Consider the following 144,179-nt stretch of genomic DNA (forward strand, 5'->3'; position numbering starts at 1 on the left):
TAAGGAATGTCTATCAGCTATTCAGGGGATAGCCTTTTCTTAATGGAATACAAGATCTTTAGGGGTGAATGTTTTATTCAACAAACATATACATACACATATTTTTTAATGGTAGAAATACAAAGATGAGAGGCAATTAAGAGTGGACAGGGTATTGAACTTCCATTCAAATTCTCCTTCAATTCACTGAAATATTGCTTCAAACATTGATTAACTATGTGTAACCTGAGTTAAATTCATTAACCTCCCAACTGTAGTTTTACTCTTTATAAAAGAGAAATAGTAAGATTTGTAGTATCTATTACACAGAATTATTATATAGATCATTATATGAATTGGATGAAGTGCTATGGAAAAAATAATTTTATCATCATTGTTATCATTATATTAGATAATGGTAGTAATATCCTTTATAACTCATGTTTTTAAACTCAAACTCTTTCCAGAAAAACATTGTAGATGGAATGCTGAATTTGAAGTTGGAAAATCATAGTCCAAATCTCTCCTCAGAGACTTGCTAGCTGTTTGTTGATGGACAAGTTATTTAATCTCCATGAACCTTTGTTTCTCTTCTATGATCTGAACATATTCTAGATGGCTTCAAAGAACTCTTTTTCCATCTGTGATTCCATGATTCTCTAAATTTTCATTCCACTGAAATCTCTTGGTTTTCCCATTCAGATAAAAGATAAAAGTTCTAACTGCTGTTTTTTAGTTTTCTTTAATGGATCATTTATTCATATATTTGTTATTTATATAACACTTCTTTTTATCCATATCTATATCCATTAAATGGAGTACAACCCAAGATCTGCCCTGGTCCCTCTCATTATACTCTCTCTTTTTCTTCATAATCTAAGCAGTCTTTTGAGACTAGAGAGCACCATTTCTCCAAATGATTTTTTTCTAAAATGTGGGTCTGATAATAAAAACAAAACAACAAAAACAAAAAACAAACAAAACCTCCTCAGACTGGTTTTTAAAGATCAGTATAACCTGGCCCCAGATTACATTTCTTGAATTTCTTCTCATGCATTCTACAAATCACCCAAAGTGATCATTTTCATATTATTTATACATAAAATAACTTCACCATTTCCCTCTTTTTGAATAGGTAGTCCCTGAGATCTGAAGCAGATTTTTCCCTCAAATCCTCCTTCTACTGGAAGCATTTTATAACCATTCCCCCAATCTGATAGTTTCCTTCTTTGTTCTCCCACCAATAATCTGCTCTTTTCTGTTTTTCTACATAAACATATATTGTCTTCCCTGATAGAATGTAAAACCACTGAAGGTAAAATCTTTTTTCTTTTTGTCTTTTTATATACACTTCCAAACATAGCAGACACTTAATAAATGCTAGCTGATTAATTGAGAGCCAGTGTAATAGATAATATACAGATGCAAATCTATACTAGACATTGTACCCAGTGGAGAGGTTACAAAAAGAAGCAAAACACAGTCCTTCCCTTCAAGGAACTCACATTCTACATTTCATGAGATAATATAAAAATAATTTCTAGAAAGAGCTTAATTTTTAAATCACTTGTTAATCCTAAATCCATGCTTTCTTAAATAATATTTCTATCATATAATATACAGTAAGGGCAAGATCCATTGCTAATAATTGTGGATCATGGATTGTATTTAAAATAATTTTGATAATTTTGATATATTAGGGGGCTAATTTCAGATCTCAATAGATTTCAAAATTCATTTTCTAGGATTTTCTGGATAGAGTCAAGATGGCAGGGTAAAGCTAGAAACTCTTAGAATGTTCCTCAAAACAATTTTAAATGAAGCCTTTAAACAAATGTTAAAGCTACAGATCCCACCAAAAAAGGAGGGATATTGTGGAGATATAATCAGTGATGATATCATGAAGAATCTTCAGTAATGATCTCTCACTTCTAGGTAAAGGGAAAGTATAGTCCATTGTAGACAGGAGAGTAGGAAAGCTATCAGGAAAGCTAGCCACAGCCTAGCTCAGGTTCCAGCTCAACAAGTCAGCATTAAAGCAGACCCACTTCAATGAGGGTCCCAACACCAGATTGGAAGACAAAGTCTGACACCTGGGAACTCTGTTGCAGGAGATGGGTTTGGGTTGGGAAGAAATTGCTACATTGGCATAAAGGAGAAAACAAATTTCTACATAAGCAAAGTCTTGGAAGAAGACAGAAATAAAGCTCTTCATAGACAATGCCTGGACTACAAAGGCAACACCTTGGAAAGCAATAAGCAAGGGACCAGATCCTGACTCCAAAATATAAAGCTTGTGGTTATAATCCTTCTACCCCCAAGAACAGGGTTCAATTAGCAAAATGAGCAAGAAAATAAACAAAAAAGAGGGCTAACAATAGAAAGCTTCTATTTTAATAGGAATAAAAATGCTATCTCAGAAGAACAAAATAGTAAAAAAAAAAAACCCTATGTGTAAGCCTTATAAGAGCTAATGAATTGGTCCCAAATCCAAAAATACCTCTTGAAGAGCTCAAAAATGACTTTAAAATTCAAAAAAGAGAAGAAGAAAATTGGAGGCAAGAAATGAGAGCCATGCAAAAAATTCTGAAAAAATAACTAAACACAACAACTCCTTTAAAAGTAAAAATTTTCAACAGGAAAAAAGCATGTAAACCATCAAAAATAAAATTTACCAACAGGAAAAGGAAAGAAATTCATCAAAAAAGGAAAATGAACCAACTAGAAAAAAAAATTCATTTAAAAGAAAAATTAATGAATTAGAAAAGGAAACACAAAAGCTAATTGATGAAAATAAAACCCTAAAAAAATAGAACTGGACAAATAGAAACTAAGGACTTTATGACACACCTACATTCCATTAAACAAAATCAAAAGGTTGAAAAAAGTGAAGAAAATTATAAAGGACCTTTTAGAAAAAACAAGCAACCTACAAAATAGATCCAGGAGAGATTTACAAATTGTAGTTCTATTTGTTCAAAAAGAGAGCCTGGAAACTTTCAGAAAATTATCTTGGAAAACTACTCACATATTCTAGAATAAGAAGACAAAATAGTACTTGAAAGAATCCATCAATCACCTCCAAAAATAGATCCTAAAGCAAAAGCTCCAAGAAATATTGTGATCATATTTCTGAATTCTCAGCTAAAGAAAAAAATTACTTCAAGCAGCCAGAAAGAAGCAATTTAAGTACTACATACTTAAAGTACCATTACAGAATAGGAGGTTCTTTAATATAATATTCCAGAGGACAAAGGAACCTGGATTAAAAGCAAATTCAACTCCCCTGAAAATTTTGTCATTTTCTTACAGGGGGAAAAAAAGATGAATTTCCAGTGAAATAGAGAACTTCCAAAATTAACTGATTAAGAAGATCAGAGTGAATAGAACATTCAATTTTCAAATACATGATTCAAGAAATGTTTAAAAAAGGTGAATGAAAAAGGAAAAAAAAATGCTACTCTATAAAATTAAACTGGATACATTCCTACCAAGAAAGATAATTTGTGTAATTCTTGAGAATTATATTTCTCCTAGGATAGTTAAAAGAAGCATACTTAGAGATATGGGTAAAGGATGACCATGAAAGTGATGAATCTTTATCCAACACTTTAGCTGGTGGGGACTAAATATAGTTGGAGGGATTGTATATGGAGGGTATGGGTGTAAATGAATCAGGAAATTATTTTGCTTATGAGAGTTTTCTTTCTATTGGGACAGAGAGAGGGAGTGTACTTAGATGGTCTGTTTCATAAATAAAGTATGAAGTGATCTTGCTTTACATGATACTTTAATTAACAAAGGTTGTATTACCATAGAGACAGAGTAAAGGACTATACTCTATTTTAGTGAATGAGAGCTGAAGTACTATAGTAACAGAGGGAAAGAGTGTTCTCTATACTTTAGTTAATAAGGATTACAATACTATAATTGACAGAGGGAGAGGGCATACTTATAAAGGGAGGGTATGAATTATTCATGAAGTGATTTTGATTTATAAGATACTTTAGGTCATGAGAATTGTATATCTGTAGACGGTACTTGAAAAGAGTATAATTGATTATAACTTGTTATTAATGTGTCTTGAGAAATATATTTCTAACACAATAGAAGAGGGGAGTATACTTGCACAGAAGCTATAGGCATCAAGTGACTATGAGGCAATGTTGCTAATCAATCAATCAATCAATCAACCTTGAAAATTGTACTTCTACCAGAACTGGTAAAAGTAGTATATTTCGACAGGGGGTTATAGATACAAGACAGGGTTAAAACAATGAAGACATGTAAAAAAAAGATTAAACTAGGAGAAGGCTAGGCATTAGAGGATAAATAACAACTCACATGAAGAGGTGCCAAGACCTATTTACGAAGAGGGAAGGAAAGGACAGTGTGAAAGAGAGAGTAAGTGAAGCCTACTCTCAACAGATTGACCTAAAGAGGGAATAATATACATTCCTGATTGTTTTACAATTTTATCCTACCCTACAGGGAAGCATAGGGGAAGAGGAAATAAAACAGAAGAAGGAACTGATAAAAGGGAAGACAAAAGTAAGTATAATAACATAGCTAATAAAAAGAAAAGTTAAAAGGGAAATGGAAAATAATATTGGTTAGGATGCATAAAAGGGGAAGGAAAGAGAAAAGTATAAAAGGAGGAAGATAGCAAGGAGGGAAAAAAGTTAGTAATCTTTACTGTAAAAGTGAATGAAATGAACTCTCTCATAAAACAGAAGCTGAGAGCAGAATAGAATAAAAACCAGAATCATACAATGTCTTCTTTATAAGAAACACATTTGAAGCAAAGAAATACACACAGGGTAAATGTAAAATTTGGAGCTGGCTAGAGCAAAATCTATAAGGTGTTAGTAGAAGTAAAATAATCAGAGGTAGCAATCCTAATCTCAGACAAAGCAAAAGCAAAAATAGTTCTCATTAAAAAGAATAAAGAAGAAAACTATAACAAATGGTCAAATTGGTACAGGATTTGGACATAAAGAGTGATGCAATTAAGAGAAAAAGAAATTCCCTATTTGTTGGATCCATGGAGAAGGGAGAAGTTTATGACCACACAAGAGATAGAGAACATTATTAATTGCAAAATGGATGATTTTGACTATATTAAATTAAAACGGGTTTGCATATATAAAACCAACGCAACCAAGATTAGAAGAAATGCAGAAAAGTGGGAAACAATTTTCATAGATAGAGTTTCTGATAAAAAAAATTCATTTCTAAAATATAGAGAGAACTGAATCAGTTTTATAACATTACAGGTCATTCCCCAATTGATAAATGGTCAAAACATATGAAAAGGCAGCAATTTTCAGTTGGAGAAATTAAAGCTATTTATAGTCCTATGAAAATTACTCCAAATCACTATTATTAAAGAAATATAAATTCAAACAACTCTGAGGTACCTTGTCACAGCTATCATAATAGTCAATCTGACAAAAATGAAAATGATCAACATTGGAGAGGATATGAGAAGACAGGGACATTAATGCATTGTTAGTGGAATTGTGAACTCATACAACTCTTCTGGAGAGTAATTTCAATCTATGCCCTATGCACAATAAATCTGTGCATTTTCTTTGATCCAGCAATACCAACAACAAGTTTATATCTCAAAGAAATAATTAAAAAATGGAAAAAAGTCTTCCATGTTCAAAAATATTTATATCAGTTCTTTTTGTAGTAGCAATAAATTGGAAAGAGAAGGGATACCCATCAACTGAGGAATAGTTGAACAAGTTATGGAATATCATGAGTAATGGGACTTTGGAAAAGCATGGAAAGATTTGAATGAACTGATACTAAGTGAAGTGATCAGAACCAAGAAAACTCTGAACACATTAACAACAACATTGTGAGATGATTAAATATTATGGATGCAGCTCTACTCAGCAATTCAGTGTGAGACCTGCTATGGATAATGCCATACATATGCAGAGGAAAAAACTAAGGAGTCTGAATGCATGACAAAACATATGTTCACTGCTTTAAAACTTCTTTTATGGTTTTCTTTCTCATGGTTTTTTTTCCTTCCCCCTTAGTACTAATTTATCTTTTACAACATGACTAATATGGAAAGATGTTAAACACACTTGTATATCTACAACTTTTAAGAGATTCTTTGCCTCTGTGAGGAGGGAAGGAACAATGGTAGAAAAAATGTGCAGCTCATAAATTTGCAAATAGCTGAAGGTTGAAAACTTCCTTTGTATATTATTGAAAAAATGAAATAAAATTTCAATTAATAAACACTTACTTTCTTTACCTTGCTGCCTCTCTAAAGAATTCTTGTGAAGTAAGGTAATTTTTTGTAGTAAATTGTGAGCTAAAATTTGTGGATTCAAAAATAAAATAAAATAAAATTTATGGATTCTTTTTACTGCCCTGAGTCAGCAAGCCCTGATGAACAAACCCCCACTGATGCTTGTAAAGTGTGCTCCCCTGAGCAATGTACAATGTACTATAAAAACTGCTGCAGCACTGAGAATAAGATAAAACTTTCTTTCTTCCAGATTCTAGTCCTTTACTTTTTTTTGAAAGAGTTTGATATGAGTCTGTATCTATCTAAGGGGAAATCAATTTTAGACAAAGGGGTTATCTATTTGTGCTCAAGGAGGATAGAAAGCTTGAGAATACATCTACATTTCTATAAATGTCTATGATATTAAGAAAATAAGCTGCAAACTTGGAAAGCATTTACTTAAAAAAGTGTTTCTAATGTATTTCTGTGGTGATAATTCTGTCCACATAATAGAGTATCACACCCTCATCTCCTAGTGCCCTGCCCAAAACAATTTAAATTTAATTGCTGAAACCTTGGGGTTTTCTAGTGCCAAATCACTCTCATTGTCAATGATTGACCAATAGTAGGTCCCAGGTCAACCACTTGGTCATTATTTTGGCCCAGACTGGCTAAGGGAATGTAAATAGTAATTGTTTCTAATTTGAACAGAAACCCTGACGGTTTTTTCCTTTTCCAAATTAATTTTTTTGACTATGAAAAAAGAGGTCTTTGTTCCAATCTTTTCTTACCTAATTTAATCACTGAATGCGCATTGATGCTGTCAATTTGAGATTTGTGGAAGACTTTAAAGGCCAAGGTCTCCCATTACATGCAGGATTATCTCTACTAGTTCTAATCCATATCTGGCCATGGGAATCAGATGGTTCAGGAGGAGAAAGTGAAGCTGGTGACTTTACCAGTTCTTTTTCATTTAAATTCAATTCAATTGCATGTCATGACATCACCTCCCTGATGTCTTGATGCTCTTTGAGAAAGGACATACATGCAACAGCATATTTGTTGTTGTTCAGAATGGATTTGGTGAAAAAATTAATTATTATCTTTTAGTCTATAGCAATCACCAGATATAGGCAAATTTTTAGTACTCTGAAAAACTTTTAAATCAAAGCCCTTAGTGTCAAGGAAACAGAATAGGAAGGATGAGAGACTCTAAACTATGGCAGCAATACAGTAGACATTTCAGACTCAGAAAACAGCTGACTTGAGTTGAAGGCTCATTCTATCATTACTTTGATCAGGACTTAGTCATGAGAGCCTGAGAGAGGAAATAGAACTGTGACCCAAACATTAGACAACTTGAACTTTGTTGATATTTAACATGCAGAATATAGAAAAGTGTAAGAATGAATGGCCAGGAAAGACTTGGAGATACATGGCATTGACTCAGCTGCACTTATCAGGAACTCTTTCAAAATTTTTTGCTGTTTTTTTGTGTTATACTACCTAATTGCCAACTCACTGGAGGAGATGGTAAAGACCCTTTGTGGCACTGACATCCCCTGGATATCCATATAAATCTGCAGCTAGATACCATACTGACCAAAATCTAGACCAGAGAGTGAATGAAAAATGAAATATGATTCGTGCATATCTGACTGATAGATTTTAATCCTCATCCAATCTAATTGACTGAAATGATTTTGTCTCTACTTTAAATAAAAACTTCATCCTCATGACATTTTGCTGAATTCTCATCTGTATTCAGATCATACAGATTTTTTCTCATGGCAACTCTAAATAGATTTGTCTGTCCTTTCAGTTCACTGTGCTTTTCAGAATTTCTCCTTCAAACCCCATAGACTCATCTGTGTCATCTGGCTAAAACATGCCTTTCACTTCCTTATCCCAACACAATTCAGTTTTCATTAGATCCAAGATGGTGGAGCACAGGCAGCAACTCAGTTAAATTCTGCCAACATTCCCCTCCAAACAATTTTAAAATGGCATGTAAAATTTTTGGAACTACAATGCCAACAAAAGATGAGGATGAGAAATTTTTCTAGGAGGTCGGTAGAACAGCTCTGTAACTCAAGGACAAGAGTTAACTTAAGGCACTGTAGCACACCTGTGGTGAACCTACTTATTTTTGACAGTGGCAGTAACTTTGGAAACTCTCAAACCAGAGAAAGTGAAGGGGGTGGAAAACTTATCACAAAGAGATTACGTGGGACTCTTTGCAAACATTGGGTTCAATTGGCACTGATTGGCAAATCTATTACCTGCAAACAATTCTGGATTGAAACTCCAAAGTGGAGGGGTGTGCTAGTATTTGTGACTACAGGACAGAAGAGGACTTAGTTACAATTGTAGGACCAATAGGAGTGCCTTACCCTAAGTGTTCTAGGGGAGTAAAGGCTATTCCACAGTAAAAATGATAAACCAGAGCCACAGAACAGTGACTACACCACTCCAAAAATCACAACATTGTGGAAGCATAAAAAAACTTGCAAGCTCCAAGAATTCACTCTGAAAACAACAACACAGAAAAATTCTCAAACTTGGAACAGTGCTTTCCCACCCCAAGTGAGGAGAGCTCAACTTCAGTACAAAGATCAAAGTCAAGAATTAGATTATAAAAATTAGCAAACCAAAATAAAATAAAAGTAACTTGATCATAAAAATGATGGCAGGGAAAACCAAGACGTAAACTTAGAAATTTGTTGTTGAATTTTTTTGTTCTTCATACTCAAAGTACAACGTTGGCATCAGGGAAGTGATATCATGATATGCACATGAATTGAATTTGAGTGAGGAGTTGCTATGCATTGGCAACAATCTCACTTTCTCCTCCAGAGCCATCTAGGTCCAGTGGTCAGATATAGATCAGGACAACCTGAGATTGCCCTGAATGTGAGGAAATCAGGGTTAAGTGACCTGCACAAGGTTATATAGCTAATAAATGTCTGAGGATATCTTTGAATTCAGGTCCTCTAGACTCATGGATCTATGCTCTATTTACTGTGCCACCTAAAAGCTACTAACAAAGCTTCAAAGAAAAAAATGCTTAATTGGACCAAAACTTTTTTAAAAAGAGAAATGAGTGGTAGAGAGAAAAATTAAGAAAATAAATGAAAGTGATTCAAGAAAATAAAAGAAGTAACAGCTTGATAAAGGAAGTAAAAAAAACTGAACAAAATACCTTTAAAATAACTCAAAAAAATGAGGCAAACAAATCTGCAAAAAAGAATGCCTTAAAAACATTTTTTTAGGTTTTTGCAAGGCAAATGTGGTTAAGTGGCTTGCCTAAGGCCACACGGCTAGGTAATTATTAAATGTCTGAGATCCCATTTGAACCCAGGTACTCCTGACTCCATGGCCTGTGCTTTATGCACTGCACCACCTAGCCGCCCCTCTTAAAAACATTATTGGCAAAATTGATAAAGCTCACTGAAGAAAATATTTACTTGAAAATTATAATTATTAGACTACTTTAAAATCATGATAAAAACAAGTCCAGATATCACATAAAAGAAATTTTAAAGGAAAAATACTCCATTATTTTAAATCCTGGGGATAAAATAAAAATCAAAATAATCTATAGATTTTATACTAAAAGAAATCCCAAAATGAAAACTCCCAGGAATGTTATAAGCAAATTTCCGAGCTCCTAGACCTAGTAGAAAATATTGCAATTGCAAACACTCAGAAAGAAACAATCTGAATATCATTAAAATACAGTTAAGATCACAAAAGATTTAGCAATTTTCACATTGAAAGAGCGGAAAACTCAGAATGTGATATTTTGGAAGGCAAAAAACTAGGATTATAATAAAAAATCACCCACACAGGAAAAACTAAGTATAATCCTGCACAAGGAAAAAATGAATATTTGATAAAATATTTCAAGGATGTATTTTTTACAATGGGAAAATAGAAAGGGAAAGGGAAAGAAATATGAAAGGAGAAGGTAGGAGAATATAAAAAGAAGAGTAAATTAAAGTAATAAGTAGACGCACAACTGACTTTTGAGAAGGGATAGGATAAAAAGAAAAATAAGGATAAACATAAGTAATAAGTGTGGAGACAAATATACAGTATTCGTAATTATTAATGTAAATGGAATGCATTCACCCATAAAGTTGGGTGTATAACAGAGTGAAGTAAAAGCGAAAATACAACAATATTTGATTTATAACAACACACCTGAAACAGAAAGATACACTTCAAATGCTACTCATTTGAATAGCAGACTCCATTATGCTTCATTTAGTTGAAGCAAAAAAAAAAAACAGTTGTAGCAATCATGGTCTCACACAAAGCAAAAATAGAACTAATGTGAAAAGAAAATCAGGGAATGTACATTTTGTTAAAAGCTACCACAAATGATGAAATAATATAAAAAATACAGCAAATTTGATCTTCTTAAATATATTCACAACTGGGTCATATACATATATATATATACTGAGAACCATTCCCAAACTGGTAAATGGTAAAAGGATACAAAGAGATAATTTTCAGAAGAAGAAATCAAACCTACTGATAGTCATATAAAAATGTTTTAAATTACTATAGAGAAAGGAATGTTAAAATAACTCTGAGGTACCACCTCACACCTATCAGAAATGATAAATGCTGGAGGAGATCAGGGAAAATAGGTATAATAGTATAATACTGATTCACTTGTGAATTGACTATTCTCATCATTGATCCCAGAAATTTCTGGGACAGCTAGGTGGAACAGTGGATAGAGCACCCACCCCAGATCCAGGAGTGCATGACTTCAAATTCAGTCACAGACGCTAAATAATTCTCTCACTTTGTAATCTTGGGCAAGTCACTTAACTCTACTGTTGTAAGTTATTCAAAAGGGCAAAAATGAAAAAAAGAAAAAAAACATTTCCAAAGTACTAATGATGAAATAATTTTATTGAATGTCCAGAAAGATAACTGATCATCTCTGAATATAAATTTAAGCATAATTTTTTCCCTTTCATTTTTTCAGCCTTATTGTGATGTGACATATAGAAATATAGTTTGCAAGCTTTCACATGTATAATTGTTATCACACTTCTTTCCTTTTCAGTGGGTGGGGAAATGATAGAAAGGAAGGAGAGATTTTGGAACTCAAAAAATTTAAAATAGAAAATAGTGTTAAAAATAAATAATAGATATGTTTTTAAAAATCATCTGAATATTCCTCTGATACATTGTTCATAACCCTCTTTTGAGGTTTAATGATCCAAAATCTCAGGATCAAGAGGAACAGTTGGTCATCTGAACTCTTCCTCAGAAAATCTCGGGGTGGCTAGGTGGTGTAGTGGATAAAGCACTGGCCCTGGAGTCAGGAATATCTGGGTTTAAATCCGTTCTCAGACACTTAATAATTACCTAGCTGTGTGGCCTTGGGCAAGCCACTTAACCCCGTTTGCCTGGCAAAAAAATCTAAAAAGGAAAAAAGAAAAAATCTCTTAAAACATTTTAAAGTTCACAGTAGTGTTTAATTCCACCTTTTTTCTTATTTGTTTATGTCATCTTCTACTATCTAGGTTATTCCACCAACTTTCTTCATTGATTTTAATACCAGTAGCAACATCATTTTCTCCATCTTCTGATATAATCCACAAGGATTTGAATATTTATGTATACCACCCTGTGATACACTGACTATGTCCTTAACACCAATGCTCTCTGCTCCTACTTTGGCTGCAAAACTACATTGTCAATAATTAGTTTTATCTTCTAGGTAATTACCTCCAAGATACTAAAAATCAAAATTATTCTCTCCAGTCAGACAAAACCTTCTATTCTTCTCTTTCTCTCCCCCCATTATTCTAAACCTACTCTTTGACCCATCATATCTCTTTGCCTGATGATGGTCTGTCCCTAATTTTAGTTCATCAATAAACATTAATTAAGTACCTACTTATGTTAGGCTCTGTGTTAAATACTGAGGATATGAAAAGATTGTAAATACATTCCCTGCCCTCAGAGCCTTTGCAATCTAATTGACTAGAAAATAGGAAAACAAATTATATATATATATATATATATATATATATATATATATATATAAACTTTTTACAAGATAAATTAAAAATAAATAAAAGTAGGAAAAAATTAAAATTAATGTGTCATGAAAAGCTTTCTGGTATAGGATAGGATTTTAGTTGTTATTTAAAGGAAGTCGGGGAAGCCAGTAAGGAAAGATAAGAAAGGAGAACATTCTAGGCATGAAGGACAACTAAAGAAAATTCCCAACTTGGAGAGATGAAATGTCTTGTTCTTGAATCAATAAGCAAGACATTATTGCTAGATCAAAGAATACATTAAAGGAGGTAATGTGTAAGAAGACTGAAAAGGAGGAGGCAGTTACTTATGAGGGATCACCCTCCCCCTCAGGAATTATCTATCATATTTTTTTCTCTCTTACATACCAAACCTTGAACCTATGGTTCACTAGTAAATGCCCTGGATTTCCTCACTTTTTTGACTTTTCAACATGACTGGTTTATTAACTTTGATCCCTATATATCAGCCACCATCAAGTTTCTTCAATCCCTCTCTTTTACAACAGTGTCACTGAAAAAAAATTAAAAATCAATTAAATTTTTACTTTCTGCAAATGTATAATGTCCTCAGTAGTGCAAATAATGAATTCCTTCATCTCATCCATTGAATTTGCACTGAATATTTTCATTGATCTGGAAAATCTTAGCACATTTTTATATACTTATGACTTCAAATAGTGAAAATTTGAATACATGACTACTTTCCAAGACTAATCATTTACACTGGAAACCCAGCTATATATGATCTCATATAACCACTGGATTCTTCTTGATAGTCTTTCTATTCTATCATTTTCACATCCCTCTTTCTTTCCCCACATCAACTGTTCTAATCCTTTTCCCTACTATATTTTTATAGAAGATAATGTAGCTGAGCTTTCTAAAAGATTACATGAGGATAGTTCACTCATCGAACTGTCTATAAAACTTCTTCATATCATTATCCATTTTCTTCTTTTACTTAGTCACAGTATCAACACAACTCACTGAAACCAATCACCACACCCAAACCCCTCCAGTCTCTTTCATGGACTTATTCAAGCATTTTCCCTTGTACCTTATAATCCCTTTTCTCATACATCTCTAATCTCTTATTCAATTTTAATCCTTTTCTCTGAGTTTAGACAAGAACCAATAAACAATAGTCTAAAAAAATTTTCTTACTCCATTGATCCCTGTAACTCACCTAATAAACACTCACCTTTTTCCTTTCCATTTAATGTTAAAATTTCTGAAAAGATTATCTATACTAGAGCCATCAATCAGCAAATTTCAATAGATAAATAAACATTTGTTTAGCTACCATGAGCTTAATTAACATGTTGCACCCTGTGCTATTTATTAAGCATATGTTTCATAAAGTGGATATAAATATATTTAAAACTTATATAGGGATATAAAATTATAAAATAATGCTTTTGTTTTCAGGTAACTAATCATCTAGTGAGGCCAGGAAAAGTTCTAATACAATAATTTTTTTAAAAAGAATTTATTCCAACTTAACTGATATATTGGGGATTGTTTTTAGCATAACTCAAACTTCCTTTGCTTTTGAACAGAGATAATACAGACACCTTCACTACTTCACAATAACTTAAAAGATATGATACTTCCACACGTTTCCACAAGCACAAATTCAGGTCGTTGTCAAGGTAAAATGCTATATTTATTGAATGTCATCTGGTACAGTAGGACCTCCAATCTAAAAAGGGCTTGTCTAAACCACTGGTACTCCATTCTCATCCTCCATGGTCTCCTTTTAGGATTCTGCCCAACTCAATCATGTAGTGTAAAGCCCAAAACAATGGTTGAAGTCACAATTTATTGTAGTATTAATGTTTGTTCTTAACCATTTATAATGTCTAAAACTGTACTACAATTTTTACTGGGTTCCTATTTCTTTTTTTTTTAATGTTTTATAACCAAAGTTTTGAGTGTTTTGCCCCAACTCCATTTTCCTTCAAGCTCTGTGGTTTTTATTTCCTTTTTTTTCCACATCTGTATTTTGGAGACTGTATACATCATGTTATGGCAGGACTGACTATATAAATGTACATATAGCTATAATTGATATATATGTGAGGTAAAACATGTATAGTAAGGGTGAATAGGCAAATTATCATAGAGTAGGTGTACTTTGGGATTTTCCATTAAAGGAAACTAGAAATTTCAAGAAGTAGAAAATAGAAGCAACAACTTCCAGTTCAGGAAACATTTGAGAAAAGACACTTAAGAGAAATAAATGGAATCCCCCTGTAAGGAATATAAAAAGTGGGGCAGTTAGGTGGCACAGTAGATAAAGTGGATAGAGTACCAACTCTGGAGCTGAGTTCAAATCTGATTTCAGACCCTGAATATTTGTTTAGCTGTTTGGCCTTAACCATGTCACTTAACCCAAGTGTCTTGGGGAAATAAAGGAATAACAAAAGCCCAGTTTTATATATATGTATATATATATATATATATATATATGTATGTATATTTATATTTTTATATGTCTATGTATATTCAGCCTGGGAAGGTAAGTTCAAGGCAATAATTTAAGGTAAGAAATCATTAACACCTACTACTATCTATGTGTTAAGATCTAGGGATATCAAAAACTATATATATCCTTACTCTCAAAGAGTTCATGATCTAATGGAAAGACAAAGGTGCAAACAACTATAGACAAATAAAATATATTAATATCATAAATTGATGTAGTCTCCAAGTAAAAGCACTAAGAATAAGGAGGACTGAGAAAGGCTTCTTGGAAATGGAAAATTAATTGAGAATTAAAAAAGAGCTAGGGAAAACTAGGAGTTTGATTTAAAGGGGGAGAGAATTCCCAGGACACAGGACAACTATGAAACTAACTGCAGGGAGAGGAATATGAGGAGGAGAGTAGGGTAGTAAAAAATAAATAGAAAGTTAGGGATGAATCAGGATTTGGAAAAAATAAATGATTTCATATTTAATGGGGGGGTAATAGAGAACTATTGGACTGTATTAAATGGGAAGGGGTTAGAAAGTAATGATTAGATTTAAGAAGAGAAGTTTGATAACAGAATGAAGGATTGCCTGGAGTGGTAAAGATTTTAACTTTGGCAGGTAATTAAATATGGTGACTGAGAGATTTTGAGCATATGTGACTGCAAGGGTGGTGCTGCCTTCAGAACAACAATAATGAACTTAGGAACAAGGGAGGGTTTCAAAGAAAAACTGAGTTCGATTTTGGAAATGTTGATTTTGATGTATCAAAGGAAGTCTGTTTCTAGATAACTATCAAATAATTTGAGATGAAAGGTCAAGAGTTAACTTTTAGATAGATAGATATCAATATTGAAATCATGGGAGCTGAGCTGATTATCATGTGAAATAGGAGAGAGAGGAGGAAAAAAACAACCAACAAGATAGAACAGGTGAAACTTCAATGAAGATCCATCAAAAGTGGCAGAGAAGAAATTGTCAGAGAGGTAGGAGGAAATCTGAGAGAGAAGTGTTATAAAAAATTTCCATGAAAGAAAAGTATATAAAAAAGAAAAGGGTGATTGACAGTCTTATATGTCACAGAGAGGTAAAGAAGGATGATAAACAGAAGAGTTTGAATTTGATTCTGGAGGTACAAATGAGTCACTGGAATTTATTGAGCAGAGGTACAACTCACAGCCCCAAGAATTCTATAATCACTCCTGAAATATATCTAGTAAGAGTTCTAATTTGTACAAAACAAGATAGCTGTGATAACCTCTGAATAGATCATCATGCCTCTTCCTTTAAATATTTATACCAGTCTAAGTCACTTAAGTTCCTTATTCCTAGCTCTAGTCATGGAAGAGTAGAAGTGGAAGGGACTTTGATGGAATTCAATTCCATCATTTTCAAGATGATGAAACTAAGCCATGAATGGTAGGATGTAGATTTCTGGGTCTGGAAGCAGGAAAACCTAATTTCAAATTCTGCATCATATAGTTATATATAAGTTATGTGATCTTGGGCAAGACATTTAAAATATGTTTATTCAAATTTCTTGAACACTGAAATAAGACTAATAATATTTCCAAAATGCCAAAGTTATGAGGAAAAAATGAGATATTTGAAAAATGCTTAGCACCGTTATGGCACCCAGTGGGTGCTATACAAATACAAGTTATTATTATTATTATTATTATTGCTATTATTGCTATTGCTATGATTATGATTATGACTGTTATTGTTATTATTAAGAAGAAGTATAGTCAGTATATAGTAAGGATTAGAACTCAAGTTTTCTGACTCCAAACCCAATGTACTTTTCATGTCAGTTCTCTATTGCTTCTTTGTTTAAAAGTATATGATGTAACCCCAGTTACCTCACCCCCAAAAAAGTATATGGGGTCAATCAATAAAAGATACACTAATCTTTAATGACCTTCACAATTAGTACTCCCTCCTTTCCAACTTTAGCTCACTTTAATTCCCTCAAGCAAATTCTTTCCAAAGCATACCTAATATGCTTCTGCTTCCCTTCTTTTGATTATTTCATTCTCTTTCTCTAAAATGCTTTCTTATTTTTCCTTGCTAAATTCCTATCAGTTTTTCCATTAAAATTAAATTCACTATTTCCTCTATTTATCCTTTCTTTTTCCTCAATTATTGTCACATAGAACTTCGTTTTATGCTTCTCTCTAAAACACTAATGTATTATTCTGTAACCCTGTCATCTTTGTACTTTAACAACTTCCTACTAACTACATAAAGAAAACGTCTTATCTAAATTTTCTCTCTACCAATTCTCTCTACAAAGGGCTTGCAAATATTAGTTGAATCAGATTAAATTATTGAATTAAGTGTTTTATTTAACTCCAAGCTCAGAGTAGGTGCTGAACATATACTTGCTAATTGATTGACTGATGGATTAGTGTTTGAATACTGACTGCAGGTACTTTTTTCAAATAAGGATATTAAGCTGGAAGAAATAGTGAGTTGTATTTGAATAGAGAAAGTTAGACTGGAATCTTAGTTTCCCTATTTATTAGCTGCTCTTATAGAGGATAAATACTTTTGACTCTCTAAGTCTCAATTTTCTAGGATGCAAAATGAGATGTATGGGCTAGATGACCACTGAGTTAACTTCTAACTCTAACATTACATAGATTTTGTTATAATATGGTGTTTTATTTGTTTTTGTTTCTTAGAGTCAAATCACATTTCTTTGAAAAGCATTATAATTTATCTTGGGCTTATTTAGAAAGCACTTGACTAAAAATATTTGTGAGTAGGTATATTCTGATCTCACCCCCAGGGATAATCATGAATTTGCAGGAACAGCATATTGTTTTGTATTTGTTAAATGTTTTGGCAAATGCATTACATAATGCCATTACTGCATAATGAACTTAATTAAAATTTTGCCCTCATACTTTGGGTTTTTCCCCCACTTCCCTTATTTTCTGGTATACATTTTCCCCCTCATTTTCTTTTCTTTGTCTCCTACTGTTTAATGGAGTTAAGGAAAATAGAGATTGAGGGCTAGTGAAAAGTGAATGAATTCACATAATCCCTGGACTTTTAAACTGCTCAAAATTTATTATAGATTGATGCAAAGTAGACAGATTGAAAATTTTTTCTCCTCCTGGAGAAGTGATAGGCATTTTGAGGACAGAATTGAATAACAAAAGGCTAGGAGGAGGTTGCTTGGGAGACAGAGACAGAAAGAGATAAGGAGATAAAGAGAGTCAAGGAGAGCTGATTGAACCAGGGAGGCCACCAGCCTAGAGGGCAGTTTAGGCCAGTTTTTACTAGTCTTGCCTATTATCTGGGTAATGAGGGCAAAGGGGAAATCCTCCCCCCCCCCCCCACCTTACTTGATTGAGACTAGGTAGAAGGTGGGAAGCTGGGGTTGGGAATGAAGAGATGGTACAAATTTTCCATTTAACAATGGAATAATAGGAGTCCCATGTATATCTCAAGAGCCTACAGTATTTTACACTTTAACAAAATTTAACAGCATAAAAGAATAAAAAATTTGTTTATAATTACAAATTTCCTATATTCATAATTCACTGCATCTGTAGCACCATCATATTTCTTCTTGCTGTGGTTTGCACATTGCTCAGGTAATTTGTTCACAATTCTTACTATTTGTGATGGCTTTGTGCATATAATCAACCTGGCAATGCCAAATTCCTGACTCCCAAATTTCTTTTTTTCAGCTAAAAATAACAATCTTAGTACTTTACACAGCTTTAGGATAAGTATTCTGAATTTCATGATAACAGAAATACTCTTTGGTTGCTAGCTAAAAGTTAATACATGTGATATAAGGCCCACCAATAGCTTTGGTGGTATCTTCCTTCTTAATTAAACAGAAAAGAACTTAATCCAGTGTTATCTGGGAAATTCAAAATGTATTGTGTGATTCAAAGAAAAGAATTCTTCAAAATCTTTTAAAACAACAGCACCAACCCAAGCAGTTTCATTCATAATTGCAAAACTAACTAAACATATATATATATGTATATATATATATATACATATATATATATGTACACAAAGCTGCTAGTTATAAAAATACAGTTTATTCAATTTTGATCATTCTCAAAAAAAGAAAAGGCTCTATTTTCTTAGACTGTCAAATTGTTCTTCCAAACTGTTTACATGCTATTCTTACTGAGGCAAAGTGAGGCTACATTATAATATAGTATAAAGAAAGCTTGGAGTGTTCAGAATGAGGGTTATCTTTAGGCTAAACTCTGCTTTTGTCAGATTAAAATTGGAGAATTATTATGATTTATTGACACCTTTTAAAATATATTATTAAACTGGAGAAGAAATGCAACTAGGATGATTTAGGAAACTTTGAATAAGATCATATGGTGATAATTGAGGGGAAAAGGTTATTGCTGATATGAAGAATAGATGATTGGTCAAGAAGGATTATATTTGTCTTCGAATATTTAAAGGTTCTTACCAGAAATATGGATTGGAATCATTCTCTTTGGTACTATTAGGTCAAAATCAAGAATCATAGGTGGAAGTTTCAAAGAGGAAAATTTAGATTTGATGTCAAAAAAAACAAACAAAATATTCCTAATAATAGGAGGTATCCATAACTGGAATGGGCTATCTAGAGAGCCCATCAAAAAATTTTAAATTATATGCATATGTGTATGTGTACACATATATATAGATGTATTTATGCACATGTATATATATGATTTTATATATACATATATAATATATTTATGCATAAACTATCATGTCAGTTCTTGTATTTAAAGCTAGAAAATAAAAGAAAATTTATTCTTACCTTTAAGATAAGTATATTCTGTTATAACAATATAGATATATGTAAGTTTATGCAAAATACTGCAAAGGTAATTGTAACAGTAGGCTGGATCAAGATTCTTTAGGATGTGTGACTTGAAGCAATCCCTGAAGCAAACTAGGAATTCTATGAAGAGGATAGAAGTGAATATCTGACAGATATGGAGAAGGAAAATAGGAGTAGGAGAGATAGCAAGATCAGTTTCTCTCAACTGGAAGGGAATTGTTAGGCATTAAACTTTCAAAGGTAGCTGAGGGCCTTATTGTGAAGGAGTTTCAAAGCTAAAATTTGAATTTGAATTGGATACTGTACATAAGAAAAGAGAGACATTGAGGTATTTTACATCAGAAAGTTTATGGTCAGATCTATTCTTTAGATATATTATTTAGGAATTCATTTTGACAGCTAAGAGGAAAATTTTGCAAACAAAAAAGTATAAGAACTAGTATGGTCAAGTTGTGAGTATAGAATGGAATAGATACAAGAAAATTGTCAGAGAAAAACTGGAAAAGACTTGAAAACTAGTCATATATTTCAGGTAAATAAAAACATGTGGGTATTGGTAACAAAGAAAGATGTAAAGTAATTTGAAATAGGGTAATTTGAAAGAAGTTAAATGGGGGGGGGGATAGAGAACATATTGAAATTCAGATTTCCTTAATATATCCATTAGAAACTGTCCTATATTGTTGTTTGTCCTTCATCCTCAAAGAAGACCAAGACATCAAGAATTTGGTGCCATGATAAGCAAATGAAATGGATTTGAGTGAAGTGATGCTATGCTAAGTCACCAGACTCACTTTCTCTTCCAAAGTCATGTGGGTCCAGCGGACAGATATCATGGTCCTGGATGTGAGGCAATTAGGGTTAAGTGACTTGTCCATGGTCACAGAGCTAGTACATATCAAGAGTCTGAGGCCTCCTGACTTCCGTGCTGCTATTCTATCTACTGCATCACCTTGTTGTCCCAGTATACAGTAGCTAAAGAGGAAAGGAGCTAGGAGAGGCACTAGAGTTGCAATTTTAAATTAAGTGTGTTTTGGTTACTAGCTCTTCATCTTTCATACATACAACAGATGATAAAATTATGTTAAATAAAAGGAATGTAATAAATGTATTGCTATTCTAACAAAGTATAAAAAAGTATATATATATGCATTGTCATACTTAATAAAGTATGAAACAGTTATTTGATCAAATAATAATCAGAATTAGTGAGAAGGGGTAGAGATGGGGAGATCCAAACTCTCTTTCACATATAACTCTGATAACCATCTGCATATCAATGACCATGGAACTCCTCACAGCTTATGGATTAACCATGAAAGAGAATATAGGGTGAAAAAATTAGGGCTGAAGGTTAAGGTCTTACTAATATAAATAAACAATTAGAATCAGGCTATGGATACTGCACCAGTAAAGGTGATCAGACACTTAAAAAAAGCCATAAGAATTAAAGTCATGAAAAGCAAAAAAAGAGAAAATAATATAGAGGAGGTGATCATCAATGTCAGATTAATTTCATTTTTTAATAATTTAAAATATCTGATAACATGCTTTTTGGGAAATTTGTACCTGATCAACTATGAGAAATAGCAAGTCAATGAACAGCCATTTATTCAGTATCTATTATATGGAAAATATTGTTCAAAGTGCTGTGGATACAAAGAAAGAAAAGAAATCCTTATTTTTTTTAGGTTTTTGCAAGGCAAATGGGGTTAAGTGGCTTGCCCAAGGCCATACAGCTAGGTAATCATAAAGTGTCTGAGACCTGATATGAACCCAGGCACTCTTGACTCCAGGGCCTGTGCTCTATCCACTGTGCCACCTAGCCGCCCCTAAGAAATCCTTATTTTTAAAGATCTCATACTGTGAAGAGGAAGACAACTATGTTTTGCCAGATCAATTGGAAGTAATCCACAGAGGAATGGTAGAGTAGAATTAAGGGCAAATCAGGAAAAACTTCTTGTAGACAGTGAGATTTTAATTGCAATTTGAAAAACTCAGGAAGTCAGGAGGCAGAGATAAAAAGAGTTAACCTTCTAAGCATGGGGGGGGGGGGGGGGGGGGGGCTGTCCTGTGGAGCTTAGCCAGAGGGAGGGAGAGAGGGAGAGTGCTGGCATTTACAGGACTTGAAGACAAAAGATGAATGGAATCCTATCATTAAGTCACCTAGAAGATCTGTATTATGACCCCTATCATTAAGTAGGGCTTAAATGAAAAAGAAGACCACCAAGAAGCAATCAGAAGCATTTATTACCTTACTTGGCATTGATGACTATGTCATTCAATCCAAGTCGACCTCCTTCATCAGAGTTGGTGGAACTTCATGTTTTTTTATGTACCTAAAGGATCATGGAACTATAAGTTAAATACCATTTCAATAGATGTTGTCAGTAAATTTATTTCAGCTGGATTTATAAGGGTGTCACCTCTTCTTACTTTACAAGCCCTGAGGGAGCAGCTGGGTGAGTTCCTGGGTGAAGAGGCTGTTGCAGAAAAATTTTTATTCTTGAAGTGAATAGGAAACAATTTAACTGTGGTAAAGACAAAGCAAGAAAAGGAACTGAAACTCAAGTCATTTGCTCCACCATATGCTCTTCAACCAGAATTATATTTGTTTCCCAAAGTGGACCACTTAGGAAATATTTATTCAACAACATCAACATCATCTACTGTGGGAGATATGCAGCAGAATAATTGTATTGTTTCTGAGGAAGATAAAACTGCCCAGCAACCAGAGAGTTGCAAAACCTCTTCAAACCAGAAAAATGAAAAAGATCCAAGCCCTGTAGAAAATACTTCTAAAGTGTCTCCCCTCAAGAATCAGAAAGAAGTCAGCCTAAAAGACAACAAGATTAAAAAATACCCAGCAAGAAAGTATGGATTTCTAGAAGCATTAGACGATAAACGTATTTTACATGTACAAAATAAAAAAAGCCAATTCCTGTGGGAAAATGGAGACAAGATAACTGAAGCCACTAGAAGAAAGGAAGATCCGTGAGGTGACAAAGATTATGACAAGCTACCAGGTTCTTCTGTTCCTCCTTCACTACCACTCCTTGCTTTTGCTCCAGGAATATTTGAATCCTCATGTTACAAAATGAGAGACTCAACATTATGCAACTTATGAAGCAAGTGAAGGAAGAAAGATGTCATTTGGAAGAGACGAGAGAAGACCTGATAAGAAAAGTGAAAACTTTATTTGAACAAAGCAAAATGAAAAGATATTGTGCTCAGGAGGCTTGGAAGAAGAAATATTTTGAAACTAGGAAAATCACAACTTCATTGGAGGAAATTCTAACCAAACTACAAGAAGATTTAGAACTTTATTATAAAAAATTGCTCATGCAGCTAGAAGCTAGGGAGATCAAGATGTGACCAAAGAATTTGGCAAACATGGAAGACTCAAAGAATAATCTTATAATCCAGATCACTGAAGTACAGCACACAATTGACCAACTGAAAAGAAAACTGAACACCAACAAAATGAAGCTCATGATAGAAATCAAGATGAGAAAACAAGCTATTTCAGACACACAAACATTAAAAGCATGGGGGACAGCCAGTGAAAACTGAGGGATTTGGAGAGATCAAATATCTCATAGTGGTATTAGGAAAGAAGATGCCATCATTAGATTAAAGAATGTGTGGTGTTGAGTAACATGTTATATTGAAAAGATAAGAGGGGAACAGGTTGATAAAGAGATCTAAATTTCAGAAGAAGATTTATGTGTGATCCTTAAAGTGATAAGGAGCCACTGATTATTATTGAAGGAAAGGGTTGTGCTGACATGTTCAGATCTGTGCTTTAGTAAGAGTTTAGTAAATAAGTCAAGATTTATGAGACAAGATTCCTCCTGATTCTTTCAAGTATCATCATTTACCTTGTAATCAACATATTTCCCAAGGTAACTCCATTTTACATTAGTAGTTCTATTTGATTTCAACTCTACAGAACATTTTGCTCCCCTGGAATAAACTGATCATATGAGATCTTATCACAGAGTGCTGATCGACTTTTTGATCCTCTATAGACTCTCAAATCCCTTATTTGTATTTCTGCCATCTAATTAAAATCAAAAAATAGGAGCGATAAAATCCTCCCCAAAGGGCTCTGAACATTTAGATTTTTTTACAGGTAATTCTCTACTTTCCATCAGTAACCCTGTTGATTTCTATTCCATTTCTTCTCTACTTTAACTTTGTTCCTCCTAATTTATGAGTTTTCTGCAAAGATAAAGTACCAGACACTGATGTCTTTCCTGAAACTGAATTGCTAAACATGAGCTAGGATAGCCCTATTAGACCAGCTATGGACTATGTTATTCCCATCCAGAGGAAAAAGAAAAACAAAACAAAACACACACACACACACACACACACATACAACAACAACAACAACAACAACAACAAGAACTCTCCAGAATCTGATGAACACTTTGTAAAAATTATCTGTTATGTATCTCTTTCCCTTAATCCTAATTCCTCATACTGAAAATAACTAATAACTAATCTGCAAACATGTTTATCAAAATATGTATGTACAATGCTAACCTGACTGTTGACCACTGAGAGGAGGGGACTGGGAAGGGAAGATGGAAGGAAATTTTGTAAGTTGAAAATATGTATGTGCAAATGGCTGAAAATAATTAAATAAATTTAAAAAACTGAATTACTAAACATTTAAAGGATGCCAATCATCCTTTTCAGCTTTCTGAGATCAATTTGAAATCAATTATTGTTTTCTCTGTAAGAATGTAAGTTCCTTAAGGTCAATGATATTCTTTCTTTTTCATATTTGTATCTTCTATGCTTATATAGTGCCTAACACACACACACACACACACACACACACATATATATATATATAATATGTATGCATATATATGCATATATAAAGTACTTAATAAATGTTTATTTCATTGTTTATTGAAGAATAGCTCAATCAGCAATCTCAGAATGACACAGATTTCTGAATGACTTAAAAACCTAGATCCCCTTTCTTTAACTTTTTTCTTTTTTTTATAGTTTTTTTTTGCAAGGCAATGAGGTTAAGTGGCTTGCCCAAGGCTACACAGTTAGGTAATTATTAAGTGTCTGAGGTCAGATTTGAACTCAGATACTCCTGACTCCAGTACTAGTGCTCTAGCTACTGTGCCACCTAGCCACCCCTCTATAACTTTTTTAAAAATCATATTTGAAATGTCATTGGCATAAGACAAAATGTCAAAAACTGTGGCCTACAGATAGCATGGAGCTCAAGAATATTCCTAAGTATAGTCAAAAGTAAATTGAAATGTGATTGGAAAATATTTTAAAATATATGAAATTTTAATTTATAGAAAACATTGCATTTTAAAGCTATATGGTCCACAGGAATTCCTAAGTTTAGATTAATGGCTCCAATTTCTACTTAAATTTGACAATACTGGTATAATATACTTCTAGTAAGAAAGATTATTCAAACAATAGATTGGTTTCTATATTGCAATTTATAGTTTTAAAGAGTGGAACACTGAGAGATAAATATACTTGCCAAGGGTCACATTGCCAGTGTATGGTAGAGGTAGAATTTAAATCTAAGTTTTCCAGTCTTTCAGACTACTTATACAGTTCCTTAACCTGTGATCTTAGAATCACCATTATCATTTAGGAAAATAGTTCTTTGAAATACTTTTCAATAGCTGAGCATGGCATTAGATGCTCTGGAATGCTATGCTAACAATGACCAAGCTTTGCAGTTACTAACAAAGTGGCAAGGCTTCGGGAATAACCTGGAAAAAAAATGATTTTGCTTGGACAATACGTAATAACCAGCTAGACTGAAATAGAGATTTGAACTAGGTCTTCACTGGTATTAAAAAATCCTGAATGAAGAAACTGTCAATGTTACCAATACAGATCTGTATCTTTTTTTTGCAATTTATAATTTCAGAATGTTGCAGTTTCATTAACCTGCCTGTGACTACATAGCTAGTAGGTGTCAGAGGCAAGACTTTAATTCTGTTCCTCCTGATTTATGATTTTTCTACCAAGATAAGGTACCAGACTTTGATGTCTTCTTAAGTTGAACTGCCAAACATTTAAACTAGAGAGAGCACAATTCCAATGAACTGACCATGTTGTTCTAATACCACCTGTGCATTGCCCAAGAGTGTATTATGGAGCTCTCACACAAGTCAAGTGTTCACACAGATGTCAGAAAAAGTGACCCAAGTACATTCTCAAGAAATCAATTATGAGACATGGGAGAAACATGGCACAGGTCCACCCAACAAGATATGCCCACATTAAAGAAGTTACTGCGCTCTATGAAGAGAGCAGAATTTCAGCAATTCAAAAGAAATGTGAGATATGAACATTTAGACATCTCTGTTCCAAATATTCATACAAACTTCTTGTGCCAACAAGTGCTAGAATCTTCCAATCTTCTATTAGTCAGATCAGTCAGCAATCAGACACACTGCAATTGACCCTAACATAGTGATGCCATTTTGGTTCTCTGAATATGAATGACCACAACAAAACAGCATCTCAGTAACAAAGATGAATGTATAAAAAAGAATTGGAAACCTGTATTTGTGGATGGAACAACCACATCAGCACTTGCAGATTAAAGCAAGTAAAGAGGGAAAAGGGTACAGGTTGTCAACTAGTATGTTAAGCAGGAAAAGTAATGGGAGATTATACCCAGGTGAAACTGAATGTTAATGCTAAATTACAGGTGAATCAATCAATCTTCACTTCATGTAGCTGTAAGCCATTGCCAATCTTCCATGTGATTATTGCTCCCTATTTTAATGACTTTCCAAATTTTTGCCTATGTATCATTTAAAGTTTCACCATACTAACAACACCCATCCCCAACACCATTTTCAACTTACTTCAGTTTGTTTTCCAAAGCACAAAGGAAAGTTGAATCTACAGCATTTCAAATCTTAAGTTTGAATCATTTATCTTATTATCTACCAAGAAACTTTGAAAATCTGCTCCCCTGAACCATTAATATGATGTTGACACAAATAGTTCCATCCAGGCTTCTCATTTCTAGCTTCACATTCTTTCTACTATCGCTTGTGTTCCCCAGGTTCTTAGACCTCATGATATTCTCTTCTATACTAAAAAGCAATAAAGGTCTGTCTATTCTAGGCACAGTCAAAGATAAAAATGACATAAAATATAATTTCAGCGATAGTTGTCTAATCTAATTGCAAGAAGTTCTCCTCAAAGTCATTTTATGCTACTACATAGAATTGTATGAGATTATCTTTGTAAATTAATCTTTAAATTAGAGTTATTTTTCATGTAAAACTGAGTTCTTATTAAATTGTTTTCTGCTAAAAATCATCATAATCTAAATTTATATGCAGTTTACCTGGGCTTTACACATGGGAAGTTTCTGATATTTCTTTAAGAATCAAAAATGTATTGAATTGTTCTTCTCACCTCCTGATGTGTTGTTTGAGGAATACCGATGTTATAATTTTAAAAAATGAGATTCCTGGAATAGAGAAATAAAGGATATGAAAAAAACTTCAGACAACTCCCCCTCAAAAAAATCATTAGAACAAATTTCCTCAATATTTCCAGAAATTCTATCTCAAATGAAGCATATTGTTTCCTAGTCAGCTTCCACACTGCTCAGAACACAAACAGTTACCTTTTTCTAGATGTCTTTTATGTGAAGTTTTATTTATTCTTTCTTAACCAAGAGGAAGTTTCCACCTACTGTTGTTTCAGTAAGTGAGCAATTTACCTGGGATGGATAAATAGACTTTATCTGAGTAGGGGCAGAAGGAAAAAGGGGAAACTTGCTTTGGACACTGCACACAAGTTGCAGTGCAGTTATAGGGTTGTTGGATTTTAAAACAAAGCCAAAAGAAAAGGTATATTCTGAAGTTAAATGTTAGTGTTCCATTGAAGAAAAATATAATGCTGATGAGATTGTTTGCTCTGCTTCCCATGTGCAGTGCCGGAGAAATTCTGCAACTTCCATTTGATCATCTGTCCTCATATTACACCTCCTTCCTTTTTCTTTGGTAATATGTTTTTAATATACCACCTCAGACTGAAATCAGTAATTTCTAGGTTTATTTAAATATATCATTTTTTCTTACAGAAAAAGAACATAGTAAATGTTAAATGAGAGTCTTTTCATTTCAGTTACTAGACTTTAAAAAGTTATTCATCCTTGATACTTATTCTCTTTGCTAAGGCATCTGTTTTGTGATTTGGTAGCTGTAGGGCTTCTGTGCAGTGTTATGCTTCCTTCTCCTTAGGAAAATTTCCAGTTCACAGGGAATTAATTAATCTGGAGGTTTACATATGCAAACTGATTTTTTTTGGCACATGCAAAAAGATATATATTTAGTTAAAACATAAAATGCCATCATTTTCCTTAAGTTAACTTTATAGAAAACTGATATTCTTGAATTTTTACATTCTATGACTAAAAGAATTTAAGATTTGTTCATTTTGTGTCACTTTTTATAAATGTATATAGCAAGAATATAACAATTATTTCCTATTGAAGAAATAATATGAGAGACCTATGATAAAGAATCAGATCACAAAATAAAGTTGAGTGGGTTAATTAAAGAATAAACATTTGGTCTCAGACATTAAATGCTCTTTTTTTCTTTTCTTTATTTAGATGATCCTGGGATATTACATTTGTAGAAAATTATGAAATAAGCAATGTATACATTCTTATAAGCAATAGAATAATAAATATTTTTGTGGGTTGGAGCATTGTAAGGGTAAAAGCCCATTATGCAGTGTAAACAAACACACATAAGTTTATTTTTTCCATAATAAAGTTTTCTTGCTTCCATGTTCATTGGCTTCATTGCAAAGAAAAACTCTTAAAAACATGATTATTGGTTACTATTATCTCAACTAACAACCTATTTTTAATTTCATTATCAGTTAAATATCCCTGTTAAATATCTGTTAAATATCCCATAAATTCCCAGATGTATTAAAGTCAGGAGTTTGGAACAGCATATAGACAAATCTTTATTAAATCTTGGAAAAAATTTGTGGATGCCTCCATCAAAGTGGAATTCTTTCAACTTGGAGCCATAGGGTGCAATATAAAACAATGAAGCACCAGCCAATTCAGAAGCACTATCCCAAAGGATTCTCCCAGGAATGAACTGCCAAAAAGAAATATCCTTAAAGGCAAGACTAATTAGCAACATAACAGCCTGAAATTTCATTCCAACTAGCATGAACCGTGGGTAACTTTGTGAAGGAACAACTTACCACTTTCAGTTTTCTACTCTGTCCAATTCTTTGGTAACAGTACTCTTTAAGTCTTAATGTCTACTCATAAACAAAGAAAGGAACTAAAACTTATCTTCTCAAGAAATTTAAACAAAAAGAATGACTTGAAAGAGAACCTCTTTCAGTGAGATTTGCATTTTCAAAGATGTTCAATTCAACTATGATTATTAGAATTCTATTATGGGTAAGTTTCTAACCAGGGAATGCAGAGAAAAGTAAACAAAATAGGCTTATCCTTCAGGAGCTTGTAATCAGGTCCAGTGAAACATGTAAAAAAATAACTACTTCAAAAGTTAGATTATTGTTAAGTATGTAAATCTCAAATATCAGTTGGAAATTTTTAAGTAGGGAAGGCTCACATCTAGTGATGCAATCAGTGAAGATTTCAGAGAGTAGTCATATGAACCAACTCTTAAAGGAAAAGAAATATTTTGATAGAGAGATAAAAGTCAGGAAAGGATTAGTTTTAGTATGAGTGTCAAGGGAAAGGGTGACCATACCAATTCAAACAGGAGAGGATAGGACCAGAGCAGTGCAAAATGAAGAACCTAGTCCAAATAGAGATTAAAACCTTAATCAAAGTATGCTTTTTACATATTTTGACCTTGAAAAAATGCATGTAATAAATTCAGTTACACAGCTGCCTTTTCTTGATTTTGCTACATAAAGTGTTATCACAAACTCATAAAGGAACATAGGTATAATTCTAAGTACATTTAGTTTACTCTATTTTATATATTGAATGTTTGTAGTAGTTTTATATTTTATGCAAAATTGCAGTTATACATCATAAGTTATCAATAGTCATAGCTCTTCTCCCCTAATTTTACTGTTAATTTTTAAATGACTTCTAGATGTTCAATGTCATTTGCTTATTGCTTCCTCCCCAAAGTTATAAAAGTAATAATACATGTGTTTTCAGAGGAGAAATTACTACGTATAAGTAGTTTTAATGACAGTAGTTATTCTAAAAACTTAATTCCTGATTATTTAATCTGAAGCTTGAGTCTTCAGATATTAACCTAAGTTTTATGCCTACCTACATGATGAATACTATAATTAGATTCAAAAATTGAAAGATTATGATCAATGTCACATGGTTAATATGTCTATAGCAATTCTTGTATTCATTCTATATGTAAATTTAAATGCTAAAAACCTTATAAACATATTAAATACATTTATGCATGTCAAAGAAGAGACACAAAACCACACAGATATCAAAATAAAATTAGTGCTTTACCAGGGGGAACCTACATTTCTGCTTCATTTTTCCACTACCCACAAGAATTTGTTGGGCAGTTGGTAAGTACAAAGAACTATTTTAGGTTCAATGGAGTTTACAAATATCAGGAAGAAAATCCTTATTCATAGGGATAGTATAATTTATTTAGGAAGAATTTTATAGTTTGGTGAAAAGGATAAACCAGCTCCCCAAGTCAATGCTATAACTGAAGCATGGAGGCTACTGTGAGGAAAGTACAAATCAAAGTGCATTAAAAGTAGAGGAATGAGAAAGCAATTCCTGTTAGAGTAGGAGAGGTCAGAAGAAGCTTTGGAAGTATGATGAAATGTCCTTGTTTCTGGAAGAGATGAAGTAGTCAAAAGAAAAGAAGAGATTGAAGATACAAAAAAAAAAAAAGAGAGAGGAACTGATTATCCTGTCCCAAAGATTGTGAGAAATAATGAGATTAAGTGAGGTCACTGAAATAAAAGAAAAAAAATGAAAGGGCTATTTATATTGTAATCTAGCACTTTCATAATTATTAAGTGTATAAATTGCATTAGAAATACAATCTCAGGTACTAAAATCTACATTTTAAATATGAAGAAACTGAGGTTAGGATCAAACAACTAGTAAGCGTCTGAGTCAGGTTTTGAAAAAAGACCTTCCTGACTCCAGGTCCAGTATTTTATTCTCTGCACTATTTAGTGGTTTTTATTTGAATTTGAAAGAATGGGAAACATGTTATCAACTGGATTCAGTCTTCCCAATAAGCAAGTGATGAAAAAGACAGCTCAGTAGAACAGTGGATAGAGAACTGATCCTGGAGTCAGGAGGACAGGAACTCTGTCTCAGATACTTGACACTTACTAGCTATGTGACCTTGGGCAAGTCACTTAACTCTGATTACCTAATTGCCTAATTAACATCTGGCCACTGAATTCAGATGTCTCTGGAGGAGAAAGTAAGGCTGATGACTTAGCAAAGTTCCCCCTCCACTCAAACCCAGATCATGTGCTTTTCATGACATCACCTCCATGATGTCTTCAAGAACTAAGGACAAAAAAAAAATCAACATCGATGAAAATTATACCCTGAGATGATCTTGATCTTTCAAGGAAAGTAAAAGATTGCAGTAGGGGTAATTTTAGAAAACTATAAAAGGTATAGAACAAATATTATAAAGTGCAACCAAAAACAGTGAAAAGAATAATCATATTATTGAACAGAAAGAGTCCAATTATAGAGAAATAATAGGAATTAACATTGCAAACAATAAGCTTGCTAATTTATACTTCCCACATAAAAGATGAAAAAATTGAATCTCTTATGGGAGAAGTAATAATAAAATATCATATCTAGAATTCAAAGATGCTTATCCTCTCCCTGGAAAGCTAAAGTTTCTTCAAAAGTTCCATTTTACTTACATTGTGAGACAGGCAACTGATGCAAATAAACAACCCTAAATTCTCTTTAGCATTTGGGAGAAAGATACTAAAGAATGGACTTCAAGTGAGTTATTTTCATTCATGGATGGAAAATTCAATTATAGCAGAAAGTTAAAACTAGAAAATTCAAAGAGATATTAAGAGCATAATTTTACTAGTTTATTCTGGAGTTCAGACTAGTTAAGAAGGTAAGTGGAGGTAGCAAAAAGAGCAAATACCCTGGTAAAGAATATCCACAGAGATTGATTATTACAGTGCATTATCAAAGTTTCTGGTTATGTGAAAGTAATATTTATAAGAACGTTCAAGGAGAGGAAATGGTCATGATTAACATAATGGAAGTGAAGTCAAACAATTGTGAGGAATATATTGTATGTATCAGAATGTAGGCAATAAAATAAAATCATATATTATGATTAAATGGTTTTATGTACAAAGCACTGAAATAGTATGGTCATATAATGAAATATAAATATAATTTCTTTCATCAAAGAGCTTATAATGGGGAAGGTAGGTGGCTCAGTGGATAGAGCACCAGCCCTGGAGTCAGGAGTAACTGAGTTCAAATCTGTCCTCAGACATTTAATAATTAGCTAGTTGTGTAGCCTTGGGCAAGCCACTTAACCCCACTTGCCTTGCAAAACCCTAAAAAAAAATTTTCAAAAAAAGAGCTTATAATCTCTTTGGGGAAATAGGATCTAATCACAGAAAAAGTTAATAATTTCAAGATCTGTGATTTAATCATTATAGGCATTCGAAGCCACAATCATAGATACAATCTATGTTCCAAATATTAATAGATGATTTAATTAATTGCTGTTGTACTTTCTCACTTAGGAATCAATACCTTGTGATAATCACTCACAAACAGCTTTCAGACAGACAGCAGAGACATACAGACACAAACACAGGCAAAGAGATAGAGACAGAAAGTGAAAGTGAGAGAGAGAGAGAGAGAGAGAGAGAGAGAGAGAGAGAAAGAGTCTGTAAGACTCATTTCTCTGAGTTTAAAGTTTGTCTCAGACACTTATTGTGTGACATTGGAAAAGTCACTTAACACATTTGCATCAGTTTCCTCATCTGTAAAATAATCTAGAGAATGAAATGGCAAGTCACTACAAGTATCTTTTTTTCAAGAAAATTCTAAATGGCGTCACAAAGACTTGGACATGACTGAAAATGACAAATAACAACAAAATAGTTATATCATCAGTAGTTATATCTCATAATATATAGATTCTGTCTGTCTTTATAATATGCATATGCATACATAATTACAATTGTAGGTTAAGTATATAGAGACAGAGATAGAGTTAAGATTCCAAAATAGCAGCCAGAGCAGAGCAGAGCAGATTACATTTCTGAATAAGGATTCTAAGTATATTCATTGGGATTTCAGTAGGTACCCCCCTTTTCCAATGCTATGAACGTGAGTTTCATTATGTTCTGTCCCCATTAACTGTAGGTTATTAGTGTCTCCATTGTATTTAACCAAATGGCATAAATCAGTTTCTGCAAAACGATATTTAGTTAGTTATTATATCAATAGAAGGTATTTATTTCTTCCAAACATCTCAGGACATACTCTTCCCTTTACTGCCTCAATAATAAAGCATCAGTACCATAGATAGTGGACAAGAAATAATTACGGACTGTTTGCATAAGCTTCAAAGCTCTTTTGGGAATTGCATTAACTGTGTATGATGTACCTGTACTTAAGTACTGGGCTCATAGTTCTACCTACTAGAGTAAAACGATAAAACATAGAATCTACAGGACATCATCTAGTTGAGAAAAGGAAAGTTTGATATGAATAGTATTTTTATCAATTAAAATGTCTTTTTAAAATCTTGTATTGTCTATGTGTTCTTCTGTGTCATATATTCTTAATTTTCAAAATTTTTATACATTCAGTAAATAATATAAAGTTCTAAAGAATTCATTTCATTTAGGAAGCCTTTGAGGAGGAGATGAGACTTGAACTGGCTTTTGAAGATAAAAAGAAAATAAGAGAATACGTAGGTTCAAATATTAGAACTGCCAAGTATCATTGAGTTAATTAGGAAGTTTCCCTGAACTTGTTTCTTCATTTGTATAATGAGGACATTGTATTAGAAGAAATCTAGTCCTTTTCCAAAGCAATATTCGTTGATCTTTAATTTTTCTATAGAAAAAGATTAATAAGATGGAAGAAAGCCAATTCATATGTCTGTCATTATTATGGGTATCAGATCATTGACCATTATGCTGATGTGACTAAGTCTCACACCATTCAACACCTGTGTGCTATTGCAGATCTGGAAAACAAACTTCCTAGGTACAGCTGGTGTCCCTGAGGGATGTTGATGCAGGGCCAATGCTATGTATCTGAATGTCATATGCAGGTGCTAGCTATTAAAAAAAATTAAAAATCTAAAACAACAAAAACCTGGGGTTATTAACTGTATGCTGAATATTCACTATATGTTTCCTGAAAGATGATGGTTAGAGTAAATTCTTGAAGTTCAGAGATTTACAGAGAGTATTCTGAGGACAGGATATATTTCTCAGAAAGTCACTGATCCCACTTCCATTGTTCTGAGTTGTGTGTCCTTCCCCTAGGCTATGGCAGCAGCTGTTAAACTAGATTAAGTGTGTTGATTCCAGTGAATCTTGAATCATAGAGAATACTATTGGGATGCTGATGGCTTGTGTATAATTTAAAGGGAATAGGGAATGGGAGCTTTAATTTGGATTAATTGAGCAATCATTTGGTATGGTATAAAAATTACTATTGGCAAGATAATGTCTTAATCATATATGAAATGGGATGTTCTGAGATCCAAACTATATCTCCCAATAGACAGGGTGCCCCCCTCCATTGTAGTAGTCCACAAAGCATTGAGTATTTATCAAACACATATGTTCTGGGCATTGTTCTAAGTACCTAGAGCATAAAGAAAAACAAAATCAAAAATAAAACAAAAGACCCTACTCTCCAGGAACTCACTGTCTTATTGGTTGATTACTTGGTTATTTGTTTAGAAGACTAAAATGAAGTCACCATGTTAAAGTCAAGGCTGTTGTTTGTTGTTGCTTTTTGTCCTTTGTTCTCAAAGAAGACTATGACATCTGGGGGGAGGTGAAGCCATGACATATATGTAAATTGAATTTGTGTGAGGGGGTGCTGTGCTAAGTCAACAGTCTCACTTTCTCCTCTGGAGCCATGGGGGTGATTTTAATGATGAAGTAGACAAAGACAATTCTTGCATAGAATGGGGTCAGAAACAACAGAAAGTCCCGTTTTACTAACAATATGTGTGTGTCTCCTAATTTCATGACCACTATTGTCTTCCCATCATCTAAAGGCATCTAAATAAAATTTCATAGATGTACCCTCAAACAATGGCATTTAATAAATTATTTCATTGTAATGAGATAGGATGTGAGAGTGACACAGTAATGCATGAACAAGACTCCCTTTCACCCAAGAATTTTCTTCCATGTCTGATAGTCTGTGCCTAGTCTGGCTTTAAAGTCACCCCAAATTCTAAATGTGTCATCTTTCAGCACATTGATGATAAGGGTGGTTTAGTATATAGAACATTAGACTTGTAATCAGAAAGAATTTATCTGGCTTAGACATTAACTAGTTGTGTGACCTTCAGCAAGTCATATAACCCTATTTTCCCATATAAAATGAACTGGAAAAGGAAATGACAAACTTCTCTAGTATCCTTGCCAGGAAATCCTCAAAGGGCATCACAAGTCTGAAACAACTCAATTGCAATTTGCTCACAGTCTGATAAAAAAGGAAAATATACAAATTATATAGCTACAGGATAAACTAGAGATAATACTAGAGAGAAAACTCTAAGTTTAAGGAGGTTCAAAAAAAAGTTCTTTAAAAAGATGGAACCTTGGGGTGGCTAGGTGGCGTAGTGGATATGGGCCCTGGAGTCAGGAGTACCTAGGTTCAAATCCGGTCTCAGACACTTAATACTTACCTAGCTGTGTGACCTTGGGCAAGCGACTTAAATCCCATTTGCCTTGCAAAAAAAACAGATGGAACCTTAATTAAAGTAAGGTCAGGCAGGTAAGGAAGAGGTGAAAAGGAAAAGCATCTGAGTAGGTCAGGGGATGTGGAATAAGCAATAACATGCACTACTGTGGGAGATGGAGTGCATCAGGTGAAGAACAACAAGGAAACCAAAACCACTGGTTCAGTTTAATTGGAAAAGGATAAAGCATAAAAAGAAAGGAAATTTAGGAAAGGGACAGATTACGAAGGCCTTTAAATTCAAAAGTAAAGATTTTATACTTTCTCCTGATGGTAATAGGTTGCCAGTGGGTTTCACTGAACGCATGTGATAGCATTACATGATGAGATTAGTAATAGTATTAATACAAATAGTAATAGTATTAATAAATTAGTGCAATAGTTAATATAATTAGTATAATTGTTAATGATGAAGATAATTAACAATTATATAACTTGTAGAAATAAGAGGAAACTCAAAGATAAGTATCAAACTTAATACCAGTGTTGCAAACCAGAAAATGAAGTTGAAAGTAAGATAAAACAATGAAATAAATGACATGATTAGAGCAGAATAATTTGTATTAGAAAATAATAGTCACATTTTGGTATCACTTCAAAGTTAAAAAGATGAATTTCTCAAAAAGCTCTAAATCAATATAAATATTATTCCCAACAAATGATCTTCAAGAGTTGCAGGGACTGGATATGGGTTGAGCCTCAACAAATTTTGCTGACTAAGTCATTAAATGATACACAACAAAAATTATTGTTTTTCAAATCTGGAAGAATCTGTCAGAATTTTTTCTTACTAGACACATCTTTCAAAAGTCAAGAGTCATCTATCTCCACACTATCATGAGGCACTGGAATAAGTCTTTAAATAAAGCATTTTACATTAAGCAATAATAATTTATTGGCACAAAGAATGTGGAAAACAGTCAAATCAATTATTTTTGAAGTCAGAACATTTTCCACAAATATTTTGTAATGATTTATTTTCCATGGATTAAGCTGTACATATTAAACTATTGACTTAGTAATTAGGTACTCTCAACATTACCTTATTACTTCTTGATCCTAAGTAATAGGTTATATGTGGAGTATATTTTAGATTTAAAAAGTCATTCAAGGGGCAGCAGCTAGGTGGCACAGTGGACAGAGTACTGACCCTGGAGTCAGGGGTACCTGAGTTCAAATCCGGCCTCAGACGCTTAATAATTACCTAGCTGTGTGGCCTTGGGCAAGCCACTTAACCCCATTTGCCTTGCAAGAACCTAAAAAAAAAGTCATTCACATTATTATCTCATTCAAATTTCATAATGATTGCATGATAAAGATAGTGAAAGTGCTATTTGACCATTTAACAGATGAGAAAACAGTCTAAAAGACTTTGTTATTATGCACTAATTTATCTGCTTAGGATCATAATCTAAACAATTTTTCTGAAATTAAGTGTTCAATTCATTACATTACAAGTTATTTTTTTAGCAACTGAAACTTTGAGAAAGCACAATTCAGAGACTCATAAGTTTTCAGAGATTTATCTCACGATAAATAAATGGTAGACAAACAGATTTTATATATAGTTAGATATAGATAAATATAGATATAAATATATAAAGATATAGATTGCAGCTGTTTGAGAAATAGGGCCTTGCCTTTATTACTGGGTTCTAAGTCCTGGAAAAGATAATACATGTATTTAAGCTAAGATTCCTGCCTTCTGAAGGGTTACTGTCAAGAAGACACATGCACACATACATACATATGTACCTAATATACATACACACATATGTGTATATATACACACATATGTGCAACAGTGTGCATATTGAATATTTGGATATGCATTCATAAATATGAATATGTATTCATGTTCATATATTTGTATACTTTTGTATACTAACATGTATAATATATGAACATATATATGTGTGTATATATATGTATATATGTATATATGTATATATGTATATATATATATATATATATATATATATATATAAAATCTGCCTACTATACCATAATGCTCCAAGATCTGAAATCTTCTTTTAGATAAATGTCTTTTCTTTCAAAATACCTCCAACACAGCAGTAATAAAGTTAACTTTTAGAGTTCATATTATATGCATATTTACATGTTTCCTGTATTCAAAGCAAATATCAAATATGTTTATGCATATCAAAACAAAAGAACAAAAGTATATAGCTATCAAAAGTTAGAACATAGTTCTCTCAGGATAGGGACTTTGCATTAAGACATTTAGTCAACAAGCATTTATCAAAGGCCTGTTATATTCCAGACACTGTGCTAAGAACTAGGAGTACAAAGAAAGGCAAAAAGACAGTTCCCTACTCTCAAGGAACTCAAATACTAATGGGAGAACATCATGCAAACAATTATGAATAAAAATATTTGAATAACTTTGAAAAATCAACATAAAAAGGCACTAGAATTAAACGGAATTGGGCAAAACTCATTGAAGGAATATGAATGCTAAATATAAAACTTTATTATTATAGTTGATCCTAGAGGTCTCAGGGAGCTATTGGAGTTTGTTGGGAAGGTGAGGGACCATGACATTATCAGATCTGTCTTTAGGAAGATCACTTGAACAGTTGTGTGAAGGATGAATTGGAGTAGGAAGGATGAAAGTGTTTTGTTTTTCTCTGTAAAGAACAGAAAAAAATGTCTTCCCCCCCAAATCCTCACAAATATCATAATAAAATTCATGCTGCAGAAAAGTCAATTTCTTCTTCATTCTTTCAATGCCAAGCAGAATTCAGTGACACCAATTATAATAAGAGAACAGAAAGTTCTTTAGAGTTTAAAATGATGAAGGAATCAATTCTTGCACACAGACTGATGAGATCACAGTTCCATTCGAGAATGTTTTTATTTATTTTAAAAGAAAAATTTATTTAGATAGACTCTGAATGTTAATATATTTGATCAATTGCCACACATTTTCCAAGTGCCTATTAGTTGCAAAGCAACAGATAGTAGAAAATAATGCACACATATGCAACATGTACATATGGACATGCCTGTGTGACCTTTAAAGTATATATCTATCTCCATATGAATGCTGAATGTATATACAAATATACTTAAGTCATATTGACAAATATATATATATATGCATATATATATATATATATATATATAGAGAGAGAGAGAGAGAGAGAGAGAGAGAGAGAGAGAGAGAGAGAAATGTAAATAATTTGATTTTCTGAGATGTTAATAACCACACACACCTTCTATGTTGGTACAATTGTGCCCTGAAAAAATTGTCTTGGAATTTCCATGAGTTTCAAGAAGGCATTAAAATGGGAAAGAAGGAAGAAGAACATAAATCAAAAGCTTAGTATTACATTATTCTTGTCATTACATCATTATGCTTTCATAGCAACTGGATAAGAAAGATGAGGTCAATCTAATTCACTTCTGAAATCTTAGACACTCACTCACTCACTCCATTACATAGATGATCTTTTGTTTTGCAAGGAAATGGGTTTGTTACAGAATTGAATTCAGGTCCTCCTAACTCCATGGCTGATGCTCTATCCTCTACGCCACCCAGCTGCCCATAGACCTGATCTTCTTATCATTTTTGATAATTTTAAATGAACAGAAAGCTGTCTTTGTTAAAGAAGGATGTAGTAGCACAGACCCAACAATACCAGATCATACTTAACAACCAGACAAAGCATTTGAAATACAATAAGGTGTTTAATTAGATAAAAGAAACAAGATAGTGCAAAGTCTTTCTGTATCATTAACAAACCAATGGAAATTAATGTTCTTCCATCTCTTAACTTCCACTTCTACAAAATGGTGGATGAAAATTGTTAAAAATAAACTCCATCTCTCCATAAAGAAGTTGTGTCACTATAGTCCATCACAGAAGTTCTATCTGGACAACCATCACTAGGTACTCATTGATTTTTTTGCACTCTAGTGAAACCTCATTTCTCTAGTCTGTTATTTCTTGGCAGTGGTCTTTTGTTTTCAGACTTTCCAAGATGCGCATTCTGGGGCTTCTCTTTAATGGTATTTTTTTAGATTAGGCTTCAGTTAAGTGTTATTACTCAGTTTATTCTAACCAAGTAGTTCTTGGACTTAATTCACCAGATTTTTTGATCTGTCACATTTGCCTGACTTACGATTACAGTTTTATAGTAATAAAAGTCCATTCAATTCACTTTTGTGATGTTCTTTCACTCTGTACTACAGAATCTCCAGGACTGATCTGAATCTCAGTTTGGGCTAGTAATTTTTTTTTTATTATTTCTTCATCAACTTCAGCACAATGTAGTATATGCCTCTCAATTATATCTGAATCTTATAATTTTATTTTCTGATGTCTTAATTAAAACATATCCCTCCATCTCTTCATTTTTTTCAGTTTCCATTTGACAATGACAATTTATTTTGTTTGAAATTTTGAAGAGTATCAAACATGGACCAGGGAAGCAGGACAGTCACAGAAGCAGAACAGACCTGAGAATCTCGACATCATCCCATTGTTAACTCACAACACTAGATGCGATTAATGGATCTATCTATTTCACTTCTGGTTGCCCCTAAGCACTCATTCACCCCATTGGCATACTTAACTGTTTACCTTTTTTCATCATCCTCACTGGATAAAAATCTTCCTTTAAAAAAAAAGATAACAATGAGTAACGAAGAAATAAATGAAACTAATTGGAAAATTGTCCATAAACAAAAATTTTAAAAACCATTACTGCCTTCATTTAAAGATCATTCCATTCCTTTCCTTTGCTGTATAATTGTTTAAAAACTAAAGAGAGCAATTTTAAAATGCTACAAAATGGAACAGGACTGAACTTTTCAGCCAAAACTCATTATAGTGAAAAAAATTTTAAAAATAAAGAAAAAAATAAATTTTGCTATAATAATAGCAGGGCCAAAACTTGCTATACTTAGCAATTTCTGGTAACTTGACAATTGCAACCTAGAATCTCTCTAGAATCCAGGTTCCTGACTTCAGGGCCAACATTCTATCAAATATACTACACCTCCTAACTCTATTTTCACCCAGATATATGGTCTTTAAAGAGGAGATCACCTTGGAAACAATTTATTGTCTTTAAGAGTGACAATATTGTCTGAATCCAAGTTAATACAATAAATCAAAAGGATGTAGTCAACCCTTCTAAAGCCAGTCATGGCAAAGTTGTTTTCACCTATATTGATTTCCCAAATACTCGTTCCTAGACTCCCTTATTCTGCCAACCCTCCCTCTTCTGTCTTCGGGTTTTAGCTCATCATGTCAGAGAAAGCAAAATCTTATTTCCCCCTAAACTAATAGCTTTTCTCATGTCAATGGGAATTCCTTTTTATTGCACATCCACTACTCCTTCCTTCTACTCTAGGCACCTCTTAAAGGGTAGGCTGTATGCTCTGAAGCAGGGATAAAGAAGTAAGAGTCCTACCTCCAACTCCTTTTCCGTTTTAGGTGAAACAAAGCGATTCATACAGCATATATAAAATTAAAAGAGTAGTGATCTGTATTTCACATCCACTTACTTTATCTTACTCCTAAATCCAACCCTCTTCTAAATGCCACAAATAATGACGAGGGCAGAATCAGGCAATCATTCATCCATATTAACAAATTTAGTGGCATCTTCCATTCCCCATTCTCTCTAACTTCAATTGTGAAATCTTGCCTTTTCCATGTCTCCCAAATCAATTCCTTTTTCTCTAACTATAGTCAGTATCTTTGTTGCCCTGAATTGTTAAAATCTCTACCTAATTAGTTCCTTTATTTCCAGTCTTAGTCCTATCTAATCTATTCTCCACTCAGTCATGAAATGACTGCCCTCAAGTATAATTCCAACTGTATCACTCAAAATTGTATCACACACTCAAACAAAAAACTTTAGTCAATAGCTCCCTATTGATTCTAAGATTAAACATTATTTTATCTTTTCTAATCTTTTTTATTTTATTTTTGGTTGGATGAGGTTCATAATAATAGATTCATTAATACATAAATAAGCATAAATATTAATATGCACATATTTTTATTAATATATTTTGATGATTAAAAAATTGGAAGATGCCTGAACTGGGGAAACTTATAGCAAATATATCTGAAAAAGACAATACTAAAAAGAAATTTTAAAAAGTTGAAACCAAACCAGGTATTCAAAAAAATTTAAATAGAATGAAGTAGATTACATTAATAGACATTAGTTTGACAAAAAATATTAACAGAAAAAAATAAAATAAATTTTAGATTCAATGAAATTAAGGAGAGGGGATAAGAATTTATTAAGCATACAACATATTCCATGTACAGATATTATCTCATTTGATCCTCACAATAACCCTTCCATTATTATTCTTATTTTGTAAATGATAAACTGAGGCAGACAAAGTTTAAAAATTTTTACTGGGTCATATAGGTAGTATGTGTCTGAAACCAAATCTGAATTCATAGTTTTCTGTCTAAAGTTTCTATTCACTGTGCCACCTTGCTAGACTTCTAAAATTAATTTAATTTAAATTTAAAACAAATGATGAACAAAGAGTAAAATCATACAACCATTTATATTATTCTTAGTATTAAATATTTTATTTCTATATATTGCTAGAAGAAATAAGAACTGCAAATATAGTTTGAAATTGTCATTCACAAGGAAATTTTTTTTTAAATTGTTATTCTTTATGCCTTCAATCTATTGCTTCTGCCATGCCACTGCTTCCAAAAATATTTCATTTTTTAAAAAAATTATTTAATTAAGGCAATGGGGTTAAGTGACTTACCCAAGTTCACACAGCTATGCAATTATTATTAAATGTCTGAGGTCAGATCTGAATTCAGGTCCTCCTGACTCCAGGGTCAGTGTTCTTGCCACTGTATCACCCAACTTCCCCTCCAAAATTGTTTCTATTCCTTCCCCTATTCAGAGTTATCATTTATATTAAAAAATAAAATTTAAAAAAGCATAAAAAATATTTCAGTAAAGTTAACAAATACATCAACTAAGTTTGACAGTAGAGTGAATGCAATGTTTCCTACCTATACTTCCCCTTGTCAACAGTTAGAGAGGGGAAATTCCTTTTTTTTTTTCCCCTGGGACCATATTTAGCCATTACAAAGCTCTATTTTCCATGTTCAGGTTGTAGTTCCAGTTCTTGATGCAATATTGTTGGTTTCCTTTCCACTCACCTTTCTAGTTCTGATTACTTTGTTTTGATTTAGTTCATTTTAATCCCATACTTCTCTGATTTCTCCATATTTGTGTTTTTTTCTGGTATGATAGTATTCCATTATATTCATATAACACAATTTTTTAGCTGTGTCCCAACTGATGACTTTATTAACTTATCTGCTGATCATTTCATCAGATAATGTAGAGAGGTATAATAAATAGATTTACATTTCCCTGAAACAAAAATTACTAAATTATGGTGAAATATTTTTCAAATATTGTAATAGGGGAAGAGCAAGTCTCTTAGAAACAAATATTTTGGGGATAATATGTTCAGCAACAGTGAAATGAATATTTTTCTAAAAGTACAAAACTTCTTACAATATAGGAAATTGTTATTCTGAAATGTATTCACATATACACATAGAATATAATGAACAAATTACAGAAGGTACTCAAAATAGGACAACCTGTGCCTCACTGGTAACAGAGCATTCTGAATTCATATTGATCTGAGCAGTCTTAACCAGATACACTGTAACTTGTCTCTAACATATACCAATATATACACGTGGGCATACATCAATAATTGTATCTGCAGATATTTATGGAAATATTTAAATTATCCTATTTTCTTACTTAAAATACAAAATAGAAAATTAAGAAAAATAAACTTAATTCTTTGTGTGTGTGTGTGTGTTTGTATGTATGTATTTAACTTTCTTATGAGAAACTGAATTATACTGAATTTTCAATGATTTCTTCTGATGGCAATAAAGGGATGTAGGTCTCAAAGCATTCATTTATCATAGTATATAATTTATCAGTGAAGATTTTTCATATTTTAATATATTAGCTTAAATGAGAGATATAAATATATTCAAAATTACATGTGGATAAGAAATGGATTCATACAAGGAAAAATGCATTTTTTATCAAAAGTAACAAGAAGTTGATGCCATTTCCTAAGAAAAATAGAGATAGTGACGCTTTACTTTTTGGATGCTAATAAGCATGTCTCATGGCTACTTTGGTAACAAATGAGATGGAGTCTATTAAAAATGTTTTATTCAATAAATATTTATAAAAAGAATAAACAATAATTGTTCAGGAAAGCATTAGGGCACATTTTTTTCAAATATCCTGTGCTCTCCATTCACTAAGTGTTATTCAAGTGGTCCCAAAGAATTAAAAAACTGTCAAATATATCTCATCAGCAGATGACTTTGAGCCTGGCAAAAAATTTAGAGATTGTGTATTATTTTGCTATAATTTTTATTTTAGTATGAGGGTTAGCAAAAAGTAATGCCAGAAAAGAGTTTGATTCAAAGATATCCCAAGAAAGATGTCATTGTTCCCATAGCAACAGTATGTTTAACAAGTGCTCTGGCACTATGGTAACAGAACTTGCATTATGAAGAGTGAGCAAAGAATAGTACAAAGGAAGAAATTACAAAGTTTAAAATGATTTTAAATATATGAAAGTAGAACTTAACAATGAAGGGTCATCCTACCCTTAGTAGTTCCTGATAAGGGAAATAGTTGGAGAATTACATATATATAGAGAAGAATCTCAACAGGTCATCATATTGATTCATTTGCTTCTAGGTAAGACTAAATTTAAATAGTCTAGATTTTTCTTTAAACCATGAGTGAACATGTCTACAATCTCCCTTTTTAATGTGCTATATGGATCACAGGACACTTTACTATTTCATAAGTTTTTTTTTTCTTTCATCAAACTCCAAATATCTAGTATTTACTTTTGGAATTTAGGCCAATTCCTTACTTATTCTAAGGGAGTGAATTAGGCACTGGGGAAGAAATTAAAGCCTAAAGCATATTTATTAGAGCAGTGTATTTTACACAGTAAAAAACAGAAAAGCTATGGCCTGTGACCAGTTGGCTTAAGTATATAGCTAAATTAATTGAATCTGATGGACTAGCACCATATGGCTAATTTCTTGGCATTTTACTCTGTGGAGTTATCTGAACACAGAGTTCTTTTGAGGCCAAAGGGATCTTTACACACTAAAATAATTTAAAGTAACCAGGGGAAAAAAAGGAAAGCTTTGATCCCTACTTTTATTTTAACTTTTCCTGAAGTTGCATTGAAATGTCAAAGACAATTTAGATAATATTGTTTAGTTTTCTGATTGTTACTATGAAGATAATTGATAACTTATTATATATGTATATAAATAGAAAAACAAATAAATACATAAATGTATATATATATATATATATAATCAAATTATTGAGAAGTGGTCTTAGTGGTATGACTTTTTAATTTCAAAAATAGATGCATTTTTTTTAATTTGATAGTCTTTAAGCTGGAAATTTTAACCTTTTCTGCTCTAAAATTTCTGCCCTGGGGCCTAGCCACTGCTCTGAATATGGAAACTTTTGGTACACTATTTTAGGAAGGCCCATCTTCTCTAAAGACTCATCTGCTACTTTAAAACTCTTAATATTTTTTCTCCCCAGACACCTGATTTTGAACATTTTCATTATTCTAGAATGAGATCTCTATACATCTATTCATCTTTTCTGTAGCTTCTAAACCAAAGTACCATTCCCTATCTACCACTGTTTTATGTAGAGTCCCCATAATATTAGATATAAGTTCATTGAGGGTAGAAACTGTCTCACTTTTGTAATTGTATCCCCAAACTTTATCATTGTGGCTGGGTTGTAGCCAATATTTAATATTGACTTTTTTTCACTTATTCATTGCTTTATTCATTTCCATTCATCTTCCTTCACAGCTATACAGAGCATTTGGCATAGTTGTCTACTGTCCTCCAAAGGTTTTTTTTTTTTTCAGGGTTTTTAGGACCCTGCTTGTCACTAAGTTTCCTTCTTGCCTGTCTGACCCTTCTTTGTTAGTTTTCTTTGTTTGTCATAATCCATATCACTTCCACTTTTGGATGTATTCCAAGGTTCTGTCCTTGGTCCTATTCTCTATATATGCTCTCATCTGATGACCTCATCAATTCATAGGAGCTTGTATTTAATTAGCATTTCTACATACATAACTCAGATCCATATTTATTGATCTAGGCTTTCTTCTGAATTTCAACAATTTTCCTCCTACTTATTTCAAACAGGAGAGCATATAACTATTTCTAAAACAGCATATCCAAATTTGAATTTATCATCTTTTATCCTAAAATTCAATTTTCTGAATTTCTCTTTTTGTGGACGATACAAATATCTTTCCAGTTGGTTGAGTTCATTACCCTTGATTTTAACCTCATATATTCACATAGTTGCCAAATCTATTTTTACATTACTCAGATTTTTCCTTCTTTATACTCATAATACAACTACCCCTTGTCAAAGCCTCCTCTCTTGCCTGGACTATTGCAAAAAGCCCGTTTTAGCTTTCTACCTTCTGTAAAACGTCCTCCATACTGCTGCAAAAGAGATTTTCCTAAAGTATATATCTAATCATGTCAGTCCATTACTCAAAAGTTCCAGTGATTTTTAATTGCTTTTTATAAATATTAACTCCATTTCATTTCTTAGAACTCTTATAATTCTTGCCCTAATCTATCTTTCTTCCATTATGATTATTTTTCTCCCATGCATTGTGCAGTCTATTTTATATTTGCATTCCCCTGCTGGCTATTTCTTACACAACATATTTGAGGGAGGGCAAGACAATAGTATTAAGTGACTTGCCCCAGATCACACAGCTAGGTATGCTGAGATTGTATTTAAACTCAGGACCTCCTGACTTCAGGGCCTGTACTCTATTCACTGTGCCACATAGCTGCCCCCCACACAACATATTTCTTCTTAAATCTCTATTTCTTTGCATTGAATGATCATTGCATCTGGAAAGCATTCACTCTTCAGCTCTATTTTATTAATCATTTGCTTTCTTCAAGATAGAACTCAAGACTCATCTTCTATAAGAATGCTTTCCTGGGGTGGCTAGGTGGAGCAGTGGATAGAGGGCCAGCCCTGGAGTCAGGAGTACCTAAGTTCAAAACCAGCTTCAGACACTTAATAATTACCTAGCTGTGTGGACTTGGGCAAGTCACTTAACCCCATTGCCTTGCAAAATCCTAAAAAAAAAAAGGACTAGGTTCTGGGGGTGTGAGTATAAAGTTGAGTCAACTTGGGAGATGTTCTTTTCTTTATCATAGATTCCATTTGACAGCCATCTGGCTATGGACTTGAATCTTTCTTTACTGTCCACCATTATCAAAAGATATATTTGTTAGTTATATGTGAATGAAGTATAATATTGGGGTGAGGGGGAAGCATCAATCCTTTTTAGCAGAATAATTAACTTTTTGCTTTAAAGGAACTTATTTTATGATATCATTTCAGCAATTTTTTATTTAAACCAAATTAACAATAAAGGACATTGGAAGACAAATATGTATATGTAAGAAAGAACTGATAAAAAGCATATTTGGAATATTTCACATAGATGTGTGTATTTATATGTATTTGTATATATATGTACATATGTATAGATATAGATATGGAGAGAAAGGAAGAGCTGTAGATATAGAGATAGACACATATAATTGTTTCTAATAGTCATTTCTAGTGTGGAGAGGAGGGAAGGAAAAAATTTGTAATAATGTTATTTATTTGAAAGGAGTAGTTAATAGAAGATTTACAATTTCATGATAATCTTTTTATGGTATCTTTTAATTGTTTAATGACATGGAAATATTTGTTTTATTCTATAAGTCAAAGATACAATTTAATAATAAAGAATAACAAAAAAGACAACCTTAGATTTGTTGGGCACACCTAGAATATAACTGCAATTTCTTCTTGATAGCAATATCTTTGAAAAAATATTTCATCTTTGGAACTTAACTGTGTCCTGGGTCTGAAGATATTATAGCATTTAGAGATATAAGAAACACTAGAAATCAACTAGAATATAAACAGCTTCAGAGAAAGCATTCTTTCATTTGTTCTTGTTTGTATCCACAGGGTCATGCATAGACCTTGGGTCATAAAAAGTGTTTAATAAATGCATGTAGTTTGTTTGATTCAGCTTTCTCATTTTGAAGTGCAGAAGAGGGATTAAGGAATTAAATGACTTGCCCAAAATCACACAGCTAACATTAGAACTGTGCTACTGCTGCTGCTGTTGCTCTTAGATCTCTCTCTTCTCCTACCAGCGTACAATAGAACTTTACTGACCTGTAGGTAAGCTGCTTCCTTACTCCTAGATCAATTCTGAGGTGATTTTTCTAGTTGTTAGGAGGGGGAGTTTGGAGGACTTTACAGGTTTCCTTCCTAAGTCCACTATCCTGGCTGACTTTATTTTTTGTCCTTATCAAATGAAATAGATATTTCAGTGACATCTCCACTGACCCAGAGCCCCAAAGCTAATCTTATGCCCTTACATTTGTGTCAACTGAGAATATTTTAGTTAGTATAGATTAGAGTTGGAGACAACCTCAGAAATCTTCAATTCACTTGGCAAGTCACTAGACTAGCCACTGGCAGAACTAATACTATAAATACCACATTAGTTTATGCATTCCTATAGATTAACAAGATCTTTTGAAGAGAAAACATTATTTGAAGTGTTAACACATTCATGAATTCAGGATTTAGTGAATTAATTTAATCACGATGCTTTTCTCTTTAACCTAGGGGAAAAGATGTAAGAATGAGAGTCCTGGAAACTTAAAATGAGAAAGAATGACAATATAGCAGACTAAAATACAGTTGCTAGGTAGAGAGCAGTAACCTTGCATCATTATAGGACAAAGGACTAAGAGCAGTACTGCAATAAGTGAAAGAAGATCAAGGAAAAGCAAGGTCAAAAAGCATGGCACTCGATTTAATTAATTCATAATATTGCCTTTATGGACATCGTGAATAACCAGTGTAGCACCATGACCATAACTAGTTTATTTGCCTGTCTGACTATGTATTAATTTAGTAGGGCTAACTATATGAATTTTGATGACATTTTAGAAAAAAAAATTGAAAACAGGAGTAAGTCATTTTGAATAACCTTTAAAACAACACTACCAATGTTTCATTGGGAGTTTGCAATATGTAATGAATTATAAGTAGCTTATTTTCATTATAAAATTTATAAAGCTGGTTTTGTCCACCTAGTAAAATTTATCTTGTGCATTTAATTCTTTACTGATAGTTCTATAATGGACTCTGTGGTCCAATGAGTAGCTTATGGAAATCCTTTTGGAAGCTATTAATTAAAGTACATTGCTCACAATAGTTTCCTTATGAGCATTGGCTAAATCCAAGAAAGCATAAGGAAATTTATAATTAAACTATAATAGCCTCAGGGAATATTCACACTAGGAGTTGCATCTTTTCTGGGCAAGATTCAAAATTAATCTTGTTTAGTTTTATTAAAAAACAAAGGCTATCAGAATGAAATCCCTATTTTTTTCACTCATTCCCTTTTCCTACAAAATGTGTATATGTTAAAACATCTTCCTCAAATATATTGACAAATTTACAGTTCCAGATATAAAGGAATTTTTTTTGGTACAATATTTAAGATATAGTACCAACACAGATAGCTAGACTCTTTGGGATGAACATTAAAGTAATTTTTCCCTGCAGGATGATAACTACTTGCAGCAATGTAACTGGGAACCAAGCAGTAAAAGACTGCTTTTTAAAATTATCCCCTTGTCATTATGTAACACTGTTTCAAGAGAATAGGAATTAAGAAAGAATGTAGAATTGTTTGCTATGTTTCACAGAATGAGTACAGAATCTTAGAAAGACATAGCATCATAGATTTAGAATGGAAATAGACCTTAGAATTTATGAGGTTCAACCTTTACATTTAACAGAGAGAGAAACAGAGTCAGGGAAGATAAGTAAATTGTTTAACATCTCAGGTAATAAGCGGCATACATATAATTCTCATCCTGGTCTTCTGATTCAAGAGTCATTGCACTATGCTTCATCTGATAAGATCAGGTTTCCTCCATACTGCTTTGTTTATTTTTTTATACTTCCCTCTGTATTTCATCACAATGGCTCTGACTTACAAGAGAATATTGTCACTAGGACAGTATTCACAATGGAAAGCAGAAGTAAAGTTTTCATGTTATGCAAATAGTGTTTGATGCAAGGACCAAAGATACTAGTATTTAAAATAAATTTTCTCACATTTCATGTTTAATTCTTGGAAATACCTACCAATTTGCATTGCTTAGGGAGGTCTATCTCTAGTTCAACATACTAAATGAGTCTATATCTACTAAAACCTTATAAGCCACCAATAAAGTAGAGCATTAGAGTATACATTTTTTTCAAGGCAAAACATATAATGAAATAAAAAGAGCAATAAAACATTTTCCCCCAACCCAGGAATCCATCCTGTATTTGTGAGTTTCATCAATGAGAAGAATAATGGTATAAAGACATGAAGAAGGAAATCTTCAGAAAGCACATGTGATCAAGGTACATGGACAGAGGGTGATGCATATGTCTGGGATAGATACATGGAAGGGTGACATAAGCCGCTGATGTTGCAGTGTCACTAATTGTCTTCCTATGCTGTCATTATACCGCTGGATGAATTGTCTTTATTGAACATTGTTTTACTTGTTGAACATTTTTTTTTCTAACTTTGCCAGGCCCTGCATTCAGGAGGACTTGAGTTTAAATACAGCCTCTGACACTTAAAAATTACCTAGCTGTAATCATACAAGTCACTTAACCCATTTGCCTCGCAAAAAAAAAACAACAAAAAAAGAAATATACACATATATAATACACAAGACACACCTATATATATATATATATATATATATATATGTGTGTGTGTATATATATATATATATATATATATATATACATATTTTCTATAATAATGTTTATGGATCAAAATATTTCTTTCTCATGAGATGAATGGATTTTTAAAGCTTTTTATAGCTCAAATCCCAGGTTTTGTTTTCATTTTGTTTTATAGATATTTTAGAAGATCAACAGTCCTAAGGCAAGGATCAGTAGAAATCTTCCAAGAGAAATAAAAAATCCTTTCTGTTTCTTTGTGGAGTGTGTGTGTGTGTGTGTGTGTGTGTGTGTGTGTGTGTGTGTGTGGTCCATCAAAGAGTACTCTCTTAGATTCATAGTAGTGGTCAGAATAGGCATTCACACATAGCACAAATGTCTTAAGCACAATTCCATGATTACGACACACAGCACAAAAATACCTAGTGCACCAAGATTTTGTTCTAGGTTTTGAATCCATCTTACAGTAGGTATTGAGTCTTTCCTTCAGATAAGTAAAATGGCTTAGACTAAGGACTGTATATGCCTGAATTCAATCTCTAATGTATAGATTACCCTTAGTAATCATGTATGTAATCACTACTATTCCAACAAATTATTGTGATTAAGTGTCAAAGTGGATCCTTGAGTGTATACATCTATTTCTCTGTGTGTGACACTCAATCACACACACACACACACACACACACACACACACACACACACACACAAACACAGAAAGAGAAAAGGAGGGAGGGAGGGAGAGAGAGAGAGAGAGAGAGAGAGAGAGAGAGAGAGAGAGAGAGAGAGAGAAGTTTTTAACTTCTAGCTGACTACAATTCTGCTTTCATATGCATACGTGGAAGCAAAAGGATTTCAAATTTTCAGTTCATTCTTACAGTCTGATATCTGTTTAAAAACTTCCTAAATGAAAATTCTAGTCCCTCTCACTCCTTTTCCTTCACCTTTTACCTAGTAAATTTCACAAGGATACAATAAAAAGGGTTTAAATTTAAAATTAATTATACATGTAAGTTGAAGAAACAGTAAACTTTTTAGTCACTTAGAATGAAAGAAGTTAGATAGGTGTTGACTTCAAAAATCAATAAGATTATGCTGAGAGAATGTCATTCCCTTACTCTCATTTTTTATCAGGTTTTCTATTTCCCTGCACTATTTCCCTAAATTCTAATTTCTCAGTAAGGTTCAGGTTACAACTATGTTCTGCCCTTTGAGGAACACTGGGTTGTTTTTTTTTTTCTTTTTTTTTTTTTTTTTTTTTACTGCTAGCCATACTAAACTCCAAACCCTGAACTGACAAAAACAAAACAATCTCTTTCCTCAAGAAACTATTAGACTCTAACACTTTCTACTCATCCCCATTTTCTTAAAGTCAGGAATATATTCAATCTAATCATGTGGATAAGACAACTAAGGTCAGGTAGAAAGGACAATAAAGTAAATTCATACCATAATGCAAAGGACGTAGACAACATGAGTTTGTGTTACGGATTTAGCATATTGGACAGATTTCCTTCAACTGGGCTACAATTTCCTGATGAATAAGGGGGGTTGCCAATTTATGAATCCTGGATGTTACCTTCATTTGCTAGCTGTATTTTGATCTCAATTTCATGTCTTGATGTGCAAAAATTCTGACCCAAATAAAATAAAAAGCTCAAAAATTAAGTTTCAAACCTGTTCCTAAAGCTTCTTGGTTCATCACATAGTCCTTTTGCTTCTTATACATCCTTAAAGGTGTACATCCTTTGAGATCTTCAGAATCTTTTAAATAAAAAAATATATAACATAGGTTAAAATTTTCATTTTTTTTTTCACTTGGATTAGATTGAAATTCTTTTTTTTTTCAGGTTTTTGCGAGGCAAATGGGGTTAAGTGGCTTGCCCAAGGCCACACAGCTAGGTAATTATCAAGTGTCTGAGTCCAGATTTGAACTCAGATACTCCTGACTCCAGGGCTGGTGCTCTATCCACTGCACCACCTAGCCACCCCTTGATTGAAATTCTTTTCACTAGACGTGTTTTGTCTATTTTTAAAAATATTTGATTTTTATTTTTTGAATACTAAATTTTAAAATCTGATAATTTTAGACAGTAAAGAAAGTAAAATATAAGAATGGGAAACAATTTATTCCTAGAAGTCCTAGATGGTGAATCTAAAATAATAGAAAACAAATGTTAATGACATAAGCAAAAATTTAGAAAACAATTAGATATGATTATCCATTGATATTTATTAAATAGAAATAGAAAAATGTGTAAGAATTATGATCAATATAATAAGTATTCATATCTGTCTCCATAGGATGGATGATAAAATATACTGTCTGTTATAGAGGTGTTAGAGATTTAGGGCTATGAAATACAGTGTGGGGCATTTGTTGTGTTTGATTATGTATATTTGTAAGTGAAAAAGTGGGTTTATTTTTCTCTGTTAAAAATGAATAGTGAATGGTAAGGAGGAGAATTTAAAATAAACAGATAATAGACACTGTATAATAGATATATTATCTATATCATTATATAATACATAAAAGAGCATTAAAGAGCGGTAAAGATGTGAAATTTTACATGTAATTTTATGAGACCACAATATAACTTATTTCACTTAATATAAGACCTTTCACCAAGGAGAAATAATATGCCACTATGCCACCTAGCTGCCCCCTATATGTATATTTTTATGATGCTTCAGTCATAGTGCTAAGTGAAACAATTGAGTGGACAGTGATTTGAGTTCTGAAACTGAAGTCAGAATTACCTGAGTTCAAATTATGCCTCAGATACTTCCTAGCAATGTGACCCTTTTAATTCACAGACTTCTTCCAATCTTCTGTAAAATGGGATAATAAAAACACCTACCTCATAGGGGTGTTAGCACCAAATGAAAAAACAAAATTGGACAGTGATACATTCTTGAAGCTATTATGTTATAAGGGAGACAACAACATAGAACTGAATAGTGTTAAAGGGAAGGTGTTTTGGTTTTGGAAATCACAGAAACAATGAGTGAAACCATAGAGCAGTTGATTTTCACCTAACAATTCATCTTAATATTTTTCATAATTTCTTCCATCTCTCTTAATTTGTCCTCTCCCCGTCTTCTCCCCTTCAAAAATAACGTCTTCAAAACATTAGAAAATTATTTGTAATTCAACTGTATCTGTCTTGACACACTTCATGTCATTTTGCCCTTTCAATCACTCTCTTCTCTTTGATGTTATCTTATTTCTAGGTTTCTGTGACCCTGCTCTATCTTATATCTTCTATTTAACCTTTAATTCTCAGGATTCTTTGCTGGATTTTCATTCAACTTTTACTCACAAATGCTGTAACTATATGTTTCCTTAGGGACTCTAGCCAACACTTTCTGCTCTTCTTTTTCCCCACTATTTCACTGAGTGATCTTATCTGCTTCTTTGGATTCAATTAATATCTCCATGATGATGTTTCAGAATTACTTATCCAGACTAAATCTAGCTCCTGACTTTTGGTGTCACAACTCAAATTGATTATTAAATATCTTGAATTAGATATCTTCTACATATCTTAAACTCAAAATGTCTAACCTGACTCATTAAATGTCCCTCAAACTCTCCTATCTTCCTAACTTTTATATCAATCTCAAAAATGACACTATTCTCCCCAATCACTCTGATCCATAACCCAGTGTATACCTTCACTCCTTATTCTTTCACCATCATCCTTACCATACTTAATACATTCCCAAGTCCTGTCAATTTTACCTCTGTAATATCTCTTGTATATTTTGCCCTCTTTCTGCTCATATTGCAGCCACCCCATGCAGGCTTTCATTACCATATGCTTGGACTACTACCATATTCTCCTGGCTGGTCTCCCTTACACAAGTCCCTCTCTACTCTAATTCATTCTTCACTCAGCTATCGAAGTAATCCTCCTCGAGCTTACAGTCTAAACTTTATTCAATAAATTCCAGGGGTCCACATTGCCTCAGGATTCAAATGTTAAATTCTCTGACAATGAAAGATGTTCATAACTTTAATTCTTCCTACTCTTTCATGATTCTTATACAATACTACTCCTATGAAATCAAGAATACAGTGACATTAGTTTGTTTACTAATGTCCTGACATAAGCCCAACTCCATGCATCTTCACTTACCTTGTTTTTCTGTTCCTCATCATCCCTGTCTTACTTACCTAGCATTCTTTACGGCTCAACTAAAATCCTACCTTCTGTAACAAACTTTTTTGTTTTTAATTTAATATTAATGCCTTTCAATTGATCATCTCCAATTTATCCTTTATAAAGCATAATTGTATATGCTTGTTGTCTTTCCCATCATACCCTAAAGTTTCTTGAACTGAGGACTGGTTTTTCACCTTTTTTTGTATTCCCAGTACTTACTATAATTGCCTAGAACATAGCAGTAACTTAACAAATACTTATTAATTTACTATTTTCTTCCTTTTGCCTATCTTTTCATCTTTATCTTCCTCTCTCTTCCTATCTCTGCATCTCTCACTCTCTCTGTCTTTTTCTCTCAATGCATTTCTCTCTCCTCCTTTTTGATCATTATACAAACTTGTGAACTTCTCAAAAGGTCAGAAGATTTGAATTTCTCTGTGTGTCACTAGCAATTTCCCAGGAATGGCAATGGTTTATGACAGATTCTGCTTAGGGAGCTAATAGAAAAGCTTAGTATAAATTAGGCTCTCTGGGTTTTGAAAGCCTCAAGACTTTACAGTAGTAAAAGTAAAAGAACCAACTAGAGAACTACATAGAATTTGTTTTTTTCTATAAATCTAATTGTCTCCATTGTGGTAAACAAGTTGTCTGAATAGATACCAATATAAAACTGCTAATTGGTTTCTTAACTTGATTAATGATAATAAATTTTTTTTAATTCTAAGTTCTCCAACCTAGTCTTTATACATTCATAATTATTAAGAATTAATAAGGTATGTTCAGAACTTTAGCTAGCAGTTCTTCTGATAAAAGAAAATATAGTTGAGTTTGTGGTGGCAGGGAATAATTTGTTCTGGTACAATTAAATTCAGGAGGCAATGGTCCACTCTCCAAGGGGTCTGTCCCAAATTCCTGGAACAATTGTAAAATCTCTCATAGGAAGAAGAAGGGCGTTGGGTAGAAGACAAGTGAGCTCTGGGGAAGGAAAGAAGGAAAAGGAGAATACAACTGTCACCTCATGAGCTGAATTAGAGAGCATAAGGGTATTGGGAGTATGCCTGTGAATTGACTTTCTATTGGATATATATGTATGTCAGTGCTTTGGGGAAAGACCTTGGCCTATATATGGCTTTGGTTCAAGATTATAAATGATCATTTACCTAAGAGAATGATAAAATTAGAAAATATTCATTAAAATTTAGTAACCTTTTTTTAAGGTAATTTGCAAATTCTCAGACAGTTACAAAGGCTACTATAATGACTCTGCAATATTAATCTTGATTATATTGTATCTCACCTAAATTCCCTTTTAGTACTCCTTAACTTTAAGAAAGCTAGAAATATAACCTGACTACTCCCTATTGAGGGGAGGAGGAAGGGAATGGAGGGTGGAGGGAAATTTTTTTAACTTGGAAATATGTATGTACATATGGATGAAAATAAATAAATAAGTGTAAAAAAGAAAGCTAGAAACATGAACACTGTGGACATAAAATTAGAAAGAACTTTAAAAATCATTTACTTTTGTCAGTTTTACAGAAAAAGAAACTGAGACTTAAAAGTTTTGGATGATATGTGCAAACATACAAAAGGAATGATAAGGAATGATAAGACAAGTAGTACCCAACAAAAGAAATACAGTCCAGGGAAGGCCCTTTTTGATCTAAGGACTTTAGCAAAGCATGTTGGGATTTTCACAAGTAGAATGAATCAGCAGAATTTTTCTTAAATATTGTTCTTTGAGTTTCAATACTCCTGAGAGAGCAAAATATCTTTAACTTTTTTTGGGAGAAGTCCAAATTCTGGTATTTGAATTACTCCTCCAAGGTATGCAATACCTCAAAGAATCCTATAAACCTTTCTTGGACTGTTTATTCAAATAACACTTTAGACCAATATTTTACATAAAGATCCTTGAGTGCCTATAGCACTTAGAATTAACCAAAAATTTCATGGCATTGTTTCATACAGCTTTATCACTGTTTCAGTAAGCAGAATCAGCAAGTCCACATTAAAGGTAAAGGGACCACCCAGCTGACTTGACTGATTAAAAAAAAAAAACTCATTAATCATATGGTTTACAAAGGATTATCCTCATAAGATTCTTATGAGGTGGACAGTGAAAACAACTTAATTTTTTCTTTATAACAATAATATAAAACAACTTGCTAATGGTCATGCAGCTAGTGATTGTCCTAAACAGGATTGAAACTCTATATCTGACTTCAAGAGCAGGATTGTTTCTACTACATTATCTTTTGGAGCCCCTGACTTCTAATTGGACACTGTAGGTATATGCTAGAGGCATATGTGTGTGAGAAGTTATTGTTAAATTTTTAGTGAGAGCATTTACACTTCAGAAATTGGCCTGTGATTTAATTTCATATATATATATATATATATATATATATATATTATTGATATTATATTTCTTGTCATCTTAATGAATGGGAAGGAAAAAGGAGGGAGAGAATTTGGAATAAAAATATAAAGAATATTTTAAAAAGTAAATTATGGAGAAATGTTAATAGTGCAAAAATATGTGCTTTTTTCTTACAAAAGAGCTGTTAAGTATTTACCATCATACTACTGAGCATGATGAACATATGATACAATGATAAAAGGCACAAGCATCGCAGAAAGGACTTTATCTATGTCACACTAAGTGTTACTGTGTAGCACATGTGTTCTTTGGTCTTTTTACTTCCTCCTCCCACTTAAGAAGGGGCAGATTCAAAATCCTCACAGATAATGCCTACACTGAATTTGTCCTTTAGTCTCTCCTAGCTTCTTTCCACCTCCTCCCCCCATCAACCTTGCATCCAATTAAAAAGTCAGAATTTAGCCTTCTGGAACTACTATAGCAAAATCAATGGCATCATGGCTTCAATAGACTATGTTTGAAGGAAACCAAAATGAAACCCCATATCCACCAATTTTTCTTCAGAGAATTATAGAATCAAAACTGAAAAGTAAACTGTGGATCAGTAAGCTTTGAGGAAATGCTTTAACTTCCCTGAAGGATTGCTGATTTTAGATTCTCTGCATTACATGCTTACCCCATCAAGGATATAATCACAACCAAGAGAAATAAACTCATTTATAATTTTTCTTTAAAAAAATATGAGCAGTGAATGGATGGATGGATAGATACCTTCCAGCTTACCAAAATTGAAGAGAAGTAGGAAAGAAAGAGGTAGAGAAATGAAAAAAAGGATCTTCTTAGCCAATAATGCTTTTTCAGCTAAGGTAGAGAAAACCTATTGATCAATCCTTTCATCAAATCATAAATGATTTTTGTAATGGTATTTGACAGTCATGAATGATAATACTGATCACAATAAAGGGAATCCAATTATTCCCACCCCCTTTTACATAATCTTTGGCCTACCTCCCAACCCAGTCTCTGCATCCACAGTTTTGTCTTCTCTTCTAGATACAAATGTTCCCACCAATCCATTATTCCTCATCACTCAATTATCTGGTGCTCTAAGATCTAATTTTGAACCTATTTAGATACACTCTAAATGTTCCTCCACAAGAGTACTACCAGGGGAAGACTCTATCCTGATAATATAAGTCCAACAATAGGGACCCCTGCCCAACTTGCAAAATTTATATTCTAGTACTGGGTGGATCTGAGTCTTTTAGTAATCCCCCAATTACCAGAAATTATACTCTAGGACTGGGTGAGGTCTAAATCTTTTAGCAATCATCAGCTAATACCTTATTTCCCAAAGATTTGAGTATGGGATAGAAAGGAGTTTAGGAGAACCAAATTAGAGAAGATAGAAAAAAAAGTTAGAAGCAACTTCAAGGTCTCTTGTGATTTTATCAGTTTCTTTATCAGGCAAAGACCCTGTATTTTTAGTATAACTTACCTGCTATAAACTTATTTATTTTTTAAGGCTTATGTTGACTTTTCAACTGAAGTGTCCTATTCTAATAGCTATTTATACAATTTCTTCTTTAGTTTTCTATTCTCTTGATTACCATCCCCTTCCATGAGTAGTTTTATCCATCAAAAGGACACTTTCAATCCACCACTGAATTGCATGTCATTTTTGTTGATCTTAAGAGATTTTCTTAGAATGTGAGCTCCTTGACAGAGGTTTCTTATTTTTACCAGTACCTGACACATAATAAATGCTTATAGACAGTTTCATAGTTAGAGCAGAAGGATAGAGTAAAAAAAAGTGAGCCACTGGAGTCAGAAACCTGGGATTTGATCCATATTCTGTTCACAATTAATCATGGGTCTCTAAGGACAAGTAACTTTAGCTTTCTAAGCCTCAGTTTCTTCCTTAGTAAAACGATCTGGAAAAAGACATGTCCTTCCCTCATCATAGTTAACATCAAAGGAAGTAATAAAAATGAAAATTCTGTATGAAATATCACAATCTTTAGAAATTTAAAAGTTTATTATTCTAAAATAAAAAAAGTGCTGCCTTCCACACAAGTCTGCTAATTCATCATCAAAGCATACAGTTTGAATGATTCTCTTTTTCCCCCAAAACAACATGGATCTGCTTCATTCTATCCATGCTTTCTAACCCCATTTCCAAAGTGGCCAAAGGCATGTGCTTGGGAGGGAGACAACGCATGTATTAGGAGTACGGTCTGTGGCCATGGATCAAAGGAAGTCTGTGGATTAAATGCTGTTTGAACTCCTCTCTTTTGCTTTATTGTCCCTGTTCAAAATACTATTTGATATGTGAATATTCAGAAATTAATTTTCACTAAGATCTAACTCCCTACATGGACTAATGCAAAAACAATTTTAAATATGTCTTATGAAGTTGGCTTTAAATATTGTCTTTTTAGTTTTCAACATTGTGGGTAAAGCTACCCCAATTTATAGACTCTAAGCATTTGTGTATTCATTAATATCTCTTATCCCCTTATCCAGAAAATGTCAAAAACCTCAGAATTGAAGTTGAATTTCATTTCTATGTCTTTCACATTTTAGGGTTTGCAATTTTTCTTTTTTTTTAATTCCTCAAAATATAAAAAGTAATCTAAGCATCCCCCTGTCGATAACAACCTTCATCCAGAGAAACATCACAAGATTTTCATAGAATTTACTAATGGAAGAGACTATAAAAATTAGCCAGTACAACCTCTCTCTCTCTCTTTTTTTTAAACAGGTAGGTTACTGACTCCCATGGGAGCCATTAGACTCTAATGGTTATTTGAAATTACATACTTGCTCGAAGATAGGAAAAAATAATCACCCTCACCTCTCTCCCCCCAAACCCCAATTGATTCTCTCTCAGGAACTGAACTAGAGTTGATGCATCACTAGACTAGATTGCTAGTTGAATTATTGAACTTCCTAATGACTTGTTGTTTTACCCATACCTGGGCATGGTTTGAAGACTTTTTTTCCAACCAGTCACAAAATATTTCCTGTGTGGTATTATGTACTGGCATCAGATAATTAAAGCACTATAGTCCTTTTAAATTGAATAAGGATTTGTTCAGATCTAATTTATATCCTTGACAGATCTGTTGATAAATTGATTAATTGATTGAATTCTGGGCATTTTGTGTTTACAGTGAATTAGGTGTGGTTTGTCCTCATGTACGTATGTATATATATCCATGATATATACATACATGCATATGTAGACATGCATGCATTTTTATTTTAATATATTACCTGAAATTCAGTTATTCAAGTATACATCTCTTCTAGCTAATCAATTCCATCTATATGTCTGTCAGATATTAATAATTCACTATGTTTAAAACTGATATCAATCATAATCTTTTTTTAATCTACTCAAATTTCAGTCAGTATTGAATATTCCCTTTACTTCACTCCCCATATCTTCTAAGTTGCTACAAAACAGTACTTGAATCTGTCCCATTCTTTTCTTTGTATTGATACTGTCCAGACTCTCATGAATTCTTTCCTGAAATATTGCAATAACTTTCTGAATTTCAACCAACTTTTTTTCTTTTGTTTCCAATGCTTCTCACATGAAACAAAGAAATCCTCTAAAGGCACAAATACAACTATGATCATCTACCAAAAAAGTCTTCTATGGCCCTTTATTATCCTAAGGGTAAAATACAGTCTTGGGGAATCTGGTTAGAGTTAGATTATGGAGGGCCTGGCATTTAAGGTCTTCCAAAATCTGATTCCATTCTATCTCTCCTGACCTATTTCCAATTACTATTAGTTATTACCTAAACTCAAATATACCATCTCCTTCCCGAATACATTTTTAAAGACTATGCCCAGAATTCATTTCCTTTTCATCTCTGCCTTTTGAAATCTATATCTTTCTCTAAGGCTCAGCATTGATTCTACTTGTTCCACAAAAACATGCATGATAATCCCATCCATCAAATATTGTCATAGAACATTCTGTGTGGATCATTCCTTTTCCCCACCACTATATATTTATAAATGTTTATGTTAGGTTCCATTTTGTGAGAGTATTGATTTGTTGATAGAATGAAAAGTCTTTTTTTTATCTTTATATATCTCTAATATCTAAAACAGTATGGAAGTTAGACTAGGAAGTATTAATAAGGAGAACTGTGAAATAAAAATACACATTAAACATATATATATATATATATATATATATATATATATATATATATATACACACAAACAAAATATGTTCATTACATGTATATTTGAACTTGGAAGTCTTGGAAGAATTTTATCCAACTGTGTAGATCTGATATACTGTTCATATACACAGATACTCCCAATAGCCAGGTATAAGAGAGGAACTACTTGATATATCCCAAATATATTTCTTTTTTTCTTTTTGCAAGGCAGTGGGGTTAAGTGGCTTACCCAAAGCCATTAAGTGGCTTGCCCAAGGCCACCATATATATTTCAATCTACCTTTTTTCTCCAATCCTTTATCCTGCATACTATTACTATGTAACACCAAGTTCAATGTCAACTGTAGGACTCTTACTCCTTCTTCAAGGTCTCATTTAAATATTACTTCCTTAATGATTTGATTACTAGAGTGCACTCATCACTCTGATTTTAAAATGCTTTCTTTTTTCTTACAGTTTAGTAATGTTATTTTCATACATATAAACATTAATATTATATAAAAACTTGTGTGTGTATGTCTGTGTGTGAATACAAGGAGATAAAGCCAGAAAAATAGGTTAGGGGAAGACTTGTACTTTTCTTAAGAGTTGGAGCAGTATTTATCCACTGGTGTGTCTTAATGAAGTTTTTATAAGAAATAGGCACTCTATTATTTTAGAGGTTGAATACAATAATATAATTGAATTAATTTTAAATAATTTCATTAAAAATGAAATTGTAAATTTTTGTAATAATTCCTGTCATTTGGAACCCCTTAACGCCTTACATGGTTGGATAGTCACCAAGAATTTATGAAGGCCTACTAAGCTCTGCACTAAGCACTGACTTCTTTTCAGTAAATTTTGATGAATGATGAATGAATATTTTTTAGCTGATGAAACTCAAAAAAAGCATGTGGCAACTTCTCAGTTATGAATTGATAGATCAAATAGATCTGCCAGATTGATTGTACTGATTAATGATACATGCCACAGGCATATGTGAACATGGTTCATAATCTTTTATTTATACCTGTTTCTTACATAAAGGTGTAGTAGCAAACTATAGAATTCTCATTGGTTGTTATGGCTAAAGGTCAGATTCATTTCAAAAGGAAAAAACAAAAGGAAAAGAAGATCTTTAAATATAATTGAACCAAAGAGTTAGCTACCTATCAAGTCTTTCACATAACTGGCAGCTTCAAGGTTTGTGGTGATGTTCCTGTCTGCAATGAACAGATGGAGTTTGGATATGAGAAATGCTTCTTTAGAAACTGAAATATGTCAGGTTAAAGTTTAAGTTGAATGCCAGTCAGAGGAGGGGGCTTGCTTTTTTGTTAAAGATAGTGTTCGCATGGATTATGCTAATTATGAACCATATAAATTCAGTTTGCAGAGTTCAAAAATATGCTGTTTGGTTAAAATGATAAGAGATACTTTAATCCACATGCAACATAATGTATGACAACAAATCTATGTCCCTGAAGTAAGTGACAGATGCTATAAAAGCTACAGAACTTTACGCTACTTTGATTTTCAAATTAAAAATACACAAAACAAGATCATACTTTATGAGAGGCTATTAAGGTTGATGGGCCCCAAACTTTGACAGCTTATAAAATATGATTTTTAGGGCAATTTACTTATGATTAGTGTAAAGATTATCCATTTCCCCCTCCTTTCTGAAAAATTTCATCTCAAAGAACATTGACAAGAAGTCGGATGATCTGGTTTCTAGGCTTTGCTTTTCGGCATACCTCCTATACAATCTTTACCAAATCATTTATAACTTCTTATCCTCAGGTTCCTCATTGGTAAAATGGGAATATGTGAGCTTCATGATCTATGAGGTGCTTTCTAGCTCTGAGGCAATAATTCTAAAATCATCCATTTAGAATTAAAATGTATTTTAAGGATTATCTTGTCCAAGCTCCCTCATTTAGAACAGGAAGAAAATGAGACTCAGGAAGGATAAATGTGTTTCCAAGTCCTTAGAAACAGCAGGTAGATTTGCAGCCAGTTTCAGAGCCTACAATTTCAGTGTGATTTTCAAAATGATACCTCTCCATCCACTTGACATATCCCTGAAGAATTATGGAAAATATGTATCTATACATACATACATATATATATATATATGTATACAATCATTTACATAAATTTATACCCATATAGAGTAATAGGTCACCAGTTATATAAAAGTCATTAAAAACAAATTACAAAAGACAAATTATGATGAAGTAGCTTTAATTTATAATGTGAAAAATTTTTAAATTATAGGACATTACAAAATATCAGAAACCATTGATTACAAGGGATTGGATGGTGTTTATCTTGCATTGGTGAGATATTTTATCTGAGTAATGATCTCCTCAAATCATCATGTTTTTCTTTTTGAAATCACCTTAAAGGGATAGAACTGGAATCAATTTCTCATTGGTGTGTTTGTGTGTATATGATCTGCATCTCATGTCCAATCTCAGTTTGACTTTGAATCAGTTTATTATTTACAGTGAGTAGTGCTAACCTCTATATCAATTTCAAGGGTCAACCAGTCAATTCTAGGATCCTTAAATCTACCAGTTTGGTGGATCACAAGATTTAAAGGAACCAGGTAATCAATTTTTACTTCTTATCACTATTAATTAAAATATGACAACTAAGGTTTAGGCAAGGATAACTTTGCTGGAACTCTAGATATGCAGACTGATTAGCTAGGAACTCCAAACCTGAAGAAAATTTTAAAGCTATTTTAAAAGAGCAAAGCTTAGCAGGTTATACCAGTGTACCAAAGCACATTACAGAATTGTATTATGAATCCTGATTTGCATATCTCTTTAATATGTTTGTAACATACAAACATCCAATATTCACTAACTATGAATTCAAGGCATCAGAAACCAAACTTTATGTCCAAATATTTTTGACTTTCTTCTCTTACCTCTTTCTTAGAGATGCCTCCTTTACTTTGAAGCTAAACTCAACCTACCTTCTTATAAGAAGTCTTTTGATCTCTCAAAATATTTTATATTTATTCTGTATATATTTTGAATGAACCTCTGGATACATGTGACTTCCTGCCTATGTTCCATAGATAAATGAAATTGCTTGATGGAAGAAATATGCGATTTTTATATTGTGCCATCTTACCAGTAATTCAATACTCACTAAATACTTGTAGCATTGATTTGCATTAAGCAAATAGAAATCACATATCATAGAGATATTAATTCTGTTTCAGAAAAATGGGTGAATATGTTTTTGCATAGCAAAGAAACATTGATGATCATATTTTTCTGTTTGGTCCTACTAAGTTTAGCATCACTGATTTTGTCTTTTTTGGGAATTTAGCCTAATACCTCATTCCTTCTCTGCCTACTTCCATTTTAAATGACTGAAGTCACATGACATCTCATCTTTCTTATTCTGCTTCATAAATTGGATTAATTTGTTGGTTGTGTAAAGACTATCCAACTGAATCTTCCTATTCCCCTCTTTACTCACTAACAATATAATGCAGTGTCTTAAAAATAAAGATTATTTCCCTCTCTTCAGGATAAAAGAAAAGAAACTTGAAAAACAGAGTCCTTTTCTACATGCATTCTAATTATCCTGAACTTATGGTTGGATTTATTTTAGGAAGCAAGGAAAAACAGTAAAATTTTGATAAATCTAGCAGGGCAATGCAGGACATTAAAGTTGTTTGTCCAAGTTTCCTTAAAGAAAGAAATAAAATGTTTTAAGTCCCAAGTCATGTTCCTTTGTGTTCTTAATCAAATTTCTACTTTAATTTGTTTTGTACATGAATGTTAGGGAGAAAAGTGACTTCTTGGGAAATAAGAATCTTTAAAGAAAATGTCAGATTATTGAGCGTGATATCTTAATGTTACAAAATCATATTATACTTTTCCTTTTATCATTATAATTTATTTTTCATTTCAATGGTGTTTTATTAAAAATGAATCATATTTATTTATATTTTCTAATATTTTATTTTTTAAAATCTACATTAATATATTGCATTTCTTATTAACATATATTCCATATATTCCATTCCAAATGAAAATGAGCAAATATACAGCATCAAAATCCTGATCGTGTTAAAAAATATTATTTTTGTTTATCTCTGTGTTTTACCTTCTTACAATTTCATTCTGAATCAATGTTCTGGTTTTTAGTAGTTATTATGGAACTACATTTAAAAATCTATCTTTACTAAGGGGGCAGAGCCAAAATGCTGGAGTAAAGTCATGGACTCACCAAAGTCGTCTCCCAAACCACTCCAAATACCTTTAAACAATTACTCTAGACAAATTCTACAGTGGCAGAACCTTCAAGAAGACTGAGTGGAACAATTTTCCAACCCAGGGTAACTTGGAAGATCTTGGTGAAGGGGGGTCTGCTGCTGCACCTGAGTGAAAGAGGAGCTCAGAGTAGTGGCAAGTCACAGTAATCTAAGACTGGTCACAGACTGGGCCATTGGTGGTTTCCAGATCTTTAAACCCAGAGATTGCAAAGGACAACTTCGAAGGCAAGCAGGAAAAGTCTGTTGCACCAGGGAGAGTGGAGCGCAGTCCAGTGCAGACCTCAGCAATGCAGACCAGACCCCTGCAGACCAGGACCAAACCTTAGGAGCCACTGAATCAGCAGAGGTAGTTGCTTCCAGAGCTCTCAGCCCATGGATGATGAGGGTCAGAGACTACAAAGGTCTCTCTTTGTCACAAAAAAAGGAGCAGAAGCACCACGGAGTTTACTGCAACAGAGGAGAATGGACCCTCCCCAGAATTCTAGGGAATAAAGGAATCACCCATAGACCAGACCACACATATCAGGAGAATGGGAAAAAAAAAAAACCCTGAAAACTTGTAGTTTTCTAGAAATATCTCTGAAAACAGCTGCAGAAAAAGCTTGAGACAATGAACCCTCCACACTGGAAATAAGGCCCCACCTTAACCAATAATTAAAATCAAGTCTGCAGGCTGCAGAAATGAGTAAACAACAGAAGAAAAAAATCTGACCCATGGACAGTTACTATGTTGATAAGTTTGAAAAACATTCAGAAGCTAACCAAATCAAAGCTTATACATCCAAAGCCACCAAGAAAAAAAAAAATTATTTTGGATCTCAGGACATGGAAGAACTAAAAAATGATTTTTTAAGTCAAGAAAAAGCGGTACAGGAAAAATTGGGAAGAGAGATGAGAGTGATGTGGGAAAATCATGAAAACTGAGCCAACAGCTTAGTGAAGGAGACAAAAAATACTGAAGAAAATAACATTTGATAAAGATAACTTTTCCTGTTTTTCGAATTTTCAATGTCAATTCTAAAAAATGAAATCAAATTGTATTCAATCTTTCTCTTTCTTTCCAATTCTGATTTTTCTAGTCCTACATTCTGCTAGATATTTTTGCTTGTTTTTTTGCTTTTCGTTAGAGATATTTTGTATAAAGTCCAATTCTGAACTTAGATGTGGTGAATATTCTCTTTGTTACCTTTACTCATGGTTATTTTATTCAGGAGTGCAATGTGGATTTCAACCCACTAATGCTTGTCTCTCTTGTGTTACTCTTACTCATTCCCTTCCTTAACTTTACCTGTGATAAGATAGATCCAAAGTGCTAAAAGTGTTCCTCCTGTTCTTTTTGTTTTGTTTTGTTTTGTTTTTGCAAGGCAAATGGGGTTAAGTGGCTTGCCCAAGGCCACACAGCTAAGTAATTATTAAGTGTCTGAGACTGGATTTGAACCCAGGTACTCCTGACTCCAAGGCCGGTGCTTTATCCACTGCGCCACCTAGCTGCCCCGCTCCTATTCTTTTGTCATTTTCTGAATAGGTTTTTCATTGATCATCTTTCCCCCTTGTAAATGCATGGATCATCTTTTCTCCATAATTAATCTTATGATAGTTTATTCTCCTCTTCCTACATAATTTCTTATTTGAATATGTTGCCACTCATGCCTTCATTTTTCATTGTGTGATTCTCAATTTTGATTCTTTGGAGACTGCTGAATTGAATTACTCAAAGACACAGTTCACAAAAGAATAGATAAAAATCTGGGTCTTTGTTTCAGAAAGAAGCTTCAGTTTATTAAAATAACCATTCAGTTATTTAAAGGAAAATCTGGGTTAATAATAGAGCGACATAATCATATATGAATGATCTTGGAAAGAATCTCAGGAATCACAAAAATTAGTAGCCTAATTTTATAGAGAAGAAAATTAAGTTCAAGAGAGGGGAAAAATGGCTTGCCTATAAGTTAAAGGGAATTGTGACAGAAGTAGGGCTTGCATTTGGGTCTTTTTATACATTACTAACTTTTTCTATTATTCCTATATTAAGAAACTGAGACAGTAAGATAGTTAGCCAGAGAAATACTATCAGTATGCTAAACTGAGGGAATAATGTGACATAAATGATTAAATTGGCACAATAAAAGGTTATAATGTAGTTTTATTGAACTTGTAAAGATGGTTATTCAGTACAGATGAAAAACACATGATGATAATCCTATAGAACATAAGCTTTCCTTATGTCCCATTTTTCCTCATGGAGACAAATTCTAATGATGACTTTTTCAGCTTTTGATGTGGTGAGGAACTTGGCAATTTTAGAAAGATTCAGGATGAAATTTTTTATATTCTCCTAGAAGAGGAAGGTGGTGTTAGCCACCAGGTGGTTTTTCATCACCAATAAAAAGCATTTTGCTACATAAATCATAGAGAAACTTTACACCATATTTTATTACAAAAGATCATCCAATATTTTTTTTTCCTTTAGTTCCCATGTAGATTGAATTTCTTTCTATGTCACAGTCACTACATTTTCCCGAAATTCTATCTGTTCCACCTGTTGAAATCTAGGCAATGTTACACACTTAACAAAGTATCATTTTGCATACCAGTAATTCTCAAAATTGATCTATTCTCATCTTTTGTCTACAACAACTTAAGTGAAATAATAATATGGACTCAATATGACTGTGAAAGAGATAAAAATTAGAATGCTTATATGTCCTTCTGACATTACTTAGCCACAACAGTAATCCTATGCTATTGTAACATTTTTTGAAAATAACTTTTAGAGAATAAGAACAATTGGAAAGGGTATGGAATGATGATTTTTCCCCATCATGCTCAGGTAATAAATGTTTAGTAACAAGCCCAGCACAATCAAGCTTAAAAATACATAAAATATAATATTTATATAATAATTATTTGCCTTTTGCCTTCTTTGAGAATTTTCATTCTATTCTTTAAGGTTAGTAGTAATCCTTATGATTGATATTTTACTACTCGTTTCACAATTCCTGTCTATTGATTTTAAAAATTAAAATTTGATGGATTTAACTCTCTAAAATTTTACCACTTAAAACAATCATTTCCTCATGATGGTTTCCATTCTGAATAATGCAAAGTGATTCATCAGCATTAACATAAAGTATTTCTTTAAATTATCAATCAATTTGCCTTTTCTATGCATGCAGTTGGATTAAATTTTGTTCCTATCAAATTTATGATATTTCAAATTAAGGTTTTTGAAAATATTTCAATCAAGTTATGCTATTTAACTATGAATAAAATATTTTAAAGTATGATGGAAGTCTTGAAAATTTTACTTTTTTTTTTTTTTACATTTAACTCCAGAGCTTCCTTCAGTTCTTATTGAAGTGCTGGGGGGAGAGGACTATGGGTTTACAAAGTTGCATTCATTGTTTTAATTTTTTTGTTTATTTAGCCATCTCTGAATCACATAAAAGATTTCATATCCACTGCAGAACTGAAGAAGTTGTGGATAAAACTACAAATCTCTATTATGTAGAACTTGGTCATTGCATACATTGCAGGATAGATAATAGGGTAGTGTTTTTATCAGCACCATATGAAGTTTACTTATTTTTTTTTCAAGAGAATGCTTAGTGGGCAAGTGGATAGTACATAAGAAATGACACTGTTTAAAAAAATTAAATATCAGTAGAACAGCTAGCTAGTCAGTTCAGTGTTAATAAGTAGCTTCTATGTGCCAGGTACTTGCTGAGTGTGACAAAAGGCAAAAATAAATAAATAAATGAAATTTTATAACTTATATATGATATATTACTTTTAACATAAGTGAATTTTTAGGGGTTTTTTTGGATATTTTCTTGGATGCTTCTTTGCCTCTACATTGAAAGAATTACCCTAAACATTTACTCTTCCCTTCATAAAACTACATTCCTGGATTCCGGTATTAAACTCATTTTTCACAGTGCCATGAGACGGGACCTAAAAGCAACTATATCATATTCTTTCTTTCTTTGAACAACTCCATAGAGTTATGATCCTGTTTCCTCAAGGACACTGAAGTTGACCATAGATTTTATCAAAAACTGTAGTTTTTATAAAGGAAATTCTTGTTATTATTAAGGGTACAAAACTGGCAAACTGGAGAACTTTCATAGATCATTTAATCAATTAAAGCATGTGCTCCAAAAATGTGATTTATTTCCAGAGCATAAAAAGCTAAAAAAAAAAGATCAATGTTATTAGGGCAGCATTGCAATTGGCTTTATGTTCTCATATATTTCCTTTTAATGAAATACTATAAAGACTTGCTGCCAGAGATCTCAACAGAAATATGAAAATACTTTTATTACCCTGGGTCATATATTTTGTTCACTAAATACAACAGTACCGTCTATTCCCATTATTTGTAAGTTTTGCCATTTAAAAGTAATTTCAAGCTATTAGAGGACAGTGGTCCCTGCAAGGATACAATGGAAGAATCCTAGAGGATGATGTATTCATATCTTCATAGGTAGCATTTTATTTTTCTGTTGATTAGAAATTCATCACATAATAATGATTAGACAATCTCAGTAATTGATCTTAACTTATAAATATGTCAAAAAATAAAGTATATCACAGGCATTAAACTTGGTGAAAATGAGAACTATTAATGGCACCATACACTTTTTTTTACTTGGTTTGCTCTTTAATTAGATTTTAAAAATTATACTAAGTTGAATCTTGAAATTTTTTAGCTCCTTCTCTTGCTAATCTATCAGCTTCTTCATTGCCTGGAAACCCTGAATGACCAGGAACGTGCATCCATTCAATGTCTATGCCTTGAATAAGTTTATCAAGCTTAATGAAGTCTTCTTTGTTAATCACATCTTTTCCTGTGCTTGTTTTCCAGCCATTTCTTTTCCAGTCTTTAACCCAATTCGTTATACCGTTTATAGTAAACATACTATCTGTGTAGAGAACCAGCTTACTGATGTTTCGATTCTTGGCTTGTTCAATTGCTTTACAGGCAGCAATGTATTTCTGCTCTTTGATTTGTCTGTCTCCCAGGAAGTCTTTCACCTACATTTAAGGGATGGCCTGGTCCCCAGTAAACACCAATGCCTGCTCTTGCTTTCCTCTTCCCATTACTGGAGCAGCAGCCATCTGTGTAAACCACGGTTGCATCTCCCATATAAGAAAATTTATCTTTGCTAAGTTAAAGGTTCAGAATCTTGTTTTGCAATTTTTTTTGCAAGGCTCGTCTTCATCTGATGATTCACAGGGTCTCTTGTTTGGTTTCACTTTGGGGTCCCTCTGTGTTGCATTTCTTTGTCTGCTCTGTTGTAGGTTCGGCTTGAAGTATTTCGGACAAAGGCCCAAGCCTCATCCTCAGTAGCAAACTTCTTGAACCAAGCAGCAGGAAATCGGTTCACTTGTGCTTGGCATTCACTCCAGGTGGGCAACACGCCGGTCTTGCGACCCCTCATGACGGTGTAGAACGTGGTGGTCGGTGCCCAGGTGGCGGGCACTGCCGCAGCCGAGGACACCCGTGGCGACTCTGGGGAGCGCTGCCCAGAGCCTCAGCGTGGCCCGCTCCGGGGCATAGCGGGCCAGCGGGCCCGGGGAGCTGAAGCACCGTACACTTTAATCAGTCTGTTACAACTCAGCTTTTATTTAGAAGGTGAAAATTGATGAAAAATTGATCCATCAGATCTGCCCTGGGGAATAAATTACTCAAAATATTATATTTGCTAATCTATAGAATATATTTACCATATATTCTTTATAAAGTTTGTTAGTTTTAGTTTGATTTTTATATTATTACCCAAGAAAATCTGGACCAATAATATTCGTCAACAGTAATGCATAAAATATGTGGTTAATATGGCTTTACTTCCTTTTATTTTTTTATTTTTTTAGGGTTTTTTTTTTTTTTTGCAAGGCAAATGGGGTTAAGTGGCTTGCCCAAGGCCACACAGCTAGGTAATCATTAAGTGTCTGAGACCGGATTTGAACCCAGCTACTCCTGACTCCAAGGCCGGTGCTTTATCCACTATGCCACCTAGCTGCCCCATGGCTTTACTTTCTGAAATGATATGCTCATTTATCTGAGACAGGTTCACTGATATACCATTTTTTATAGTTAATATAGTTAATAATAAGCAATAAAAAAATCTACATTTTAATTGTGACATATTTCAAGATACCCATTTCTCTTGATTTTTCTCATATCTCTTTGATTATTTCTTCTAAATGCCCTATACTTTATCTTTATCCATATAGTCTCACTAATAGTGGGTGTCTCTCATGTTTCTGTCTCAGGACCTCTTTTCTTCTCTAACAGGGGCAGGAAACCTCACACATTCAGCATGGGTTATATTGTTCTGGCATTACCAAAGCAAATACAAGGGGGACTCAAAATCTAATATATCTTGTAGTTTTTTTCAGGGCCAATTAAATGTTTGAGCAAAATTAGGCAGTGAATGATGTTATAAATAACCAAATGGTCCTTGACAGAATAAAAGATTCTACCCCTTTTTTATATTATTTCAAGGAATTCTCATTAACTGCTTTGACTTCACTTATAATCACTAAGGAAATGATTTATATATGTGTATATCCAATTCTAATGTCTCTCCTGACTGTCACCAAATTGCCTTTTGGACATCTTGCACTGGGTATATATTAGATATTTCTATCACAAATACAATGAGCTATCTTTCAAAAAAATTCTCCCTTCTGTTGAATGTTTTTGTTTCTGTAAAAGGCATTCCTAGTTAACCATAGTAAAAATCTTGATATTGACTTCTCCTTGTCTATCACCCAACAGGTCCAATCAGCTGCCAAATCTTGTTAACTAATACATTCATAATATCTCTCATATGTATCCCCCTTCTTTTCCCACACACAAGCCATCATTCTATATCTTGTTCATATTTCTCTGGATAATTGCAGTAGACTTTTAAATGTTCTCCCAGTTTCCTTTCTCTATCCATTTCAGCGATATCAGATCATGATACCCCCCCATCAATAAAAACTATTGGATCTCATTACCTCCTGGATTAAATATTATATCATTTGGTATTTAACACCCATAGCTTATTATTTATGTTTTAATACATTCCTCTTACTCTATGATTGATGCTTATTGATATGATTGGTGTCCTTATACACATAATGATACTTCTTCCACCCTATGAGTCTTTCCACTGATTATCACTCATTTCTGAAAGTATCCTCAGTTTGACTACTGCTTATTAGTTTTCTTGTATTTCCTTAAGACACAGTGGAAACTCTACCTTTAACAAGTGGCTTTTTACCATATCTCTGAGATTACCTTTCATATTCCTTGTATGCATCTTGTGTTTTCTCATGCCTTCCCCAATTAGATATGAGGAACAGGGGCTATTTTTATTTCTCTATGCATTCCCAATACTTAGCATCGTGTCTGACACATAGAAAGCATGTAAAAAATACTTATTGACTCATATGACAGACTCATTTAGTAAATGGTAAAACATTATGGAGGCAACATATTTTACTGCTCAAGCTATTTTTGAAAATCTAACCTATCCATTGGTTAAGATATTTTTGTGCATATAGTATTCACTAAAAAAGAACCTACAAAATAGACCCTTTCAAACAGGACACATCTTTTCTATATCAGATCTGTTTATCTGCTCATAAAACATAAGGAACCTTATAGATTTTTAGGGGCCACTCAGGATTTCAAAGAAGATGTCTCTTTTGTGTAGATGATTATTCTTTAAGATTACCACTGCTGATAATGAGTTCTCCAGGTTCCAATAAAAGAAGAAAAAATAGATTTTAGATTTCATAAGATCCTTATTATTGTTGCTGCTCTTTTAAATAATGCTAATAATCTGAGTTTTCTTAAGTAAACCCATAAAAAATAAAGTAAAATGTACTTGGATGCCTTACTCAAAAAATTATGAACTATTTCAATTCTGATGGGTGAACTATCATATGTATAATAAATCACATGGAGTGGACTCAGATGTATGAAATCCCATTAGTGAAAAAGAAAGAGTGTTCAAGTTATTTCAGTATTTTAAATGTTCCAACAGTAATTCTAGGTACAGTATTTTACACTGAATTTTTCCTCAATACTAAGAAGGGAAATTGTACAAAGCTATTGAAACCCAATTACAAATTTTCTACACTGAGGAAGAAAGTGCTCATCAGTAAGATGAGCTTGACTCCAAAACAAACACACTAGGTTTTGCCTTGCCTGGCTACTTGCATGTTCACAATACAAGGATTTCAGTTTACTAGTCCACAATTTTATACCTTTTGGAGAGATGTTATAGTAAAAAAGAATCATCCATTCACTACTGGACTCTAAGAAATGTAATACAATTGATTACAACATATCTTTAGATTCTTTATTCTTCACTTTCTCTCCTTTTAGAGGTTGACTGCTAAAGAAAATGTATGCTGCCTTTTCCTGATTGATCTTTGTCACTCTCCCAGAGAGGCAGAGTTAGTTGTATTGTGGATAAAACTCTGACCTTAATGTCAGTGCCTCTGACTTGATTTTTCTGATTACATTTCACTCTGTATATCTCACTCAATTGCCCTACTATTCTAATTATTCTCTAAGTCTTTTCTACTTAATTCTAGATTATTTGAGTAAAGGTGATCCCTGTACTAAGGAACACCACAATTTGAGAAGAATCAAAATTTCATGTGAGTCAATGATGACTTGCTGCAGGTCAGCTGACTTGCTGCAAGTAAGCAGACTGAACCATCGTAATCACAGTAACACTTGTTGAGATGAACTCTTTACCTATAATTATATACTCATCTTTGTGGTCCTGCCCCTAAATTCCTTCACTTTGATAGAATTGAGAAGATAGACTTTTTCCTAGGGTCAACAAATGCCAGTTAGATATCCTCAGTCCCAGTTGTTGGTTTAGAAATCAATTGGTCATTAAGTTACACATGGGCAGCTATGGATGGTTTTTGATCTGCATACTTGAAGTAAGCTACCAAAATGATGAGATCACTAAATCAGTTTGATATTTAGCACAGTGCTTTAAGCTTTATTTTCTTATCTCCACTGTTTCCTAATAGTGGGTTATTTGTAATGATCACATCAACTATATGGCTTAAAAATGTAGACTAGCTATGAATTAGACTTTTCCACCAGGGGAGGGGAAGAAAGGATGGAGAAGAATTTTGTTCTCTTTATTGTTGGTTGATAATTTAAAGTATTTTAATCATCAAATCAGATAATTGACAATATCTTTTATTGTGTGGTAATGATTTTAAGGGCTTGGACAATGATTGTGTGTGTAATCATCTCAGAAATAGGTGTCTTGTAACAAATTGTCTTTACAATTCATTGTACTATCAGGATAAGCATTTTACAGACTTTTGAAATAAAAGAACACTATTAAAACATACATATATGTGTGTATATGTATATGTGTACATATATATGTATATATATGTTAACCTTATGCTTTAACATGGAATGATCGCACACATTTTTTACAAAGATATACTTTTGTCCATGTCCTAGGATACGAATATAAGAAATCACATTTTCTTTGCATGAGGAAAATTTATTTTTGATAATGGGAAATGTCCTGCAGAAATGAAATTCTTTTCCCTAAGATGTCATGTTCACCTTGAACTTAAAATAAGTCTGCAATTCAGTTGTAGAAGATGGCTTCAGATCAATCAGATCTGAACAAATAATGACTGTCCCTTTTGCTATGACAGAATTATGTTAATTAAAATCTGATTCCAACCAATTGGTGTGAATTTAACCTAGGCAATAGTGAAATAGCTGAATCTAAATCCTCACCTAAAGAATTAGAACAAAAAGCAATTATACAAGGATCTAATAGGACTGAACAAAAATTGCCAATTTTGTTTTTTTCTTAGGTTCCAATGACATTTGGTTCAACCTGTGTGGATGATTTTAATCTCTGGATTTTTTTAAAGGCCCAGGTAGTGTTCTTTGTCTGACACTGGGAAAATGGAAGTTAACTCAATTTCAACTCTGTCTTCAATGAACTTTCAGTTTTGTTCTTGAGAGAAATGGTGTTGAATTGCTCTAAGTGGAAAAAGAATGGGAACATATCAGGATAGATCATCTAGGACCTTAGTAAAAGTTTTGTTTAGCTCCTATCTTCATTAGTACACTATCCTGCTTCTCTGACTTCTCTCTGAACTGAAGGGCAACTCAGATCTCAGAAGCAAATTTATTATTGAAGAGGTATAAACATTTCTTGGGAAAACCAAGAACAAAAGAGTGCATGATAACCATAACCACAAACAGAATTCAATTCTTGAGAAGTTTCTGCATTTACCAGTGCATCATATAAGGCCACATTCCTTTCTTTTTTTCTTTTAATGATAATGGAAGTAAGAAATGACAAGGTTAGACAGCAATTACATTGACACCATGAATTGAAAGTTATGAAATACAGCATTTGAAGTACTTCATGAAATCTATAATTTAAAGATGCAGAATTTTAAAAGTTTTTGATTGCTGGAGTCAGAAGATGTGGTTAGCTTTATCAACCCAAAGAAAAATTAGTAGCTGATGAAGCAATTTTAAACAAGAACCATAATAGGCCTGCCAACCTAAATGACCTCTCATTATCTCCTCTACAACTGGTACTGTTTGCAACCTTTATTATATAATTAATGAATTACAAACATATGAATTATACAAAAGGTCATATTTGAAAGAAACATGTGATCCTCTAATATTACTTTGGGTTGACACCTTAGAAACTATTCTAGAAAATATAAATACTGGCTACCAGAAACTTTAAAGCTTCGTTACAGATTATATTATAGTATGTATATTCAATATTCCAATATGTGACTCTTGGGATACCGGGGTAGTGGAAGCCATGTACAACTCTAAATTTGATGGAGTTTCTGCTCCCTCCTACATTGGGTTGTAAGAATCAATCAAATAATAAAATCTATCTAAATATCATTAAATTCCATTCACTCAAATGCCATCCTAATTTTTTTCTCTTTTATTTGTTTCTAAATTTTTCTCTTATTTTCTCAATTATTTTTTCCAATTACATGCAAAGATAGTTTTCAGACTTCCTCCTTTTGTAAGTTTTTGAGATCTACATTTTTCTACCCCTTTCCCTTCTCTCCCCCATCAGCAGTAAACAATCATAGATAGTACATGTATTATTATATTAACACATTTCCATATTAAACATGATGTGAAAGAGGAATTAGAACTAAGGAGAAAAATGACAAAGGAAAAAAGTTTTGAAAAGTGAACATGTTACAGCTAGGTGGCACAGTGGATAGAGTGACTGTCTTGGAATCAGGACGACCTGCATTCAAATTTGACTTCAGACACTTAATAATTGCCTAGTTGTGTGAACTAGGTCAAATCACTTAACCTCATTGCCTTACAAAAAGCCAAAAAAAAAGTGAACATAGTATGCTTCGATCAGCATTCAGATTCAATAGCTCTTTCAATGGATATGGATGTCATTTTCCATAACAGGTCTCTCAAGATCGTCCTTGATCACTGAATTTCTGAGAGAGCTTCATCCATCATAGCTGGTCATCTCACAATGTTGTTATTAACATGTACAATGTTCTCCAGGTTCTGTTCGCTTCACTCATTGTCAGTTCATGCAACTCTTTCCAGGTTTTTCTGAAGTGCAACTGCTCTCGATTACAGAACAATCATATTCCATAACATTCATATACCATTCTTTGTTCAGTCAGTCTTCAATTGCTGATGTCACCTTAAATTTCCATGATACTTATAAAATTATATTTCAGAAGACACTGACAGTATGTTTCCTTTAATAGCTAGTAGACACAATTAATTCCTAGCAGTCATTTGGTAAGTTTTACAGAAAGAATGGTAGCTGTATAAATGATTCTAAATAAAATCCATAATCACTCAAAGAAATTTGGCATATCTATGTAAACTGGAAAATTAAGGTGAATAAAGAATGTTAATTATCTCAAGTATGATTTGCAATTGATTTGGCCAACACAGTGAATTATACCAAAAAAAAAAAATGAAAAGACATGATTTTGACAACAAACCTTTCTTTAACCATAGAGAGATACTCCTTCAATTCAGGACACCATTAACTGTCTTATGAACTACAGAAATAGCCTTCTAATTGATCCCTGTCTCAAATCTTATATCATTCCAACTCTTCCTCCACACCACTGCCACAATGATTTTCCCAAATTACAAACCAGGCTAAGTCATTCCTTAACTTGATAAATTTGGTAACTCATTATCAGCTCTTTGAATAAATCTAAACTTCTCTACTTAGTTTTACTGATCTTTGTAAACTGACCCCAACCTTCCTGTCAGAGTACAAATTATTCCACTTCATAAACCTTATCAATCAAATTCATCTCTTTACATTTCTTCCTTATTTATCTCTTCTACTTTATATTGGCTACCCCTTTGGCCAAAAACATATTCCCTCCTCAACTTTGCCTCTCAGAATCATTTATGTTCTTCATTACTCAAATTAATAACCTCCTTTTATAAAGGTCTTCTATAATATCTCTTTAATATAATATAAACTTGGGCATCAAAAATTTTTTTAGTGTTGTATTTATTTTGCATTTACTCTATATTAGATTTTCTCTCTGAGAGAACATAAGTTCCTATGCATTAGGACAGTGAACTTGTTAGCTTTCTATTCACAGGGGCTCATTCAGTAACTGCCACATGTTAGGTACATAATATTTGGTGATTCCAAGAAATGATTTGCTATATTTTAATAAGAGAAGATAGGATTGGGTAGCCCTGGGAAATTTTACAGTGTTTTAAATGATCCTAAGCTTCTCTAAGGGTGATATTAGATTGCAAACTCCTTGAAAGCAGGGACTGTCTTTTTCCTCTTTTATTATACCTAGTGGTTAGCTTCATAATTGTTTATTGAATTGATAATGGAAAAGTATTATCCCTGTTATACTAGGAATGCAAAGCATGGAATAAAATATTCCAAAAAAGATTAAATTTGTGGATTAGGAAAAAAGTAATAGAAAGTCAGTAACTCAGATGCAATGAATTTTCTATTTAGAATTGTACAAGAAGGTCTACATAAACATTAACAGAGAAACATTAGAGCAGAAAATAAAATGAATTGGTTATTGGATTGTAAAAAAGAATAACTAACCTGGTTTGTTCCATTATAGGAAAAAATGGACCAGAATAAAATAAAGTGTGCATAAGGCTCTAATCTTTTCCATTAAAGAAGATAAATAAGAAGTAAAAAAGAGTTTACCCAGGTCTTGATTCAAGTTCTAAAAACATCTTTTCTATTTTCAATGAACCATATACATGAGTCAGCCATGAATATTGCTCCTGATGTCAATAGCACGTATGATTGTAAGTGAAGTTAGAGGAAAGGATTCCAGAAAGTAGACCTTCTTTTTGGTTAAAATTCCTAAAAATTCAAATAAGGATGCCCTGAATGTGTCTAACTGAGTGATGGAGGAGTGCCTTCTCCTGAGCCTGCCTCATCCGATTTGTCATTCATAAAGAATCACCTCAGGCTTTTATACTGAATATTTATGAAGTGGTTTTAAATTGGGTTAGATTACTGAGGATAGGAGACTTGTTATATCTTTTTAATTTTTTTTAGGGGGTGGGGTGAGAATAGGTCACAACTTGTCGGTCTTCCCTGAGACAATGGGGGTGTGAGAACTTTGTTGTTGACTCTAAAGTCCTGTCATATGTCCCTAGAAAGAATTAGTATTCTTTTTCATAATTCTTTGAAAGAAATCATTGTGATGGTAAAACATTTTCTATTTGAATATAAAAAAAGAATTTCATGAATATTATCTTTGTATTCAACTTCACAAGTAAGATTCCTCACTATGGCAATTCTTTCAAACTCACATAGGTTTGTAGTTATTTTTCCCTTGGTGAAGAGCAAGTGGTCACTCCAAATGACCTTTAACTAAAACTGCTCTAATCAATGCCCTGAATAGGATAATGGATCATGAAGCATTAAAATGGGATGTATATCCTAGTACTTTCAAATGTGTTGTATCAGTGAGCTTATACCTTTTTTAAATTTATTTTTATTAAAGATATTATTTGAGTTTTACAATTTTCCCCCAGTCTTGCTTCCCTCCCCCTCTCCACCACAGAAAACACTCTGTCAGTCTTTTCTTTATTTCCATGTTCTACCTTGATCCAAATTGGGTGTGATGAGAGAAAAATCACATACTTAAAGAGAAGAGAAGTCTAAGAGGTAACAAGATCAGACAATAAGATATCTGTTTTTTTCTAAATTAAAGGGAATAGTCCTTGCACTTTGTTCAAATTCCACAGCAACTTATCTGGATACAGATGGTACACTCCTTTGCAGACAGCCCAAAATTGTTCCCAATTGTTGCACTGATGGAACGAGCAAGTCCTTCAAGGTTGAACATCACTCCCATGTTGCTGTTAGGGTGTACAGTATTTTTCTGGTTCTGCTCATCTCACTCAGCATCAGTTCATGCAGATCCCTCCAGGTTTCCCTAAAATCCTGTCCCTCCTGGTTTCTAATAGAACAGTAGTGTTCCATGTCATACATATAGCACAGTTTGCTAAGCCATTCCCCAATTGAAGGACATTTACTGGATTTCCAATTCTATACCACGACAAACAGGGCTGCTATAAATATTTTTGTGCAAGTAATGTTTTTACCCTTTTTCCTCATCTCTTCAGGGTATAGACCCAGTAGTGGTATTGCTGGGTCAAAGGGTATGCACATTTTTATTGCCCTTTGGTCATAGTTCCAAATAGCTCTCCAGAAGGGTTGGATGAGTTCACAGCTCCACCAACAGTGTAATAGTGTCCCAGATTTCCCACATCCCTTCCAACAATGATCATTATCCTTCCTGGTCATACTGGCCAATCTGAGAGGTGTGAGGTGGTACCTCAGAGAAGCTTTAATTTGCATTTCTCTAATAATTAATGATTTAGAGCATTTTTTCATATGGCTATGGATTACTTTGATCTCCTCATCTATACATTGCATTTGCATATCCTTTGACCATTTGTCAATTGGGGAATGGCTTTTTGTTTTAAAAATATGACTCAGTTCTCTGTATATTTTTGAAATGAGTCCTTTGTCAGAATCATTAGTTGTAAAGATTATTTCCCAATTTACTACATTTCTTTTGATCTTGGTTACATTGGTTTTATCTGTGCAAAAGCTTTTTAATTTAATTTAACTGAAATCATCTAATTGGTTTTTGGTGATGTTCTCCAACTCTTCCTTAGTCATAAACTGTTCCCCTTTCCATAGATCTGATAAGTAGATTAGTCCTTGATCTTCTAAGTTGCTTATAGTATTGATTTTTATGTCTATGTCCTGTAACCATTTGGATCTTACCTTGGTAAAGGGTGTGAGGTGTTGGTCTAATCTAAGTTTCTTCCATACTAACTTCCAATTATCCCAGCAATTTTTATCAAAGAGGGAGGTTTTATGCCAATGGTCAGACTCTTTGGGTTTATCAAACAGCAGATTACTATAATCATCTCCTGCTTTTACACCTAGTCTATTCCACTGGTCCACCACTCTATTTTTTAGCCAATACCAAACAGTTTTGATGACTGATGCTTTATAATATAATTTTAGATTGGGTAGAGCTAAGCCACCTTCTTTTGCACTTTTTTTCATTAAGCTCCTGGCAATTCTTGACTTTTTATTTCTCCATATGAATTTACTTACAATTTTTTCTAACTCGTTAAAGTAATTTTTTGGAATTTTGATTGGTAGGACACTAAACAGATAGTTTAGTTTTGGTAGAATTGTCATTTTTATTATATTAGCTCTACCTATCCATGAGCAGTTGATATTTGCCCAGTTATTTAAATCTAATTTAATTTGTGTGAGAAATGTTTTATAATTGTTTTCAAAAAGATTCTGAATCTGTCTTGGCAAATAGACTCCCAAATATTTTATATTGTTTGAGGTTACTTTGAATGGGATTTCTATTTCTAGCTCTTCCTACTGTTTCTTGCCATGAGCTTATACTGATAACATATTTGCCTGTGTTAGAGATGGTCCCTACTTCTGACTTTTGATTCACAAATCATGCTGGCCTTACAGGCACCTCATTTCAAAAGTTTGCATGTTCTATGTCAACCATTAATAGCTAATAGACAATGAAAGAGACACCCGCAGCCTCAGACTCTAGACACTTCATGTAAAAGCCAGGTTTTAAATGGAAAGAATGTTGGCATTATATCTTATTAAAATGATTTCATTTCCCATGGGAAAATGATTTTATGTGTAATTTCAAAAAATAAATAATGCATTGCAATAAGAATCAAATATATCTGGGCTTTAGGAACTCTAATGAATAGATGATATTGGCAATTTGAAGAAATCTGGCCTATATCACTTATGTCCTAGATTATTGAAACAAATTCCTATTTTTTTCATTCTTTTAGCCTCCACCCTTTCCAATCCATCTTCCACACAACTGTCAAATTGATATTTCTAACACATAGATCCAAACATGTCATTCTCCTCCTCAAGAAAACAAATCATCTCCTTATCATCTCTAACATGAAATGTTGATCCTCTACTGCATATTTAAAGACCTTCATGTTGTGACACTAGTTCTTTCTAGACTTATTTCACGATTCTCTTTGTTTTTTTTCTCTACATGTTAATTAAGCTGGACTTCTGGTTGCTCCCCATATAGCATTTCTTCTTCATCTCTGGGACTTTGAACACACTTTCCCTAGTCCCTCTCCCCTTTTTAGAAAGTTCTTTGACCTTCGACTTCTTAGAAGCGGCAACTTTCTTCATAATTTAGCCCAATCGTCCCCTTCTCCATAAGACTGCTACACTATAGCTATGACATTTAGAATATTCAAGATACATCAGCTAAGTGATTTCTGAAAGTTTTGACATCTGACTTCTTTGGTAAAGAATTGCAAGAATTGGAGTCCATTGAAGCTGCTCATAAGGGCTTTTGCTCTTTACTACTATTGCTGGTTGGAGAAAAAAAAATCAATGGGACCTTTACAATTGTTTAGGCAGCCAGATGAGCTGACTAGTCTTGCATTTCTGGCTCCCAGAGTCAACCTGAGCTCTGTTACTTACTGAGTTTCATTCTAATTGTTCCCAATGCAGGGTGTAGGCAAGTAGATTTATTGGCTGATCTGAACTGTTTGGCACACTGATATCCAGTTTCATGAACTTTAATGTTCTTGCTATAAAGAGAACTTTTAATAATATTGAGGCAACAATGGCTAAATGCTCATTTAAAGGTAAACTGAAAGAGTTGAGAAGAGAAAGAGGATTTAGCTAGGTAAAGAGTATTGAGTTCTAATAGTCAAGCAATAGGCTGAGGAGTAGTTTAAATTTATGAACATTCTCTTTAATGGATCAATAACATCTTGGGCCTTTGGTCACATTTTTTTTCTTCTCATGTGCTTCCCTGCTAATTTCTTCTGAGGGTGTGCCCACTCTTCATCAAAGAAATTAAATGGTACAGAAAATGGGATAAAGACTTATATATGTATTTTAAGATATTTTATTAGTTATGCATTGACATTAATAGTTACTATTTATGATACCATTAAAGTCAATTGTTATGTATAAAACCCTAAAATTCCATTATTATGAGCAGTTGGTTACATAAATATTGTATTCTATATGAGGATATTACCTTATGAATATCTGATTTCATAGATGAAAAAATTATTTGAAGGGGCAGAGCTCAATAGGTAGGATGGCAACAGGAAGTTTATTTACTTTCAAAACAACATCCTACTAGAGTCTGAGGGTAATTGTTTAGTAATAGTCTATACTTGAAAATATTGAAATACCAAGGTGACTAAACCCAATGAGTGAGTTTTGATAGCCCTAGATAAGAGTCTAAGGCTTCTACATTTGGGCAACTGTGTTTATGATTTGTCTATTACCATAGTGGTATCCTTGGTAATATATATATATATATATATATATACATATATATATATATGTATATATATATATATATATTTTCTTGTCTCTGTCCTCAGATCTAGCACATATATGAATCAATTTATTATCTATTATTGAATAAATCATGCTAATAAGAGTGGGATAGTAGTTTCCCATTTGCTCCATTAAAATTTTATGCAATTATAGTTTTCAGGAGGCCCACTACATCACTTATTAAATTGGGAAAACAGGGAAAAAAAGATTAGTATTGATTAGACCAGTGGTAGGTACTATGGCTTCTTTATTTTTTTAAAGTTTTTTTTTGCAAGGCAAATGGGGTTAAGTGGCTTGACCAAGGCCACACAGCTAGGTAATTATTAAATGTCTGAGACCAGATTTGAACCCGGGTACTCCTGACTCCAAGGCTGGTGCTTTAACCACTACGCCACCTAGCTGCCCCTATGGCTTCTTTCATAGTGCAATAGAAAACAGAGAGGAAAGTAAAATGCATTGACATTGATTGCCACTAGATAACTACTGGCTACAGTGACTTTCAAAGCTCAAAGAAAGGGTTATGTTTCCACTGCTATTATTAGAACATAGAAGAAATCTCAGCATCATTAGACAGATTTATTCCTCACTGTCTCCCAAATCTAGGATCTAGATTGCTTCACTATTGAACAGTCAAAAAGAAAACATTATGTGATCTAATATCACCCTTCCTGGTATGTCTATTGCTGCTTAATAGTGTGCTCTGGGGACATTAACTTGTAAAAAACTTCAAAATAAATGAATATAGAACTTACAAGTTCTCATTTATCATTATAATGAAGAATTTAAATTAGAACATAGTGAACAATTGGGTTTTCACAGCAGGGAGCATGACAAAGGAGCTATTTGCCACATTTATTTTTTTTTTACTTGAATATTTTAAGGAGATGAGCATTCAACTTACAGACTTAGTCAATCAGAAATTTAAAGCTACATCTTTACAGTTTTCTAGTTAGTAAATCAAATATCCATTGACAAACATTTATTTCATGGCTACCATGTACCAGGCACTGGGATTACAAAGAAAAAAAATGAAACAGTCTGTTCGTAAAGAGCTTAAATTGCAATGTGGAATATGCATGAACATATAAATGATGTCTATACATGTATTTACATTATGTGTTTTGATTCATAAATACACACAGAAAACATATAGTATATAAAGTATTTTATTAAATGCTATCCTTTAGTTAAGTAATATCCACAATTTTCCACAGGTCTACTAATTTAGTCATAATAATTATTATCACAACAATAATAATAGCAATATTACCTGTGATTGATGGTACCATCTTTGCTCATTATTATCACTGTTTTTCCTTTATAAAATCTAACATTGACTGCAATCTTTATGGAACTTTCTGCAAAAAAAGAGAAATTTATGGGACTACACAAACCGTGAGAGGTGTCACTCTATAATTCAAAGTTTAAGAAATATTTTGTGCTCTTTGAAGACAGTCCACATGATTCCTACAACTTTCTTTTAGATAACAGAGCTATCAAAGAGTTTATTAGACTTGTTGGAGACTAAATTTAAGAAATATTAAACAACAACCAAAGGGAGTAAAGTCTTGAAGATGCTATCAGACTCAGGAGTAGTTCAAGCACCTTAGCAACAGTGATTCCTTGTAGAATTGGAGATGATAAATTGCCCATTTTCATATAACTATTCTTTGGACAGAAGTGTTACTATTATGAATACTTTGCTACTTCTGATTTCTATGTATGTTATCTCCCCATGATGATTGTGTATATACTTGCAGGTAGGTGTTTATGGGGAAGTGGAGGGGGCAATTTTTCTTAATATATAATTCCAGGAAATATCTGCTTCAAACTAATTTTACTATCTGACTCACTATTAAAGTAGAATATGTCGGTAGGTAATCAAGAGTTAATATTTTGTTTTTTGTGGGCACAAAGAATCCTTAAGTTTCAAGTAACTTTGTTAGGAATGTCTGGAGAGTTGGGGATACCCATTACAGGCTATATTAGGAATTTTATTCATATAAGTTTCCTAATTCAAATAAAACTGTTTCCTTTTAGAATTTTAGTCCATGATAACTTATCTTCTGAAAATTTTCATGTTTGCATTGCAGAAATCTAAGGTGTACACCAAATTTTACCTGACTTTTCTGACCTACACTAATAGAAATTTTAAGAAGTAGAGTTCCTTTCTTCATAATGCTCCCATAATTTTGTCTTCAGCAACCAATTATTCCTTTTCAGTGAGATATATAGTATAGTACTTTACCATGTGGAATACTTTAGTCCACAATGATAGAATTATCATTAAAGGAAGTGAACAAATTATCAGTTTCTTGGCTAAAAGCAGAGAGAACTGTAGCAGATGTCTGGATAATTGAAATCTAATAGCAGTATTATCCCATTCCTCTCTGACAGACTTATGGTTTTTTTTTTCTTTTTCTGTCTCATTTTTCCTTTTAACTTTGGAGAGTGGCCTGTAATATATTGCAGCAACAAAAATTGTTTCTTTTCTCACTCAATTGATCTTAACCCAATTGTTTTCCACCACATTCCTCTCTGAGTTTTGAGATTTCTTTAATTCCTATACTTTCTTAAAAAGCAATGCTCCTTTCACATATGTTTGCATATTCTACTTATTTTCAATAAAATACACTCCATCATACTCATATGCTAGTCATTAGTTATATCCAAGTCACAGTTATACCACAGATATAAAATCTGCCTCTTGGGTCAAGACATTTTATTTATCCTACTTATTGCCTAAACTTTGGGGATACGCACACAAATTTTTGAGGTTTAGATTTCTACTATTCATTCATTTCAATTTTTTCTTCTAAAACTTTTTGCATTCCACAAACATTATACTTCTTTCATCATAACTACTCATCAGAATTTCTAACTTTTGGCTATATATGGGAAGTGCTAGAAAGTATTCTCCCTCCTAATTTAGTATATTTTTTTTTAGTTAAAAGTCATTTTCATTAGATTTTGTGCAATCTAGACAAATGCCATTTTACTTGTCTCTGCTAGGTATAATCTATCCTATTCCAGGAGTTATTATTATTATTATTATTATTATTATTATTATTATTATTATATCTTAAACAACAATTCAAATCCAAACCCCATTCTCATATACCACCTTACTAAATACTTGGCAAATTCTCATTTTTCTTTTATCTGGATTCCTTACTTTCCATGCATGAATTGTTGTCTTGCCAGCTACCTTCTCCTTTTCTCTCTACCCTAAGTAGAATAAGCCACTTCAAATCCTTAGTCTTTAAATCACTTTAATTCTTTTTTTTAGGTTTTTGCAAGGCAAATGGAGTTAAGTGGTTTACCCAAAGCCACGCAGCTAGGCAATTACTAAGTGTCCAAGGTCAGATTTGAACTCAGGTACTCCTGACTCCAGGGCTGGTGCTCTATCCTCTGCGCCACCTAGCCACCCTATAAACCACTTTAATACTTCCCTTTTTTTCCTTCAGCCTTGTCCCAAATAATCCAGAAACAGAAATTCAGATGGAATATTTCAAGGGAAAGTATTTTTCTTTAATTTATAGAATAATTTTGAAGTACCGTGAAAAAACCCTAAGGGATAAAAGGGATGGTGTAAACTTAGTGAGGGTAAATGTTTTCTTGAAGATATATAAAGTTCATCATTATTGCTATGACTAGCACCATCCAACATCATAACTTAGATTTAATTTGTGATCTATAATTTTAATTCTTGAGAATAGAAAATAAGACATACCTCTCTCCTTTTGCTAAAAAAGGGGGACTTCCAAACTGTTTTAATTCATTTTGATGAATGCCTTTTGTTATATACAATGTACTAATTGGAGAGAGAATATATGCAGAAAATACTGGTGATGAAACAGAAGGCATTCAGAAAATTTATTTGTTTTTCCAAAAACAACTAATCATAAAACTTATCATTTTAGAGTTGCCTGGAGAAACTGAAAGGTTAAGCAATTTGTTGTTGTGTTAAAATTGGCGTTAAACCCAGATGGTTCTGACTCTGTGGCCAGTTTTGTATCTAATATGAAAAACTACTATACTGTTTATATTAAAAAGTAATGTTAAAAAAATCAAAAGTCTAAAGGATAAAGATAAGTGTGTATGTATATACATATAAATATGTATGTCTATATGTGTGTGTTTGTATGTGTGGGTGTGGGTGTGTGTGTGAAAATACTTTCTACTCTAGCTGACTGCTGTCTTAAGGCCTGATAAGTAGCATTTTATTTCTTCCTTCAAAGTTTTCTAATATTTTTAGGTAAAATTGGGAGAATCTAAATTCTTCGTCAATATTTTCCCTAGTATAACGAGGTGATGCCTTGAACTCCAGATCTACTTAACCATTACCAGTCTGATCAGTTCTTACAAAGGAATATTACTTCAAAACATATAATCAAAAAAAAATCAAGTTTACTCTCCTCATCATACATAGCTCAATCTACCTATTCACTTATACTATCTCAATCTCTATGGAGGCAAAGCATAGCTTAGTTCACTTCTTATATTCTCTAAAATATAGAATTTATAGTCGCAATTCCATATCTAATGACACCATGCATATGAATCTCAGGACCCTCTGTTCTTCAAGTTCCCCTGTTGGGTTGACTGGCTACAGCTTCTCTCCTGGAATCTCAGTTTCAAGGTTTCCATTACTTGAACTCCAGAATAACAAAAATGGGAATTTCAAAATAAGGACAAGCAAAACTGAAGAAAAATAGAAATATCTCAGATTCATTTCTCAGATCTGGGGTAAAAGGAGAGGGATCAGGGGAACGAAATCTTTTCTTCATTCTAATTTAATTCATGGCAATTGAAAAACTGTGATATTAACTATCTGACACAACAGAAAAAGATAAATAGGAAAGAGTATTCAGAAAGACTATCTGATTACTTTTAATGAGACAACCTATTCCAACTTGTTCTGACAATGAAGAAGTTTATAACCTTCCTGTTACACTATACACATACACACCCACACATGCACACGCATATTAAATTATAAATAATACATATTTATATCATATAACATGCGATATTATTTCATATATATTATATATATAGTTAGCATGCTAGTGACAGTAACAATATCATATTTATAAATACCGCTGAAAGTAGAGTCCCAATGAGTGATCAGGAAGATATATCATTTTCCTTTCAATCTTACTAATGATAACTGCAGATGAACAACTCTTTTTTCACCTCCATACATGGTCAGGCAATAATATATAGAACATCCTACTAATGTACTATCATTTGGTATTAGATTTGAGACCTTTTTTAATTTTGATTGCTGACTTTTTTTCTTCCATGGCATATTGTTCAAACTTTCTTAGTCACAAGGAGTTGTTGTGGAGTAGTTGAAATGAAAAGCTATGTGAATTTTTATTCATTTGATTATCCATTTTATTTTAAATACAAGTTTAGTTAATATATGTCCTGATATTTTCACCCTAATTAAACCAATTTAGTGTGATTTAATCAATATAATAAAAGATCAACACGGGAACAAAGTGTCATCAAAATGTGTAGAAACTAACATGTATCTGGGTTTGAAGTGATTAGATTATTTTTAAAATTTCATTTCCTTCTCCAAGCCTCTGAAATGATTAACTACTTTATTAAAACTCATGGATTTTTGTGTTTAAAAGTACAAAACATATGATTTTTTTTATTATGGCCAAGTAAAATGAAAACTTTGTCTAAAAACTATAGGAAATTATTAAAGAAGAAACAGGAATGCTTTCATTTTGGGAGCTTTTAATGAAATATTTACTCACAGGTAAATATGACGAAGTGATCACAGAGTTACAGCTCTCAGATAACTCAGTGGACAATCTCAATCAGAATTGCCCCTGGCATTTCAAGAGAATGTTACACATCAAAGAGAAGGGGATAAAGTACTCATCAAAACACATAAACCTCCCTGCTACCCTCCTGCCTTTATTCTATCAGCAATGTTTAGAAGTTATAGAAGTTGAATAACATCCTGTCAAAACATTTCTGTGTGATATAGATTTCTTAAGAAATTCGTGATTATCACCCACAATTTTCCCTTGTTGTTTTCCAATAATCTCTTATATCTCTTTTACCGAAGTGTAAGGAATATGCTTCACTGAGCAATTGGGCTTTACATAGTTTACAATTAGTAAAAAGTTCCACTTAAACTTTCAGCTGATTCTAAATTTTGTTAAATCTATCTTTATACCACCCCTCAAATCTGAATTTTTCTTCCCATTCGCACACAATTACCACTGTAATTCAACCTCTCTTCCTCCTGACTGGATTATTATGATAAATTCCTTTATGATTTCCCCAATTCAATTCTAAACTATTCCTTACACAATTGTTAAAATGATGTTCTTAAAGCCTAACTCTGGTCATGTCAATCTCCCTCTCATATAATTCCAATGACCTTTTTATTGTTTCTAAGATAAATCATCTCCACAATTTGGTATTTGAAACACTTCACAGTCTGGTTCAAATTTGCCTTTACAGACTAATTTTATAATCATACCCCCCTTACCTATGCATATATGTCATAAAAATTTGCATTTTTTGCAACCCTGGTAGCATTTAAGTATGTATTGATTGACTGATAAATAGACATATCTCACTAAATATCAACTAGAATATTGTGTTACATGATTTTACTTCAAAGATATCATCAATGAAAAGTAAACCAACAACACTTTTTGGCAACCAAGTTTTGTTTTTCTGATATTAAGAAATTTGGAAAAGTAATGAATATTACATGGCTGGCTTGCTCCTTTGATTCGGATAGACTGGAGAAAAGAATATTAGAGTTATTTGTCATATAAACCTCCTCAATTAGTCAGGTAAGATTATTGCAACATTTTTCTTAGTCTATTCAGTCTGTGAATAAGAACTTTTGATTGTGACTAAGGTTCTGTCCTAAATACTGGAAGTAAGCTCCTACTGATGTATTTGCTTATACTAAGAAGGAAGAAAATCATTCATTTGAATTTAATTTAATTGAATAACTTAAATCTGTTTCAAGGATGGAGGTAGGGTCTTGACTCCTCTTTTATAATGAATTTATCTTCAGAGAGAATCCAAATCAAAATATGATTTTATAAATCTTTTGCAAGGGGCCACTGTGTATAGCAAAAAGAAAAAAGAAAAAAGGATTTTTTGAAATGTTCAAAGGACTACTTCAATTTCATTGAAGTTCTGAGGGGGTTAGGGATGGGAAAGATGGAGCTAAAAGATTATTTGAATCGACTGAATTCTTTATTTTTTCCACAGGTTCCTGTGGGTCCTTTGTAATGCCTACATTTCTGAAAAGAAGATAATGAAATAAACAGTCTCATATGCAATTTATAAGTTCAAGCCCAAGAAATTGGTCACTCTTTTTATCCATTTTTGGAAAGACTACATATGTAGAATTCTAATAATATATATAGAGAGATTTTCTTGATACGAATTCTGAGGAATAATGAACTAAAGGTAGAAATTTTGTGCATCTTGAGAATTAAGTCAATACTTAATTAACCTGAAGAATCTTGGGAAGTAATGTTCCATAAACTATATCCAAAATAATATTTTAATTCTAATTTGATTTATCCACAATACATCTGTATAAGATATACCATACCTATCAACAAATGTTGGTACATGTTAACATATGTGTTATTGTCAGAAAAATATGTGAATATATTTACCAGAAGTTATCAAAAATAGACTTTTTAAAATATTAATGTTCAATGACTGGAGATACGAACATATGTGATTTTGAATCTTTCCTTTGCCTAGATATCATTTTCCTATTCATGCACAGTTTAAGTCTCATCTGTTAGAGTGTAATACAATGTATTTGAAAGCATAGATGAATTTTTAATCTTTGCATTTCTAACACAATGGAAATAGTAAATGTTTATTTTTCCATACAACTATACTCTTCTGGACTCATTTTTAAATATATATATATATATATGTATAATTTATTTTATTAAATATTTCCCAATTGCATGTAAAATTTTTAATATTTTTAAATTGAGTCAGAGTTCTCTCCTTCCCTATTTTGCATCTCCCAGCCACTGAGAAAGAAAGAACTATGATATTTATTATACTGTGAAGTTATGAAAAATATATTGCAAAAGTAAACTCACAAAGAAAAACAAGAAAAATACAGCAAGTTTTAAAAAATGCTCAATTTGCACTCAGAGCTCATCAGTTTCTCTCTGGAGGTGGATAATATTTTACATATCTTTTGGAATTTTCTTGGATTATTGTTTTGGTCAGAATAGTTGGATTTTTGCATTTTATCAATTTTAAAATATGGCTGTCACTGTAAACTGATTCTGTTCACTTCCCTTTGTTCATAAAATGTCCTCATGCTTTTCTGAAACCAACCTGCTCATCATTTATTTATAGCATAGCTGTATTCCATCACAATCTTATAAAACAGATTGTTCAGGCATTTTCCAATTGAAAGGCATCTCTAACTTTCTCTGTCTCTATCTCTCTAACATTTTGTCTCTGTCTCTCCTCTTTCACCACATACATCCATATTTGTATATATGCATATGTATATACAGTATGTTTATGCATATATATGTATATGTAGATATGTATGTGTGTTAAAAATCAGCTCCTTTGCCTTTTCTTAGGTTTCCTTGGGATATAAGCCTAGAAGTGATACTGCTTGACAAGGGGCAGAAATAGTTTTATAGCCATTTGAGCATAATTCCAAATCATTCTCTAGAATTATTTAATTACTTCATAACACCAACAATGTATTAGTGTTCCAATTTTTCCATATCCGCTTCATCATTTATTATATTCCTTTTCTAGCATGTTGACCAATCTTACAGATGAAAGTTAGTATTTTAAAGTTTATTTAATTTGCCTTTCTTAAATTAGTGGTAACTTGGTACATTTTTCACGTGTCTATTAATCACTGATTTATTTATAGGAAAATTTCCTATTTACATCTTTTGACCATTTATCAATTGATAAATTGCTCAGAATTTTATAAATTTTGCTAAATTCCTTATATATTAAACAAATTAGATTTTTATTAGAGAAACTTGTTTCCCAATTCCCTATTGCTCTTTTTAATATTGCTTTCATTAATTTTATTTGTTTGAGAACTTTTCAAGTTCATGTAATCCAAATTATAAATTTTACTCACCATGATCCACTTAATTTCATAGTTCATCATATTCTCTTCCCTCATTGATAGAGCTAACATGTACATCTTTCCCTACTGCTCTAATTTACTTATGATTTCACTACATCTAAATTATGTACCTATTTTGATCATGTTATATTCTGTGAAATTTTGGTCTATGCCTATTTTTCTCAGATTGTTTTTCTTCTAGAGTTCTTCCATGCTCAGCAGAACTGAATCGTACTGCTAGATCTAATTGATGCTTTATCTCACACCTTCTGAGTTATGAGATTTACCCCTGCTTCTAGGTTCCTTCCCTCCCTCTCACTGGAGAGTATGAAGGGTGGATAATAGAGAGATCCTCTCAGATCCTCCCTTTACCAAGGACACCAAGGGCAGAAATCTTAATACTTCCTCCGCTGGCTTCATCATCCCTCTATCTGTTTTTAGATTTGTTTGTCTGTCTGTTTGTGTGTGTGTGTGTGTGTGTGTGTGTGTGTGTGTGTGTGTGTGTGACTGTCTTTTGTCTTCTTTTGTATTTCTAGTACTTGACCCATAGTAGATACTTAATAAATATTTAATGACTATAATTGACTGCTATTTGTTTAATTTATCAAATAAGGTTCTTTACATATTGAACAAGTGCCCCCCCCATTGCAACATGAAATAACATCAATATTTTTAGGGATAGCATAGTCCACAGCATCTTATATTTTCAATTGAAAAAATAGTTCCTTAATCGTGTAGGAAATTATAGCTTGTGAGTAACTTCATTGATTGATATCCCATCAGAATCTATAAAAGTTAAATAAGACTATAACATGCAGTTCCATGTTGGACAATAAGATATTTATTCATTTGAAAATGATAATCAAAATCATAACAAATGAGAAAAGTAAAGTCTTCAGTTATAATAATATAAAGTATTTTTAAAATAATATTTAGTTCAGTTGCAGTGGAAGGAGTATTAGGTGTCTAGTCAGAGAACCTGAATTTGAAGCTTGGTTTTACATTATACTTGCTCCCTGTCTGAACTTGGACAAATCACTGGATTTCTCTAAGTCTTTCTGTTATCAGAAAAACAATGAATTTGATGAAATGACTTATGGTCCTTTCTAGCTCTATATTTGTGATCTTATATACAAACTCAAAACAAATCAGATTTCATGACAGCTAAAATTGATTCAAATGATAATTTTATCACTAAGTTTTGGCTCTCCTTTTCTGTCTAAAGTAACAAAAATATTGAAACATTAAGTAAACACCTGTTTGGTAATATTATTCTTCTATTCAATTTTCAGTGGCTGCCAGTTTCCTTATGAATGAATCCTTTTATTTGGATTCAGGTACAATATGGCTCTCAATTATTTCTCCAACATCATTAAAACTTTTCTTTGTGTATTTCATTTCTCAACAAATTCTCCTCCATCACAAGTTATCTCTATTTCCATATTTTTTTCATAACATTCTCTATTCTCAACATGGACTTTACTCTCTCCTGAATCCCAATTTGATTTTTGAGTCTTTGATTCTCCCTTTTGCTCATTCTTTCAGGTGAAAGTTGTTTCTTCCTACTAAAAAAAGTCTTAACAGTTTTCTGACTTCTTTTCCACATTTGTAAAATTCTCTCTCATCTCAATTATTTTCATGAATAATGATCACATTTTTGTAGTTCCAGTGCTTAGCACAATGAAAAGCATTTAAGAAGATCTTTAAAAAATTGAGTTGACAATGTATTGACCAGGACAAATTTTAATCTTAATGAAAATATAGTTAATAGAAATAAAAACCTATTTTATTAACATGCTGCACAGCAGATGATTCTATTTACATATTACCCCTAAAATAAAATATGACTTCAATAATTTAATTAATGTACAACTCCATTCAATAATCCATATTATGAAAAGAATGATTTCATGAGGATCTTAAAGGATCCATTTTCTGATTAGTATCATCTGATTAGAGGAGTGAAAAAACAATTTCAATATTTTTGATGAAAAAAGGAAGAAAAAAATTCAAATCTTTTTTTCAGGATCTGTAAAGTAGAGATGTAGACAAAGATATTTCACCCACAAACTAGTCATGTATCGACTCTAGAACAACAAAGCAATGTGTATAGCAAATTCTTCTCATTCATGAGATCCTTATTATCCTTGATGAAAGGATTTCCTATAGAAATATGCATTGCCTGAGTTATGATAACGAAAATGAAGAGTTCCAGGTGGACTGCTATAAAATCAATTCCCCAATGGATTTCTTTAGAACTATACATACTCTTAAAGAACCACAGAAGTAACAGGATCATAAAAACAAACACACACACCCATACACACAAACACACACACACATATATATATATTTATATCTATATATATAATATATACATATTATATATATGTATGTATGTATAAAACTAGAAGATATATTGAGCTCATCCAAAGTAGAAATATGAGATATGGTAGCCATATTTAGCCCATAATATTCTTGAGTACAACCCAAACCAGATTACAAGTTAATGTTTAACAAAGTAAATAAAAACACAACAAAACATAGATAATACAGTTTAAAACTAAGTCAGTATGCACCCAGCAAAGTTCATTATGTATGCAAAATTGCCACCATTCCTTGATATTGACATTATCTAGAACAGTTGGATCATTTTAAAGATGATGAAACTAGATTTCAAAATATTTGTAACTATTTGAAGCTAAATTCTCTGGATCCAAATACACTGAACTACTTGAATTCTTCAAGTTAATTTCATTCAATCTAATTCAGTTCGACAATTATTAAGAACTTGCTGTGCTAATTACTTAGCTTATTACTAAAATATAGATTAAAATGGAATTTAAAAAACTTACATTTAACATGATTTATAATATATGACCACTTGTGGGGAAAAAGGTAGTAATTCTTAGGATTAGGAAGAGATTGAAGAAGACATAGACCCCCTTCTCCATTAAGCTTTCTTCTACTGACTGGGTAAAATAATAGATGGAAGACTAAGATGACTGAATCCAATATAGGAATATATGACTTAGAAATGTTTCAAAAGCTATGAATGTTAAAATATAAAATTAATTGGTTAAGCAAACAGGTTTAAAGTAATACTAAATAATATTACATGCATGGTTTGCTATAACTTCTTAGTCATTGTTGGATGATTTTTATTGTTATAGAAATAGTTGTGATAAAGAAAAAATGTATCACTAAATACTATAAAAATAAATATTTCATTTATTTAGTTTCTTGGGAATGAATCATGCTAAATGGGTGAAATATACAGATAACTAAAGTCTGTACCTTTGAACATTAAATGTAATTGAAAATCCAGACACATTTTACAGAAATACTTCAAAAGATGGATTTTCTTTATTAGAGTACAAAGAAAATAATGTCTAACCTTTTGCACACCTAATGTCATCATTATAACATCATCAGCATAAAATTATGACTTTTTGCCCCTATATTAAATGACTCCAAACTGAAAATAATTGAATTTCTTTTGTCTCCAACTCTGTCTCCACAAGACAACTGATATTCTCAGAGTCATCATTTCTAGAAATATCCTTTCTTATCTGTATTATCAAATCTTGTGGTCTGTGATCATTCTAAAATACTGTCTAATCTTATTTAAGGGGAAACCAGATAATCAAGCTGTTAACAACAGCAGATTTCTTTTTGAACAAAATTCTAAGCATACCTCTCTGTTCTGAGAATGGTTCCATGCCAGTCCTGTAGAATAAAGGTCATGGGCTCTTTTTCCTTAGAATCCTTTTTCCAATCCTTCCCTTTTTATACAGTATCTCTAATCTGAGGAAGGTTATGACAGAAGTCTGTTTAAAAAAATGTGTATGTAGGTTGTAGAGACTGGGTTTATGCTATTATATAGTTCTCCAAAGAAACTCTATTCTCATTGGATAGGGAGATGCAGTTCAATATAATTTTCAGATTTAGAACTAAAAATTTGTCAAGAGGTTTTAAAGTATGAGAATATCTTGTTCCACTATTTTCTAGTTATTCAGAATTTTTAAATTACCTTGAACCAAATCCTTTGGGTAAAGAAAATTCTGAAGTAGAAAATAATAATGCTGATAATGCAGATAATGCAGACTAAAACAAAATGAAAATTTTAACAAAGCAATTAAAGCAAAGATGTATATGTAAATAGGTGGAGTTTGCTCTCACAGTTCCCCAGAATTTCCTTCCTGTTAAACTGCCTGAAGGTTATTTGAGTGTAAAGCTCAATATTCTCTTGACTCATCTCTTTCTACCAGCTACTTTCTACATAGATATAGTCATTAAAACTGAATCTTCACTTTTAGCAACATAATGCAATTAACTGGGGAAAAGCAAGATGAGATTGAGATGAATAAGCAGCAGATAGCAAAAAATGCAGCTCTTTTTACTTTAGCCCCCCAGGTTGTCTTTTCAACTGCCAAAAATATGAGATCTGAGCTCCTTCCAATCCTCATTGCTCTCATATTCACAGGAGAGGGAGAGAGTCAGTTCCAGTGTCTCTTCACAAACTCCTTTGTTTCCTAGTGCAACAGAAAAAGAAAAGTACACACTATTCAAAATGTTTGGAAAATGTGACAGTTAATCCAGAATCCACAGTAGCTCCATATGCAGACTACTTGAGCTATTCCATTTGTACTGATTTATCTAGAATTCTAGGGGACTGAGTCTCCATCTGATTGTTCCATAGGCATATGGATCATACATGGGAGAGACTGCTTATTAAACTCCAGTCACAGAATGTAGCCATCTTAGTCTTTCCATTCTCTTCCATCCTCTTTCCTTATTTCTGTTTCTCTCATATTTTTGATGCTCAATCTTAACAATTCCCTTACACATTTACTGTCTTCTCAGAATACTCAGAATCCAGGGGTACAGGGAAGGGTGAAGATAAAATAATACTAGAATTAACCAACTAGAGGCAGTTACTGGAAAACACTTCAGAGCAATCTGAGTTCTATTTATTTATTTTTAGGTTTTTGCAAGGCAAATGGGGTTAAGTGGCTTGCCCAAGGCCACACAGCTAGGTAATTATTAAATGTCTGAGACCGGATTTGAACCCAGGTACTCCTGACTCCAGGGCCAGTGTTTTATCCACTATGCCACCTAGCTGCCCCTGAGTTCTATTTATTTAAATTGTATTTTTTTTCTAATTATAACTTCATTACATTTTTTCAAGTGTATTTAGATTTTTTCAAGTGTATTTATGATTTGCAAATGTTTTTTACTCTATTTCATTATATAAATCCCTTAACAATTATCTGGGTATATAAAGTAGGTATTGTTATTTTCATTTTACAGATAAGGAGATTGAGCTTTTAAGTAGTTAAGTAGCATCTGGTGGCACAGAGCATATAATACTAGAATTGGAGTCAAGAAAACTGAGTTTAACATCTGTAGACAGTTACTAGCTGTGTGTTTCTGATCAAGTCACTGAACCTCTGACTGGCTCAGTTTTCTCATCTGAAAACTGGGAATTAAAATAATATGTGGCTCTAAGGATTGTTGTAAAAAGAACAATGAGATAATATTTATAAAGTTATTTGGAATATTAAATTGCTAAATAATTTTACAATAACAAATAAGAATAATCATAAATTCACAGTAGCAGACAGAGGGAAATACAGATTGAAACACTTCTTTTTAATTTCTTTGCCATGATTCTTTCCATTTTATCAAACTATAACATTTTTAAAATAAGATAAACATTTTCTTTAAATATCTCTGGTGATTTATTTAATTCAAATAAAACTGGTAGAAAATCATTTATCTAATGTTGAAAATATTTTTAAAAATAACAAGTATTCAGAGTTCACAAAGTTTTCAAATAGATTTAACTAAAATCTTGGCCTTCTCATTTGCAAAGTTTTTAATTTGGGTATTTTTTAATTAAAATACTATGTACATAATGATTATTTGAAGGAGAAATAGCTTATATCTTTAAATTAACTCTAGATAATCTTACAATGATTAACTATTCTTGCCCAGGCATCATCTGAGACAAACAAACACAAATAAACTTATACATGTGCACGCATACAGATGTTTCTGTTTGGGAATATGTTTATATTCTGTAAAAAAATTAAGAGAAGTCCCAAGTCTATTATTTTGCTGTTTTACATAAATAAAATTTTTATGTTTTATTGATATTCTATATTGCCTTTAGATTGTGCTTAGGCTTGGCTTTCCAACCTTTCACCCATAAACATGTATATGTTAGCCCTTTCTTCAGGAACAATGTTTTAAAGTTATGAGGAAAAGGAATCCAGATATCTGGACAAGAAAAAAATAGAGAGGAAAAATAATTTAAGTATGGACTACTTCCTCTGGGACAAACTTATAGTCTCCATTTGTAGGCGTAAATAATTTGCTGTGAAGATTTATTTAAGGAAATGGTGGATTACCCTCTGACATTTTGATGAATTCGTAATATGAAAGAATATTTCTTGGGTTATATTTGTTCTTCAAGTATGTACTGAGAGTCTACATAAAAGTTTTTTTCCCAAACAAAAAATATTTCTAACATTCTTTTAGCCAGGATATTAATCAATATAATAGTCTATATATATAATATTGTTTTTATAAGACTAAACTAAATTTAAGGATATAGTCTTCTGTCTATCTAGTACAGCCTAGTCTTTCTCTAAATACTAATTTTGATTGGCTTACAAACTTTAATAAAAGACAATTTTTATTTTGATATAACATCTTCCACAATCTTGTATGAAAATACATATTGTTGTAAATGCACTTGTCAATAACATTCATTTTAAAATATGACCTTTATGCAATTTGAAGAAGTTTCTTCTTCTTTTGATAGATATTCCCCCTACCATCTTCTATATAAATTGTGCTCTAATTTTAAGTTTCATTGGTATTATATAGACTTTATATTTTATGACTAATAAGTTCTATTTCTCTATTTCTCTTTGATCTACTTAATAATAGTTCAATAAAAGTAGCCAGACAATTCTTGGATGAATTTATCCCAATTTTAATACTATACTGTCTCTAGGGAAATACTATATTTGAATTCAGTGCATTGGGTTTGAAACATATCTTCATCACTTACTATCTTGGTAGTGTGAGGTAACCATTTAACTTGTAGAATCTCATTTTCCTAATCTGTAAAATGAAGGAGTCAGACAAGATTGCCTCCAAAGTCACTTCAAACTTTACATATGTAAACCTCAGAGTTTACAATGATGCACTGACTTGGTGAACTGTATTAAAAATATTAATCCATACATTAACAAAATCTAAGTTTTTTTATTGTTCAACTTTTTTGGTGAGTAGCAGTACTTTCTTTCTTAAGCCAAGATTTAAAAATTGAATTAATGTTTTCCTATTTAGATTTTCTATTAGATTCAGAGATAATCTCAAATTTTAAAACATTTAATTAAATATTTTTGAAAGCAATTTAATATTGGTGGCAACTGTGATTTTTGACATTCTATATTGTATGAAAAGCAAATAAAATGCCTGTTCAATTCTTAATTTACCAAAGTTAGCAAATGAAATTACTTCAAGGTTAAACAGAGTGATTGTCACAGAAATATACTATTAAAAAGAGTAAATTTTTATAAACAGCAAGATACATGTTAACTATTATATAGAATAGGATCAAGAAAATAGTAAAATTTATAAGAAAATAAGTAACAGTATCATAACCCAAACAGAAGGGATTAATCTTTTCTGTGGATGATTAATAGTTAATAAGGAAGTATTAAAGCACCTAGGAGAAATTGCTACCAAGATAAAAATTGCTAAAAGTAAAAAAAATATATATCTTGCAAAAAAAAATTATGAAGACTGTTTGCTTTTTTCCCCCATGTGGAACTATACCCCCTTGTATCAAATCCATCAGTTTTCTCTCAACTCCCTCCAGTTAGATTGACTCTTTATAGTGATTGTGATTATTTGTCATGTTATATATAGTTGAACTGTTATCTGTCAGTATGATAATTACAGTAGTTAGAGAAGCACGTTTTCTACCTGTTGGTGAGCAGGAACCCTAATGAGATAGAGTTGGTATTCCGATAAGATAACCACAGGATATTTCTTGTTAAGCCATAAAATCTTCAACTCCTATGGTGTTCTTTAGCAATTCAAATGTTACTGAATCATAGTTTTGGATATAAGGACTGATAAAAGTATAAATAAAATTATGTGAAAATGTAGATAATTAATAGATTAACTGTATGAGTCTTGCTGCTTGAAGAGAGGATGAGCAGTTCTCTTTCCAGAATTTGTACAGCTGGCATTGCTCATTTTAGAATTTCACTTTACTCTATATTTAGATATATTCAAACCACATCATACTCTTAAACTTTCCACTTGTAACATTTTCTTCAATGTCTTGAGACTTATATCCTAGAAGAAACCAATTTGAACTGTGAAAATCTTCATTTCCACTGGGAATTTTATTTTTAGATTTTCTCTCTCCCTCCATCTGCCTTTGAGCAATTTTCTGTGCTTCAAGCATGAGCAAGCAATATTAATCCAATTTCTAGTTTCTGTGAAGCACATTATGTTAGATCATATGCACCTCAGCGCTTCTTCTTAGGAACTATATGTTTACTTAACTGTTTCACTGTCAAGCTCTATCCACTAGACTAGGAATACAAATTCAACCAACTAGGTGAAATGGCTAAGGTTTCTTTTTTAATTTATTTTGTTTTTAGATCATTTTAGTAAGAAAAGAAATTTTGCTTAAGGAGCAGTCTAATGCAGCAGTTTTGAAAATAGAATTTAGCAGATATATCGTGGAGGGCAGAAAAAAAAAAGAAATAAATCTCCCTCTCAAAACAAATAAATGAAAACCCTTCTGTTTTAGTTTCTAGTTCCTTAGATTATAATAAGATGTACTCAGAAATATCCTTAATTATAAAGGGTTGGTATATGTTATATCTGTAAATTCATTGATGCCTAATATTCTAAGTTATCTCATATTCCTACCCATCTGTTACTCAAAATAATAAATTCATTTTAGAGAGATGATAGAGGAATAGAAATACTCTAAACTACCTAAGAACACCTTGTTAGGGAAATTCCAGAGAAATGATCTAAATCAGGACTTCCTGATTGCAGGTTCACAACTGTATCTAAGTTGCCACAATCATCATCATCATAATTACCACCATCATCAGTCTTTAAGTTACAATTTTATTTGACCATTTCAAAATGTTTTTATAGTCAATAATAATAAACTAAGTAGGGTTTATATTATCCATATTTTCTTTTCTTTTTTCCCCAAGGCATTAGGGCTAAGTGACTTGTCCAAGTTCACACAAGTAAACGGATATTAAATGTCTGAGGCTGAATTTGAACCCAAGTTCTCCTGACTCCCAGGCTGGTGCACTATGTACTGTGCCACCTAGCTGCCCCATTATCTTTATTTTCTAATTAAGTGTGATGTAATATTTTTCCCAAATTACTATCCCCATGAATTGCATCATTGTGTGTATTTCCATGAAAATTTATATAGATGGAAATTAAGAATTTTATGTGACATCAAGATGACAGTCATAGAAATGTAATCAATCTTCTTAGTCCCTTTATTTTATTCTTTTTTAGCAATGGGCTTAAGCAGTTTGTCCAAGGCCACACAGCTAGGTAATTATTAAGTGTCTGAGGCCAAATTTGAACTCAGGTACTCCTGACTCCAGGGTCGGTGTTCTATCCACTGCTCCACCTAGCCACCCCCTCTTAGTCCCTTTACAAAATCACATTTTTTCTGTGATTAAATTTTGACTGAATATATGTTAGTGAGATGTGAGATGTAGTCATCTATTTCATTTGCTATTTTTCATTGGAATTTTTTATCAATTCTTTTCTTTTAACATATGGCTTAGTATTGCCCAAACCTACTAACTAGCTTGTATTGGTTTCTGTAATTTGAATTCTGTAATTTGAATCATTGGTTGTGTCTTCATGGTGTTCTGTGTTCTGTGAAACACTGACTAAGAAGACTTTCTTGTTGAAAACTACAATGTAACCATCTAGAAACAGTACATTACTATTGTATAGTACAGTAATTTAACCTGCACAAAAGTATCTGAACTTTTAATGATTTAGAACTAACTATAGATTATTATAGGTCTTTTAGGCTACCCAATTTATTCTAACAAAAAAATTCCATTAACTGATACTAAGATAATAAATTACATAAATACATAGATAAATGTTTTTTTTGAAAAGCAAGTCAAATTGCCATGAGGGTTATATAATTCTTCAAATTGTGACTAATTTTCCTTCTACTTGCCAATAAAAATGAGGACATTTTATCCTAAATTTTCACATCTTCATGTTAATGAAAATGCTTATTTATGTATTCACATATATACACATATAAACATATTTGTGCCCTTATCATATATATGCATGTTTATATGGAGCTAGAAACCCAAACACAATTTTGAATTAGACTCATGATTTCATTGTATAGTGAATATGTAATGAGGAAATTCCTATACCAAGATAGAATAAAATAACAATTTCTTCACAACTACCTTACTGATTATGTCCAATGTTCAACTCATGCATGCCTATCAATTAGGCCAATTCTTTACCATATGACCTGATAATTTTATCCTAAAGGTTCTTCCTGTTCTTCCATCATATTATTTCCTTTTTCTTGATATCATGATGATCAATGAAGCACATGAGTGGTTCATAAGTTTTTTTCCCTAATTTTAGTTTCTCTTCAAGTGACAGATTAAGACATTTACTACCTTGAGAATTTGTCCATCAATATAGAATTTATAATTGGGACAATCAGTATAAGTTAGTTGCAAATTTGTTCTAGAATTAAATAGGAGGTTAGTAATGTGGAATGTTTTCAGGAAAGTACAAAGCCTAGTGAATGACCCCTAGTTTACACCTGAAATAAAGGGTCATATTTTAAAATTAATACAAATAATCTATGATTCTTCTTTCAGGGTTTCAAGTCATCCCATACTGAAGGTATACTGAAAGAGTTCATGTTACGTTTGAGTCTGCTGCCCATATAATAATAAATCTGAAACTTCAAGGAAGAACTAGAGTAAAAGATATCATCAAATTATTGATTGATCAAAAAAGATGGACTGCTCTCATTGAAACAGTTATAAATAAAGGTACACATTCCAATTGTTCCACAGCTTCATTTGAAAATTTAAGTATGGACAAATTGAAGTCATTATTGGATAATTGGATTGCATTGCCATTTAGAATTTTCAAAATTAATTTTATGACTCATCAATTTTCCAGGAAACAGTGGTTCATAATTTTGCTAACAATATTTTTCAAGTATTACATATAGTCTCTTAGCATAATAATCCATGAAGAATCAAAACAGAAGATTTTCGAGAGGAGAATATTCAACATACATAATCTATCCACTATCAATATTCTAATATAAAACAAAAGCTGAGTAGAGGATACCATCAAAGAAATATAATAGTAAAATTGATGAATGGCACACCTCTTAAGAAAAAGGAATAAAACTAATAGATTTTATTTATTAATATTGTTGAAATATAAAGAGAAAGTTAAGAATGCTCTCAGTCTCTTAGATAGGTCCTTTTAAATTATGGGAGGACATAAAAAAGGAGCTACAGAAGATTAGCAGGCGTAGAACAGCTGTGATGAATATCATTTTAGAGAGAACTCACATTAGTGAAATCATGGATCCAACTGATTATCTGCTTATTCAAATTCTACATATCATTTGTAGATATGCCAAAAATTCAGTAAAAAATACTTTTAAAACACCATAAACAAATAAGCAATTACAAGAGGGTCATTGACAGGAGGGTCCTCTTCCTCCTCCTCCTCCTCCTCCTCCATCATCATCATCATCATCATCAAGTGCTAGACCTTGAATCAAAAAGAACTGATTTCATATCCTGCTTCAGTTATCTTTCAATTGTGTGATCCTAGGCCATTTAACTTCTCTGAGTTTCTTCATCTGTAAAATGCAGATAATATAATATTCACAGAGTAGTTTTAAGGAATAATAGATATAATAGTGTAAAGTATTTAAAGTTTTTTGGCATAACATAAGCAATATATAAATGTTAGCAGTAGGAATAGTTGTTATTACAATGAAGAATTATAAGTGCTACATTAAAGTTGGGGAGTTCTATATAAAGACACCCATTCTATTGTGTCCTTATAAGTTGCTTGTGTTATTATTTTTATTTTTGCAAGGCAATAGAGTTAAGTGAATTGCTCAAGATCACAAAGATAAGTAAGTTTTGTTTTGTTTTTTAAATATGTGCCTGAGGTCACATTTGAACTCAGGCCCTCCTGACTCCAGCGCCAGTGCTCTATTCATTACATTTATCTGTCCTTTCTTTGCATAATAATTGCAAAATATTTGATTATTTATTATATTATATATCTGATTAATTATCAGATTAATTGGGAATAAAAAAACAAATTTTCATCCCAAGGTAATGGAAATAAAAGCTAAAAGGAATGTAAATTAAAGAAAGCAAAGCAGTACTGCATGCCTTTGACTGTCAGTGCATAGATGGGTTGGGGAATGATTTGAAAAAAGAGGAAAGAAGTCCCAAATAGCCATGTGTGGACAATTAGCATCACTTGATTTATAATTTTGCCCAAGATTATTGCCAATTAGTTGAGATAAGTTATGATAATATTTTTATGGAAAATTTTAATCATATTTTGAATACATGAAAACCAAAATTCCAAAACTGATCCATACTACCTATTTGTAGGCTAACCAACAGTAACCTAGGAAGGTAATAAAATTCCAGTCACAGATCAATAAAACTGCAATTGATTCAGTCTTCTATGTTGGAAATAACAATTGAATGCACAGTTCAAAACTTTGAAGTTGTTCTATCCTACTTTTACCCACCATATTTTTTTAAGATTAAAATTTCATTTTATATTTAGTCCATTTTGATGCCTTAAACTAAACCCACCTCAGCTTCTATATATAGGAATCAAGTATATCATTAACTATAAAAGCTCATGAACACTCTCTAATCATGTGACACTTCATAAAAACTCAAAGAAAAAATATTTTAAAAGTAAAATATATCACAACTCAGAATCTGCAGATTTAAGAATGCAACATGAATAAAAATAATCTTATAGGAGTTACATTTTCTCATCTGTCTTACAAACTCAGTATCAAAAACCAACAAAAGATGGTGATTTCTATGTTTCTATCTATAATACAATGCATGGATCTCCTGCTTATTCAGTTCCTATATTCAAGTATCTATAAACATCAGGTTTTTTCCCTTTTTTTCCCTAATGACATATGTTTAAATTTTATTTTGAGCTCCATATTCATCTCTTTCCTTTCATCCTTTCAACCCTCATAGAGAAGGCAAGAAATTTGATGTTTTTATACATGTGTATGGATATAGATGATATAAATAGATAGATAGTCATAGATATAGATGGTCAAGCAAAACATATGTCCATATTAATAATGTTATAAAAAAACACAACATCCCCCCCCAAAAGGGAAAAATAGTATGTTTTCCTTTGCAGTCAGATTACTTCAGTTTTTTCCTCTGGACGTAGCATTTTTCATCAGAAGCCCTTTGAAATTGCTTGGATCATTGTATTGCTGTTACTAGCTAAGGCATCACCATTCATCATTCTGCTATGTTACCATTACTGTGTATAATGTTCTTCTTATACTGCTAACTTCACATTACATGTTCGTTTAAGTCTTCCCAGATTTTTGTGAAAGCAACCTGCTTGTTATAACACATACACACACAGAGGCACTATATGTAGAGAGAGAGATTGGAGAGAGAGAGAGAGAGAGAGAGAGAGAGAGAGAGAGAGAGAGAGAGAGAGAGAAATGCCTTTTCCTCTTGGATCTTTAAGCTACTCATGTCTTGTGGTATACAGAAGTAGTAGTGATATTGCTGAGTTAAATAATAAGCAAAATTATATAACCCTTTGAACATAGTTCCAAATTGCTCTGCAGAATAATTGGATCAATTTACAATGTCAACCACAATGCTTTATTGCCCTATTTTCTCACCTTCTCTACAACAATTATTATTTTCAAGTTTTTGTTATATTAGTCAATCTGATAGGTGTGAGGTGGAATCTCAGCTGCTTTAATTTGGATTTCTCAAATCAAAAGTGAATTAAAATATTTATTATATCACTATAAATAGCTTTGTTTTCTTCTTCTGAGAACTATTCTTTGACTTTTCAATTGGGGAATAACTCGTATTCTTATAAATTTGACTCCATTTTTATTTATTTGAGTAATGAGGCCTTTATCAAAAAAACTTATATAAATATTTTCCCAATTTTCTATTTTCATTAAAATCTTGGTTGCATTGGATTTGTTTGTGCAAAAAAAAGTTTTTAATTCAATACAATCAGAATTATTCATTTTGTATCTCATAACGTACTCTATCTCTTATGCAGTCATAAATTCTTCTATCATCTAAAGATGTGACAGGCAAACTAATTTGTGGTTCCTGTAATTTGCTTATAGTATCATGCTTTAAGTTTGAATCATGTACCAATTTTCCCCTTATATTATATCTGTACCAATATCTCCTTATATATGAAAATTTGGTTTTTACTTATTTTATGCTATACTACTTTTCAATTTTCCAAGAAATTATTGTCAAATATTAAGACCTTGTCCCAAAAGTTAGAATCTTTGGATATATCAAACACTAGATTACTATTGTCTAGACTAGATTACTATGGTTGTGTACTCAATCTATTCCACTGATACACTAATATCGGTCAATACCAAATTGTTTTAATGATTACCACTTTGTAATACAGTCTGAGATATAGTAGGGGAAGGCCACCTTGTTCACATTTTTTCATTAATTCTCTTCACATATTTGGCCTTTTTTTTCTTCAAGTGAATTTTATTATTTTTCTAGTTCTTTAAAATATTATAGTTCATAGATTTTTCTTGTCAGGTAAAAATAACAAGAATTTGATATTGTCCATAGTTGTTTTAAATGAAATTTATTTTTCCATATTTTGCTATTAAACTTTTAAGGTAATATATAAAATGCTTTATTTATATATAGAACTATATAGAAATGATTTATGTGAGTTTATTTTATATTCTGCAAGTTTGATAAAATTATTAATTATTTTAAGTAGTTTTTTATTGGATTCTCCAGGATTCTCCAAAAAATATCAGGTTATCTGAAAAGAGCAATAGTCTTATTTCCTTACTGCCTGTTCTAATTTTTTTCATTTTTCCTTTTCTTATTGTTATTTCTAGAATTTCCAATATAATATTGAATAATATTAATAATGAAAATGGCTCTATTAGTAATGGACATCTTTGTTTCAGGCTCATCTTATTGGAAAGGCTTTAAGCTTATCTTTGTAAAGGATAGTTTTTATGATGGTTTTAAAGAAATACTAGTTATAATTACAAAGAAAGCCCATTTATTAAGATGTTTATTTTATTAACCAAAGAATAAATTAATTATATTACTACTAATAAATCATCTATAAATAGCTCATTATCATTCTAGAATTGGAAATCAGTTCCCTCAATGGAACCTGCTTATCTGCTCAAAACATGTATGTTTTTGTATTGGTTTGACTAAGATGAATCATTGACATTGTTATTTAAGGAAAAAATATTCTAATAATAAAGAAATAATATTCTAATTTTTTCATGACAGTGAGGTCAAAAGGCTCAAAGTGCTAGTAGATAAGTTGGTAAGAATGGGGATCTTGAATTGTGAATATTTCCTCATTGTGATTTTTAAACAAGTACTTACTAAATATCAACATTTTTAAATAGTTTATTTCCCTAAAAGCTAAGTACAATTTAATTTTCTTATACTATTTATATTATATTGTCTTAGATAATAATTGTATATCACTAGAATAACCATAGATAACAGGTTTAGACCATAGGACCAAAGATTTACAGATGGAAGCAAACCTAGATACCATCAAATCTGTCATTGTTTCATTTAGTAGATGAGGTAACCGAAGTCAAGAAGATTTTTTTTTCCTGAAAGCTAAAGGAAAGATAGTAGAGGTTATAAATTTATTCTATGGCAGAAAACTATGGGAAGAAGAGGTGTTCTAAAAGAGAAAAACTAGATGAATTAGTTCTTTCTTTTCTTAATTGATATTTTATTTTTTCAAATACAAATTGTGAAAGTTTTTCAACATTCATCCATATGGATATGTATATTCTTAAGTTACAAAATTTCCTTCCACCCTCCCTTCCCACCTCCCTCCTTTCAGTGGTGGTCAGATTAATATGGGACATACATATTTGTGACAAGGATTTTTAGTAGGAGGAATTAGAATTAAGGGAAAGAGATACATGAGATATTTTTAAAAAGTGAATGCAGTATTCACCAAAATCAGAAGGGTTTTTTTTGTTTGTTTTGTTTTCCTTCCTCTGGAATAGGGATAGGATTGTCCATAGTTAGTCTAAATGCAGTTATCCTAGCTCTCTGAACTGCTGAGAGGAGCTGCTTCCATCAAGGTTGATCATTTCACAATGCTGTTGTTAATGTGGGCATTGTTCTCTTGATTCTGTCCCCTTGCCTCAGTATTAGATCCTGTAAGTCATTCCAAGTTTCTCTAGATTCCAATCATTTACAATTTCTTAGAGAACAAGACAATTTCATATTATTTAAATAACATCATTTCTTTAGCATCCCCTCAATTTCCAATTCTTTGCCACTAAACAAAAGAGCTGTTATGATTATTTTGGAGCATATTGGAATTTTCCCATTCTTACGAATTCTTCTGGATATAGACCTAGAATTGGAATTGCTGGGTCAACAGTTTTATTGCTCTTTGGGCATAGTTCCATGTTGTTCTCCAGAATGGTTGGATCAGCTCACAATTTCACCAGCAATGCATCAGTGTCCCAGTCCTCCCACAACCTCTCCAACATTGATCATTTTTCCTTTTTCTCATTTTACCAATCTGATAGGTATGAGGTGATACCTCATACTTGTTTTGATTTGCATTCCCCTAACTGGTAATCATTTGGAACATTTTTTCATATGATTATATATATATATCTTTAATTTCTTCATTTGAAAACTGTCTGTTCATATCCTTTGGCCCTTTATCAATTGGGGAATGACTTGCAACCTTATAAATTTGATGCAGTTCTTGATACATTTTAGAAATAAGACCCATATCAGAACTCCCAATTGTGAAGACTATTTCCATCTTTCTGCTTTGCTTCTAATTTTGGCAGCATTGATTTTATTAATGCAAAATGTTTTACTTTAATATAGTCAAAATCAATCATTTTACAGTTTATAATGTGCTCTAATTCTTGTTTGGTTGTAAATTTATCTCCTCTCCATAGATCTGATAGATTATTTCTTGGTCTATTAATATATGGTATTGCCCTTTATATCTAAATCCTAAACCCATTTTAAGCTTATTTTGGTATAAGCTGTGCAATGTGAGTCTGTGCCTAGTTTTTGTCATACTGTTTTCCAGTTTTCCCAACAATTTTTGTCAAATGGTGAATTCTTATCTCAGAGGCTAATATCTTTGGGTTTCTCAAAAAATAAAATATTACTGTAGTAATTTACTGCTGTTTCTGTTGTTGTCCATTGTTTCTATCTTGATCCTCTGATCCAAAACTATATCTTAATCAGTACCAAATAGTTTTGATGACTGCAGCTTTATATTATAGTTTTTAGATCTAGGAGTGCTAGGTCACTTTCCTTTATATATTTTTTTCATCATTTCCCTTGCTATTCTTGCCCTTTTGCAGCTCCAAATGAATTTTGTTACTATTTTTTCCTAACCTGGTAAAATAATTGTTAGTTTGATTGGTGTGACACTAAATAAATAATTTAATTTGGATAAAATTGACATTTTTATTATATTAGCTTGACCTAAGTCTGAGCAACTGCCATTTTTCAGTTATTTAGATCTGATATTATTTAGGCAAAAAGTGCTTTAAAATCGTGTTTCTGGGTTTGTCTAGAGAGATAGATTTCCAAGTATTTAATTTTTTTTTAGGATTTTCCAAGGCAAATGGGGTTAAGTGGCTTGCCCAAGGCCACACAGCTAGGTAATTATTAAGTGTCTGAGCCCAGATTTGAACCCAAGTACTCCTGACTCCAGGGCCAGTGCTTTATCCACTGCGCCACCTAGCTGCCCATGTTTAATGTTTTTTTACAATTACTTTAAGTAAAACTTTTTATCTCTAGCTTTTGAGTTTTGTTGTTCATATATAGAAATGCTGATGATTTATGTAGGTTTGTTTTATATCCTGTTACTTTGCTGAATTTGGTAATTGTTTCAAGGAGTTTTAAGATGATTTTCTCAGGTTCTCTAAGTATACAGTCATATCACCTGCAAAGATTGAAATGCTACCTCATTGCCAAATCTGATTCCTTCCATTTCTTTCCCTTTTCTTATTTTCTAAAGTTAACATTTCTACTACTATATCTGATAGCCATAGTGATTATGACTTATTTCATCACTGATCTTATTGGAAATGTGCTCAGGGACCTATCCGGAGCCGTCACCTGGATACATACCTTTTCCGGTCTTTGGACATCTCCGACACTCCTTGGGTACGGAGGGCAATAAACTGGACAGAGCACCCGGTTGCAGTCTAACAAGCAGGTCTTTATTGCTTACATTTGCAGCAAATATGGCCCTGCTGCGGGCCAGCTGCTTGCTACATCTCAAATCCCTCTGAATCCCCTACTTCCACCAGAATCCCTCTTATATCCACTCCTTAAATCCTCCTTCTGTGTGGGCAAGCCTGTTGCAGAGCCAATCCTGTTTAAGGTGCAGCCTTGATACCACTCCTGGCTATATCTCCCTTAGATTACATGGCAGAGTCCACACCCAGGCATCTCAAGCTAAAGTCCCTGCTCCACCCCCAGGACTCCAGGTGGGATTACACCCTTAAGCTCCTCCTTCATGGGCAGAGCTGTTCCTGTTAACTGGGCCTTCCCAGTGCCCAAGTGGGCAGGTTCGCCACACCCCCAGTGGTGTAGCCCATAGGTAGCCAAGGTCCAGAGCTGGGTCCCTGAAAGAAATGTTCCAAGTTTATCCTCTTACATATAATATTTGCTAATGGTTTTAGACAGGTACCACTTATTATTATTTTAAGGAAATTCCATTCATTCCTAAACATATTAGTGTTTTAATAGGAGTGGATGTTGTGTTTTATCAAAGACTTTTACAGCATCTTGAGATAATCATGTGAGTTCTGTTGGCTTTTCTATTGATATGTTCAATTATGTTGAGTGTTTTCCTTATATTGAACCATCTCTGCCTACCTAATCATGGTGCATTATCCTGACAATAACTTGCTGTAATTTCATCACTAAAATTTTGTTTTAAGATTTTTGCATCAATGTTCATTAGGGAGATTGGTATATAATTTTGTCTTTCTATAATTTTGCCTGTTTTGGTTCTTCCTGCTTTGGGTATAAGTACCATGTGGGTGTCCTAAAAGAAATTTGGCAGAACTTCTCTTATTTTTAAAAATAGTTTATGTCATACAGGAATCAATTGTTTGGTAGATTTCACTTGTAAATCCATCTGGCCTGGAGACTCTTTCTTAGGGAATTTATTGATGATTTCTTCAATTTCTCTTCCTGAAATAGAGTTATTTAAGTATGTTATTTCCACTTCTGTTAATCTGGACAGTTAGTATTTTTATAAATATTCATCCATTTCATTCAGGTTGTCAAATTTATTGACATACAGTTGGGCTAAGTAGTTCCAAATTACCTCTTTAATTTCCTCCTCATTGGTGGTTATTTCACCCTTTTCATTTTTGATACTTGTAATTAGAGATGATAGAAAAATTAAGAAATTAGAAAGAGACAGTAATAAGTATTACCTTTATGAAAAGAAATAACCTGTCAACAGATAAAATAAAAGGCCTAAAATTACCTGCACTTCTCAAGTCTTTCCAATTTCACTTTTCTTTCTTATTCTGAATCGATGAGTGAATGAGTTATAGCTTAAGGGACTAGTTCTCAAAAGAAGGATGGCTCATCAGTGACAACCTTTATGTGTCATTTTTATATTTACAAAATGCTTTAGTTACTTTCTCCGTATTGTCAATAAATGACTCATTCTCTGATAATCCATTCTCTACTGATTTAGTCTCCAGGAATTTATTAAGCAGGTTAGGATTTCTATAAACTTGAATTACTAATGTGGTAGTGAAAATAGGAATATATTTACAAGATATTATAAAAGAAACACAGCAACTAGCTGATTCAATTGAAGGTGAAAAAGAAGCAATTACAAAGTATGAGTTTCAGTGAAAAGATACTCAAAAATGGGGTGGCTAGGTGGTACATTGGATAGAGCACTGACCCTGGAGTTAGGAGTACCTGACTTCAAATCCAGCCTCAGACACTTAACAATTACCTAGCTGTGTGGCCTTGGGCAAGCCACTTAACCCCATTGTCTTGCAAAAAAAAAATACTCAAAAAACCTGAGTATCAGGTCTAGTTCTTTCTCTGACAAAATTTCTTACTTTCAGCAAGACATTTAAACTCTCTTATACTATATTTTATCATTCAGGAATTGATCAAATTGGCCTAAGTGTGATAGAAACAATATTTCACTGACACAGATTCTTTCCTTGCACTCACAACACGGAGTGAAGACCCTGAGAGAAGATAAATTGGCTCAATCCTTTAATTTACTGATCATCTAGAAGAATTAAAAGTCCCAGCAATCCTGGGATCAGACTTTGTGGATGCCTGAGAACTCATAAATCACCACACTCTGATGATCTGACTGGAGATTTTTCCATATATAAACAAGCCAGAGAAGCTTAATGCTACTATTATGTAAAATAGTTTAACACATATACTTTGTGTTAGAACAAAATAAACCTCTTCTTTAGTTGCATGTTCAATGAGTTTGAGAGCCTTATTTCATACCAACATCAAATCTAAACTAAGAGTGTACTGGCATTATATCCATGCCAACAAAAACTAGATAACTTCTGAACTTCTTTCTAGAATTGTCATTGTTATAAAGATGTTTAGGATTCAAGTTTAGATAATACAATAGTAATTGTATAGAAACAAGTCTTTCAAGAGAATGATATGAATTCAAAGAAAACTGTGTGTGGGACAAAAGGATGAAGGTCTTAACCTTTTGAGTTTGAGTTATCAATGGGTAAGGCAAACAAGATTTTGTAAATATGAGATGTGAATTCAGAAGAGGGCTTAAGCCTCAAGATATTTAACAATTATTGCAAATTTATGATTTCTTGAACCTATGAGAATAGTTAAGATCAGAGATGAAGAATGAAAAAAAAAAGAGAAGAGAGTCAAAAGACAGAAAATTAATGATTCCTAAACTACTCATGAGCACAAAGAAGATGATCCATTCAAAGGAGAAAAAAATGGGAACTGAGAAAAAAAAGGACAAAAAAATAAACTAAGGTAATCAGTAAAATAAGGAGATAAACTAAATAGCTACTTGTTTATCTAACAAATCTAAAGACCTCCATTTATAAATAGAAAGTACCTAGTTTCAAGAAAGGAGAAAAGCTAAACACTATTTAGGGGTTAAAGAGTAAATAACTAATCTGGAAATATCAAGGAATATACAGAATGGAGCAAATGAATAGAGAAAATGGAGTCAAGTAAACAAACTGGAAAAAAGGAGCTATATCTTCATTCAAACTTATTTTATTTCTCTCAGGCCTAAAGGTAAAAATACAATAAATCAACAGAACATTTTACAAATTAACATTGCCATTATTAATCCCAATGAGTGCCCTCATTCTTATTGCACAGTAGGTATACAGTGGTATAATATTGTTGTTTGTAGCTTTTTTATTAGTCAACATATTTGTTTTGTTCAGTCAAAGGACTTTCTCTAGCATTCTGTCATCACTAAGATAACCTCAATTTTTGTAAGTGATCCTGAAAAATAAAGCTTAGGAATGAAAAATAAGCTAATAATGACTTGAACATACTTAACTTCTCAACTTTTGTTCCCATTATTAACACTAACAAACAAATTACAAAAATTCCAATCTTGTTAACTTTCATTATGGACTATAATAAAAAGGATATGAAATTCATGAGATGGAAGGAGGATATTATTTAACCCTCTTACTTCTAAGAGTGACTGCAAATTCAACTTATATAATTATAAAAGTTTGGATCTCTAAAATCCTTTTCCGTGAAGTGAAATAACTTTATCCTAAGTAATATCTAGAAGAGAATCTGGGGTATTTTAATAGCCATAAGCAATTGTAAACTATCCTTCCATAAACAGATGGACATCCTACAAATCATGGAATCCATGCTTTTGGAGCTATGCTTTAGGCGTGGTATTCCAACAAGGAATCTTTCCCAAAAATTCCAATTACATGGCACATATATTGGTTAGCCTGAGTTTACATTAGCTTTTGAAATAATTGCAGTGAAAGGGGCAAACTAAACGGACTCTTAAACAATATATGAAAATGATCATCTTTCATTTAAAATTTGGTTTGCATGCATTTCAGATGAAACTTAAATCTAAAACCTATTGAATGCTTAGTCCTTGTTATAATTTAAAAGATAACTCCCTTTTCTTTAAGTCATGTCTCTTCTTTGGCAGCAATAGTAGGGAAAGCTGCCAAAGACTTTGAAAGAAAGAGCCACATGTAACAAGTTCAATGACCTGGAAAAAGGGAAGGATAGAGATATTGTTCTGCAAAGGGCAAACTGTCATTAGAATACTCTATCTGTTGATATACTGTTCAATATTCTCAAGCCTTTTATGTAATCAATCAATGGGACCAGAAGGTAGGAAAGCTTTCTTTTAAGTACTTTGTTACCTGAGAAACAAACCTATCTTATTTCCATTAAAGTGATCAGAATCACAAGTAAGACTATTTTGTAAGATTGAGATATACTTTTTCAACTCTCATTAAAGAATTTTCATGAAATGGTCATTTCTTTTTTAAAATTAAATTAAATTAAAAAATTATTAAGTACCAATAATCTATAAGACATTGAGTATCCAAATGTAAAAATGTGTCAGCCTCTGTCATCGAGCAGTTGGCATTCTATTTTTATGAATATAATGAATCTGTAATAACAAAAAATTCAGTTACACACAATGAACAACAAAATTAAAGGAAGTCATAAGAGAATTCTTGCTCAAAGCATTCTGACATCATTAACTTTAATTTCATTATGATTCAATATGATAGAACATTCAGAAAGAATGTGAACATGAACATTCTGCCCTTACAATTTAGCAAATCATTCAAATTTCTGAATCTGTTTCCTAGATAGATAAGAGTTTTGTAAGAAAGATATTTTTAAAACCATGCAAAACAATGTAAAGAATAGTTATAGTTATAGTCATTATTTCTTATTTCTATTATTATTTGGCAACTGAGCAAGCTAACCAAATGTTAGGTTATTTTAACAACAGAATAGCACACTAGTTTTACTTTACTCTAAAAAAAAGAATGTCTTAAGTATTTTGCACTTATTGGGTTCATATTTAAACAAAATATTGACAAGTTGGAGATCATTGAGCAAATGCTGATGAACAAGTTGAGTATCATTTGTAAAAATTGTGATATTTAACTTAGAGAAGAATTAAGAGGGAAAATATCAATTGTCTTTAACGTGTGTATAGTTTTTTAGATGGGAAATAAATTAAACTAAAACTATTTAACCCCAAAGTATAATACTAGCAACTAGGGTTAGATGATACAATGAGACAGATTCACATTGAATACAAGGGGAAAATCAATATCTAGCAATTAAAGCTGTTCATAAACAGGATGAACTATATCAAACAATAAAAAGTTGTCCATAATTTGCAGTTCTCAAGAACTGATTGTTCACTTGAGCATGATGTGGTTAATGGCATTCATATTTAGGATAAACTTTGAGCTAAGTAAATTATTAAAATGAGTAAAATTGATAATCCTTTGCAGACAACAAAAAGTCAACCTTTCCAGACAAACTCAGAAACTGCGTGTTTAAAATTGCAAAACACTTTTCATGCGAATAAAGTCAGATCTTAGCACTTGGAAAAATGTCTGTTGTTTTTGGTTATGTCCAGTTAATATAATAAAAAAAATGACAATTTTACCCAAATTAAATTGCTTATTTAGTTCCATAACAAACTAGCAAATAACTATTTTATTAAACTAGGAAAAATAATAACAAAATTCATCTGAAGCAACAAAAAGTCAAGAAAATCAAGAGAACTGATAAAAAGAAATGTAAAGGAAGGTGGATTGCTCTACTAGATCTAAAACTATAAAAAAAAGTCACTATTTGACAAATTGTTATAAAAATTGGAAAAAAGTATGAAAAAACTAAATAGACTCACATCTCACACTATAACTAAAATAAGGTCAAAATGGGTACAGGATTTAGACATAAAGGAAAATACAAAAGAACAATTAAGATATCAAGAAATTATCTGTCAAATCTTTGGAAAGGGGAGAAATTTGCGACCAAACAAGAAATAGAGTACATTATAAATTGCAAAATGAATGATTTTGATTATATAAAATTAAAAAGTGTTTGCAGTAATAAAACCAATGTTTTTCTTTTAGAATGAAAATAAAAAACTGGGAAACAATTTTCAAATTAGAGGTTCTAATAAAGGTCTCATTTCTAGAGTATATAGAGAAAAATGCTCAATTGATATAAACAGGCAGTTTTCAAACAAAGAAATTAAAGCTATATGTAATCATATGAAAAAAGGTTTCAAATATTACTTCTTAGAGAAATGTAAATCAGAAGAAATATGAGGTACCATCTCACACCTAACAAACTGGCTAAGACAGAAGAAAAAAAAATTAATGTTGGAGAGGTTGTGGGAGAATTGCGACATTAATGTACTGTTGTTGGAATTGTGAACTAATCCAACCATTCTAGAGAGTAATGTGGAACAGTGTCCAGAGAGGAATAAAACTTATCATACCCTTTAACCCATCAATACTAATACTAGGCCTATATGCAGAATAAATCATAAAAAATCAGAAAAGTCATATATGTTCCAAAATATTCATAGCAGCTCTTTTTGTAGTGGCAAAGAATTGGAAATTGAGGGGATGCCCATCAATTGAGGAATTGCTAAGCAAGTTAAGATATATGAATGTTATGGAATACTATTATTCTATAAGAAACGAAGAAGGGTTGGACTTTGGAGAAGCATGGAAAAAATTACAGGAATCAATAATGAGAACCAAAAGAACAATGTAAACAATGTAAACATCAACAACCTTGTGAACTGATCAACTTTGATGGATGCAGCTCCTCTCAGCAATTTAGAGACCTAGGATAACCTGGGAGACTTGTTATGGACAAGACAAAACAAAGAAAAACAAGCAAACAAACTATACATTCTGAATGAACAATATATTCACTTTTTTAAAATTTGCCTTCTGTTTTTCCTTTCTTATCCTATGGCTTTCTTTCTTTTCCCTTAGTCCTAATTCCTCAAATAGAAAATGACTAATATGTAAACACAAATGTATGTGTACAATGTTCATTAAACTGTTCCCCATTGATGGGAGGGGAGTAGGAAAGGAGAGTGGAAGTAAAGTATGTAACATATTATGCAAATATATGACTGTTGAAAACCTTTCATAACATGTAATTCGAAAAATAAAATAAAATACCAATAGAAAAAAAAAGAAGGAAAATAGATAATTTTGGTTACATGAAAATAAAAGGCTTAAACACACACAAAAAATAAAGCAGTCAAAATTAGGGGGAACATAAAAAACTGAGGGGAACATTTTATAGGAAGTTTCTCTAATAAAGTACTCATTTCTCAGTTATATAGGGAACTGAGTCACATTTCTAAAAATAATAACCATTTCTTAAGGTGATAAATGATCAAATGGCAAACATGAAGTTTTCAGATAAAGAAATCAAAACTATCTATTGTCATATAAAAATATTTTAAATTATTACTGATTAGAGAAATGCAAATTAAAGGAACTCTGAGATATGCCCTACCAGCTATCCGATTGGTTTATGTGACACAGAAATATCTATAGCACCTCTTTTTGTGGTGTCAAAAATTGTATATCAAGAGAAATCAAAGGAAATCAACTAGCAAGGATAAAATAAGTTATGGTATATGAATTTGGTGAAACACATTGTGCTATAAGAAAATACAAACAGAATGTTTTCTGAAAGAACAAAAACATGTCAATACTTATATGAACTCATAAAAAGTGAAGTGAGCATAACTTGGAGATGATTTTACACATTAACAGCAGTATTATATAAATGACTGTGAAAGACTTAGTTACCTTTATCAAAACAGTGATCCAAGACAATGCCAGAGAATTCATGATGAAAAATATTATTCACTTCCACATAGAGAACAGATCAAACCTAAAATGTAATTTGAAGCACATCTTATTTTGACTTCATTTTAATTTTATTTTTGTCTTTTTTTCTTTTGTAACATGACCATATATTTCTATGACTTCATAAAGTTATGAGGACTTGAGAGGGATGTTTGGTTGGGGTTTTTTTGGTCTTTGCAAGGTAATGAGTTTAAGTGACTTGCCCAAGGTCACACAACTAAGTAATTATTATGTGTCTGAGACCATATTTGAACTCAGGTCCTCCTGACTCCAAGGCTGGTGCTCTATCCACTGCGCCACATAGCTGCCCGAAAGAGAGTGTATAATAGATATAATAAATACTTCTCAAGTAGACATGTGTAGCAGGATGGAAGAAAAGAAGTTGGAACTCCAATAATGGAGGTTAAAGGCTTTACATGAAATTGGAAACTTTTAATGAAAAATAAATATTATAAAGAGAAAAAATCTTTATCTTAAAAAGAATGTCCAATGTTTGATAGATTGTCAAAGTAGAATATATTGAACCAAATTCTGGTTTATACGCTCAAAGTTATAGGAAAACAGTTCTGGGAGCACAACATATCTTTTCCCTCTACCATTCCTATGACCCTCTCCTTCAATCTCCAGGTTACTTATATTCCATCCAGGGTCAAGCAATCCATCACTAAATACACCCTTTTCCCTTGCCTTCCTTTTGCCTTACCCCACAACTACTCAGCCACCAAGACTTCATGTAACAGTCATCATCCCAAGCCCTGTAAACAAAAATATTCTCATTCCCTTTCCCTTTGGTGTCTCAGTGGCCCGCTGATTGTGAAATATGGCAAAAAAAGAGAGGAAAGAATGGTTTCTGATATACCTGAATCAGGAAAAAGACTGTGATTTCCCAAGAATAGTAACATTCTTTTATTCCTTTTTTATTATATTTATTTTTTGTACAAATGATGATTTTTTATACATTATTAAATTATTCTTGCTTAAGAGTAAATATAATACCCCCTTCCCTCAAAAAATATAGGTTGTCGTGAGCAATAAAGAAAAGGAAAGAGGAAGAAATTAAAATTAATATTAAAAAATAATAATAATAGGGGCAGCTAGGTGGCACAGTGAACAGAGCACTGACCCTGGAGTCAGGAGCACCTGAGTCCAAACCCTGCCCCAGACACCCAGCAATCACCCAGATGTGTGACCCTGCAAAAGACACCCAACACCATTGCCCTGCAAAAAAAAAAAATAAATAAAAACAAAATAAAACATAATAATAATAATAATAATAATAATAATAAATAATAATGATAGGGGCGCAGTGGACAGAGCACTGGCCTTGGAGCCAGAAGCACCCCAGTACAAATCTGGCCTCAGATACCCAAACAATCATCCATATGTGCGGCCCCAGGCAGGCCACCCAAACCCATTTTCCCCACAACCCTTCCCCCCAAATAATAATAATAGTAATAATAATAATAATAATAATAAAAATAATAATAAATGTGCTTCAGTCTGTTTTACAACACCTCCAGCTTTGTCATGGGTGGATCACATTCTTTAGGATAAGTCCATCACAAAAGCTACTTCCATATTTTTCCACTGTTGCCATTGCTGATTGTAACTCTCTCCATTCCTACTTCCCCACTACCATATTCTATATTTTCTCTCTCCTTTCACTCTGTCCCTCTTCTTAAATGTCCTGTAGAGGTAACCCAAGCCCACATACCACCCCTAAGGCCTGGCAACCACCAGGCCTTGTGGTCCCAAACCAGCCATCCAATCCCAGTCCCTTGCAAGAAGTAAAGAAAATGTGTTATAATCTCCCCCAAGGTCCACCCTCTCCTCCATCACTCACATTCCCCCACTTCCCCCATCCCCCTTCTCTCCTTCTTACTCTAGATGTCTATACCCCATAGAGTAGATGTGTTGTTTACTCTCTGTGGCAACATTCTTGATAGTTTTTGAAAATGTGATTTCTCTTTAACTTCTCTTCAACATTTTGACATTTTATTTGTTAAATGGAGGAAGAAAAATACCATTCACTTGAGGGAAAAACAAACACATTAACACCTTGAGAAAGTTATGAGGACTTGAGAGATAGTGGATGATCAGATTTATATGCTAAGAGCAACTGCTTGAAAGTAATTGCAAGTTATAAGTCCTAAGTAAAGGCATTTTTAAAAATTATTTGTGAAGCATTTTAAAAATATTTAATTTACAAATGATTATTTTCAGTTTTGAAAACTATAAATGAGAAATTAAGAATCAGAGAATTATTTGGAATTAATGAAAAAATTGCATATTGCAATGTATCTGAGTTTTGATCAAGCTGAACTGGACATAGGCGATTACCCAAGAGCAGATCATGGTTTGAAACATTAGAAATTGTAGGACTGAAAAGTGAATGTGATGGTAGATACTGCCCTCTATTGCTTAAAAGCAACAAAATAGAAACTTTAAAGAGAAAGCTCCTAATCCAGATTGAATCAGTTGATGTCTAGGTAGAGAGCTGATGGGGAAAAATCAGTCCTTCAGATACTTTGGTAGCTAATTAAAGGAAGTCAGAATGAAATTGCCAAAAGGCATCTACAGTGAAAGAGAAAGAGAGAGAGAGAGAGAGAGAGAGAGAGAGAGAGAGAGAGAGAGAGAGAGGGAGAGAGAGTGAGTGAGAGAAAGGGAGACAGACAGACAGACAGACAGACAGACAGACAGATGCAGTGATAGAGACAAAGACCCTTTAAGGGTATTTCCCTCTCTTTCCCCCTCTGACTAGAGAATGGAGCAGTTCTCTGACTTAAAGAATATTATCACTGAACTTATATTTGAATTTATATCTGAACATTTTTCAGCAAACAACAAAGTCAACAAACCCAAAAAGATGTAGATCTTGGGCTTGAGGCTACTATTTAATGAAGGAATGAAATTCTACTATTTTGCTAAAAGAACTTACCATAGCTTTGAATGAAAGTTTCATAGAAGTGGATTCAACTGCAAGAAGAATAGGAGGGCGGCTAGGTGGCTAGGTGGCATAGTGGATAAAGCACCGGCCTTGGAGTCAGGAGTACCTGGGTTCAAATCCGGTCTCAGACACTTAATAATTACCTAGCTGTGTGTCCTTGGGCAAGCCACTTAACCCCATTTGCCTTGAAAAAAAAAACTAAAAAAAAAAAGAAGAATAGACATGTGTACAAGAGAACACTGACAGATGATGCAGACTCTAAAAGAGAAAATTTCACCAGATCAGAAGTCATGTGATGATTATTTCTTTACTTAGGTACCACACCATTTTCTCTAAGTGTTTACTTACTCTCCCTCTCCCTACCCTAAAAAAATTAATCTTCATATAATTTGATGGGAAGGTACAACCCATAGTTTCAGATGAACAATATCAGTTTTATTATTCTTGTTTTACCAACATTTGAGGAGATAACCTTATGATTCATTTTTGCTTTTGCCTTTTGTTGCATTTCATGCTTAACAATTAATCATTTTATCAATGTTTGATGTATATAAATGTTAAGTCTATTAATGAACACTCAGTAACTACAGTAGCAAACAGGAGAGTATTCTCCCATATCAGACTTATTCTTTGAAAGTAGAGAATGACTATATATGAACATCACCATATCATACTGGTATAGTACAATTGAGGTTAGTGAGTCAGACATCCTTAGATCATGAATAAAGAGAGACATCAGAGAATTGGTAATAGCTCCATTCCATGACTGAATATACATATATAATTGGGTATATATATATATATATATATATATATATTTATAATTATACATAGTATATCTATATATAATATCTTATCCTGTGCTTTGTAGTTTCATGATGGCTTCTTTTTGTTCAGTTTTTTATTTTGCCTTTGATTTCAACCTATGTATATTTTCCAAAGGTTTAAAAAAGTACGGTCAATTTTTATTTAAACAAGATTTTAGTGATAATGAAAGAAAACAAGAAAATTGCAAGTGCTTAAAATTGGTATCTCTTCAATTTTATCAGTGTTTAATATATGTTTTATATGGTTATGTTTATTTAATGTTGATAAATAACATTCTAGGTTCAACTTCCAAGGAAAAGAAAATATTTCACTGAGGCAATTGATGGTGCAGTGGCTAGAGCTCTGGACTAGGAATCAAGGAGGCCTAAGTTCATCTGTGATCTCAGATAATTAATAGATATGTTACCCTGGTGAATCACATAACCTTTGCCTCAGTTTCTATATTTGTAAGGACTATTTTTTTTAATAAGGAATTCAACAATATATAGTTATGTGGCATAGTGGATAGAGTACTGGTCTTGGATTCAGGAGGGCAGGAGTTCAAATTCAACCTCAGATATTTGCCATTTACTAGTTATGTGGCCTTGGGCAAGTCATTTCATCCTAATTGCCTCATATCTAGGGCTGTCTCCAGTCATCCTGATTCATATCTGATCATTGTACCCCCCTCACTCAAATTCAATTCACATGCTTGTCATGGCATCACTTCCCTGGTTTCATGGTCTTCATCAAAACTGAAGGACAGGAAACATTTTTACATCTGTAATTTGGGAATAAAATAGCACTTACTGACAGTACCTTATAAATGCTTAATCTTTCCCATTTTTTTGTCTTTAAACTCTTATATCAATGTATTATAATTTCATTTCATTAGAGTCAGGAAATATTTGGCCCAATTTGATAAGAACAACCAAATGTATGTAATTAATTAAACATAATTCATACAGAGTAGGAGAGAACCTTAAAATAATCTCTTCTCTTTGCTCTCAGTTTACATATGAGAAAACTGAAGCTAGGAGGGGAAAAAAAGATCTTTGGCCAAGGTCATGCATATAGTTAGTAACAAAGATCTGAATGCCAGACTTTTGACTCCAAGACTCCAAGACAAGTGAAAGATAAGTCTTTACTACATCATAATATTTCTTTTAATATGACAAAAGAAATATCAAAGATAGCAATCATATCTCTATTGTGGTGCTTCATATTTTATAATCAACTCTAATATAGTGACATCTGTAGCCCCCAAATATTTAAATGACACCTGGCTATCACCTATCTATCCATCTATCTATCTATTTAAATATATATTAGGAGACATCATATATATATATATAACATATTTTATATATTCCCAGTATTATCTCTCTATCCATACATACATACACACATACATACATAAATACATCTAGCTAGCTAGTTATCTAGCTATTATGCATATCTATATAGGCACACACACACACACGTGTGTGTGTGTGTGTGTATCTTCCCGGTATTTAAATGACACCTGGATATCTATCTATCTGTCTGTCTGTCTGTCTGTCTGTCTATCTATATGTATATATATGAATATACATATACATCTTCCTGGAATGATCATTTAGCAGATGTACCTAGGCCATGGTCTCTCTAAATTGTATTCCGGAACTAAGTTCAGCTGCCCTAGTCTCAATCCCAACTTGACCACAAAGATTTTTGAAAGAGAATTTAAATGTGTTAAAGCAGTGGCTTGTAGTTATGGACATAGCAAAATGCAGATTTACCTGCATGTCAGTGTGATGTACAATTTGGCAATACATGACATTTTATTCTTTCCAGGGCACTGAACTGCTTTTTAGCAATTGTTTTTAATAAGAATTTTTCCTCCCTCCTTCCCCCCTCCCCCAAGTCTTGCAGCTAGGTTACATTCTTTTGGAAACATTTGAAAGAGAACATGTCATTGTAAGGAACATAATACTTTGTCAAAGACCATTCAAATGAGAATAAGTAGAGGTTCAGGAGGATAGGTTACAGCTGCCACATCCAAATAACTACAATAGTCTACTTTAGTTGACCAATCAATCTAACTTAAGGTTTTAAAGCAGATTCTACCTCTCTCCTTTTCTGTGAAGACAGAAATCTGTCTACGAGAAACTAAGTTGACCCTCTCAAAGACCTTGCCAATTTCCCAATTTTAAGAAGACCATATTGAATACGATAAGTGTCTTTACAATGTAATCAGTGTTTATAAGTTCTACTGCCTTTTCTCCTCTTATCCCTTATATATTTAGCTTGGAATTATGACCACAATTTCTTTAGGTTAATTGATAACAAAATTACAATAGAAAAGTTATGTTATGGAACACTATTGCTTTATTAGAAACCAAGAGGGACAGGAATTCAGGGAAGCCTGGGGGGATTTGCATGAACTGATGCTGAGTGAGATGAGCAGAACCAGAAAAACACTGTACACCCTAACAGCAACATGGGGGGTGATGATCAGCCTTTATAGACTCTCTCATTCCATCAGTGCAACAATAGGGGATAATTTTGGGCTGTCTGCAATGGAGAATACCAATCTGTATCCTGATAAAGAGCCATGGAGTTTGAACAAAGTTCAAGGACTATTCCCTTTAATTTAGAAAAAAAAATGGATATCTTATTGTCTGATCTTGTTATCTCTTGAATTTTTTGTCTCTTCCTTAAGGATATAATTTCACTCTCATCACACTCAATTTGGATCAATGTACAACATGGAAACAAAGTAAAGACTGACAAATTGCTTTCCATGGTGGGGGGAGTAAGATTGGAGGAAAAATTGTAAAACTCAATATCTTTAATAAAAAAAAAGAAAAAAACAGTTATGCTATAAACATTGTATGGACTATGTTAACAAATGGGTAAAACAACATTTTTAAGGATAAATTAGACATTTCCACAGTTTTTGTGAGAACCATAGAAGTCACTTACATAGTGACCCACTGATGCATTTCTCCAAAGTTCTTTATTTTGTATAGTTCCCTTGCCTTGAAACCCAATTTAATCAGAGATAGTTATATCTCCAGAAAAATTGACTGACACCAGGTTCAAGGATGAGGTGAGGAAGAGAAAGAGAGAGAGACTATGTAGATAAGCAATTACATATGTGTATATATGTGTGTGTGTCATAAGTGGTATCAACACATGAATATTTTCAGCAATGGAAAATTCAAGTGAAATGATTGGGACAGATCTTGTCTGTAATTATGCTTATCTGCCTGTTTGAGAGTAAAAATCTGTTTTAATTAATTAAAATTAAACCTATAAATCTAATGCTACTCATTCTTTGACTTCACTCAAAATATTTCTGACTCTTTAGTGTCCTCAGTTGCATTGATGATGTTATCTTTTTTTTAATTATCTTCTTTGACTCATCCTGCAAATTCAGCAAATTCTGGCTCATTTCTACATCTTACTTCTTACGGTCTACTAATTAATTCCATCATACTTTATGAAGCCTACTAAAGCCACTAGTGGAGGAAGGGAAAGCAAAAATTCTTCAATAGATCATTCTTTTCATCACTTCCCTTTCCATTTTCTTATATTGCCTCAAAACTAGATTACCATGAATGATAACATATTCTTCATTTGGAGAAGACTTCCATTCTTTCATCTACCTCTACCCTCCACCACCACAATTCAATAGATGAGGAAGATTGTTTGCCTTAGTCTTCCCTCCCTTGTGCTACCTCCAGGCTATTAATGTACCATAATTACCCTTATTCTTCTTATTTTAGTTCATATTATCGGTATGTACTACCTTCTCTAATGTCTCACAGAGGAAATCTACTGTTCACTAGTGTGCAAATCTACCTTTTATTAACAATGGAATATGATGCAAAGTAAAAACAATGTTATTTGAAAGGACATCTGGCTACTGGTGATTCTGTACCTAAAGGAAGCAAAGTAAAACAATGAGATTATCTTATGTTGATTGTGGGGAGCCACCATCTCAAGGAATATGAAAAGACTTTGAAGTATATGAGAACAACGGTGCAGACTGAGGTGTAGAATAAGTAGGCCAAGGAACTAGAATGTCTCACTGATAACACTATGAAGAAAGATTGGTTGGTGGGTATGGTTATGTATGTTGGAATGTTAGAGGGGATGATGGTTCTAAGCAAGACTAGATTTGTTGAGTTTAATTGAATTGGTGTGGCCATAGTTTCAATTGCTCAACCACCACTACCTTCAAGAAATATCCATGATGTACCCCCATAGAGGTGAATTAGTCAATTGATCAATGGAGATACTAATAATGAAGATATGTGAAGAAGAGAAAGGGAAAAGGAGACTATCTCTATTACAGTTTTACTCCTCCCACTTTTTCTTGTTCCCAATTTCCTCTCTGATTAATTCATGTTCTTTCTTCCTCCTGTGTCCTGCACTCTGCTGGTATTTTATGCTTTGGTAGAAGGTAATTAAAAACTGAGGACTCTGGAAAATAAAAGTCACTATTTTTTTTAACATTCCTCTTTTGATTAGAGAAATTCCACTAAAATGAAAGGTCCAATTTAAAGTAATTTTCCTCTTTTTTTGTTTTTTTTTGGGGGGGGTTGCAAGGCAATGGGGTTAAGTGACTATCCCAAGGTCACACAGGCTGGATTTGAAATCAGGTCCTCCTGACTCCAGGGCCAATGTTCTATTCCCAGCCCTATCTATTTTCCCCCAAATGGATTTTTTTTTCAGTCTCTAAAGGCAGAGGTTGTAGGATATACTGTTTTTCTTTAAATTTATATAATTATTTTCATCCACATGTGTATGCATATGTGTATTTGTGCATTTTTAAGTTAAAAGAATTTCCTTCCACCCTCCCTTCTCATCTCCCTCTCCTCAACAGCAAATAGTTAGGTTAGCATTGCACATACATATTTTAATTAACATGCTTATAAATTAGTAATTTTTGGTATGAGGAATTAGGATTAAGGGAAAGACATATGTAAGAGATAATTTTTATAAAGTGTCCATCAGATTCTGAAGGGTTGCTTTTATTTTGTTTTGTTTTATTTTACTTTGTCTTATTTTGTTTTTCTTCCCCCTAGAAGGGGATAATCTAGTCCATAGCCAGTCTAATATAGTTGTCTTAGCAATATGGACTGCTAAGAGGAGTTACTTCCATCAAGGTTGTTCATCTCATAATGTTGTTGATGCGTACATTGTTCCCTTGGTTCTAGTCCCTTTGCTCAGCATCAGATCCCATAAGTCACTCCATGCTTCTCTGTCTGAATATTTATGGTTTCTCATAGAACAATAGTTTTCCATAGTATCCATGTACCATAACTTATTTAGCTATTCCCCAATTGATGGCCATCCCCTCAATTTCCAATTCTTTGACACTGTAAAAAGAGACACTATGAATATTTTGGAACATGTAGGACTTTTCCCTTTTTCTATAATTGCCTTCTGGATACAATTGGTATCATTTAAGAGAAAATTACTAGAATACTTTCTACTTCATTAATTAAATAAATATTTAAAATGACTCTTCAGTAACTCTACAATAATTTCAATTTCTTTATCAGCATAGATGAAAATGCAATGATGACTTTTTTCATCTAAAGAAATTTAAATACAATGTATTGAATTAAATATCACCATATTATGTTTTCTATTTTGTTTAGATTCAATGAACAGAAAAATTAATGTAAAATAAATATGCCCATTATCATAACAATGTCTCTATAAAACATCAATTCAGCATTAATAAAGTAGTTTTTATCTGCAACTTCATTTTTTTTTATAAATATCTATTGCAAATTACCAAACAAGCAGTTTATAGAACCACAAAAATAAATGTCCTCAAGCAACAACAAAAGTGCTTTTGCATACTTTTAGGTCTTATGTCAGCTCCATTCACTCAATGCAGGGCAAAATGGCAAATATATTCTCAATGTTCTTCTGCCCTCTGTTGGAGATTAATTTTATGCCTTCTACACTGAAAAAAAAAATTATTCTGCTTTTACATCTTTTCATGTGGCAAAGTAATACATCCATATACAAAAATATATGTCAGTATTTTTTACTCATGTTAATGAAACTGCTAGACAGTCTAGAGTCTAAATAAGTTCTTCCTAGAATAATTATTGACAGAATTTGCCCACAGACAGCTATAAATTGGCATTTAATATCAATTTAAAAACTATTGAATAAAGTTAAAATATTTATAAAGCAGTAAAGACTGGAAAGTTTAAGAAAGCCAGACACAGGAAAACCATGCAAAAATCTATTTTACCAGTTGAATTTTCTAATTTGAGTGTCAACAATAGCCAAATTAAGTAGAGAACTGCCAATGGCCCACAGCACTTTATTTTCTTACAAAGTTTTTAGGGCTACAATAGCCATTTATTTTCCCAGACTTCAGGTTCTTTTAACTATCCTATTATAAATTATTCCAGATAAATATTTGGAATACCTATCATTTTAAGAATCTATTTTCAGGTATATCATGAAATATTACCTATACATTCTAAATGATAATACTTAAAGTTGAGTTTCCCTCTTTTTGTTTATTTTTAATTTTTTTTTAATTTAACTCTTATTTTGATCTTGCTCAACAATGGGGAATTTGGGAGGGGGGATTGTGTTTCAATGGCATTTAGACCCTCAAATCAAAATCATTCTCTAGAATTCTGCAGTGGTCTTCTAGACACCAATAAAAATGAGAAATAGAATTTAATGAATTCAGAACCTCTTAGAGACTACCTAAAGTCATATCCAAGGAATATATTTAATAGAAGTCTCAGAAAAACCTTCTTGCTAATTTAATCACATGATTAACCGGAAAATTTAAAAGCCTGTCAGATGGGCTAAGAGTAACTGCTCCTGGTAGCTGTCACAATCTCATAAGTAGTTGTTTATTTGTCCCTAAAGCCTGATATAATCATTAGATAATCACCTGCAGCAATATTTGTCATATGGAAGCCACCTGTTACCTCTGTATAAGCTAACAGCCAGCTTAGAATGATAGGCACATCAAGGAAATTTATATCTCTTTCACAATATCAATGGATTAAAGATTTAGGGCCATGAACACCAATGGTTTAATGGCAAGTTGGAATGGAAGAGATATGGAGGGAAACAGGAGAAAGAAGAATAGAATTCTAAATTCCCCACTCTATTCTGAATGCTGAGCAAAGAAGCATATTTCATTTAAAGATGATATAATATGTTTGAAAGGAACCTAAAATCATCTATTTGCCTATAATTATGCATTTTCTTCTATTTCTTCAGTTTTATTCCAATTATGCTTGCAAATATTTAAGGTTCCTATCTTTTCTCTATCTTTATTGCATGCTCCTCAATGGGATCCAATTTTTTGACATGTACTGAATTTCCATATCATTTCAGTAATGTACATCCATGTGTATTTGGAGTGGGAGTGTTCTCAAAGTATTTTACTCATCTTATCTTAGTGACAAATGATGCACATATTTTTCTGCACTGTATAGCTTATACATATTGACCAACAAAATTGAATCCAGTCACAGATATTTGCCACTTACTAATTGTGTGACTTTGGGTAAGTCACTTAACCCTGGCTGCCTCACATCTAGGACCATCTCCTATCATCCTGATTCATATCTGACCACTGGACCCAGATGACTCTGGAGGAGAAAGTGAGACCGGTGACTTAGCAAAGAAACCCCTCACTCAAACCCAATTCACCTGTTTGTCATAACATCACTTTCCTGATGTTGTGGTCTTCTTTGGAAATGAAAGACAAAACATGATTGAATCAGGTCAGTTGTGCTGAGATAACATCACCTGTTATGGCAAGATGACCTCAGATTTGCAAACTGGAACAAGTAAGCCATGAGAGGGCCCTGCAGAAGAATAGGAATAAATAAAATATGATAATAAGTGAAAGTTGTATTTTCTTGAAGGATGAATTAATTAATAGACACCCACAAAAGTAACCCAAAATTTTGAAAATATACAAGTTCAATCAAGGAATCCCAACTTATTAACTCTGGAGGAATTTGCTATATGACATTTTTTTGTCTGTGAAACCAGATATCATGGAAAGTAGTATACTTTTCATCACTTCACTAGTATAAAGCCAAAAAAATATAGCACAAAGTCTGTAAATCTGTCTCTGTGCCAAGAAAACACATTGTCAAAGCAGGGAACAATGTACTTGCCTAGAAGTCACACACAACCACAGTATAAACAATTTGGCACACACTCAATTCTGTACCAAAGACACCTGTACTCAGCAAGCCAAACACATCCCCATGCTATCAGACAGGCCCTTGGGGTATTTGTGAGCATGATGAATTGCCACCTACTGCATTATATGAATCTTGTATTAGCCATTTTGTATACCTGTGCTAGACAAGAAAAGTCATATGCAAATGCAGGTGTTTTATAACATTGAAGTTACATTAGGTATTAATCCTAAAGAGGACCAAGTAGGACACAGAAAAATAACAATATAGATGAGCTAATACCCAGTATGGCTAGGAGTCAGGGAAGTGTGAATGAAAGAATAGATAACTGGAAAAAACACAGGGGCAGGTGAACTAAGGAAGAAGGCAGATTTAATTGGGGTCATCAGTCTTTTTGGCCTGGGGTCTAAGAAGAAGAGATTGATCATCTTAAGAAGCATATTGGAAAAGAATTTGTCTGAAATAAGCAATTACACTTGGCCAACAACAAAAAGGCAAACAAACAAACAAACAAACAAAAGCAGAGCCAGTTGACATAAGACTTTATGAAATGTTTTGCAGGTTTAAAACAGATACTATGTATGGCATAGTAATCATTTAATAGACATTGACTAATTGCCTGATAAATCCTTAATCTGAAATAGTTTGCAATATAGTAGAAATCTAAGGGGACCAAATATTTTTAGGAAACCCAAGACATTCAGTGCAGGGTTAGAAAGAACTAAGCCGAGGATCCTTTATATTTGTAATTTACTCTCTGACTCCTTGTCTGTCTGTGTTTGTCTATCCCTCTCTCTCCCTCTCTCTCTCTCTCTCTCTCTGTCTCTGTCTCTCTGTCTCGCTCGCTCTCTCAATCTCTCTATAATATATTTATATATGCAGATATATAACTCATATATATGAGTACATATATGAATATATGTAGGTGCATGTGTATATTTATGCATCTACATGGATATGCAGCAATATATACATATCATTAATACACTAAATGACAAATTTGTAATTTGTTTGTGTCAGTGTGTATGCCCTGAGATATTCCATTCTGTGAACACTAAATTGACTCTTTAAATGTGCTTGAGCATAAGAAATTATGAAAAGTTAATCTTAAGGAGGACTATTTAATAGGAGCATGTCATCAAGTGAGTTTACAAAGTTGCAGTGTTACAGAAAAATCTCTCTAGAGTACTGGTTATGAACTATTTATTCTGAAAGCACTTATTTCATCGATTGCAACATACAAAGTATGAGATTTGTAATGAACTATTACTCTTTTAAATTCATCTTTAATACTACAAGACTGTGATTTCATCAATGTGGATAGTACTTGCATTAGGATTTATCCCATATAGCCTTGACAGATGACTTAGTAAATGGTCATTAGGCACTGTTAATAAAACCTTCAACATCTTGTGGTCAGTCAGGTCATGAGACTCTTGGAGCATAGCAAGGCTATCTCTTATTTAACAGATATTTCTTTTATCATTAGGCTCACAAAGTTCTTTTAATCATTGAAAAATTGTATTTTCACTTGTATTGGTGTGAGTCAATCCTTAGCCTTAACATTTATTTACTGTTTTCTAAGTGCATAACCTTCAGAATCTAAGAACACAGATTGTTCTAATACTTTTCAGAACAAAAAAATGAAAATTTCCACAAAAATATTATAAACTATTTCACACCACACCAAGACCAAAAGATAAATTTTAAATCTAGCAACAAATAAGAATAATCACTCTCTCTTGCCAAAGTACAATCACAAAGCACTAGATATTTTAGTCATTTTTTTCTAAAATATTATTTATTATTCAGCATAAACCCAATTCTCTACTTTGTCTATGTATTCAATAGTATTGGGATATTTAAGAAGGGAATGTTAGCTGTAACTATTTGGGGGGGGGTGGACCTAAATCTTTTAAGTAAAAGTTTAAAAAAACTTAAATTTATTTTTTTTGGAAGTTCAGTATTTTCACTTGAAATTTAAAGGCTTTAAATTCTTCATGGCATCAAATATTCCATTTCCTTTGCAAAGGAATATGGAGTTCTTTAATGAAATGCAGACTTGGAGAAAAAAAAAAGAACTTCTGGTTGACAGTACAGTTACATCATTAACTTCACTAAGAAGCTTTTATAAGCTGGCTAAATTTGATTCTCAGTTGTTAGCTTGCTGCCTCCAGCTATGTTCAACACATTTTTTATGCTTTACCATTTCATTCATTAAAAGTAGAATCCTTTTTAAAACTGCCTTTTAGGAAAGGCCTCATTAAAGAATATCATCTACGTTTGTATCATTTGCTTAGATGAATCTCACCAAGAAAATTCACAGAGGTACTCATAGTTGAGTTAGCTATTTTACAGAAATGGCAAGTCTAAGAAACCCATTTAATTCAATGAGAAAAGATAAATTAGAACTTTTAAGCAAAGCAAAATACTCTCTAGAAACTGGAATATGTAAGAAGATATGAAATAGCACCAAGAAGAGGGAGAACTGAGACGAACTCTCTCTGGGGCCAAAACATCAAATTAACATCTTTTTTCTAATGTACAATTTTAACTGACTAGGGGGAAAAACACTTTTCCACTTGTTTTATATTTGTGTAAATGGAAATTTTGCCAAGTAGATATATTATCTTTTTTTCTGTCAAGTCAGTGGGTTAAGTGATTTGCAGAAGGTCACATAGCTGGCTAATTATTAAATGTACAAGGTTGGAATGGAATTCAGGTCCTCCTGACTCCAGAGCCAGTGCTCTATACATTGCACCACCTAGCTGCTCCCTAAGTACATACATCAGTGCATATCATCAACTCTTTAGATTTAGAAAATTACAAATTGCAAATCAAATAATTTTTTGAAAAGTAAAACAAGAGAAAAATACAATATTTATAAGAGAAGGATAAGTAAAAAGTTCTACTGGGTCCTGTCTTGAGAAAAGAAAAAAGAATAAGAAAAAAAAGGAATAAGCAACTAGTTGAAAGAGTCCTTTAATTTTCAATGTCCCTCTCAGATTTCCTGTGTCAAGGGATATGTGTAAAAAACAAAATAAATACATCACTAAATGCAATCTTTAAAATTTTGCTAGAATTTATATGTATAAATTAATAAATGGTTCATTTACATGTATAAGCACACATATATAAACACACTCAAATTATATATATATATATATGTATATATTAGAAACTAGACAAGTATGTTTTTGTTTATGTCTGTATCATATGGGCACTTATAGGATAAACCTAGTCCCACTTCTTCTGTTCAACTCAATTTTTGAAATCTGACCTGTCATTCAACTACAACTATTTTCTCCGAAGTAATTGATTGGCTAATTGCTTAATTGAGAAAAGTGACAATGTTTTCTAAGAGTCACACAACATTCATTCATGTTATCTAGTCAAATGTTGCTAAATTGAACAGCTCAAATGGGGACTTTTCTGTCTCCTAAGACAGCCACCTATATTTCACATGCCAATCATCTCTTTTTAAAAAAAAAATTTATTTATATTCATCTATATGCAAATATATATTTTAAGCTAAAAAATTTCCTTCCACCCTCCCTTCCCAGCCCCCTCCCCTCCGCTGAGAATAGTCAGGTTAGCACTCTACATACATATTTTGATAAACATGTTTACATAGTAGCAATTTTCAGTATGAGGAATTAGGATTAAGGAAATGAGATAAATAAAAGATAATTTTATAAAGTATTTACCAGATTCTGAAGGGTTAGGGTCTTTTTTGTGAATTTTATTTTGTTTTGTTTTTCTTCCTCTGGTTGGGGATAATATAGTCCATAGCCAGTTTAATACTGTTGTTCTAGCTCAATGGACTGCTGAGAGGAATTGCTTCCATCAAGGATGTTCATCTCACAGTGTTGTTATTGATGTGTACATTGTTCTCTTGGTTCTACTCCCTTTGCTCAGCATCAGATCCTGTAATTAATCCCATGCTTCACCAGAGTCTGTCCATTTATGATTTCTTAAAGAAAAATAGTATTCCATAATATTCTTGTATCATAACTTCTTTGGCCATTCCCCAATTGATGGGCATCTCCTTGATTTCCATTTCTTTCTCACTACAAAAAAGAGCTTCTGTGAATATTTTGGAACATGTAAGACTTTTTCCTTTTTCTATAATTTCTATTGGATATAGACCTAGAATTGGAATTGCTGGGTCAAAGGATATAAACAGATTTTATTCCTTTTAGGGCCTAGTTATATTTTGCCCTCCAGAAAGGTTGAATCCCTTCACAATGCATCAGTGTCCTAATTCTCCCACAACCTATCCAACATTGATCATTTACCCTTTTTCTCATCTTAGCCAATCTGAGAGATGATACCTCATTGTTATTTTAATTTGAATTTTTCATATTATTATTTATAGCTTTAATTTCTTCATTTGACCATTTTTCTATCCTTTGACCATTTATCAATTGGGGAATGATGTGACTTCATAAATTTCATGCAGTTCTCTATATAGTTTAGAAATGAGACCTTTATCAGAACTCCTAGTTGTGAAGATTGTTTCCTAGTTTTCTGCTTTTCTTTTAACACAGGCAGCATTGATTTTATTAGTGCAAAACCTTTTTAACTCAATATGACCAAATGTTTGGTCATAAATATATCCTCTTTCCTTAGATCTCATAGATAATTTCTTGGTGTATTAATTTATCTATGGTGTTGCTCTTTTTATCTAAATACGGTACCTAGTTTGACCTTATTTTGCTATAGGGTGTGAGATATGGATCCCTTTTTTTCCATACTATTTTCCAGTTTTTCTAATAATTTTTGTCAAATAGTGAGTTCTTATCCCAGAAGCTGATGTCTTCAATTTTTTCAAATAGGGGATTGCTATAGTCATTTACTGCGACTTCTTTAGAACCTGTCTTAATCCAATGATCTATTACTCTATTTCTTAACCAATACCAGGCAGTTTTGATAACTGTCACTTTATAGTATAGTTTTAGTTCTGTTAGAGCTAGGCCACCTTCCTTTCTATTTTTTCATCAGTTCCCTTGCTATTCTTGCCCCTTTTGTTGCTCCAGATGAATTTTGTTACTACTTTTTCAAACTTGATAAAGTTGTTATTTGGTAGTTTGACTGGTAAGGCACTGAATAAGTACTTTAATTTAGGTAGAATTGCCATTTGTATTATATTAATGTGACCTAACCATGAGCATTTATCATTTTTCCAATTATTTAGATCTGATTTTATTTAGGTGAGAGTACTTTATTATTCTGTTCATGTAGTTTCTGGGTTTGTCTTGGTTGGTAGATTCCTAAGTATTTAATGTTGTCTATAGTGATTTTAAATAGAATTTGCCTTTCTATCTCTTGCTCTAGGGTTTTGCTGTAGATAGATAGGTGATAGATAGATAGATAGCTAGATAGATAGATAGCTAGATAGCTAGCTAGCTAGCTAGATAGATAGATAGATAGGTAGATAGATAGATAGATGCTGATGATTTATGTGGGTTAATTTTATATCCTGCTACATTGCTGAATGAGATAATTGTTTCAAGGAGTTCTTTCAGATGATTTTCTCAGGTTCTCTAAGTATACCATCATACCATCTGCAAAGAGTGAAAGTTGTGCTTCCCTCATTGCCAATTCTGATTCTTTCTATTTCTTTTTCTTAGCATTTCTACTGCTAGCATTTCTAATACTACATTGAATAGTGATGGTGATGATGGACATCCTTGTTTCAACCCTAATTTTATTGGAAATTCTCCTAGTCAATTGCCATTAAATAAAATATTTGTTGATTTTTTAGGTAGATACTATTTATTATTGTAAGGAAAACTCCAAATATTTCTAAATTTTACACTGTTTTTAATAGGAGTGGATGTTGTATTTTATCAAAGCCTTTTTCAGCATCTGTTGAGATAATCATATGATTTCTGTTGATTTTGCTATTGATGTATTTAATAATCATAAGTGTTTTCCTAATGCTGAACCATCCCTGTCTACCTGGTATAAATCCTAGCTGATCATGGTTCTGGAATTTGACTATTAACAGCCCTTAATGTTTTTATCCTGGGGTCTCTTTCTGGAGGGGGTTCTGTGGATTCTTTTTCAATTGTTTTATTGTGATCTTATTCTAGTAGATTTGGACAGTTTACCCCTTATAATTTCCTGCATGATGTTTTCCAGCTACTTTTTTGCTCCAGGCTTTCTAGTAGTTCAATGATTCATAGATTGTCTCTCCGGGATTTATTTTTTTCTTGTCATTCATTTTCTCTAAAATGTAGGAAGGAAGGAAGGAAGGAAGGAAGGAGAGAGGGATGGAGGGAGGGAGGGAAGGAAAGAGGGAAGGAAGGCAGGGAAGGCAGGGAAGGGAGGGAAGGGTGGGAAGGAAGGGGAAGGGGAAGACGAAGGGAAGGGAAAGAGGAGAGGGGAAGGAGGACAGGAGGGGAAGAGGAAGGGATGAAAACTTTTTAAGAGTAAGGGTAGGTTCATTTTTGTCTTTATACCTTCAGTGACAATGAAAATGCATAAACATTTAGTGGATACTTTTAAAATGTTTATTGATTTGGTAAAATATTTTTTAAAAATATGGCTTTGCTCATTCATATTAAAAAACTTTTTTTTAGTTTTTGCAAGGCAATGGAGTTAAGTGGCTTGCCCAAGGCCACACAGCTAGGTAATTATTAAGTGTCTGAGGCTGGATTTGAACCCAGGTACTCCTGACTCCAGGGCTGGTGCCCTATCCACTGCACCACCTAGCTGTCCCCATTAAAAACCTTTTTATTGGGACAGTACCTATTATGTCTTTTGGATAATATCAACTTAATTTTAGACAAAGGACACAGAATAAATGTCCTGTTAGCTCATTTTTATTCTCTAAATATCTATTTTTGGATTAATTTCTTTAGATACATATTGTATGATTTTATTTTCTAATCAAGTTGCCACTCTTTTTTCATTTTATTAGATCATTTAGTCCATTCACAATTTTTTTTTGATGATCATATTCTTTTTCTTTTAGGTTTTTGCAAGGCAATGGGGTTAAGTGGCTTGCCTAAGGCCACACAGCTAGGTAATTAGGTAATTATTAAGTGTCTGAGGCTGGATTTGAACTCATGTATTCCTGACTCCAGGGCCAGTGCTCTATCCACTGAGCAACCTAGCCTGTCCATTCACATTTAAAATTATAAGAATTAGGTTTGTATTTTGCCATTTCTCTCATTTTTTGAAATAATATTTTTCTCCTTTTCCTTTTTAAAGATAGTATTTTTTGATAATCTTTTTTATTTATTTTGGCTAAATCTTCTTATTCTTTTTTTTATGGTTTTTGCAAGGCAATGGGGTTAAATGGCTTGCCCAAGGCCACACAGCTAGGTGATTATTAAGTGTCTGAGACCGGATTTGAACCCAGGTACTCCTGACTCCAGGGCCAGTGCTTTATCTACTGTGCCACAAGCCACCCCTGGCTAAATCTTCTTTAAGGCCACCTTATCACACTGGCTCTTATCCTCATCCTCAAACTCCTTTTTCCTTTTTTTAATGTCCCCTTGCTTAAGCTTAGAGCATTGTACTTCATTTTCCTTTAGTACTTTTATCTAATTATTGAATTTCTTCTACTTTTATACCTCTCAGGTAAAGAGTAAGGTAAAATCCCACTTCTTTTCTTCTTCTGCATTTTGGGTATTTTTTTGACTATTTATAGTAAATTTTATTTTCTTTAATGTTTGTGAAAACAAATTATTTCCCTTATTTTTCATTATTTATTTCTATTCAAGATTATATATATATATATATATATATATATATATATATATATATATATATATATATATATATATTCTTTGATTCAAGGACCTTAAACATGTTTATTCCTTCTTTATTTCTACAGTCCTCATAGAAACTACTAATCTTCTAAACAGTTTTTTTTATTATATTGCTACTATGCTATACTAAGTATTTGATTGAGCAGTTCTTCGTTCACCTTTTTTCTTCCCTATGGTTGATTTTCCCATTTAGTCATGAAGTCTCTGATTCCAAACCTTCCTACACTTCTGGGTGTCAATTTTTCCCAGCATCTCTGTGTTTCCTCTTCTCCTGAAAGAAGATGAATGAAGCCCTTCAAGTTATAATGTTATATGATTCCTAACTTCAGTTGGTCAATATTTTTCTCTACCATCTTTGGAACATTCATAAATAAGAATCCATTAAACCACTAAGCAAATGTCCTAGCTTTTTTCCCCTCCTTTTTTCAGGCCCTATCTCCCTGCCTTACCAATTTTCTTGTAGACAATTATAAACTTTCTATTTCTTGAGAGATTACAAGGTTATTTTCTCACATCATTAACCTTCTTCAAGACTGGAAAGGCAATTCATGCTGCACAAGGCTTTGTTTTTGTCAATACAAGTAACTTTTGGATAGATACATTTGATCATAATTTGAAGCCAGCACCCATATTTAAAGGCTTGTAGAAATATATAATTTGTTAGCATATTTCCCAGTTCACTCAGTTTCTTGTTGAGCAATATTACTCCATAGAGTACTTAAAGATGCAATACAAAATAGAACAAGTTTCCACAGTTGAAATTTAAATAGTTTGTGGAGTGGGAAGGCAGAACTGTTTTGCTCTAAGATTGTGTATCAGCATTTGTAGCCCTTGAGGTAACATGGTGGCTGGAAAAGGAAGGGCTGCTACTTTAATGTGCTAAGAAAAAACAACTTTGTTGTTAGGTTATCAAATCGTTTCCTCCTTAAGATTCTTATTGTCTTACATATTGGAGAGAAACTCATTGTTTTATCTTATCTGCTTTAGTTTTTTATTTTGAAGAAGATTGAAAAGTCATCAGGAGCAGAGAAATGTCTAGTCTTCCAGTTTGTTGGTCATATGACCATGAAATATGAATAAAATGTCAATCAAATAAAGAGTTCAAATAAAACTGAAAAAATTATATTTTCTGAGTAAATATTAAAAAAATATTTATCAATTGCATTATTTATTATCAAAATCCCACACCTGAAATTCACATTCAGAACTATTCCAAATTTGAAATATATTTGGTAAAACAAATCATCATTCAGAATGTCCCAGAGAAATCTTATCATAGAAGTTCATTCTCACAGTAAGGATACTAAAAAAATATTAAGTTGCAAGTGCAATTTTAGGGTTTTTGTTTTTAGTGAAGAAATTTCATTTTGCCACCAATATGAATAAACCTGACAAAAATCACAATTGAGATGTTCAACATTGCAATCGTGACCCTCAGGTCACATATTACTTGATCAAGGCAGTAGATATGCTCATCCTAACAAAGTTTCATGTGACACATCAAGAAACTTTAATAAAAGAACTGTATATTATTTCAAATACTCTTCATCTTAGAAGGAGGTTAGAATTAATTCTCAGGTTATTTTTTTGATTGTGTAAAAATTAAGTATAAAAGGCCGAAGAAAATGGAAAGAAAATAAAATGAAAGCAATATTTTAAACAATAATGCAATTTTGAATGTCATGATAGTTACTTGTCTAACTCTATTCACTGAAAAGAAAGAGAAAACCTGATCAGTTTAACTTTTCTTAAGAGAGAATATCAAGAAAGAAGAGGGAAGGCGCAAGGGAAAAATCACTATACAAAATTTCTCAGAATCTTTACCCTGATCTTTTAATGCTGACTATAACTTTTTTTCCTATTACCAGTGAATAATCATAATCTAAGAAGGAGGGATAATGTCTTATGACTCACCTGCAATTTCTATGCTTTAAATGGAATTGATCTATAGGTTTAACTTTTAATAACAGAAGATGGAATAAATACCCATATTGCATTACCACGCACACACACACAACACACACACACACAGCACATAGAACAAGAAAAGTATGGATATAGATAACAGATATAGATATATAGTTGTTCTGTTAAAGAACAACTCCTTTACCTTCCTACCACTGCTACAAAAATACACTACTCCACTCTCAGGAATTTTCATGAGAAAAAAAGATGAAGAAAAAAATCCTTTAGGCTTTAATTTAAATATTCTCTTAATGACACTGAATAAGGAGTCACTCATCCAAGAAAAGTTCATCCTCCAAATATTCTCACTCAAAAGATCCATCTTGAGTCTATTCAAATCTCTCAAACTTATCTACCCAGAGGTATCAAGAGGAATTTCTATTAGGAGATGTAATCAATATTGCCAAACAAAAGTTCACTGGCTTAAGATGTTGATTGAGGAATATTTTTACTGATTTCCCATAACATAAGAATAATACCAAATGAAAGCTCATTTTCCAATAAGTTAATTAAATTATTCAGAGAATACCTAATGGTCAGCCTCTTATACATTATGTTTCCTTGGGAGTAGTCTCCTATTAATTTGACAAAAATAGCATTATTGTTACATTATGCATTCCAAAATATTTCAAGTACATTATATTCTGCTTTCTTCTCATGTAAAGGTGAGTTCATCTCACTTACATTCATTGTTATAAACACTAATTGTGTATTTCCCTATATTTTATTCCTTTTAATACTTAATCCTCTCTTTGTTCTCTGTTTTTCATTTATAAAGAAGGTGGCAAAACAGGAGTATGTTTAACACTAGTTTTCTATGCCTAATGTAGTCTACTTTTTTTCCTACTTGCTCATTTCTCTTCCCCTTGCCCATACCCTAATCATAAATTCTTTCCATTTATTGCCATCAAACCTCTCTTTATAATCATATTGCCTGAAGCTAAAGTTTGTATATTATTCTTATTTCCTCCTTTTTATTATTTTTACTACTAATAAAATAATACAGCAGAAGAATTTACAAGTCATCTTATGGCTTGCAAAGCACTTTAGAAAAGCTAACTCCTTTACTCCACACAATATGATTTGTGGGGTAGGTGTAATTATTTCCCCCTCATATAGATGAAGAAGCTGAAAGTGAAAGTAATTAAATGGTTTATTTTCAGTAAGTAAATTTCAGAGCTAGTAGATTTCAGAAACAAAATTTGAACTCAGAAATTTATGGCTTCAAGCCCAAGTCTCTTTCCAAACATATCTCTTTTTCTGACTAATTTCTATTTGAATTTTATATATCCAATCCATTTTCTTCCCCAATAGGAGCAATTTTCAAAATCACATAGCTTTGAAGTAATTTGCTTAGGGCCACACAACTGCATCAGAGTTGGAATTCAATCTCATTTTCTTGAATTCAATTCCAACAATCTATTGTTACATATAACCTCTAAAATAAACCATTGCTGACAAATAATCCTTTGGTAGTTCTTTATCACCTTTTAAGAAGATGGAGATGGGGGCTGCTAGGTGGCATAGTGGATAAAGCACCGGCCCTGGAGTCAGGAGTACCTGGGTTGAAATCTGGTCTCAGACACTTAATAATCACCTAGCTGTGTGGCCTTGGGCAAGGCACTTAATCCCATTTGCCTTGCAAAAAAAAAAAAAAGATGGAAATGTGAAAAATAATTTTTATAGGGTCAAAGGAAACTCATTGGTCCAAAGCCTATAGGAATGATTGTGGTGTTGTTTTGTCATTTCAGTCATAATCAATTCTTCTTTATTCCATTTGGAGTTTTCTTGACAAGGACAATGAATGGAGCTGATCATGGAAAACTGAAAAAAATTTCAAGATTAAGTGACTTGACCAGCTGTGTTTGAGGTTAGTCAGGAAATTACATCTTCCTGACTCCAAGTCTGATACTCTATGCATTGTGCACTCTAGTTGTCCCACAGTAATTATTAAAGAAGTCCATCAGAATAAAATAATATAATGGAATTTCTAAGAGGCTAAGGAAGAATCAGGAAAAAATAGAAGATATTAAAGAGAGCAAATTTCCCAAATTTAATAATTTAATTTAAGGCTAACCCTAGATAAAACGAAATTTAGACTCTCATAATATGTTATATCAAAAAAACAGCTTAAAGGTCATTTAGTTCAAATCCTTTATTTTACAGATGAGGAAATTTGGATGTAGAGTCTTACAAAAATTCATATTTCTGTTTGATGGCAGAATCTGAACTAAAAAAATGTTAATTGACTTTTCAGAGACTTGAAATAGGAATGATCAATATAGAATTGTCTAGGTTTTGAAAGACAATGTTCTCTGCATGTGCTTGTGTATATGTACACATAAATAATACAGAAAGATCTATGGAAATCTTCAAATAAGAAATTGCAATTTCTTAAACTTTTTGCATTTAAAATTGCTGAGATGACTTGAATTATATTCAGAGTTTCTGAAAATTCCCTGAGCCCCTTTTCATTATTTAAAGTTCACTGCCTCTTAAAATTATAAATAATAAGAGAAAGATTAGTGTGATGGAAAGAACACTGGTTCTGGAGTCCCAAGACCTACTCATGATTTACTGTGTTTATAACCTCAGGCAAGTCACTTAATCTCTCTTGCCCTTAGTTTTCATACAAGTGAAATGACAAAATTAGACTAGATGAAATATGAAGTACTTGGCAGCTCTAAAGGTCTGATCCATGATGAGAAAATTTGAGATTCTTCTTATTCTGTGAATCTAAGAAATAAGACTTTATCTAATATTCAATACACTTACAGTCTAATGAAACTTGAATGTTTTTATATTAGCAAATTGGTATCAGAAAAGGGAAAAAAGGAAAATAATAAATTTGTATTAATTATTCATCTGTTTAAAAGTTTATAAGATTAATGATACTACATGAATGATAACAGTTTAGTTTTAAATATTAACATCAGCCCTGATCAATGATATACTGCTTGTTTATGTTAGGTTTATTTATTGTTGTTTTTGCTAAGCAATCTTTTTTTTTTAAATTGATATTTTATTTTTCCAATTATAAATTATGGAAGCTTTTCAAATTTCATCCACTTGCACATTTATAAGTTACATATTTTTCTACCACACTCCCTCACCTTGATAGCAAAGAGTCTGTAAAAGTTGCACATGTACTTTTGTATTTATCATTTTTGCATATTAATTATTTTATGTATGAGGAATTAAAACTAAGGGAACAAGAAAGGGACAGGAACAAAAAAAAAGAGAAGTTTTTAAAAAGTGATCATAGTATCCATTCAGATTTTGTTTGTGTGTGTGTGTGTGTGTGTGTGTGTGTGTGTGTGTGTGTGTGTGTTTCTTCTGGACGTGGATCCTGTCCATGGCATTTCTCCCAGTTGATCAACCCACAATGTTGTTGCTAATGTGTACAATATTCCTTTGTTTCTGCTCTCTTCACTAAGCATCAGTTCATGTA

At 32.6% G+C, this 144,179-nt stretch overlaps 1 long non-coding RNA gene and 2 pseudogenes across 1 annotated transcript; 2 read left to right on the forward strand and 1 right to left on the reverse strand.

Annotated features, from left to right (window-relative positions):
* The first annotated feature begins 21,828 nt into the window (after positions 1-21,828).
* LOC141491895 (spermatogenesis-associated protein 1-like) lies at positions 21,829-23,125 on the forward strand (annotated as a pseudogene).
* Positions 23,126-44,182: 21,057 nt separating this feature from the next.
* Positions 44,183-113,307, forward strand: LOC141491896 (uncharacterized). The gene is made up of 4 exons (XR_012469797.1): positions 44,183-44,383; positions 50,123-50,215; positions 103,639-103,815; positions 113,234-113,307. It is a non-coding gene; the product is annotated as an uncharacterized LOC141491896 (long non-coding RNA).
* LOC141491509 (ribonuclease H1 pseudogene) lies at positions 70,235-85,518 on the reverse strand (annotated as a pseudogene).
* Positions 113,308-144,179: the final 30,872 nt, after the last annotated feature.

This window comes from Macrotis lagotis, chromosome 6 (genome assembly GCF_037893015.1).
Source record: "Macrotis lagotis isolate mMagLag1 chromosome 6, bilby.v1.9.chrom.fasta, whole genome shotgun sequence".
Lineage (NCBI taxonomy): Eukaryota > Metazoa > Chordata > Mammalia > Peramelemorphia > Peramelidae > Macrotis > Macrotis lagotis.